Source organism: Oncorhynchus mykiss, chromosome 22, assembly GCF_013265735.2.
Source record: "Oncorhynchus mykiss isolate Arlee chromosome 22, USDA_OmykA_1.1, whole genome shotgun sequence".
NCBI lineage: Eukaryota > Metazoa > Chordata > Actinopteri > Salmoniformes > Salmonidae > Oncorhynchus > Oncorhynchus mykiss.
In genome coordinates, this window is record NC_048586.1 from 19,297,663 (window position 1) to 19,440,566 (window position 142,904).

General features: G+C 42.2%; 9 protein-coding genes across 15 annotated transcripts in view; 5 read left to right on the forward strand and 4 right to left on the reverse strand.

Moving 5' to 3' along the window:
• The first annotated feature begins 4,716 nt into the window (after positions 1-4,716).
• On the forward strand, positions 4,717-10,704 carry LOC110501555 (ASNSD1 upstream open reading frame protein). The gene is made up of 4 exons (XM_021579212.2): positions 4,717-4,923; positions 9,929-9,982; positions 10,081-10,156; positions 10,247-10,704. Exons 1-4 carry the CDS (start codon positions 4,846-4,848, stop codon positions 10,276-10,278), a joined length of 240 nt encoding a protein of 79 aa, XP_021434887.2. The 5' UTR covers positions 4,717-4,845; the 3' UTR covers positions 10,279-10,704.
• asnsd1 (asparagine synthetase domain containing 1) lies at positions 10,260-13,839 on the forward strand. Its single transcript, XM_036958928.1, has 3 exons — positions 10,260-11,746; positions 11,915-12,096; positions 13,380-13,839. The coding sequence occupies exons 1-3, from the start codon at positions 10,331-10,333 to the stop codon at positions 13,624-13,626; spliced, it is 1,845 nt and encodes a 614-aa protein (XP_036814823.1). The 5' UTR covers positions 10,260-10,330; the 3' UTR covers positions 13,627-13,839.
• On the reverse strand, positions 13,627-16,066 carry zgc:136439 (uncharacterized protein LOC678627 homolog). Of its 2 annotated transcripts, none has more exons than XM_021579217.2 (9): positions 15,935-16,066; positions 15,552-15,841; positions 15,252-15,341; positions 15,063-15,142; positions 14,868-14,983; positions 14,527-14,624; positions 14,209-14,277; positions 14,075-14,147; positions 13,627-13,990 (listed from the first exon to the last, which is right to left on the reverse strand). In XM_021579217.2, the coding sequence occupies exons 2-9, from the start codon at positions 15,741-15,743 to the stop codon at positions 13,887-13,889; spliced, it is 822 nt and encodes a 273-aa protein (XP_021434892.2). In that variant the 5' UTR covers positions 15,744-15,841; positions 15,935-16,066; the 3' UTR covers positions 13,627-13,886. The 2 variants fall into 2 exon arrangements, with proteins under 2 accessions (XP_021434892.2, XP_021434891.2); XM_021579216.2 differs by having other exon boundaries at positions 13,760-13,990; positions 14,075-14,133; positions 15,935-16,064.
• Positions 16,067-16,151: 85 nt separating this feature from the next.
• On the forward strand, positions 16,152-26,988 carry ankar (ankyrin and armadillo repeat containing). Of its 2 annotated transcripts, none has more exons than XM_021579210.2 (23): positions 16,152-17,044; positions 17,229-17,666; positions 18,472-18,635; positions 18,751-18,866; positions 19,057-19,237; positions 19,356-19,578; positions 19,658-19,699; positions 19,794-19,995; positions 20,410-20,618; positions 20,771-20,875; positions 21,126-21,373; positions 21,574-21,742; positions 21,828-22,069; positions 22,301-22,454; positions 23,816-23,977; positions 24,236-24,342; positions 24,504-24,626; positions 24,896-25,057; positions 25,224-25,341; positions 25,862-25,971; positions 26,152-26,348; positions 26,435-26,481; positions 26,569-26,988. In XM_021579210.2, exons 1-23 carry the CDS (start codon positions 16,417-16,419, stop codon positions 26,787-26,789), a joined length of 4,368 nt encoding a protein of 1,455 aa, XP_021434885.2. In that variant the 5' UTR covers positions 16,152-16,416; the 3' UTR covers positions 26,790-26,988. The 2 variants fall into 2 exon arrangements, with proteins under 2 accessions (XP_021434885.2, XP_021434886.2); XM_021579211.2 differs by having other exon boundaries at positions 24,899-25,057.
• On the reverse strand, positions 25,343-32,984 carry osgepl1 (O-sialoglycoprotein endopeptidase-like 1). 2 transcript variants are annotated; one of them, XR_005038798.1, is made up of 9 exons: positions 32,446-32,984; positions 31,928-32,315; positions 31,639-31,843; positions 31,119-31,267; positions 29,743-29,873; positions 27,236-27,307; positions 27,066-27,161; positions 25,837-25,957; positions 25,343-25,358 (listed from the first exon to the last, which is right to left on the reverse strand). XR_005038798.1 is itself a non-coding variant. In XM_021579215.2 (7 exons), exons 1-7 carry the CDS (start codon positions 32,649-32,651, stop codon positions 27,077-27,079), a joined length of 1,236 nt encoding a protein of 411 aa, XP_021434890.1. In that variant the 5' UTR covers positions 32,652-32,984; the 3' UTR covers positions 26,996-27,076. The 2 variants fall into 2 exon arrangements, 1 of the variants encoding a protein (XP_021434890.1); XM_021579215.2 differs by lacking the exons at positions 25,343-25,358; positions 25,837-25,957 and having other exon boundaries at positions 26,996-27,161.
• A 6,969-nt stretch (positions 32,985-39,953) lies between these two features.
• On the forward strand, positions 39,954-40,805 carry adat3 (adenosine deaminase tRNA specific 3). The gene is given in 3 exon segments (XM_036959583.1): positions 39,954-40,166; positions 40,168-40,555; positions 40,558-40,805. Coding segments are annotated over 3 exon segments (849 nt in total).
• Positions 40,806-41,089: 284 nt separating this feature from the next.
• ormdl1 (ORMDL sphingolipid biosynthesis regulator 1) lies at positions 41,090-48,178 on the reverse strand. Of its 2 annotated transcripts, none has more exons than XM_021579218.2 (4): positions 48,024-48,178; positions 43,485-43,665; positions 42,535-42,686; positions 41,090-42,229 (listed from the first exon to the last, which is right to left on the reverse strand). In XM_021579218.2, exons 2-4 carry the CDS (start codon positions 43,656-43,658, stop codon positions 42,094-42,096), a joined length of 462 nt encoding a protein of 153 aa, XP_021434893.1. In that variant the 5' UTR covers positions 43,659-43,665; positions 48,024-48,178; the 3' UTR covers positions 41,090-42,093. The 2 variants fall into 2 exon arrangements, with proteins under 2 accessions (XP_021434893.1, XP_021434894.1); XM_021579219.2 differs by having other exon boundaries at positions 48,032-48,174.
• Positions 48,179-52,961: 4,783 nt separating this feature from the next.
• On the forward strand, positions 52,962-117,035 carry pms1 (PMS1 homolog 1, mismatch repair system component). Of its 3 annotated transcripts, none has more exons than XM_036958929.1 (13): positions 52,962-53,281; positions 53,927-54,081; positions 58,067-58,249; positions 58,344-58,446; positions 58,569-58,732; positions 66,836-66,946; positions 76,360-76,482; positions 77,209-77,355; positions 77,906-78,720; positions 92,265-92,741; positions 93,725-93,855; positions 115,057-115,217; positions 116,210-117,035. In XM_036958929.1, exons 2-13 carry the CDS (start codon positions 53,950-53,952, stop codon positions 116,405-116,407), a joined length of 2,745 nt encoding a protein of 914 aa, XP_036814824.1. In that variant the 5' UTR covers positions 52,962-53,281; positions 53,927-53,949; the 3' UTR covers positions 116,408-117,035. The 3 variants fall into 3 exon arrangements, with proteins under 3 accessions (XP_036814824.1, XP_021434896.2, XP_021434897.2); XM_021579221.2 differs by having other exon boundaries at positions 52,963-53,214; XM_021579222.2 differs by having other exon boundaries at positions 52,963-53,169.
• A 24,498-nt stretch (positions 117,036-141,533) lies between these two features.
• The window catches only part of mstnb (myostatin b), a 3,511-nt gene continuing 2,140 nt past the window's right edge, over positions 141,534-142,904 (reverse strand). Inside the window, 1 exon segment of the mRNA NM_001124282.1 lies at positions 141,534-142,091. Coding sequence (NP_001117754.1) covers positions 141,711-142,091 — 381 coding nt within the window. The 3' untranslated portion in view covers positions 141,534-141,710.

Consider the following 142,904-nt stretch of genomic DNA (forward strand, 5'->3'; position numbering starts at 1 on the left):
CGGCTCCAGTGCGGAGCGAAGTACCCACTCCCTTGCGGGTATGGTACCGGGTAGAATGCCGTGCCCGTACTGGGCACCGGCGCAGAGGAAGGCTCCTGCCATGGAGCGTGACTGGACGCCGTGCCTGGACTGGGCATCAGCGCAGAGAAGGGCTCCTGCCATGGAGCTGGACTGGACGCCGTGCTTGAACTGGGCATCGGCGCAGAGGAAGGCTCCTGCCATGGAGCGGGACTGGACGCCGTGCTCGGACTGGGCCTCGGCGCAGAGGAAGGCTCCTGCCCTGGAGCTGGAGGTTCTGGACCGTGGACCATCGCAGGAGGTTCCGGACTGTGGACCATCTCAGGACTGGGAACTGTCGCCGGAAGCTTGGTGCGTGGGGCCGGCACTGGTGGTACCAGGCTGGTGACATACACCTCAGGATGAGCGCGAGGAGCAGGCACAGGACGTACTGGACTGTGGAGGCGCACTGGAGGCCTGATGCGTAGGACCAGTACAGGTGGCACCGGGCTGGTGACACGCACCTCAGGTCGAGTGTGGGGAGGCACAGGATGTACTGGACTGTGGAGGCACACTGGAGGCCTGATGCATGGGACCGGCACTGGTGGTACCGGGCTGATGACACGCACCTCAGGGCGAGTGCGGGGAGGAGGCACAGGACGTACTGGACTGTGGACATGCACTCCAAGGAGAGTGTGAGGAGCAGGCACAGGACGTACTGGGTTGTGAAGGTGCATTGGAGACCTGGTGCGTATAGCCGGCATCAATTGTTCAGCAACTTTAACACACTTCTCATGACGAGTACGGGGAGCTGACTCATGTGGCACCAAACTGAAAACACGTTCCTTTAGTCCAAATCCGTGCATCCTCCACCAACTCAACAACTCTCCCTTTTCTCTCTCCTCCAAAGTCTCCTTCTCCCAGACTGACTCTGGTTCACTCTTCGGCTCCGCCCACTGCTCCATGTGCCCCCACCCAAATTTTCGATTGGGGTTTCTGTGGCCTTCCTCCCCGACTTTGTCGCTGTCCCTCCTTCGCTGCTTCCGCCTGCTTCCATGGCAGGCTATTGTCTCCTGCCATTATTTCTTCCCAAGTCCAGGCTATTCTCTCCCTGATCTCCTTCAAAGACCAGGATGCCATCTCCTCCCGAGCACGCTGCTTGGTCCTGTTGTGGTGGGATCTTCTGTCACGATCGTCATAATGATTGGACCAAGGCGCAGGGTGTGTAGAATTCCACGTTTAATAAATAATAAAACTCACCAAACAAAACAGAAGAAAAACGAAACGTGAAGCTAACATAGTGCTCACAGGCAACTATACAAAGTTAATATCCCACAATGCACAATGGGGAAATGGCTACCTAAATATGATCCCCAATCAGAGACAACGATAAACAGCTGCCTCTGATTGGGAACCATACCAGGCCAATATAGACATATAATTGGGAGAGAGGAGAGGAGGAGCTGGGTTCCCATGAGAAGTTCATGGCTCCGTTCAGGTGGTCTTCAACCATCCTCCAGAGGGCAGAGGGAGGTGAGTGACTTTCACAACTCCAGCAGGATGCCCAGAACACTGCGGAGTACCGCCTCTCCTTTTGGACTGTGGCGGCCTCCAGCTGATGGAAGGAGCTGGCGCTCTGTACTCTATTCTGTAGTGGACTGCGCAAAGAGGTCCAGATGGAGTTGGCATGTCAGACAAAGGACAAAATATCCTTGGACGCTCTCATCGTGATGGCCATCCATCTGGATAACCTTCTTCGGGAGCTCCGGTGTCCACCTCGTCACTCACCTGTCCTGAGGCAGAGCCTGAAATCATGGAGGTCGGGGCCACACACTTCTTCACGTCAAAGCGGGGTCGCCTTAGACAGCTGAGACTCTGTCCCTATTGCGGCCAGGAGGTGTCTGGTGCATTCCAACCTGGGGTCCACGCCTACCCCGTGACCTTCCGTCTCCCGTGGCTCCAACTTAATAACCCCACCATCTCCTGGTCAAAGGTGACAATCACTGCCCGGGGGCCAGGATGCTGGAGAACATTATTTCCCGCACCCTGTGGTTCCACGTCGGTGGAGGGTCCTGTGAGTGTCCTCCAGCCCAGCAATCGATCCTCCCATATCGTTGGCTCATGTTTTGGGACATAGATGTGGGCATCCACCAGGTTCTGGAGAGGGAACCCGCTCCTTCTACCTGCCCTCCAGAGCGCAGCTACATCCCCACGGGGGTGAGAGAACGGCTGTTGACTTGGTAACAGACATCCCTCGCCGCTGGACACCCAGGTATCACCTGCACCATCCAATCCCTCTCCAATAAATACTGGGGCCCACCTTGGCTCAGGACGTCGCCCACTATGTCAACTCATGTTCGGTATGTACTCAATCCAAATCCAATGATTGGGTTCAAGTCCAGGCTCTGGCTGGGCCACTCAAGGACATTCAGAGACTTGTCCCGAAGCCACTCCTGCATTGTCCTGTTGGAAGGTGAACCTTCGCCCCCAGTCTGAGGTCCAGAGCGCTCTGGAGCAGGTTTTCATCAAGGATCTCTCTGTACTTTGCTCCATTCATTTTTGCCTCGATCCTGACTAGACTCCTAGTCCCTGCCGCTGAAAAACATCCCCACAGCATGATGCTGCCACCACCATTCATCACCATAGGGATAGTGCCAGGTTTCCTCCAGACACGACGCTTGGCATTCAGGCCAAACGGTTCAATCTTGGTTTCATCGGACCAGAGAACCACTGAGGAACTCTGGAGCTCTGTCAGTGACCCTGACCAAGGCCCTTCTCCCCCGACAGTTTGGCCGTGCGGCCAGCTCTAGGAATAGGTCTTGGTGGTTCCAAACTTCCATTTAAGAATGATGGAGGCCACTGTGTTCTTGGGGAACAGGCCACCATTAACATCGATAGGGCTGAAGTGAAGCGGGTCGATGTCAGGAAGCTTGGCCCCAGTGATGTACTGGGCTGTACGCACTACCTCCTGTAGCGACTTGCGGTCAGATGCCGAGCAGTTGCCATACCAGGCGGTGATGCAACCGGTCAGGATGCTCTCGATGGTGCAGCTGTAGAACTTTTTGAGGATCTGGGGACCCATGCCAAATCTTTTCAGTCTCCTGAGTGGGAAAAGGTGTTGTCGTGCCCTCTTCACAACTGTCTTGGTGTGTTTGGACCATAATAGTTTTTGTTGGTGATGTGGACACCAAGGAACTTAACTCTCAACCCGCTCCACTTTAGCCCCATCGATGTTAATGGGGGCCTGTTTGGCCCTCATTTTCCTATAGTCCACGATCAGCTCCTTTGTCTTGCTCACACTGAGGGAGAGGTTGTTGTCCTGGCACTACACTGCCAGGTCTCTGACCTCCTCCCTACAGGCTCTCAGTATTGTCGGTGATCAGGCATACCTCTGGCCGGCTTACTTTATAGTCAAACATTCCATGCACACATGTCTACTCAAAGACTGGATTAATAATACTGTTCAGGTACGGGCAATATTTACTTCCTTAGAGGGCATGGGTCAGGGTGGCTGGCCAATCAGGATGAAGCCATGAGCTGGAGGAGACATCAATCTCTATAGTGAGTGGGAGAAAGGGTGAGGATGGGTGAGAGTCAGGCACTGCAGCTCCAGGCAGACAAAAACAACAACACCCGCTGGAAATTAGTCCTACAGCACCCTCGCCAGGGGGATTCTGTAAGATGGAGGCCAAAGGGTTGATCAGTAGGAAAGAGTGTCAAATAAGTGAAAGTTTATCAGAGCTGCTGAGGTTTCAGAAGGTTTTGCCTGGAAAAATACAGATAGGATTCTTTAGTTTCATTGTCAGAGAATTTCTCCCATCCCCAGTGTGGTGTTTTAAATGCCAAAAAATGGGACATGGGGGGGGGGGGGGGGGCGACATGGTGCAGCATTTGGTGGATGCCAGGTGGAGAGAGGCTAGAAAGGCCCAGAAATATAGAATCAGTCATGATGTATCATATGCACAGGCTGTAAGAGACATTGGTGGAACTACAGTGCGAACTGATGGCGCTTCCATGGCTGCTCCTGTACTAAGTGGATCTACTGTTGGGGTTGGTGCTTCTGCTGGTCCTGGCATGTTTTCGAGACCTGTTCAGAAATCTTGAGATCATGAATGTGCTGTGTCAGAGGACAGTTTGATAGTGAATAAACTTCATAGCTTTCATTGGTAAGGTTATCAACATGTGGAAAGCAGAAATGCCAGATTGAAGGTCATAGTGGATATGGCAAAATAATTATTGGGGGTAACAGATGTTAATGTCGAAATGGTTATTGACATGCTGAATAATTCTAAGGGTGGATTGTTTCAGCGTCAGTGGAGGCTGGTGGGAGGAGCTATAGGAGGACGGGCTCATTGTAATGGCTGGAATGGAGCCAACGGAACGGAGTCAAACTTGGTTTCCATATGTTTGATACCGTTCCATTCATGGCAGCCTCAGGGGGCTGAAGATATTTGGCTTGTTCCCTAAGATCCTCAGAAACCTTTACAGATGCACAATTGAGAGCATCCTGTCAGGGGCAAACTGTCTGCCTTCCAGGACACCTACAGCAACTGATGTCAAAGAAAGGCAAAACAGATCATCGAAGACATCAACCGCACGGGTTGAAGTTATATTTGTTTTTTACATTTTATTTTCGTAGTAGTACAGAATTAGGCAGAACATGATTGCTCGCACACTCCAACACAGTAGGGGGCGGCATGCACCTTAAATGGTTGTTTGCGGACCGCCATGATATATAAAAGTACTCAGACCTCGTTGACTTCTCTTGCTTGTACAATGTTTTTCGTCTGCTAGTGCTAGCTAGGTAATAAATAAGATATTATCTTCGCTGTGTGTTACCTTATCAAAATGTCTGCAAAGAACCAGCGAGAGAACGAAAACATTGATGAGGAAGAGTCTACGCTGAAGGAGGAATTAAACAAAAAGGTAACGTTAGATAAATCCAGATTGTTGGTGTGGGAAATGAACAGATAGGCAGCTAAATTAGTCAGAATCGGAGTTTCTGGCAGCCAAATAGTACATATAAACTCTCAATTGCCTCAATACATGTTACACGCTCGAACTTTCCAAGCCCTCTTACTGGGGGAGCCGTTTCCGGTGCGTCAGGCATTAACCAACAGGGAGGATATCTCGTTAAATATGGTTTAAATTCGTTAGAATTACTAAATTATATTCGCATAATTTAAAATCTACAATACTGTGCTTGTGAGAAATGTAAGGACATTTTAAAACGAGTGTTTCAACATAGTAGTTATAACCACTACAAAGCTGATGCTAGCTAGCTACCTCTTCCATAGACTTGACTGATTGCTAGCAGCAGAGCCTTCTGGCTAATGTCATAGACTGGATCTAACGTTGTTTTACAGAGAAATCGGTCGAAGTACTTGTGTTGTTAAATTATTGTTAAGGCGTGTTTGGTTGGATTTGCTATCTAGAAAATTAAGATATCAGTGCTCAAGTTGGTCCAATGTTTTAAAAACAACTTGCTAGCCCCGTCCTGCTAACATATGTAACGTTATCTAATTTTATCCTAAGTAATGTTATTTCTCTGAACCGTTTTTTGTTGTTGACATTGACACGCTCTACATTTACCTGCTTATTCCCTGTCCATGTCATTTAGGGATGCGCTCCGTTTATACATCCATGAAGTCACTCACTAATTCTCCCTTCCGCCAATATATTCCATATTGCCCACTTCACTTCCTCAAAAGACACCAAAAACAAATATTCAGAAAGTGTTAATTTCGTTTACAGATCATAATCCAGCTCAAAACTAATAAGGCTGTTACACCACTTCCACCAACGCACCTGCAAGTTCCCGGACATTTCTGGGTGGAATGGCCCTAGCCCTCAACCTCCAATCCAACAGGTCCCAGAGGTGCTCAATGGGATTGAGATCTGGACTCTTCGTTGGCCAGGGCAGAACACTGACATTCCTGTCTTGCAGGAAATCACATACAGAACAAGCAGTATGGCTGGTGGCATGGTCATGTCAGGAAGGGTACCACATGAGGAAGGAGGATGTCTTCCCTGTAATGTACAGCGTTGAGATTGCCTGCAATGACAACAACCTCAGTCCGATGATGCTGTGACACACAGCCCCAGACTATGACGGACACTCCACCTCCAAATTGAAAACAGAGTACAGGCCTCGGTGTAACGCTCATTCCTTCGACGATACATGCGAATCTGACCACCCCTGGTGAGACAAAACCGCGACTCGTCAGTGAAGTTCACTTTTTGCCAGTCCTGTCCGGTCGAGCGACGGTGGGTTTGTGTCCATAGGCCACGTTGTTGAAGGTGATGTCTGGTGAGGACCTGCCTTACAACAGGCTTACAAGCCCTCAGTCCAGCCTCTCTCAGCCTATTGCGGACAGTTTGAGCACTGATGGAGGGATTGTGTGTTCCTGTTGTAACTCGGGCAGTTGTTGTTGCCATCCTGTACCTGTCCCGCAGGTGTGATGTTCGGCTGTACCGATCAGCTGTCCATTCTGTCTCCCTGTAGCGCTGTCTTAGGCGTCTCACAGTATGGCCACAGCTGCAGTACTCATGCCTCCTTGCAGCATGCCTAAGGCACGTTCACGCAGATGCGCATGGACCCTGGGCATCTTTCTTTTGGTGTTTTTCAGAGTCAATAGAAAGGCCTCTTTAGTGTCCTACGTTTTCATAACTGTGACTTTAATTGCCTACTGTCTGTAAGCTGTTAGTGTCTTAACTACCGTTTCACAGGTGCATGTTCATTAATTGTTTATGGTTCATTGAACAAGCATGGGAAACAGTGTTTAAACCCTTACAATGCAGATCTGTGAAGTTGTTTGCATTTTTACGAGTTATCTTTTAAAGACAGGGTCCTGAAAAGGGGATGTTTATACAGTTAAAATCGGAAGTTTACATACACTTAGTTGGAGTCATTAAAGCTCGTTTTTCAACCACTCCACAAATTTCTTGTTAACAAACTATAGTTTTGGCAAGTCGGTTAGGACATCTACTTTGCATGACAAGTAATTTTCCCAACAATTGTTTACAGACAGATTATTTCACTTATAATTCACTGAATCACAATTCCAGTGGGTCAGAAGTTTACATACACTAAATTGACTGCCTTTAAATGGTTTGGAAAATTCCAGAAAATGTCATGGATTTAGAGCTTCTGATAGGCTAATTGACATCATTTGAGTCAATTGGAGGTGTACCTGTGGATGTATTTCAAGGCCTACCTTCAAACTCCGTGCCTCTTTGCTTGACATCATGGGAAAATCAAAAGAAATCAGCCCAAAAAATGTGGACTTCAACAAGTCTGGTTCATCCTTGGGAGCAATTTCCAAAGACCTAAAGGTACCACGCGTACTATTGTTTGTACAGATGAACAAACAATAGTACGCAAGTATAAACACCATGGGACCACACAGCTGTCATACCGCTCAGGAAGGAGACGCGTTCTGTCTCCTAGAGATGAATGTACTTTGGAGCGAAAAGTGCAAATCAATCCCAGACAACAGCAAAGGACCTTGTGAAGATGCTAGAGGAAACAGGTACAAAAGTATCTATAGCCACAATAAAACAAGTCCTACATCGACATAACCTGGAAGGCCACTCAGCAAGGAAGAAGCCACTGCTCCAAAACCGCCATAAAAAAGCCAGACTACGGTTTGCAACTGCACATGGGGACATAGATCTACTTTTTGGAGAAATGTCCTCTGGTCTGATGAAACAAAAATAGAACTGTTAGGCCATAATGACCATTATGTGTGGAGGAAAAAAAGGGGGGGGGGGCTTGCAAGCCGAAGAACACCATCCCGACCGTGAAGCATGGGGGTGGCAGCATCATGTTGTGGGGGTGCTCTGCTGCAGGAGGGACTGATGCACTTCACAAAATAGATTGCATCATGAGTAAGGGAAATTATGTGGATATATTGAAGCAACATCTCCAGACATCACTCAGGAAATTAAAGCTTGGTCGCAAATGGGTCTTCCAAATGGACAATGACCCCAAGCATACTTCCAAAGTTGTGTCAAAATGGCTTAAGGACAACAATGTCAAGGTATTGGAGTGGCCATCACAAAGCCCTGACCTCAATCCCATAGAAAAATTGTGGGCAGAACTTAAAAAGCGTGTGCGAGCAAGGAGGCCTACAAACCAGACTCAGTTACACCAGCTCTGTCAGGAGGAATGGGCCAAAATTCTGTCAACTTATTGTGGGAAGCTTGTGGAAGGCCACTCGAAATGTTTGACCCAAGTTAAACAATTCAAAGGCAATGCTACCAAATACTAGTTGAGTGTATGTAAACTTCTGACCCACTGGGAACGTGATGAAAGAAATAAAAGCTGAAATAATCATTCTCTCTACTATTATTCTGACATTTCACCTTCTTAAAATAAAGTGGTGATCCTAACTGACCTAAGACGGGGAATTTTTAGGTGTATGTAAACCTTCGACTTCAGCTATGTATGTATGTATGTATGTATGTATGTATGTATGTATGTATGTATGTATGTGTTTTCAAAGATTTTCAGTCAAGCATGTTGCCATGATATGTAACAGCTGTTATTGACAAAAGGGAATATTAATCATAAATACATAGAACACGTTGCTGATCCATGTTTACGCCCCTGACGCAAACAGCACGACAATTGTACATTACAAATAGCCTACTAACCAACACTTCAGACTAAACTTTTTCAATACCTGGTTTACTGGTAGATGTCATAAATTGAAACGTATTTCCTAACCTCCCGGCTACCGATGTCATTCTTCTGTGAGTTGCTCCATGCCAAAACCAGTTGAGAAGTGCATATTCTTGCTGCCTGCAGACGATATTCTGTGGAAACTAGGCTGTGTGTGGCGCACAGTTGAATATATTTCACATGCTTCGCGATTGTGTAGGCTACTTTGTGCATGATTTCTCTATTGTACTACAGATAAATCATATTCCTCCACTACACTACTTTGATACGCATCAGTGGGGATTAAGAAGTGAGCATAATAGCCGTCTCAATGAAAACATGAGTGCACTGGTATTAGGGATGCTGTCCTTTCAGAATCAAAAACCTGTCACACACTGAAGCCCTATAGGTTCGCCACTGCGCAAACATGTCTATAATAGATATAAAGGCTGTTAAGATATTGTTTCAAGAAAGTAGTGTGTATATTTGGCCTGCAGACGCGGTTTTATGCTCTGACAAAATGGAAGCTAATTCTGAGTTGTTTTTTTTACCCGCTGGTCTCAGGAAGAAATTAGTCCTCACTTTCAAGACTGAGTACAAATGTATCCAACACAAGACCGAGACACTCTGTGGTCTCGAGACTGGACTTGAGACCTATATCGGTCTCGTACTACAACACATGCTATGAACGTCATATCAATCTGTTTCACCTGCACTACACGGAATGCAATAATATGTAAGAAGATTAAGTACACAATATAGGGTATGTTTTTAGTGATTGTATATTTCTAGATATGCTTTATTTAGTGTATTTGAATTATATTTACTAATATTGCAGGGTTGCAGAACAGGCGCATGCGCACTTCCTCAAAAACAATACTTCAAAAAACAACCGGATTCTTTCCAGACTACATTTTTTTCGGTTGCATGTAACTTTTTATGTAGACCTTTTTTGTACATACCTGTAATGACGGTAGTTGCTCAGTGAAACTCCCTTCTTTGGTAAGTACAGAACGTATTTTGACATGTATTAAGCTTGAAAAGCTGGTGAATGGCTGCTTCCGGGGCTTAAAGGAGACCGTCTGCTGTACCCAGATTCTGGTTGACCTGCCATTGACCTTACAGGGAAATTGGGAGAGTAAAGTCAATCTTTAGGCTAATAGCCGTCTCTCTTTGGTTGTGCCACCTTTTCATGAAAGTTCTCTGAACTGAACTCATGTCTATATTATCTGGGGGTTTTTTTCACTGAAAGTCATGTTTCTGCAGATCAAGGAACAGAAAATTGTGTTTGATGAGCTCTCCAATCTGAAGAAAAACCGGGTAAGAAGTGGTTAATAAAATGTAAAATCTAGTTTAATTTCTTTAAGGTGTGATGTTCCTGTGAAGGTAATGCTAATCTTGATGTATATTCCTTTCAGAGGGTCTATGTTCAACAGCCCAACAGTAACATATTCTTCTTGGCAGACAGAGGGCAGACTCTTGCTTCATGCAAAAGTAAGAATTACCATTTTTGTGTTAAAGTTTTGTTCTCTCTTAACCATTCTTTTTGTGAGATACACTACATGTGAACTTCTCTTCCCTCAGAGGAACTCGACAACATGAAGAAGGATATGTAGAATCTACTCAATCTTCGACGGAACTACAAATAAGGCCTTACTAGCTATAAATATGTGTGGTATTTGCTGTGTACTGAGCTTGTCCCCCTCCCAGCTTGTGCTGGAGAAGCATGTGCATGAAAACCTAAGGAAAAGAGGGCCTAACTCCAGTTGCAACATCACCAAAACAGCTTCAAATCCCCACTACCAGTGTCTGTTCTCTGCTCACGTACTTCACATGAGAGGTTGCCCTGCCCCTCAGCCAGCACAAGACCGTAACAGCAATGTATTGATGTGGAATGGAGAGGTTTTTGGAGGACTGTTATTGAGACCAGAAGAGAATGACACTGATGTTCTTTCCCACCACCTCGCAGCCTGCCACAGCCCTACAGAGATCCTGTCTGTCCTGGGCAATGTCCGAGGACCCTGGGCTTTCACTTATTACCAACAGGCTGGACACTATCTTTGGTTTGGGAGAGACTTCTTTGGCCGGCGAAGCCTGCTTTGGCAATATGATGCTGAGGAGAAGTCTTTGACTCTGACGTCTGTGGCTGCCTGTCTCCCTGGCTCTGACCGACCACCACAGTGGCAAGAGGTTCCAGCAGTTGGTGTTTACAGGATTGATCTGAGGGCGTTTGCAGAGTCTGGCTGTTTGACCTTTGAGGTTTATCCATGGGTTCACGCAGGCGATAATCTATCGTCTGTTAGTCATGAATCTAAGTGGGAGGGTCTACCAAGTTACACCTCAGCAATGATGAACAATTCATGTCTCTCCCTCACGTCTCCAGTTTGCCCACTGAACATGTCAATCCCTCAGTTGTTGGAGATAGAACATGATCCAAGCTTACAGTCCTCAGTTGAAGACCTGGAGGTGTTGCTAAAGTCTGGTGTGAGAGAGCCTGTGGTAAATCGTCTCATTGATGTTCTTAGTGAGGCCGTACGGAGGCGTGTGCAATGTCTTCCCTTTGATACACAGGTGACATCACCACTGACCAATGACCAGGCAGCAATTGCAATTCTTTTCTCAGGAGGGATTGATTCCATGGTTCTGGCTGCCCTGGCCGACCGCCACATCCCAACCCACCAACCAATCGATCTTCTGAATGTGGCATTCAAACTGCAGGAACCAAAAATTGTGAAGGAGTCTACCAAAAAAAGCAAAAAGCACAAAACAAAGCCAATGGATTCTAAAACTGACATTCCTGATTCCAATGTGTACAACCCCTTCGGCGTTCCAGACAGGATCACTGGTAGAGCAGGTCTGCAAGAGCTTCAGGACTTGAACCCAGAGAGAAGATGGAATTTTGTTGAAATCAACATTTCTCGGGAAGAGCTGCAGAAAATGCGCCAGGAGCACATCTGTCACCTGGTGCACCCATTGGATACCGTGCTGGATGACAGCATTGGATGTGCTGTGTGGTTTGCGGCAAGAGGAACCGGCTTCCTCATAGAAAGCAACGAAGAGAGGGGGTTCACATCATCTGCCAAGGTACAGTAGAGTATCAAATGGGTAAAATAATAAGGAACATTCCATTTACAAGTTGTGAATAAAGTCTGTTTCATATTCTAACTCCTTTTTTAAATTTGTTTAAAATAAATCAGACCCAATTAACAACCCTTCAAGTAAATTGTCTGTTCCACTGCTCTGTGATGGCAGGTGATTTTGACCGGTATTGGAGCGGATGAGCAGCTGGCAGGGTACTCCAGACACCGAGTCCGCTTCAAGACCTCTGGGCAAGAGGGTCTGGTCCAAGAGCTGGCCATGGAGCTAGGCAGAATCTCCACAAGGAATCTGGGTCGAGATGACAGAGTCATAGGGGACCACGGGAAGGAGGCTAGGCAAGTCTCGGTCATTAGAAGCAATCAGATTTTCCAGTACCAAAAATACACTACATGACAAAGTATGTGGACACCTGCTCGTCAAACATCTCATTCCAAAATCATGGGCATTAATATGGAGTTGGTCCCCCCCCCCCCTTTGCTGCTATAACAGCCTCCACTCTTCTGGGGAGGTTTTCCACTAGATGTTGGAAAATTGCTATGGGGTCTTGCTTCCATTCAGCCACAAGAACATTAGTAAGGTCGGGCACTGATGTTGGGCGATTAGGCCTGGCTCGCAGTCGGCATTCCAATTCATCCCAAAGGTGTTCGCTGGGGTTGAGGTCAGGGCTCTGTGCAGGCCAGTCAAGTTCTTCCACATGATCTCAACAAACCATTTCTGTATGGATCTCGCTTTATGCATGTCAAAACAGCAAAGGGCCTTCCCCAAACTGTTCCACAAAGTTGGAAGCACAGAATCGTCTAGAATGTAACTGTATGCGGTTGCATTAAGATTTCCATTCACTGGAACTAAGGGGCCTAGCCTGAACCATGAAAAACAGCCCCAGACCATTATTCATCCTTCAACAAACCTTACAGTTGGCACTGCATTTGGAAGGTAGCATTCTCTTGGCATCCGCCAAACCCAGGTTCGTCCGTTGGACTGCCAGATGGTGAAGCGTGATTCATCATGCCAGAGAACACGTTTCCACTGCTCCAGATTCCAATGGCGACGAGTTTTACACCACTCCAGCTGATGCTTGACATTGCGCATGGTGATGTTAGGCTTGTGTGCGGCTGCTTGCCCGTGGAAACCCATTTCATGAAGCTCCAGACAAACCGTTCTTGTGCTGAAGGTGCTATCAGAGACTGCTTGGAACTCGGTAGTGAGTGTTGCAACCGAGGACATGATTTTTATGCGCAAAAGCACACGCCGGTCCCGTTCCGTGAGCTTGTGTGGCCTACCACTTTGCGGTTGAGCCGTTGTTGCTCCTAGACTTATCCCCTTCACAATAACGGCACTTAGTTTAACGGGGCAGCTCTAGCAGGACAGAAATTTGACCAACTGCTTTGTTGGAAAAGTGGCATCTTATGACGGTGCCACATTGAAAGTCACTGAGCTCTTCAGTAAGGCCATTATACTGCCAATATTTGTCTATGGAGATTGCATGGCCGCGTGCTCGATTTAATGCAACGGATGTGGCTTAAATAGCCGAATCCACTCATTTGAAAGGGGTGTCCACATACTTTTATGTATTTGAATTAATGGTGATATGCTGGATGTTTTTGTTGGCCTTGTATAGGTTTCCCTATTTGGACGAGGATGTGGTGTGTTTCCTGAATGCCCTGCCAGTGTCTGATAAGGCAGATCTGTCCCTGCCTCAAGGTGTAGGGGAGAAACTGCTGCTGAGGCTGGCTGCCAAGAAACTGGGTCTGGGGGCATCTGCTCTACTGCCTAAGAGAGCCATGCAGTTTGGTTCCCGCATTGCAAAGATGGAAAACAGCCAAGAGAAGGCCTCAGACAAGTGCAAGAGACTCCTTACACCTTAGATCAGCATAACATTTAATCAAAACATTTTTTTTACACTTGACATAAAGCAACTAAGTCATCCTCTTAATTAGGGTCACAGTGAACTACAATATGAACAGACGTGTTAATTTCCAATAAATATACAAATACACATTTTGATTGTAATATAATTTGAATATTTTCAAAATATGTTTAATATTTAAGGCACAAATAAAGTTACAATTTTCTTCACATTGCCAATCTCAAACATGGCTCTGTGCACACTACGTCATATAAGACTTCACATCTTGAAGATTTTCTCTGAAGTACCGGTCACATTCAACATAGGAGGGCAGGTTTCCCACATCAAAACGGCCAGAAATCTGATGAATATACACAGGCTTTCTGTGGTGGGAAAAGGGAAAGTGTACTGAGAGAATGTATTGTTTTTGCAGCCATGAATGTTGATCCTCAATTTTGAAATAGTACCTTGAAATGAGCCATGACAAAAAGTTTCCAGGCGCGTCCTTTTCTTCGATTGGTGCTTCCTTTGACAAAAGAGCTGCTTTAGTTTAATATCAAGTGATGGATTAACAGCACCAATTAAGGAAATTACTGTTTACCTTATTTTCATCAAGAAAGGCATCCAATAGATGAAGGATTTTCTTGGAAAACAAGTAGAAACATGGACACTGAAAAAAAAAAAAAGGCATACACTATCGATAGGCGAATATGTAGAAACTGGAAGGTTTAGTAGCAAGTCGTGAATGCTTCTTGAGCTTATCAGCAAATAGATTACTTGCTCCTAGTTTGAGCCCTTAACATAAACCAAAGGTTTATATGCTGTGTTCAATGTTGCAATTATAAACATTCCAAAGTTAAAGTCTTGAGGTTGTATATATATTGTAGGGAGGGACAGAAAAGTGTTAGTCTGCACATACTGCTCTCCTTGATTTTGTCTCCGAGGGAAGAGGTTTCTCCTTCATACAGAGCACCCGAAGGTGTTCATCGACTTCCAAAATACCATACTTCTGTGTCTCTATGGGAGCAAATACAGAAATACAACTCATTAGGAAGGTGTTTGGTATACTATGTAATATGTAATGATAATCTCTCACAAATGTTATCCAGCTGGATGTGCTTCAAACAATTCGTGTGATTTGTGCAGCATTTGAAAGGTTTTAGTGTAAAAAACAGGATAGAGATACAAAATAGATTGAGTTCTTTGGGGCTACAGCTGGCATGACAACTTCAAAAGCACCTAATCTGACTTCACACTCACCCTCATCTTTACATTGGTAGGAAAGAACCAGACTGCTGTCTTCACACATTGCTTGCAGGTCAGAAAACTTATCTTTAACTTTAATGAGACTGAACTCTTCCTTGAACAAAGTGTCTCTGTGTGGAGAAGAGCCTGTCAGCATGAGTCAGTAAATGTTTTCTACATTGAGTCAAGTGAAGGCTTTTTCAAACTTACCCTCCGATAACTATTACATGGTCTTCGATCTTGAAGTGCTTGACTGTTATCTGAAGACAGGCGACGGCACCAAGACGGTCCTTGTGGAATACAAATGGTCAAATGTATAATTCATATTTGACCTGGGCAATGCACATGGATCAACATGAGACAACACTATCCCAGGGGATATCATGCAAGCTGACGAACCTCATTGCTCTTTGTTCCATCACTTAGGACTTTGACATTAGGGAAGTCCAGGGCCCACTCCTCAAATGCTTTGTGGTGAAGGGCATTGGTCTGTTAAGGTAAAAAGATAGTCATCGTTGACATTATCACCACATATCATAATCTCAGTCCTTTAAACATGAATTTAGGTATTTCGAAATTCTTAAAATATTTATTGGGTTTTACGTTCCAATGAACTGATGAATGCTGAAACTGTTGGCCAGGTAGGTGGAGTAAAATAATTCACATAAAATACTACCTCTAATGTACTTTGATACTTACAATGACAAAGACGGTGTCCACGCATCCAGTGGTATTCAAAGCTTGGACCCAGTGAGATATCAAGGCACAGTGCCCCACAGGAAGCAGTGGCTTGGCAATGCCAGCCAGATGTTTGAATCTTCCGCTTGTGTCGTTATCAACATCTCTCTGCAACCTTGTTCCATATCCCGCAGCGAGAATAACCGCTTTCATTTAAACAACCGTGCCAGAGTGGGCTGCTTAGCGTCAGTCACTTATTTAGCTATGTGGCTAAATAAGACGCTAGTTCAAATGTTGCTGTAAACAGTTACCTAAAAGCAGTGAGTTATAGGTCAAGTATACGTATCAAAGCAGCAATGATAACATACGACTTCACATCTGTGTGCAATAGTGAATACACGAACCTGTGTCAATCAGAATCTCATTCTTCCACGACGTAAAAAATCTATTTTGGGGGGAAAACCGACAGTGCGCTGTAGGTTACAGTACAAAGTCTCAACAAAGCAACGCCTTCAAAAGTAATTGAACAGCGCCCCCATATGTCACAAATTGGAAAACTTTATGAGGAGATCAGGGGTGCGTTCGAAAATTCACTCTGACTATCTACTACGATTTCAGAGCACTCTCTTTGAGTGTGCAAGGGAGCAGAAAAACTAACGAATTTACGAACGCACCCCAAGTCTGTCTAGACAAAAACGCGCCCGTAACCAAGGCTGAGCGTCTTGGTTGCCAAGAGCAAAGAATCTTACACATTCATTTGGACTTTGAGGCAACAATGTTGTGCTGTGATGCTATCAACAAGTTTAACCCGTTATTCTAAAACGGTCTATGCAAGTACTTTAGAGTGTAAGCAAAGGTTAAAATAGCCTGCTAGCTAACGTAAACTATGGATGTAATGGCGCGCTCACTGACATCCAGTGCTTCGTCCAGATTACAACATTCTTCTGTTGAAGAGGAGAAGGATGACACGGCCTACCTTGCTGCATTGACAGCTCAAAGAAATGCCAACGCTTTCTTTGAGAAGTACGACAAGGGTGAAGTTCAGGAGTTGCTGAGCCTGACCTCTTGTAACTGGTTTCTGGGTGGTGATGACTTCACTCAGACAGTTGAAATGCCGCCGGGCATAATCAAACAAATGAGGAACTTCACTAACTCAAACTGTATCATTCTCGCACCTGTGGATGTGCGAGTCCCTCTTGATTACAAGGTGGTCCATCAAATAGTCAGAGAGCTCACAGTTGGCATCTATTGTTTCAACCAAGTGCCATGTATAAGTCTTGAGCCCAACTTTGACCAGAGCACCTCGTGCCAACTGTCTCCAGCATATTATGATACGAAAGTAGGACAAATTTTGGTTAATGTTGACTACACCATCAAGGCTCTTTGGCATGGAGCCAATATTCCTAGAGAAAATCGCATTCGCTTCTCTGAACTCTGGAGAAGCAGCATGGGTGTCGACTCAAATGGAGTGCCCCAGACAAAGAAAGATGTGTTTGCAGAGTTTCTCACTGCAGGTATTTGGGTGACAGCGAAATGTAATGTAATGCAAGATCAATACTGACATAGATAAATGCATGCCCTAACTTTGAGGCAAAATTGTGTCAGTTTTTTAATAATGATGTTGATTAGATTCAATTGAACATGCCTACTTTAGAAATAGGATTCCCCTCAACTGGTGATGCTTGTTGAATCCTCCAGGTCTTCAGGACATCTCGGGGGAGCCCTGTTACCAGGGCATATACAACATGGAAGTCAATGTGGATCCTACCTACGACCCCAACAGTGCAGAGGAGGAGAGGCTTTTTTCCCAACACCAGGAGAGCATCCTGCTTAAGCTGACATCCTACCTGTCCTCTGTCCGACAGCACGGCAACCTGTTTGTGTTCGAGGGCGCCCACAGTCTGGCCAGTGTGGTGAGGCTGACTGAGGAAAGGCTGGAGCTGGCCACCTATCAGAGGCTGCAGCAGAGGCTGGGTCTACAGGCAGGCCTGGTTAGGGGCTGCTTGGAGAGGAAGGCAGAGGTGTGCAGAGACCTGGCTTACCTGCGCCTCCTCACATTCCTGGTGCCCTTCCTGGTAGGGCTAAAGAAGAGGATGAAGATCCCAGACCTGGCGCAGATGCTGCCGGCTTACTCAGGTCGGTTGCTACAGCGCAACAATGAAATATAACTTACAGGATCTCCATGAGCAACACTAGCTACATCTCTGTGCTACTTACTTACTGCGTTCATAATGGTATTTGAATTCTAGACTGAGGCCAATTGTCTGTCACTGAAACAACTAGGTTCCCCATTGCCTAATAAATCAGACTTTTATAACCAATACTTAATATACAGTCTGAAACATAGCAATGCAAAATCAAAGTTTTCCTTATAAGCCAGAATGTTGACAACAATGACTACAATTCCTTTTTAAGTTACTCTACCGGTTGTCTGGTTGGTCCTTCAGCTGCTCAAAACGTTTGACAAAATATCCACAGTAAAGCGTTGTTTCACAACATTTTTTTAGAGCGCGGGTACTGCTGTTGAAATGTATATCACCTGACACGTGTAAAACCATGTAAACAACTGCAGACTTCGGTTACTGTACTTCCGTCTTGTGCACGTGCCTTTGGTCACAAGCAAACAAATCTTAATTGCCACACACAGAGATGCGTATCTTGAAGTCAGGCTAATAACAATTATTTTGGATATTGCCTCAAATTTCAACCAGCTGAAGGACCAACGCCACAGACAATCGGCAGAGTATGTTCAAATTCTGTTTATTCAACATTCTGACTTGTAGGAACTGTTTGGAATGTTTTAACATTAACTTGTGTGGCGATGCCTACACAATTTGAAGGCATTGCCACGTTTCATGCCTAGGTTCCCTATGGCTATCATACCATTGGCTTTGGGGTTGCAACAGATGTGTTTATCTTTGTTTTAATTCTGTTTTTGTAGATGATAAACTGAAGACAGAGAGGGAATTACCACCATTGCTCCTTGGACCTGCGTTCGCCTGTAAACATTTTCCGTACAAGTCTGATGAGTATTTTCACCTTCACGGTGGGATTGAAGTTGACATCGGAACCCCTCAGCTAGAGGAAGTCTCTGAGGAAACAAAGGTGAGAGTTAGATTCACTTACCAGTGAGCCGTCAATAGCCACTTAAGAGCTATCTACTTCCACAGTGAGGCCCTAGTTTCATAATGAAATCAGGTTGTCTTGTGGTTCATTCCAGGAAGCCTTTGCTGCACTGCAGAGTCTTGCAGTGGATCACCTAAGAGATCTGCTAAGTCAAGACACCACCTACAAAGAGCACTTCCCCGTACCAGTCCACAAGGTTAACGGCAATAAGTATGTTAAGTTCACTTGCAGAGAAGCGGTCTTAATATGCACGCATAAACACACACATCTCATTTACATTGAGCTCGGAGGCCATACACTCCACACACTCGCACACAGATGCACTTGTAAGAGAACACAAACCCATGCTTTTCAGTGTCCAATGGTCAGGCTCTTACACGCTGCTTGATGTCTTTGGCAGCTATCATGTGATCTCCATTGAGGTGGGCTCATTCTACCCTCAGCCTAACGTGGTTCCATGGTGGGAGGCCCTCAACACTGCCATCAAAACCCTGAGAGGGAAGAGACTGCCTCTCTCTGACGTCCAGCTGCATGAGCAGTTCAAGAAGACATTTGGCTACAAAAAGGCCATCAATTGCAAGGTGCTGATGGAAAAGAAGATATAGCAATATAGGAAGCTGTTCTTTAAAAAAAAAAAATAGTATTAGGTAAATGTAAAAGGCTTGTATGATCGTGTGTGTTATTTCTCACTGGGGTCAGAGTGTGCCATTTGGCCTGCGTGCTGCGGCAGAGCGTGGCCTATCCGCTGTGTTCTACTCGCTGTGCCGCCGGAACTCTCCATCTCACCTGGGAGTCCTGGACGAGCAGGGCTACTCCCTGCTGCACCACGCCGCCAAACACAACCACACTCACATCATCTGCCAGCTGGCCACCACCGGGGTCAACCTCAACCAGACAAGCAGCGGCAGGTTCAGCCGCACAGGTCAGAGACATGCCTCTCTCTCCCTTACTCTCATTTACACACTGTCCTCAACTGTTTACAAACACCTTTTATTTTTCAGTGAAATCTGGAGGTGGCGGTGGGCCCCCAAAAGAAGGAGCTGGTAAGCACATACCAGTGTGAACATGCCAGCCTCACTCTACTGTAACGAAAAAGGGCTTTCAGACACAGCTTTCCACTGTTTGTACCTGTTCCAGGCTCCACTCCCATGCACCTGGCTGCTCAGTGTGGTTCCCTGGAGGCCATCAGCTGTCTGCTGGCTCTGCAGGCCGACCACCGGCTAGTGGACCGCAGGGGCTGGATGGCTGTGCACTTTGCTGCCTACTACGGCCAGGTGGCCTGCATACAGGCCCTTTGCAGGAAAGACCCAGAGCTGGTGGAGATGCAAACCACTGCCGAGTGAGTGAGGAGGCACTTCTAGGTTTAGAATAGATGACATGTCTAACAGGATTCAGTAGGATGCAACAGCAGGCCACTGGCACCGTTACACAGATGCTTTCAGTGTCATTTAATGTAACACTAGCATGACATTGCTCTGTAATCAGCACATACAACAGTGGAGGCTGCCGAGGGGAGGACGGATCATAATAATGGCTGGAATAGAGTCAATGGAATGGTATCAAACACGTGGTTTCCATGTCGTAGATACCATTCCATTGACTCCGTTCCGGCCATTATTATGAGCGGTCCTCCCCTCGGCAGCCTCCACTGACATACAAGTAACAGACGCCACAAAATGCACTGGAGGCGGTACGGATGCATCTGCTTCTACGTGCACACAGGTTGACAGTGTTGTTTTTTTTGTCTCCTCAGGTACCGCAGCTGCCCGTTGCTCCTGACGGCCACGTCGGGCTCCGTGGAGGCCCTGGACTACATGCTGTCCGCGGGAGCCAACTGGAGGAGGAGGGACAGCAAGGGCAACGACGTCGTGCAGCTGGCCGCCCTCTACTTCCACCCCAAAGTCCTCAGGCACCTCATCTCGCTGGGCCTGCCGGACCTGCCTGTCTGGAAGATCCTCGTGGGTACGCTGCCTGGTGGAAGAGATGGGAATTAGCTAGCGAGCGAGGGTTAAGCGAGGCCAATGTTTGTTTGGATCGCAGGTTGTATCCGTTCGATGAGTCTGCACGGATACTGAGGTGTGTGTGTGTGTGTGTGTGTGTGTGTGATGGAGCAGAGATGCTGCACAGCGAGGACCACCGCAGGCTGGAGATGGCCATCCGCTGCCTGGAAGCTCTGTGTGTCACGGCCAAGTCCTTCTGGAGGGATATCCTGGATGCAGGTGAGTGAGTTTTTGGAGAGTTTGGGCCTATATCAGACAGGAATGCCTTGTTTTAATACTATAGCCATGGATACTAGCTTTGTATTGCCAATTTATATTTTGCCAATTTTCAACCATCCTTAGAGTTATACTCCATATCACAGTAACATTACAGCATTAAACATTTTTGGTACTACGGAATACAAAGCTAGGCCACTTGCAATAGAATCAAAATATCGAAGGACCCTAAAGCAGTTGACCTATTCTGTAGGAGGGATCCCGGCCCTGTTGGAGCTAATGCGCAGCACGAGACCAGCGCTGCAACGTATGGCTGCCGCCGTGGTGTGTCACATCTCGGAGAGGACGCCCGTGTGTGAGGCCCTGGTGCGCTATGGTGCCGTGCCGGTTCTGGTCAATCTGCTGGGCAGCCAGCAGGCCGAGCTCCACTCCCGCTGTGCCCTCATACTGGCAGACCTGGCAGGGCACAGTGACCAGTACCAGTCCCTCATAGCCCAGCAGGTTAGTACTACTGATATAATAAGTCTTTCCCATAGCCCATCTAGTTAGTATTGCTGTAACTAATAGGTGGGTTCAGTTATAACCAGGCGTGTGTGTGTGTGCACGCACGTGTGTGTGTGTGTGTGTGTGTGTCTGTCTGTATTTGTGTATGTTTGACGATTCGTGCATGCGTGTTTGACAGTTCATTTGTGTGTGTCCAGGGTGGAGTGGCCCCGTTGGTGAGGCTCCTGGGCTCGGACCTACATGATGTGCTGGTGAACACTGTGCGGTGCATCAAGGCGCTGTGTGTCCGTAGCCCCGGCAACCAGACGGCCGTGGCTTTGGTTGGGGGGATTCCACAACTTGTGGAGCTCTTGACTGTCAGATCAGGTACACTGTTAAATCATGAGTAAGACGATGATCATGATGTTATAGAACATGATGATGAATCGTCTTTCTGGCCATGTATCTTCAGAAGTGTTGCAAGAGGAGGTGTGTGCGGCTCTGGCTGAGCTGGCTAAGGGACACCGGGAGAACCAGGACACCATCTGTGGAGTGGGCGCCGTGGCCCCGTTGGTGCTCATACTGCGGGGGAGGAAGATAGCCGCGCAGGTGACGGCAGCCAGAGCCCTGGAGGCCATCGCTGATCACAACCCTGCCATTCAGGCCCGCTTTCTGAAGAAGTCGGCCGCCAAGCACCTCCTACGACTCTTAAAGGTAGGACCTGAGCAAGTCAAATCATTGTTTCCCTCATTTTTAAATATGCTTATGGAATTCTTGAGCATTTTATATTCATGTACTTTAAGTTGTGTCCCCTGGGCCATGTTCAGGGTTGAGTTCAGTAGGGCATGCAGAAAATGAACATTGTGCTCTTATGGGACAAATTCAGATAGTACCTCCCCATTTCAATCTTTCAAAAAAGTTTTCTCCCTATTGAACGTGGCCCAGGTGTTCCAGGTGGAGGCGAGGGAGCAGGGGGCCGTCTCTCTATGGGCCCTGGCAGGACACACTCTGAAGCAACAGAGACTCATGGCAGAGCACATCGGCTACCACTTCATCCTCGAGCTCATCCTCTCCTCCTCTGACAGGATGCAATATGTCGGTAGGTTCTCTCATTTCTCATATTTTTGTTTTAAATGCTACCCCTCTGTACTTGCTAAGTCTCTTATGCAAAAGAGGTCTTTTAAACCAAAGTAATCTCTCTCACAAGAGGAAGTTAAATGGCAATCATCGGTTCATGGACAGAGTTGGCTCGCTGACATCAAGCTTTTCCAGACATTTTATTCGGGTCAAGGGGATGCCGTCTCCGGGGATCGATGAAACTAAACACTGAGTGTCGTAAAACAACGAAACTTCCATGCGCTGTTGACAGGCGATGCGGATAAATGATTGACTGTACCATAAACAGGCACCCTGAGGTTTGTGCTGGAGCGAGGCTCACCTCTGTCACCGCGAGACCCGCCGCCTCCTGCCCCCAGACGGCTTTCCTCTGCTAGACTCATCACCCGCAGCCAGAGCACAGGAAGGCATGCAGTCGGAATGCCTGTCTGTCTATCCCTCCATTGGGAATCCCAACACCTTGAAAATAAGAGGAACACAATCTCAAACAAAATTTGAATGTAACAAACATTTCAATATCCCAAAGTTGATTTGGAAGAACTGGGGTATCAATTGAAATGGAATGGGTCACTCCCCATACCTCTGTCATTCCTTGAACACGTGTTCCCGGGTAGTTTTTAAGAGCCTCTACTCTTCCCTCAGGTCCTCGTTCTGTAGACATGTTTGACAGACCATCTGTACAGCAGCTTCTGAAATAGTTTCTGTCCAGACAAGACGACAGATGGTTCTTTCATTCCAGCCTTCTTTTTCACCAAAAAAATGCCTGTCGTTCTCTTAAAAGGGAGACGAACTGAGGTTAATGATGTGGAAATGGTAGGCCTGCGCCTGACCACAGTAACACCCCGACCAATGGTTTAAAAAGTGAATGTACAGATTGAATTCTAGGTAACACTTTACCTGAACCGTCTGTCACAAAGTCTCCATAACGCCATCATAGTAATGGCACTAACAGTCATGACTACTAATGTCAGCTTATAGGCCTAGCGACTAACTTTACACTATGCATAACCCAAAATTGTTATTAGGGCCAACTAATTGACAGGTCAAAACTCTAGCCAACTAGCTTACCTAGATAATATTTTCCGGCATGACTCTTTCATGAGCTGACAGCTGGCAGGAACTTATGCCTTCGTCCTGTCATCTTTACACTGATGGACACCACTGCTGGCCGATACTCCATAAAGGCATCACTCACTCACATCCCAGCACTGCCACCAATTGTCAAATGTGGTATGGAGGTTTCAGATCTGGTCAGGCCAGAGAGGGACCTTATGAAATAATTCAAGTCGAGGTTTACATACAATTCAGCATGGTAAAGTGTAAACAAATAGTATTGTCTTTCAGGCTGCCAGGCAGTTATAGCACTGAGCAGGGACAGTCGGAGCCACCAGGACGGGCTGTGTAAAGAAAATGGGGTACCCCCGCTGGTTCGTCTACTACGGGGGTCCCGGACCACAGAGAGTACCCTCCTCAGCGTTATACGATCCCTGGGCATCCTGTGTATTGGTTTGTACATTCTCACTGTTGCATGTACTGTGTTTCTCAAGATAAGATTAAGGCAATCAAAGGTTTGCATTGGTATCAATGGGCGATTTTGAGTAAACCTTTGTCATGATACTACTTGACGATTTTGACCATTGAAGTTGTAACAGTGCTACAGTAGTAACATGGCTTTCAGACTTGACTTGGAAACAAGTCATGGTATACAAGCTAATAATATACCATAACTTCTAGTGCATGCATGTTTTGTACATCTAATTTTAGGAGGGGCACACACCAATAACCCAAATAGCCAGAGGGTCATAGCTGAGGAGCAAGCCATTCCAACTCTGTTAGAACTTGTGAAGCACCAAGAATCACTGCAGGTCAAGGTAAATACATTGGAAATCGATCACACACAAAAAAAAGTGTTTTCTCTCTCCCCTTAAATGTCCTTGGTAGTGCCGCAAAAGTCCCACAAACAAGGGCGTCCAATACTAGAATTTCCATTGAAAGAAATTGAGGCTTGGGTGACATGTTGATTCTCCCTCAGGTCCAAGTGGCTCAAACGCTGGCCTGTGTGCTGCTGGGAAACCAGGACCTACAAACAACCTTCTGGGAAAAAGAGGAGTTTACCTACGAAACAGTTCTAGAGTTGCTACGAGTGCCAGATCAGGTAAACTATTTGAAAGACTGTTTGTGGGCTACTTCATAACTTTAGCCCAGAACCTTTCAGCTGTCAGCACAGTCACTAACAAGATGAGGTGGAACAAGATATGGGTCTAATAGAGATTAGAAAGAAAAGCATCCAAGATACAATACTGTTATCGCAATGTGCAATGAACTACTGGCACCTAATGGTCAAGACTGCTCAAGCAGTAAGGGGTGTTGACACTCCGTAAAGTGCATTCCCCATGGCAATTTGTCATGTTTGCCTTTTCCTAGCAGGACATCTGCCTGGAGGCTGGTTATGCCCTGTCTCTGTTTGCCTACAACAACACCACCCAGCAGGCAGCCATCCTGCAGAATGGTGGCATTCCCATAGCCATGTACGAGCCCTTCTTGAACTCCAGGAACGAGATGGAGAGGGCCAAAGCTGCTTTTCAGGTAGCCATGAACTAGATCGTTAAAAAAATCACCTGAGGGCCACAGTAATATCAATGAGTCATTAACAGCTGCTGATTTGTATGTGTTTTCCGACTTGACACGGAATTAGTGTTGGGTAATGCCTTTTATCGCTACCTTTTCGTTTTGTGGTAACTGGTCTCTCCAGATAGTTGTGCTGGCCAAAGTGATCACAGACACGGACCAGGTGACTCTGTCTGCCAGAGGGGTGACTGTCCTTGTAGACCTTCTGCAGTCCACTAATCCCAACACTGTGGTCCTGACAGGTAACTTCAGCCCAGTACTATGTATGGGAAGAACATTATATACACTGAGCAAAAATATAAACACAACATGTAAACTGTTGGTTCCATGTTTCATGAGCTAAAATAAGACCCCAGAAATGTTCCATACGCACAAAAAGCTGATTTCTCACATTTTTTGCACAAATTTGTTTTACATCCCTGTTTAGTGAGAATTTCTGCCAAGATAATCCATCCACCTGACAGGCGTGGCATATCAAGAAACTGATTAAATGGCATGATCATTACACAGGTGTACCTTGTGCTGGGGACAAAAACCCATTCTAAAATGTGCAGTTTTGAGTGTACAGAAATACGTGATGAGATCCTGAGGCCCATTTTTTTTAAAGTTATCTGTGACCAACAGATGCATAATTAATTTATTTCAATTGACTGATTTCCTTATGAACTGTAACTCAGTAAAATCTTAAATTGTTGCGTTTTATATTTTTGTTCAGTATAGAAGAACACTAGTCTTACCTTACTGCATACATTTCTGCCATAGCTCAGTTGCTAGCCAGTCTGGCTCACACCCGGGCAGGTATTCCTGATGCTATTGTCACCATGGGAGCTGTTGGTCACCTATGTGCTCACCTGTATTCTGAGGAGGAAGAGGTAAGGATGGGACTTGTGGTATGGGGGAGCATTCCTGTCTATGACTATTGCCTGAAATCTAACAGACTATCAAGATAATTCATTCTACAACCATCAAATGCTATCCAACTTGACATATTTCAGGTTACGATGTGCAGATTTTTGATACAAGCATTGTGGTAAAATCTTGAATATCTTCAGGTGCGAACGGCATCTTCAAGTGCCCTCGGCTACCTCACCTTTAACCGTCACGCACATCGCCTCTTGTTGGTGGAATGTCGAAACACTCCATCTATGTACAACCTTTTGACCCAGCATCTCATCGAGGATGCCAAGATCTCACACATTTTTACTGCAGAGTTCGAAAGGCAGAAAATAGTGGGGCTGCCATCACTAAGGTATGTTCGTTTTTTTGCCCTAAAAAGCTATGCTTTCATATTTCTAGCTGGGATAACATCAATCATTTCTGTCCTTTTTAAAACAGTTTGGAGATAAATGGTGGCCCACCTGTTCCTCAGCGCAACAAAAAAGGTACATTTTTATGCTGTACATAATTATTAGAATCTATTTCATATAATAAAAAGTCGCAATCGTCTTTGTCGCCTCTACCTACGGCAGGTTTGTCCAAAAAGACAAGCCGCACTCCTGGCCTGTCAGTGTCTGCAGGCCACTTTGGGAGGACCAGCTCGGCTCCAGTTCTCCAGCTTCAACCCCAGAGGAGCAGGACAGCCAACCCCAAGGTTAGGCTGCAGGGAGAGGGGCCAACCCATAGCTCCCAGCCCACCCTGGAGTCACTGAGGCTGGATAAGGACAGCCAGTGGCCCCGGCAAAAGCAGTGACCCTAGAGGTCAGCCTAGGATCTAGGCTGGGCCCCTGACTGGGCTAGCTTAAAGTTGTAGTGAAATGATTACTCAGGGAGCCATTCTATTTATGTTCAAGATGAATATATTATATTGATATTATTAATGGGAATGATTGACTTAATGGAATAATATATTGGAAGTCGAATGAATAAAAAAACCGAAATGAAACACTTAACACAGAATGGAGTCCTTTCTGCCAGGATGTATTTCAAAAGTTTAATGGTAAATAGTAGGAATTATATGGATATGTACATAAGTGAACGTCAGTCCGTAACCCTCAGCTTTAATGGTGGAAGTTTGATAGCTGCCTCCTTCACTTCTGCTGTTATGTTCACACCCAGGGGAGCTCTAGAACACAAGGGGCAACAATTAAGCTATAGAACTGTTATCAATTGAAGTGAGTCATCTTTTTTTTGACTTACTTGGGCTCATAGTTGACCTCCTCAGTATGGGACAGGATGCCCTTTCCTTCCCTCAGTCTCTCAACTCCATTCCTGAAATAAAGTGTGGTTGAATGCACTGGACTCCAAAGCCATATATAAGCTGTGTATTATAGCTTATTTGTCATGTTTTCTTTATTATATACAGTACCAGTCAACATTTGACACACCTACTCATTTAAGGGTTTTTCTTTATTTGTACTATTTTCTACATTGTAGAATAATAGTGAAGACATCAAAACTATGAAACAACACACATGGAATCTTGTAACCAAAAAAGTGCTCAAACAAATTAAAATATATTTTATATTCTTCAAAGTAGCCACCCTTTGCCTTGATGACAGCTTGGCACACACTTGGTATTCTCTCAACCAGATTCATGAGGTCTGGGGCCTCATAAAACTGTGCAGTGGATTCACGTCAAAAAGTGGCATACGGGCGAAACAAAGTGCTTAAGCACAAAAATATAATGATTTATAACACAGTGCGCATCCACGTCGGGTTTCCCTTTTATAAATCACAATCGACAAGAAATTTGCCGCACGTGAGCGAGCATCTTGTCCCACCCTTTTAACACCCAAAGTTGCCTATAAATAGTGAAACGCCCCTAATTAATATTCATCCATACTGACTGCATGATGGCAAATCGCGACAGAAAGGCAAAAAAAATAAATTTCACCTAGTGTGAAATGGAAGTTCTTGTAGGGGAGGTTGAAGCAAGGGAAAAAAAATATTGTTTGGTAGACACAGTGTGGCACATTGTCTGTGCAAGGCTAAGTGTTTGTGCTGCGGGGGAAAGGGGACACCGTATCACAATCCCCTTGATGAGCGACTTGCCAGTATTATATGGGAATCCCTCCTGAGTGGAGTAGTGACGGAGGGGGACATGCAAGACATACTGGATGATTTTGATTGTCAAAGCTACCCAATTGCCTAACACCTTCAGGTGTGGTAATTACCCTGATTGTAACTGACAATGACAGGGCCATTATCACATTGACAGTTCTGGGCAACGAACATGTGATAACAATATATGAAACTGCACTCGTATCTGTCCGACTGAGGCATCGTAAACGGCATCAGTTTAAACGTAATTTGTCCTACTGTTCACCTTTTATTTATGAGAATACATTTCATAACATGCAATTACAGATCCAATTAAATATGATTCCTGATTAAACTACAACATATTTGAGGGGTTATTTTGCAAAAACATCTCCGTTTGTATTTATTATCCTAAATCATGTTTCTTGTGTGTTTTTATTCGTGTGCACTCCAGGGAACTCTTCATATATAATATGTGAGGTAATATTTCAATTTATTTTAAACAATGGTATCGATTTCAAAGTCTTTCGAGTTTCATCCTTCTGCCTTCGGAGTCACAGTTTCTCATTTCTCCAGGTTATGTGCGTAGGTATGGGTCAAAGTGTCGGTGGAGGACCGCACATTCTCCTGTCAAGTTTGTTTTTTATAAATCCCAAAAAGTTTGCTTCGAAAGTGGTGTACGCCTTCTTTTGTGCCTGTGCAACGTTTTTAAATGAGGCCCCTGGAATGCATTTCAATTAGCAACCACTACTAAAGGACACCAATAAGAAGGGACTTGCTTGGGCCAAGAAACACGAGCAATGGACATTCAACCGGTGGAAATCTGTCCTTTGGTCTGATGAGTCCAAATTTGAGATGTTTGGTTCCAACTACCGTGTCTTTGTGAGACGCAGAGTAGGTGAACGGATGATCTCCGCATGTGTGGTTCCCACTGTGAAGTATGGAGGAGGTGGTGTGATGGTGAGGGGGTGCTTTGCTGGTGACACTGTGATTTAGAATTCAAGGCACTAAGTCTTACTAAGCGCAAACTAGATGGGATGGCCTATCATTTTTTTCCCAACAGAACAATGACCCAACACACCTCCAGACTGTGTAAGGGCTATTTGACCAAGAAGGAGAGTGATGGGAGTGCTGCATCAGATGACCTGGCCTCCACAATCACCCGACCTCAACCCAATTGAGCTGGTTTGGGATGAGTTGGACCGCAGAGTGAAGGAAAAGCAGCCAACAAGTTCTCAGCATATGTGGGAACTCCTTCAAGACTGTTGGAAAAGCATTCCAGATGTAGCTGGTTGAGAGAATTCCAAGAGTGTGCCAAGCTATCATCAAGGCAAAAGGTGGCTACTTTGAAAAATCTCAAATCTCAAATATATTTTAATTTGTTTGAACACTTTTTTGGTACCTACATGATTCCATGTGTTATTTCATAGTGTTGATGTCTTTACTATTATTCTACAATGTAGAAATAGTAAAAATAAAGAAAAACCCTTGAATGAGTAGGTGTGTATATATATATTTTTTAATTAGTTATACTATTTTGATATTGATTACTGCACTGTTGGGTAGAGCATGCAAGTTAAGCATTTCACTGTACTTGTGCATGTGACAATAAAACTTTAACTATATATTTTCAAAACCAAAATAACTAATAGTCTTCTACATACCATGCGATCATGACTCCATTGTCAGTACAAAACTTGGATGGAGGACAAAGCAAATGTAATCCAGTGGTGTCTGTGACAATCTTCAAAATCTTTCGGATGTACTGGTTACTGGCAACTCCTCCTGACACCACCTAACAGAGCAAAACATTTAGGACACCGTATGGACACCATACAATTGTTTGTAGAAATACTGTGCCTTCAGAAAATATTCACACCCCTTGAGTTTTTCCAAATTTTGTTGTGTTACAGCCGGAATGTAAAATGGATTAAATTGAGATTTTGTGTCACTGGCCTCCACACAATACCCCATAATGTCAAAGTGGAATTATGTTTTTCAAAATTGTTACAAATTATGCAAGCCTATATAAATTCAGGAGTAAACATGTGCTTAACAAGGTATATGGACTCACTCTGTGTGCAATAATAGTGTTTAACAGGATTTGATTACCTCATCTCTACCCCACACATACAATTTCTGTAAGGTCCCTCAGTTGAGCAGTGAATTTCAAATACAGATTCAATCGCAAAGACCAGGGAGGTTTTGCAATGCCTCGCAAAGGGTTGGAGTACAGAGCCAAAACAAAACAAAAGTGTCACTGCCCCAAAACTTTTGGAGTTCATTGTACACTGAGTATACCGAACAGTAGGAGCACCTTCCTAATATTGAGTTCCTCTTGGCCTCAAGACAGCGTCAATTCATCGGGGCAAGGACTTTACAAGGTGTCAAAAGCGTTCCACAAGGATGCTTGCCCATATTGACTTCAATGCTTCCCACAGTTGTGTCAAGTTGACTGGAAGTCCTTTGAGTGGTGAAACATTCTTGACACACACAGGAAACTGTTGAGCGTGAAAAACCCAGCAGCGTTGTAGTTCTTGACACAAACCAGTGCACCTGGCACCTACTACCATACCCTGTTCAAAGGCACTGAAATATTTTTTATTGCCCATTCACCCTCTGAATGGCGCACACACACACACAATCCATGTCTCAATTCTTAAACATCCTTCTTTAACCTATCTCCTCCCCTTCATCTACACTGATTTGAAGTGGATTTAACAAGAGACATCAATAAGGGATAGCTTTCGCCTGGATTCTATATCATGGAAAGAGCAGGTGTTCTTAATGTTTTGTTTAATCAGTGTATATTAGTGCTTTATTCTTGTTCATTTTTTACAAATGTTAGTATTTCTTCTTCCACTTTGACAGAGTATTTTATGTAGATCGTTGACAAAAAATGACAAATTAAATCCACAACAAAGTGGAAAAAGTCATGGGGTGTGAATACTTTCTGAAGGAGATAATTCAATGCAATATTGTGGATTAGATCATCTTGATAGCTGTGAAAACTCCTATCCAATGATTGGATTTCACTCACCAGTGTTGGATTGCAGGAAGGCAGAAGGTCTTTGGCCTTACAGAACAAAATGGCACGATGTGTGCGCTTGGCAATGTGAGAGGCCACTGTGTGCTGCGTAGCAGCAGCTATGTCATTAACACATGACAACAAAGTTCCCTGCTCCACACCTTGGATGAAAAAAAACATGAAGGTGCATTTTCACACAAAACTTGTCTTTTGGTATTTGTTTCATTAGTCCATTTGTTGATATAGTCGCAAAATGTTTTGCATATCAGCAATCAAGGATCAAGATATAACTTTCAAAATAAAGAAATATAGCTGGGATTTCTGTATTTTGAAAGTTATACATCTCAAAACCTTGATGGCTGGCTGACATGCAAAACATGTTGGGCCGATATCAACAATGGACTAATGAAACAAATACCAAAAGATTGTTTTTTGGGTGGAATTGTCCTTCAACTTAAGTGAACTGATTCTATTAGTTGATTAAGGAAAGGTTATGATATAAATGCATATATCTTTATGAATTATTTATTACCTTCCTCTTCCTCTTTTTTCTGTATTGACATCGTCACCTGATTTCGCAGACCAGCAAATGAGAAGTTACAGTCATAGTGCGCTCCCATTGGTGGCTTGAAGAGAAACTTCAACCTGTCTCCATCTCGAGCCAGAATCTCTATTGCTTGACCCCCACTTATCATGGAGCACTTTGGGTGTTTGATGAGTGACAAACGTCTTGCCACCTGTGAACACACAAATGTCACAAATTCAAGGCCAAGAAAACCCACCGGCCTCTTAAGTGTTTTCTAAAAAGTTATACTCTTTACCTTGTCCATAGTGTCCCCTGGAGCTTCATCCAGTGTTTGACCCAGGAGAAGAAAGTCATCAATTCCTCTGGCCAGAGCCAAGAGAGAGTGACCTCCGGAGACTAGGAGGACGAGGAAGGGGAATACTACAGGCTGGAGCATCCTGACTGTCAGGGCGTGGGCCTCCATGTGGTGGATGGGGATGAAGGGCTTCTGGTGTAGCTTTACAAAGTTCAGGCTAAAGTGCAGGCCTATCCCCAGACTCAGGGCCAGGCCCGGCTTCACTGTGGTGGCTACAGCAGACAGTTGACTCTGGGTGACGCCACTTCTCTCCATGGCCTCCTGGACGACGCGGCCTATGTTCTCTCTGTGGAGCCGCTGGGCAACAGTGGGAATAATCCCACCAGTCCTACAATCAAATACAAATGGAGAACATGATGTCCTTTGCAAGGTTTTATCTTGATTCTTGACCAAGGGGGGTATGGCACTGATAAATAAGACAATCACTTTTGTTGAAAAAAATACAAGATTGTACCCACTTCATGTGCACCTCTTTTTGTGAATGAAGAGATTCTCCAAGGATTAAACCTGTTTCATCCATTACAGCCGCACCTGTCTCGTCACAGCTCGTCTCAATGCCGAGAACAAGCCTGGAACTCATTTTTCTTCTAAAAGCACATTTGCTTAAAATCTTGGCTCTAAACATACGTGTGCCCTGTTGAGCCGAAGCTTTATATGCAAACATTTTATTTCACTAAAACCGATTTTCCCGCACTAGCCAAAATACATGCTTAAATTACTGAAATTTGGTAAGCACCGCTATCCGTAGAGATTCGCAAGAGGCGAGGAAAATAGCTCTGCTACCAGGGACCATTACGATGGTCTATTAGTATTTTCTAAAGTTATGTCATTCATTAATAACTTGATTTTAAGTCTCACGACAATGCCACTGTCAGTGACAATTAAATACGTTTGCATTTGTCGCAAAAGCTAAAATTGCGGTGTTGAATTTTTGTGTGCGGAGCTCCACGACCTCACGCTTGTACTTCTGAGGAGCTTGTGTCACATGTAAACAATTCCTCCATGAAACATCAAATAGTTTTCTAGTTAGGTGCAGTTACATTATTCCGAGTTGAAAATGTGAAAGAACATTTCAAAATGTTTTGCGGATATCGACGGGAATATGTTTTAATTAAATAACTACTTTTTTATTAACCTAGAAAACAAAACTGTGGGTGTCTCTGAATAGTGACAACCTTTATTTCAGGGGGAAATTATATGCAGTTGGACATCAACAAGCATTTACGGAAATGCTGGATGAAATGTCACTTTTTACAGCTCTAATCAAAGCTGATCAACAAGGCACATTTAATTCGGCCATCAATATGCGTTAGGAATTCAAAATGTGTACTTGTTGTATTTTGTTCGTCTGATGTTAAAGTATCCTCACATCTTTTCGGCTCTGCATCCAATGTTTATCTAATTTGAATGATTTTGCAACTACGGGCACTTCTGTCCTCGGGGAATGTTTTATTTTTAAATTCTTTATATGCTAAGTTCACGACAAGTTAAGTGCTAAGTTCACGACCATTATTTTTTTAACACCTCTCTATCAAGAATTTTAGCATATTTTCACATTTATTTTATATTATAATGTGTAATTATTAATGTTATCTACTGGTGAAAGAGTTAATGAAATAAAATGTATATCAATATTTATTATGAGTATGCCCTTTTATATTGTTTTTTGTTTTTTTACACAAAATATACCTGTCCTTTGGTAGTTGTGTAATTTCCTACACTGAAGACAAATTCCTCATTAATAAAGTTTTTTCAAAATACTTAATTTAGTTACCATGGAAACGCATTGTGACACTGAAGCACATGGCTGCAGCTTGCAGTTGTTCCAGATGTAATGTCCAGAAGTTGAAGAAAAATCTAGGTAAATATTGCTTGTATAGAGAATATTTTTTATTGTCAGTCATTTCCAAACAGGCTATACCTAAAAAATATATATATTTATATTTTATTTTTATATTTTATGTATTTAGTGTAAACTATATGCTAGCTGTAATACTAGCAAAAGCATGCTAAGCAGCCTGTCATTTTTCTCCAAAAACTGTAGAATCATAATTTCCATCAGTCATTTCTATTATAAACTTAACAGTGGTAGAAATGACAAAAAAAACATTATCTTATTTTAAACTTTAGGCTTATTTAGTCCTGTTTTAAATTAGTTTAATCTCGAAAATTCTCCAAGGTATGTATTTTCTTTGTTTTTAGAAGATGCCACATAAAACAGCACAGAAGTCAAAGACATGACAAAAAAATATCCTATATGATACCAGGAAAATTCGCAATAAGACAGGGAGAGATGCTGGAAGAAAAAGGAGAAGTGAAATCTATCTCTGAGCTGACAAAGCCAGAAAAAATAAGTAAGAGAAGGCAATGGAAATGCAACCAACGGAATAGAAGACAGGTAGGTCTCTCTTTCAAGCCTATCAGGCAACACAACACCTCAGTCACCACATGACTTGCAGCCAGAACATGAGGTCAACATACAGTGCCTTGCGAAAGTATTCGGCCCCCTTGAACTTTGCGAACTTTTGCCACATTTCAGGCTTCAAACATAAAGATATAAAACTGTATTTTTTTGTGAAGAATCAACAACAAGTGGGACACAATCATGAAGTGGAACGACATTTATTGGATATTTCAAACTTTTTTAACAAATCAAAAACTGAAAAATTGGGCGTGCAAAATTATTCAGCCCCCTTAAGTTAATACTTTGTAGCGCCACCTTTTGCTGCGATTACAGCTGTAAGTCGCTTGGGGTATGTCTCTATCAGTTTTGCACATCGAGAGACTGACATTTTTTCCCATTCCTCCTTGCAAAACAGCTCGAGCTCAGTAAGGTTGGATGGAGAGCATTTGTGAACAGCAGTTTTCAGTTCTTTCCACAGATTCTCGATTGGATTCAGGTCTGGACTTTGACTTGGCCATTCTAACACCTGGATATGTTTATTTTAGAACCATTCCATTGTAGATTTTGCTTTATGTTTTGGATCATTGTCTCGTTGGAAGACAAATCTCCGTCCCAGTCTCAGGTCTTTTGCAGACTCCATCAGGTTTTCTTCCAGAATGGTCCTGTATTTGGCTCCATCCATCTTCCCATCAATTTTAACCATCTTCCCTGTCCCTGCTGAAGAAAAGCAGGCCCAAACCATGATGCTGCCACCACCATGTTTGACAGTGGGGATGGTGTGTTCAGAGTGATGAGCTGTGTTGCTTTTACGCCAAACATAACGTTTTGCATTGTTGCCAAAAAGTTCAATTTTGGTTTCATCTGACCAGAGCACCTTCTTCCACATGTTTGTTGTGTCTCCCAGGTGGCTTGTGGCAAACTTTAAACAACACTTTTTATGGATATCTTTAAGAAATGGCTTTCTTCTTGCCACTCTTCCATAAAGGCCAGATTTGTGCAATATACGACTGATTGTTGTCCTATGGACAGAGTCTCCCACCTCAGCTGTAGATCTCTGCAGTTCATCCAGAGTGATCATGGGCCTCTTGGCTGCATCTCTGATCAGTCTTCTCCTTGTATGAGCTGAAAGTTTAGAGGGACGGCCAGGTCTTGGTAGATTTGCAGTGGTCTGATACTCCTTCCATTTCAATATTATCGCTTGCACAGTGCTCCTTAGGATGTTTAAAGCTTGGGAAATCTTTTTGTATCCAAATCCGGCTTTAAACTTCTTCACAACAGCATCTCGGACCTGCCTGGTGTGTTCCTTGTTCTTCATGATGCTCTCTGCGCTTTTAACGGACCTCTGAGACTATCACAGTGCAAGTGCATTTATACGGAGACTTGATTACACACAGGTGGATTGTATTTATCATCATTAGTCATTTAGGTCAACATTGGATCATTCAGAGATCCTCACTGAACTTCTGGAGAGAGTTTGCTGCACTGAAAGTAAAGGGGCTGAATAATTTTGCACGCCCAATTTTTCAGTTTTTGGTTTTTGATTTGTTAAAAACGTTTGAAATATCCAGTAAATGTCATTCCACTTCATGATTGTGTCCCACTTGTTGTTGATTCTTCACAAAAAAATACAGTTTTATAGCTTTATGTTTGAAGCCTGAAATGTGGCAAAAGGTCAAGGGGGCCGAATACTTTCGCAAGGCACTGTACCTGCCCCTGATGCACACCCTGATGCCCCTTCCTCATCGTCTGCAACAGGAATGAGAAGTCAAATACTTGCTGGAAGTAAAAAGGTTGGAAGGGGTCGTTCAAAAACATACACAGATCTTTGCATGACAATGTCAAACTTGATAATGCATTACAGAAAGCTGAGAAAGACTGATGAAGAAAATGGGGAGAAATATTCCCCAAAGACAAGAAGAAAGGGAACTGAAGGGAACTCCAAAGAACTTGAGAAGGATTATATTTTATTGTTTCAAAATGCCATCATTGCAGAGTTAAAGCAAAAATATAAAAAAATGTGCATTGTCAAGGACAAACAAGTGGCTTAAAAAATGCTTAGAGGCAACATCCTGAGAAAGTATGGCCTGGTCAAAGCCGCAAACGGATCATTTGAATTTTCAGCAAATGAAAACAGGTCAACAAGTCTTCAATACTCCAGGAAAAAGCAGTGTAACAGAATTAGCACTGCCACAGAAGAGAAAATCACTTGATTTTATGAACGTGATGACAACAGTAGAGCAACAAAAGGGGAAAAGGACACACTAGGAAGGAAAAATAAGAAAAAGCAGAAGTGCTTCTTTAATGACATAATTCAGAACCTTTTCCTACTATGCCTTCTGCAAAATACATCCTTTTTGGGTTGTCAAGCTAATAGTCCAGGATAGGGACACATGCCTCTGCAAAACCTACGCCAACCTCCAGTTCATGGCGGAGAAACTACAGTATCACAGCAGTCGGCTGTTATATATCTCAAAGGCGATAAAGAGCATGGAGGCCCTCCCACCAGATCACCTGGAGACAATCTGTGGGACAATGAAGATACACCAGGTAATAGTTGTGGGTTATTTTATGTCAAATCTTCCATTTGTTATACAAACATTATCACTACACTATGTATCACTAGACTATGCTATCATTACATATTTTGAATGTGCATAACTTTTAGAAATTATTTTTTCCAGATCGTCAGCGACAGTCCAGAGGATACTCAGTTGCTTCTGTTCCTTTCCACATCACTGCACTCCACAGACTGTGACTCTGTTTGAAAAAATAGAGGCAGACCAAGATGGAAAATCCAACACATCTCACAGCGCCTTCCAGCCCGTTGAAGATCTAAGTGAAGCATTGATTGGAAAGTGGTGTGGGGTGGAGTGTGATCAGGACGTTTACCCTGGCATCGTGCAAGACGTTCACACAGAGAGTGGTGCTCTTGTTAAAACCATGAGTCGCGTTGGCCCCAACCGTTTTTTGGGGGGCCGATGAGAGACAACATCATATGGTACAGACCACAGCATGTGCTTGGACTTGCCCCTGAACCTGACCCCGTGACCAAGAGGTACATGGAGCTGGATGGTTGGTCTGAGAGGAACGTGGCCCTATTTCTAAGCCTTAGATACTCATATACAGTACAAAGCAGGACATAAAATCATGCATTAAATAAAACATGTGCAGCTCTCAATGAACTTTTCCCTCAATACAGTGCCTTGCGAAAGTATTCGGCCCCCTTGAACTTTGCGACCTTTTGCCACATTTCAGGCTTCAAACATGAATATATAAAACTGTATTTTTTTGTGAAGAATCAACAACAAGTGGGACACAAGTGGAACGACATTTATTGGATATTTCAAACTTTTTTAACAAATCAAGAACTGAATATTTGGGCGTGCAAAATTATTCAGCCCCCTTAAGTTAATACTTTGTAGCGCCACCTTTTGCTGCGATTACAGCTGTAAGTCGTTTGGGGTATGTCTCTATCAGTTTTGCACATCGAGAGACTGAAATTTTTTCCCATTCCTCCTTGCAAAACAGCTCGAGCTCAGTGAGGTTGGATGGAGAGCATTTGTGAACAGCAGTTTTCAGTTCTTTCCACAGATTCTCGATTGGATTCAGGTCTGGACTTTGACTTGGCCATTCTAACACCTGGATATGTTTATTTTTGAACCATTCCATTGTAGATTTTGCTTTATGTTTTGGATCATTGTCTTGTTGGAAGACAAATCTCCGTCCCAGTCTCAGGTCTTTTGCAGACTCCATCAGGTTTTCTTCCAGAATGGTCCTGTATTTGGCTCCATCCATCTTCCCATCAATTTTAACCATCTTCCCTGTCCCTGCTGAAGAAAAGCTGGCCCAAACCATGATGCTGCCACCACCATGTTTGACAGTGGGGATGGTGTGTTCAGCTGTGTTGCTTTTACGCCAAACATAACGTTTTGCATTGTTGCCAAAAAGTTCAATTTTGGTTTCATCTGACCAGAGCACCTTCTTCCACATGTTTGGTGTGTCTCCCAGGTGGCTTGTGGCAAACTTTAAACAACACTTTTTATGGATATCTTTAAGAAATGTCTTTCTTCTTGCCACTCTTCCATAAAGGCCAGATTTGTGCAATATACGACTGATTGTTGTCCTATGGACAGAGTCTCCCACCTCAGCTGTAGATCTCTGCAGTTCATCCAGAGTGATCATGGGCCTCTTGGCTGCATCTCTGATCAGTCTTCTCCTTGTATGAGCTGAAAGTTTAGAGGGACGGCCAGGTCTTGGTAGATTTGCAGTGGTCTGATACTCCTTCCATTTCAATATTATCGCTTGCACAGTGCTCCTTGGGATGTTTAAAGCTTGGGAAATCTTTTTGTATCCAAATCCGGCTTTAAACTTCTTCACAACAGTATCTCGGACCTGCCTGGTGTGTTCCTTGTTCTTCATGATGCTCTCTGCGCTTTTAACGGACCTCTGAGACTATCACAGTGCAGGTGCATTTATACGGAGACTGGATTACACACAGGTGGATTGTATTTATCATCATTAGTCATTTAGGTCAACATTGGATCATTCAGAGATCCTCACTGAACTTCTGGAGAGAGTTTGCTGCACTGAAAGTAAAGGGGCTGAATAATTTTGCACGGCCAATTTTTCAGTTTTTGATTTGTTAAAAAAGTTTGAAATATCCAATAAATGTCGTTCCACTTCATGATTGTGTCCCACTTGTTGTTGATTCTTCACAAAAAAATACAGTTTTATATCTTTATGTTTGAAGCCTGAAATGTGGCAAAAGGTCGCAAAGTTCAAGGGGGCCGAATACTTTCGCAAGGCACTGTATATAGGTGCTGGAAGTTCTAGTTGTTGCATCTAAGTGTAGTCAAAGACAAAACATTGTTCTCATGTTAAAAAGGTGCCTTTTATTATTTAAATGTTTAAACAATGGTTGTGGTTCAAAATGTTAGCAATAAAATATTGTTTTCCTACGTACATTATTTTTTACATAGACCACAACACATATTTCCGAATAAATGAGTATATGTATAATTTATATTGATTGATCATTTACATTGATTGATTTGTTTTAGATAGGAAAATCATATGGTTGTTATCATAATCTCACAAAAAGGTTGGGTGGAAATATATATATTTCTTATTTTTCATAAATGTTTTCAGCTGTCACCAAGGCAAGTTTATACATTCAGGCGTCGTGTTGAATTATTCATTTTAGGAAAACCTTAATCACTAAAAATAATATTCAATACAAGTTCATGTACACATAAGAAATGTGTTAAATACGTTCATTTCATTTTCAACTAAAATGGATGATTAATGACATGATGCAAATTACATTTGTCTGGCTGTCTGGGAAAAATGACAAAAAATAGTACAAATGCAGCCGTTTTCAGATATTGTTTCTAGACAAATCAAAGACAATTAAAATACTGGTAAAATGGTGTTTGAATATGTTTAACTTGGCCAAAGTGCCCAAAGTTGCAGAATCACCCATTTTATGTAAACATTGTCTGGATCTGAGTTCTTTGGCCAGATTTGTGGTTGAAAATCTTTTTAACACAGGTACTATGTGAAATGGAGCCACAGTCCAAACGCATCAAATAATCTGAGTGTGACATAGACTCCTGGGTCGCTTATCCTGTGCTGTCCAAAGTTCACTCACATGACGCTGAGCTAATCGAGGCCTTTGCAGCTCCCATCGTCAACAAGAAAGACACCTCTCGTTTGATAAAGGAGTTAGCCACAGTGTACCCGTTACCTGAACTGACGCACATCAAGAGAGTACGGGGCATGCAAGGATAAGGGCAACCCTCACCCTCTGGAGATCATTATATGCCTTGCCAGTGATGCACCAGACATTGACGGCAGTAAGGACATGCACATATCTGATCTGTTGCCCTCAGGTAGAATAAACTGTGGAGGTCTAGGGGACCTTTTCCTGGTCAAGACACCAGCATGCCCTTCTTTGACCAGATCAAAGTTTGAGCAGGCCAGGAAACACTGACCCACCTCCTATTATGAGGACAAGCAAGTGACGGTGGCACTAAAAGGCCAGCTGTTCACCTCCTCTATGAAAGCCAAGATGCAGGACTACATGGCTGCAGCAAGAGCAGGGCAGGAGAGAGGCATGGAGGCTGTGGGGGCTGCAGTCATTGAGCCAGAGGCAGTGAGGATTGTTGCTGCTGGAAAGGCGTTCACCCACTTAATCACACTGTCATGGTCTGCATTGACCTTGTGGCACGTGGGCAGCGTGGTGGGGCCTACACCCATGATAAGTACCCCTCCTGCCAGTTTGTTTTGCCCGACTCCTCACCCTCTGAAATGCATGGCGCCACCACCATGCCAACCTGTGGGGTCCTGCGGGACAAGGACAGTGCAGAGGAGAGGTCAGCCATCTGCACCGGGAACAACCTGAATGTAACTTGAGAGCCTTGTATTTTTTGTGCCACGCTGCTAGTCCAGTCCAGGAAGTCTTCTATGGAACAGCCTCTACCGATGTGGCATTTGGGACTAAATATAAAATCAATGCTCAAAAATATCAGACTCACCGCTTTGAGGTTTTCAAAGGAGTTTTGAGCCAACAGTACCAAAATTAATTCCTACGGTTCACATAATTGTTACAGGAATGCTCTACCTTTATAATGGGATAGTCTCACATGTCAGATTACTATGCACACACGGTTTAGGAATAAGATCAAGGTGTAACAACATTTTGGATTACATAAATTGTTTTACTTTATTGCATTTCATTTTAAACAAAGCTTTTGTCACAGCTTGTTTTTATGCTCATCTCCCACTGTAGTCAGTGCATGTCAAAATATGGGTTTCCATCCATTTCCCTCAAATTTAGCCAGTTAAGACATACACACTGCTTTTAAGGGCACAAATGTTTTAATGATGTTAGATACAGGGGCTGACAAAGCTCCAAGAATACCGTGGATAAGCCATGACCAAACAGAACAGGACCTTGGTAATACCATCCAGGAGATCTCCTAAACAAGTACAGCGACATGAATATAGGTACATAGGCAAACCGTAGACCCGTCTCAGTAAACACTTTCATCTGACAACACATCTTATGAAAAATCATCAAGAAAGACATTAACCTATACATACAACTATATACACTGAAAAAAAATGCCTGCCCTATATAACTGAGTAACAATGAGAAATGATTCATATACCAAGGAAATCATAAGAAATGTGTATTTCATATTGTTCAGTTCTTTTCAGCAATGATAACCCATCTAAAAATAAGTGTCAAACATTGAACCATAGGCTCCTACTTTTATGGAGAAATTATCTTTAAAAATGCATCTGATATTTCCAAGGCTTTCGGTTACGATGAGAAACATTTATTGTAACAAGGAGGAACGCAATCTTTGTCACTGTGTGAAGTGAGGGCAAACAAAAACAGAACAAAAAAAGCTCCACTTCTTAAACATGGGCCAGCCCAGGTCTATGTAGATTAAAAATAATAATAATTAAATATTTACTTAAGTTAGTAATGCACATGGAATTATCGTCGCTCTCCAAGTCTCCCACTATAGTTTAACCTGGCGTATCTAAACAATGAGTGACAATTACACATACCGTACAAAACTGCTCAGTACAAACTCCAGTGGTACAGAGTAAAAAGGGTTAACTATTCATCTTGCTATGAGCCAATAGCTCCTTTGAGAGTTTGTCACACCACTGACTCTCAACACTCAGCTTAATACTTGTTGATGCCAAAGATGCGGACTCCGTGTAGTTGTGGCAATTTGGGGATCAGCACACTCAAAAGGGAGGCAGTGTTTATGACAAAGTGTGTAGTGTCGTACTTCGTGTAGAAACTTGCAAGAAAATATCTAGGGGGAGGAAAAAAAAATAAGACAAGTTAGAAAATGTGTCAGTTAAAAAAACCTCTGCAACATGGTCAACAGTTGGAATTTATAGGGCCGGTTTCCCAGACACAGATTAAGCCTATCCTGGACTAAAACACATTCTCAATGGAGGATTTAAGTGGTTTTTAATCCAGGACTAGGATTGATCTGTGTCCGGGAAACCGTCCCATACAGTTTGCAATTATTTCTGCATTAGATGCTAAAATGGGTATCTAAAGCCAATGGACAAAAATCTATCCTCTTGTTCTAAATGACGGGAAGCGACGTACAAAATGATTGGGGAGATGGTGAAGAATTTTCTGGATGATGTGAACTGCACGCCATAGTCCAACTGTTCCCAATGTGTCAGGAGCCGGGCTTTGCCTTGGTCTGGGGTCTCAAACGGAGTGCCTTTCACTGCATGCATGAAGACATACATCCCCTGCAAGACAGACACACAGTGAATGAGTCCAAATCTTGATGGCGAGAGACCGTCCACTAAGACAAGACAAACTAATCATAAAGTAGCAAATGGTGACTGAGGGTAGATGTTGCAGAACAACTACGTGTCCTTTTGGTTCATTACAATGAAATGTTTATTTGAATTCATCCTTCCTTGGAATGAGCTGGGATAGAATCGGAACTGTATTTATGCTAAGAAGCGGAGTGCGTGTGAAATCTGCTTACTGGTGCAAAGCTGACCAAAGCCTCTCACAATTACCTCAACTAATACTTTCTGAACTACTAGGTCATACATTGGAGTGAGTATGTTCTGGTTATTTGCTTCCTACGTTCCTTTACAACACTTGGCACTGAGAACATCAGGTCATTTGAATGAGAATGCTACATTCTATTAAATAACAGGGTCTGTGAAAAGTCTTCATATACCAGCTGAATTAGCAGTTAATGGCAAGCGAAAGACACAGTAAACAATAAGCTGCTGAACTGAAATAGCAGGATATTGTGGTTCCCTTTTAATGGCCTTCCTTAGGGCCATGATACAGAAGACTTTTCCAATATGGGGACAACAGTTAAACTTAGTGAGTTGTCATGTCAGTGACCTTGTTTCTTTATTCAACAGATTGTGCAAGGAACAATGAGAGGCCAGTGCAATGAGGAAGCAACAATTGTCTAGGCAACAACTTTGAAGGAAGGGGGGGGGGTTTACCATGATATGGCTGAAAGTAAGAAGAACAAACTGGTGATAGGCTATTAAAGCGTGAGAAGATAAATGACTTACAAAATTGTGTATAACATTTGTGAGAGTCCACACCACAGGTACACTGAAGAAGGGTATGCTCAAGAGCACAATGTGAAGCATTCCAACACCGAGGGCATAGGTGAGCCAGATCCCTCGACTGTTCATGACCCGAGTGTTGGGGTTCACCTCACTGTGCGCTACGCCAACATTCATTTTGTTTCTGTGAACAAGAGGAGTATGAGGATTGTGTTACTGATGAATACACCTTATTCCTTTGAAAACATCACAAAAATGTGTCACTCATAAATTATCCCAACAGGGAGCCAATTACTACTGCAATACACAAAGTTCATAGCCTGCAGGTACAGGATAGATTACGCAAATAAAATGAACATGATCTGCTTAGGCTATGTAGTACACTTTCACCTTTCTTGCACAACAATACCCCTTGCTGTTGTTTTCAGACAAATCATTAAAATTACGCTTTCCACAACATGACATTTGGCCTTTAAATTGTCTGAGAGTTGCTTTTCAGACAATTGGTTGGCTTGAGATTTAAAGTTTGAAGTTGCGTCATAAATTCTCAGATTTCTCAAGTTCTTGATAATGGCGATGTCGAAAAACTTAACTGTGGGCAAGTAGCTATCCTTGTTTATATACCAGTATGCTTGGAATAGGGTTTGCTGGTATCTCAGCCATTTGGAGAAAGTGTGTAGCATTTTCGCTTTCAAGCATTAAAGGGGAAACCAACCTATTCACTTGCTAATGTCCCATGAGGGCCATGCATTCAAAAGCAGCTGCACTGAGGCTTTTCATTTGAAAAGTGCAGCAACAATGCTATGGCAGACACTTGCTTGCTCTGATGACCTTCCCACCGATTCTTATTACCCTGTTAAATGGAATCTGATCTGTTCCCTAGAGCACCAAACAATATTCCCTAAAACGTTCCCTAAAACCCGCAATATTAAAAGGCAAAGATGGACGATATAAAGCATATACAGTGCATTCAGAAATTATTCAGACCCCTTGACTTTTTTCAAGTTTTGTTACATTACAGCCTTGTTCCAAAATGGATTAAATTGTCTTTTTTCCCCTCATCTACGCACAATACTTCATAATGACAAATCAAAAACAGTATATTTTTTTCTTTCTGCAAATGTATTAAAACATTTTTTAAAAAAAACTGAAATCACATTAACATAAGTATTCAGACCATTTACTCAGTACTTTGTTGAAGCACCTTTGGCAGTGATTAAAGCCTTGATTCTTCTTGGGTATGACGCTACAAGCTTTGCACACCTGTATTTGGAAAGTTTCTCCCACTCTCTGCAGATCCTCTCGAGCTCTGTTGGGTTGGAGCAGTGATGCACAACTATTTTCAGGTCTCTCCAGAGATGTTTGATCAGGTTCAAGTCTGGCTGGGCCACTCAAGAACATCCAGAGACTTGTTCCGAAGCCACTCCAGCGTTGTCTTGGCTGTGTGCTTAGGGTCATTGTCCTGTTGGGAGATGAACCTTCGCCCCCAGTCGGAGGTCCTGAGCGCTCTGGAGCAGGTTTTCGTCAAGGATCTCTGTACTGTGCTCCGTTCATCTTTCCCTCGATCCTGACTAGTCTCCCAGTTCCTGTCGCTGAATAACATCCCCACAGCATGATGCTGCCACCACCATGCTTCACCGTAAGGATGGTGTCAGGTTTCCTCCAGACGTGACGCTTGGCACTCAGGTCAAAGAGTTCAATCTTCGTTTCATCAGACCAGAGAATCTTGTTTCTCATGGTCTGAGAGTCTTTAGGTGCCTTTTGGCAAACTCCAAGCGGGCTGTCATGTGTATTTTACTGAGGAGTGGCTTTGTCTGGCACTCTACCATAAAGGCCTGATTGGTGGAGTGCTGCAGAGATGGTTGTCCTTCTGGAAGGTTATCCCATCCTCACAGAGGAACTCTGGAGCTCTGTCAGAGTAACCATGGGGTTCTTGGTCACCTCCCGGGACCAAGATTTAGTACCCTTCCCCAAATCTGTGCCTCGACACAATCCTGTCTCGGAGCTCTGCGGATAATTCCTTTGACCTCATGACTTGGTTGTTGCTCTGACATGCACTGTCAACTGTGGGACTTTATATAGACAGGTGTGTGCCTTTCCAAATCATGTCCAATCAATTGAATTTACCACAGGTAGACTCCAATCAAGTTGTAGAAACAGCTCAAGGATGATCAATGGAAACAGGATGTACCTGAGCTCAAATTCAAGTCTCATAGCAAAGGGTCTGAATACTTATGTAAATAAGGTATCTTTGTTTTTAATCGGTTTGCAAAAATGTCTAAAAACCTATTTTTGCTTTGTCATTATGGGGTATTGTGTGTAGATTTGAGGGGGGGGGGGGGGGATTATGTAATCCTTTTTAGAATAAGCCTCTAATGTAACAAAATGTGGAAAAAGTTGAGGGGTCTGAAAACTTCCCGAATGCCCTGCATAAAATGATTGGAGGATTGATTGTACATTAAACTTTCTGTGTACATTAAACTTGAATGTGTTCAATGTTTCTTTTGTCGGAGAGCTAACTTGTTGCCAATGATGGTTCCTAGGAATTTGTAGTCCTCCACTCGCTCAATGATCTGTCTGTTCATCTCCAGTGGTGGGGATGGTAGGTTGGTCTCTTCTGTAGTCAATGACCAGGTCTTTGGTTTTGGTTGCATTGAGGTCCAGGTAGTTCTGTATACACCACAGTAAAAACATGTCCATTTCAGCCTCGAGGTGCCCTTCCGAGTTGCCTGCTGTGTCCATAATTACTGTGTCATCTGAATACTTGATGAACATCATCTCTGGGTCTGAGCTCCTAAAACAGGTGAGATGACGGAGCATTGTGGTGATTCTGTAAAGATGGTTCTGGACAAGCTGCAATGAGACAATTGAATCTGACCGGCTGTTCTCTATTTGTCAGAAAGGAGAGGACCCAGAGAATCAGATGTGGATTGACATCCATGTTCTGGAGCTTTTAACCCATTAAGTGAGGACTATATTAAAAGGCACTTGAGAAATCCACAAATACCATTCTGACGCATGTCTTGGGTTTCTCCAGGTAGGTGTAGGCACAGTGCAGTAGGGACTGAACTGCATCATCAACACCCCTGTGCCGCTTGTAAGCAAACTTGAGTGTAGGCAACCACTAATATTGTATGGCCATTTATCCTTTTAAATACAGCGTCTTCATCTTTTGGTTGAAGCTCAACATTTGTTACAGTGTGTGACATGTTTAGGTCAGAGTTCAGCTCCTTCTTTTTCATTGCAAAGTCATATTGGTCAAATCTACAAAAAAAAATAACTTGAGTTTCTCTGCAAAGTCAACAAAATATTTTTATTTTGGAACAGGGGACAGTTGGGTGTTGTTAAGGCCTGCCAGTGTTTTCACACTCTCCAAGCACCTCTGGCTTTACCTTCCTGAAAGAGCCTTTCCACCTTATCCTTGTACACTCTCTTGGCCCGTTTCATCTGTTTATTTAATTTGGATTGAATTAGTTTACCTTCAATCTTGTTGCCAGTGGTAAATGCTATTTTCTTTTCAGATCCTTTGTGATCATGGGTTTTTTGTTAGAAAATAACTTTTAAGTTTTGGAAGGAATAATAATATCCTCACAGAATTTGTGGCCAAGACTTGCTCCCACTGAACACACTCAAAGCAGCCTCACTGGCATCATTCTCCCATTTTCTGACCACATCTTCCCGTTGTAGTTTGGTGCAATAGACTGGGATTAGATGTATTGTGATCTGCGGTACTAAGGGGTGGTTTTTAATCACTTTTTATGCATTTTCTTTATTTTTTTACATTTCCATAAACATATTAAGTCTTATGTATTATAGGTGTATGTATATATGTCCCTCATCTTTCATCGGCGATAAACAAAATCCTTCAAATAAAATAAGATATTGTAGCGGTTTAGCACAGATCCATACAGCTATGGGTGCCTCCACCCGATCATGCTAACGTTAGATAGCGAATTAGCACAGGTGGTGCCTGTCTACCATCGGTTTTCCAGATATGGCCATGTGGTAACATTAACCCTATACAAATGTGTATATCCACTTAAATACTTTTCAAAAAACAAAAAGGTTCTTACTGATATGAAAGATAAGATCCTTATGCTTCAAGCCATGCGTGAAAATGTTCAGACCGAGCGTCGGGGCTTTTAACAAAACGCCCCCGTACAGAAGATGCCTTCATCCAATGACTTATGTTTAATGCAATGGAACTGAGAGTCACGATCAATGGCTAATTTCTAGTTAGCTTAGCCGCACTAGCTAACATTAGCTAGGTATCTACCATTACTTTCACATGTCTTTAAGTGCCAGCTAACGATTCCGCTGGAAACTAAGTAGCTAGCTTACTTTAGCCAACAGCCAAGCTCCAGCTACTTTCAACAAGTCAAGTGAAGTATTGTATGCTTGAAACAACACCAGTTGAATTGCTAACTTGCTAGCTAGCTATTTTTCGTGAAAATAGCCATACATAAGTCACAATATTTGCATATCAATAGTGTTACCAAATATTTTACCAAACAGTCAACACAGATATGGTCATGTACTTACTGGAGTACCTTGTTATGAATCGGTTTTTAAACGTGGCAGTAAGAACGACAGAAGGCCAAGCTCCCCTTCACTAGCGGCACAAACGATGACGTCACTTTTGAGTTGCAATTAGGAATCCTAAAAAAAAAATAAAAGCCAGCCTTTCAAAACATTGCAATGTGGATAACTCATTCAAAGGTATTACATTTGAATCAGTCATTTTTTTATTGTGCGTATAAGCAAATGCAATGAGGACTTTCTGAAAACAATTATACAAATATGCTCCTAAATAAAATAAAAAATAAGACCACTCTCGAAAAATACAATGTTCAGGTTGGTATGTTCAAAACATTGGGGTGTAGAGAAAAAACGATTCTATGTTCTGAGGTAAAAGTGGGGTTGGGAATACTTAGTTGGGTCTGTAGTATCTATATATGCAGTTATTTCATGGGGACTGAGGTCTAAATACCCATCAGCACTTTCTACTCCACTCACTCCATTGGTCCCAATGCAATACACTTTGGGTCTATAAATTACATATTGGCTTATAGAGAGAAAAAAAAAATGTTATGTGCCGAAGTAAAGGTGGGGTTGTGATTACACAGTAGGGTCTGTAGAATATTTTTACTTGGGGGACTGAGGTCTAAATACCTAGCAGCACTTTCTATTGCACTCACTCCATTGGTCCCAAGCAAAACACTATGGGGGCAATTCCGACCCTTGTTAAGCAGTGCATAAATGGAACATAATTCACTTTTTATGCACTTTTCTCTATGGCCCTGATTCTGACCCAAGTTAAGTGCATGTAAATGGAACGTTATTCCATTTTATGTACTTTTCTCTCTGTGTATTCTGACCTTGAATTTAAGTATGAGTTATTCACCCGCTCGCTATTCATTCGTGGTGGAGATCTAAGAATTTAAGGTGTGGTGGATGTGTCTACAGATAAGTCGTATTCTGATCTTGACTTAATGCCCTCATAATTCCACCACCTTTACGTGCAAGGAAACCATGAATAAGGTAGAGTGAACCTGCCGGTTCCAAGTGGGAAAAGGTATCTACTTTTTCATCTGATATAAATAACAGCATTCTCCATGCACCTTAAGAGCTATTGATAAGAGCTAGGTAAGTTAGTAAGGTAAAAGGGATTGTAAATACACATAGCAATTGTTTTAGAGAATTCTTCCTTATGATTTCTGGAGATGAATGTGAAACCAGCCATATGGAAGCAAATTGAAAATAATATCAACATGAGGTATTGCAGCCCCTTTTCCACAGTGAAAAAGGCTGTAAAATAGCTGTGCCGTTATTCAGAATTTTATTTGTGTGCCCTCATAATTTGCGTAGATGAAATTTGGACACTCAAGCTATAGGCTTCTGTTGGGCTGACCCTGCTGAGAGGATGTATGCACTTTAGAATGTTTTAATTATAGACTATGCCCAGGCTTTTCTCTATTTTATTTGACAAATTGTATCATGTTAAATGTTAGCCACTTTCGGAAGCCACCGTCACATAACTGTCACTTTAGTGTTTGTTTTCTTCAATTTGTAGTTTATCTTTTTGCATCATTCTATTCTATTCCATTTACCTTTCTTTGTTTTTCCTGAGGGTCGCTAGCGTTAGTGGATCATATTATGCTAACATTGTGCAATAATTTGGGACATGCAGCCAATTTGAATCATTATGGAATCATTATGAAACCTGGTGCATGGTTCACAATTACACCATTGTCATACAGTTCCATGATTAGTCACAGATAGGTTAGATTTATAGGACTATTGTTCAACCCCTATGGTACACTTTTATCCACCTTCCAATGTTCCATGGATGGAACTTGAATATGACAAAAGTCTGGATGAATTCAATCCACTATATTTTTTATTCCTCAATATATTATAGTGTATAAAGGCTCTCCAAATATGTTTTTGTATGATTCATACATACTTTCCTAACCCTTAAATTTGCCTAAATAATCTACAAGATCAGAGTATTTTTAAATCTACCAGTTGGTACTGAGGCGGAGACTAATATGCATATATTTAGATGGCTTTCTTTCATTGATCCCTATATTCTGACACTGTTCTCTCAATGTATCTATGTATCTAGTGTCTGTTGACAAACTTCAAATTAAAGGTACACCACATTTATAGGGATGGCTTAAGATAAATGTACTGAAAACCCTATTGAATGAAAATGCCACAAGAAAATCTGTCGAATAAAATGTCTTCAGCGCTGAAGGGAACCACGCCTGCAAAGCCCGTTAAGCACCTGCATAAGGTGTCTGAATACTAACGACTGAGAAGTGCTGAGGAAAGGCGTGCACAGAAAAGGCTTACATTTCCTTAGTCGGAATCGGCCCCTACAGGCCTATAAATTACACATGTCTGAAAAAATAAAATACTAATATATGTGCCGAAGTAAAAGGGGGGTTGGGAGTACTTAGTAGGTTCTACAGAATCTATGTATGGTATAAATGACATATATAGAAGTGCTCCTGAATAGAATGGACCCCCCCAATATGAAAACAAGTACTGCATTTAAACTGATTGGCAAAATCAGCAGCAACGCTCCTAGGGGTGTAAACTCTGTCGATTTGGAAACTACAAGTGAATGGAACCCCCTTTTACTGTGACACAATGTAGGTGCAATAAATTATAGGAAATACACACACACACACAAAATAACATTGTGACCATTTAGGCTTGAAAAAATATACAAACGAATCACATCATATCTTATGGAAATACTTTAAATTATAGCTAGTATAGCTAGTATAAAATATATCAGTAATTGTGCACATTTGTCATCATTTTATTAATTTACAAAGTGTACAGGTCATAACTCTTACTCTGAAGGAGTTCAAAAAATCCATAACCCGGATGTACTTAGTTAGGAACTAACTTTCCAAACAGCCAATCACATGCCAAAGGTGTGAAGGCGCTAATTTGACCTCTTCCACCAGCAAGAATAAGGCCGTGACCTCCGCTATTTTCCTTCAAAATAAAAGTCCCGCAATGAAGATCGTAAAAAATCGATAAAAATGGTCGAATTTCATTACATTTTATGTGGAAATGTTAGCAAACTTAGAATTTTGTTTAACAATATGAAAAAAAGGGAAAAGTGAATTGCCTTTATAGCACAAATAATACTATATCATTGATTTTATTGTTAACAGCTTTAAAAGTAATCATCCATTGCAATATCCATTTGACTTAATTGTGTATGCACACACCCATTTTGATTCTTGACGATTAACTTATACATACCACATGTGCTAAGTTCAACTGTCGTACCCAATCAGAACCCAAAATAAAAGCTTGTTTTATTCCAATGTTTAAACACTGTCTCAACGCTGTGCGTTACAAGGATGACATCCTCCTCCTTCATGTGGTACCCTTCCTGCAGGCCCATCCTGACATGACCCTCCAGCGTGACAATGCCACCAGCCATACTACTCGTTCTGTGCATGATTTCCTGTCAATGTTCTGCCATGGCCAACGAAGAGCCCGGATCTCAATCCCATTGAGCACGTCTGGGACGTGTTGGATCGGAGGGTGAGGACTAGGGCCATTCCCCAAGAAATGTCTGGGAACTTGCAGGTGCATTGGTGGAAGAGTGGGGTAACATCTCACAGCAAGAACTGGCAAATCTGGTGCAGTCCATGAGGAGGAGATGCACTGCAGTACGTAATGCAGCTGGTGGCCACACCAGATACTGACTGTTACTTTTGATTTTGACCCCCCCTTTGTTCAGGAACAAATTATTCAATTTCTGTTAGTCACGTGTCTGTGGAACTTATTCAGTTTATGTCTCAGTTGTTGAATCTTATGTTCTTACAAATATTTGCACATGTTAAGTTTGCTGAAAATAAACGCAGTTGACATTAAGGGGACCTATTTTGTTTGTTGCTGAGTTCATTTAAGGAGCACAAAATGAGGAGCACGCTCCTCTGGGTGAAACTCTGTGGATTTGGAAACTAGAAGTGGTCCTGACTAGAATGGATACCCTTTACCTGTGACAAAATGTACAGAAAATTGTGTACATGGTGCAAAAAAATTATAGGGGTACACACACAAAAAACATAGTTGACGATTTAGTCTTGAAAAAAAAAAAACTAATCAATCACATATCTTATAGAAATCATTTTTATTATTCTTTGTATGATAACTAATCTGAAAAAAATATAATAGCAACATGCAACTATTTCAATGATTTACTGAGTTACAGTTCATGTAAGGAAATCAGTCGATTGAAATAAATAAATTAGGCCCTAATCTATGAATTTCACAACTGGGCAGGGGTGCAGCCGTGAGTGGGCCTTGGAAGGCATAGGCCCACCCACTTGGCAGCCAGGCCCACCCACGGTGGAGCCAGGCCCAGCCAATCAGAATTAGTTTCCCCCCAAAAAGGGCTTTATTACAGACAGAAATTCTCCTCAGCACCATCCCACCCCCTCTCAGATGGTCCTGCAGGTGAAGAAGCCAGATGTGGAGGTCCTGGGCTGGCGTGGTTACAGGTGTTCGGCGGTTGTGAGGCTGATTGGACATACTGCCAAATTCTCTAAAACGAAGTTGGAGGTAGCATTCAATTATCTGGCAACAGCTCTGGTGGATATTCCGGCAGTCAGTTTGCCAATTGCACGCTCCCTCAACTTGAGACATCAGTGGCATTGTGCTGTGATAAAACTGCACATTTTAAAGTGGTATTTTATTGTCCCCAGCTCAAGGTGCACCTGTATAATGATCATGCTGTTCAATCAGCTTCTTCATATGCCACACCTGTGGATGGATTATCTTTGCAAAGGAGAAATGCTCATTAACAGGGATGTAACCAAATTTGTCTACCGAATTTGAAACACACTTTTTGTGCGTATGGAACATTTAAAAAAATGAAAATAATTCAGCTCATGAAACCAATACTTTGCGTATTTTTGTTCAGTGTAGGATAAAATATATCGATAATTGTGCACATTTTCCATAATGTTCGTCCTAACTTTTATTTACCAAGTATACTGGACGGGACTCTTATTCTGAATGATTCCAAAAATCCGTGACCTGGAAATACTTAATTATTCTTGCCTGCTTTACACACTGAACTACTTCACAGCGTCTAATTTTTTAGCACGTGTATTTGCGTTATTGTTATTGAACCAGACCGGACGCGGAGGTAGGAGACAGCTGTCTTTCAAATAAATAACTACACAGTCCACCAGTGAGTCCCTATTGTGTTAAAATGTATTGTAAATGTATTCATCGTTTCGAGAGTTCATGGCTGTCAGGTAAGGTTAGTTAACTAGCTAATGTTATTCACTCAGCCAACCATGGGTATAATAATTAGCGACAACTAAAACGAGAGTTTATATTGGACAAATTAATTGAAGTCCCCCTCCGTTCCGTTTTAACAAACTGTTAGCAACCGAATCTGCGGAATGAATACACCCTTGCTAGCTAATTTAACCCTAATCAGCCAACCAGTTAGCTAGCAATTGTGTTGTGAGTGACATCTCATTGCACTACAATCAAAGATTGGTATAACTAAACCAAGATAGACCATGGCCTGTCGTTTCCAATTGGAATAGATGAGTCATAGTGGCGTTGCAGCCAAACGAGATCCTATTGGCCCGTTCTTGCAGACGTCTAAATATTTCCGTTCGGGAACGCCTACTCGTGAAATGCGCGTATTCAATAACTCAATTCGACTTTACATTCCTTCTAAACAATGTGATTTTTAACTTTAATCGATGAGAATATTTGCAGATTATAGGCCAAAATCAATCTCGTTTCATCTTCTCCCACTGCCTGCTATATTTGGTAGTGAGTGGAAACGCCAAGTGGATGCTTCATATTTTATATTCCAGTGAAATATATCTCATTGTTCCATCTGTGCTACAATGTCATATCAGTTTTTTTTCTCCATATTGCAGGTGTCCATAAACAGTAACAAATCATGAACCGGCTGCCTGCAGATACCGTGAGGCTTCTGTCCAGCTGTCAGGTCATCACCTCTGTGGTAAACGTGGTGAAGGAGCTGCTGGAGAATTCCTTGGATGCTGGTGCCTTGAGCATCGACATTAAACTGGTAAAATATTATTTTAACCGTTACTGTGACCAGGTAAGCACATGAAAATCACTAATGGCATGTTGAAATTGTCACATTGTAAAGCACATATTTGACTTGTTTTCCCTGGTGAGAATTAGGCCTACTTAAAGGGCAATTGCACCACTTTTCAACCTAATTTTCATTAACTCCAGCACAATGTCTTCATATGTGAAAATATGTTTTTCTACATGGGGTGGCAGGTAGCCTAGTGGTCCGAAGTGTGCACAGTTCCTAAGCAGTCTTAATGAACTTTTATGACTAGAAGGAACTTTTAGTTTGGAATGCAACCCTGCATCCCTGCCATCACAAAATTAATGTTTACGCAATCCAAAAACAGTCCATTATAAATTGCAATCTATCATGATTTGAAAGCTTGCTCTATTGCCAACTTGACTAGCTAAGTTATAAAATACGATCTTAGTGTTAGGCTTTCACAATGCAATTCAGAAAATAGATCGTCATTTTGGTGCGCATAGAAAGGAGTCATGAGTGCATTCAAGTAGGTTTGCCGTGGTAAATTTTAAAAACCAATGGGGTCATTCTGTTCAGAACAACCCAGGGTATGACGGCATGTCATCTTGTAACTGTACATCAAACATAGTTTTCATAAGTTGACACTGTATATGACATGAGTTTGATGATTTGGAAATGTGAAGTGCACATTTGGACTCATGTCTTGCTTTTATGACATCAAAGCAGTATTTATTTTAATACTCAATGTCTCATCTGTCAAAATACATAGTCATCTTAATTTACAGAATTTCATTCTTGTAGACAACAAAAAATGTGCAAAAATTGCCAGGAGGGATCGGGGTAACTTCTTGTTGCTCACAGTGTTCAAATTCAGAACGTCTGTCAGTCAAAACCATACAGCACAGTGAAGCGCAGAGCCAGAGCTCTGACATCATGTATATATGGCATGTTACTGTTTAGCCACTACGTTCCAATTTAGGAGGCTTATAATTGCCCAAATCTGCCATTTTCAACCTATATACGAGAATGAACGTTAAGGGTTACTCCTACCCTGCATTTTTTTTTAGGAACTTGTCTTTTAAATTTTTATTTTACATTTTACCCCTTTTTCTCCCCAATTTCGTGGTATCCAATTGTTTTTAGTAGCTACTATCCTGTCTCATCGCTACAACTCCCGTACAGGCTCGGGAGAGACGAAGGTTGAAAGTCATGCGTCCTCCGATACACAACCCAACCAAGCCGCACTGCTTGTTAACAGAGCGCCATCCAACCCGGAAGCCAGCCGCACCAATGTGTCGGAGGAAACATCGTGCACCTGGCAACCTCGGTTAGCGCACACTGCGCCCAGCCCGCCACAGGAGTCACTGGTGCGGTTACGACCGGTTACGACAGAGGACCTTGTCTTTTTAACCACAGATCATAGAAATGTTTTCACATACAGTGCAATCGGAAAGTATTCAGATCCCTTGACGTTTTCCACATTTTGATAAGTTACATCCTTATTAAATTTGTGTAAATTTTTACTAAATAAAAAACGGAAATATAACATTTACATAAGTATTCAGACCTTTTACTAAGTACTTTTTTGAAGCACCTTAGGCTCGCTGCAGCCTCCAGTCTTCTTGGGTATGACGCTACAAGCTTGGCACACCTATATTTGGGGAGATTCTCTCATTCTTCTCTGCAGATCCTCTCAAGCTCTGTAAAGCTGGATGGGGATCGTTGCTACACAGCTACAGTACCAGTCAAAGTTTGGACACAACTACTCATTCCAGGGTTTTTCTTTATTTGTACTATTTTCTACATAGTAGAATTTAGTGAAGACATGAAATAACACATATGGAATCATGTAGTAAGCAAAAAAAGTGTTAAATCAAAATATATTTTTCAGATTCTTCAAAGTAGCCACCCTTTGCCTTGATGACAGCTTTGCACAGTCTTGGCATTCTCTCAACCAGCTTCATGAGGTAGTCACCTGGAATGCATTTCAATTAACAGGTGTGCCTTGTTAAAAGTTAATTTGTGGACTTTCTTTCCTTAATGCATTTGACCCAATCAGTTGTGTTGTGGAAGGTAGGGGTGGTATACAGAAGATAGCCCTATTTGGTAAAAGACCAAGTCCATATTGTGGCAAGAACAGCTCAAATAAGCAAAGAGAAAAGATGGAGCTCTGGAGCAGGTTTTCAACAAGGATCTCACTGTACTTTGCTCCGTTCATTTTTGCCTCATCCTGACTAGTCTCCCAGTCCCTGTCGCTGAAAAACATCCCCATTGCATGATGCTGCCACCACCATGCTTCATTGTGGGGATGGGGCCAGGTTTCCTCGACGTGACGCTTGGCATTCAGGCCAAAGAGTTCAATCTTGGTTTCAACAGACCAGAGAATCTTGTTTCTCATGTCTGATCGTCTTTAGGTGCCTTTTTGGCAAACTTCAAGCGGGCTGTCATGTGGCTTTTACTGAGGAGTGGCTTCTGTCTGGCCCTCTACCATAAAGGCCTGATTGGTGGAGTGCTGCAGAGATGGTTGTCCTTCTTTACAGTTTTCCCATCTCCACAGAGGAACTCTATAGCTCTGTCAGAGTGACCATCAAGTTCTTGGTCACCTCCCTGCCAAGGCCCTTTTCCCCTTATTGCTCAGTTTGGCTTGGCTGCCAGCTCTAGGAAGAGTCTTGGTGGCTCCAAACGTCTTCCATTTAGGAGTGAGAGGCTTTTGGATTTTGGAGACCTTCAATGCTGCAGACATTTTTTTGGTTCCCTTCCCAAGATCTGTGCCTTGACACAATCCTGTCTCGGAGCTCTGTGGACAATTCCTTTGACCTCATGGCTAGGTTTTTGCACTGACATTTACTGTCAACTGTGAGACTTTATTTAGACGTGTGCCTTCCAAATCCATGTCCAATCAATTGAATTTACAACCGGTGGACAATCACTTTGTAGAAACAGCTCAAGGATGATCATTGGAAACAGGATGCACCTGAGCTCAATTTAGAGTCTCATCACAAAGGGTCTGAATACTTATGTAAATAATGTATTTCTGTTTTTTATTTTGAATACATTTGCAAAAATGTCTAAACCTGTTTTCACTTTGTCATTATGGGGTATTGAGTGTAGATTGCTGAGGAAAATACATTATTTGGTCCATTTTAGAATAAGGCTATAATATAACAATGTGGAGAAAGTCTAGGAGTATGAGTACTTTCCGAAGGCACTGTATGTTTGCAATGGTTTTGTGTTGGAGATGATGAATGAGGTTGAAAAGTGGCAGAATTGCCCTTTTTAAGGTATGCTGTTTAACCTGTCATGATAAAATGAATAGCTAGCAACACACACTGTCTCCAACTCCCAATTACTGTCTGAAATGGTTGTAGTGTACTCATGGTCATGTCATCTGAATTCCTAAGATATTTTCCCATTTCGAGTGGGCTCAGCTCACCTGCTCTCAGTGTGAGCTTGTTTTTCTTGGCATGGCGGAATACTTGAGTTCACTCTCATCAATGCAGTCTTTGCCCACTTCAAAGCCATTTCTTAATGAGCTGTCAGCAGTAATACTTTCAGGCAGCACAGCCAGCCTCTGAGGACATAGTGAAGCTTTTTTATTGGACTAATATTTCTAACTCTTCTCCTATATTGCCAAGAGGGAAGCAAATCCACTTATGAAGAGGAAGACATTTTTCCGGAACTGTGAACAACACATCGTCAATATCAAATGCCTCCAAGCATCTAGCACATCTAGCCTGTATGGAAGGAAGCTAATGTTTTATTGAAGCACAATTGATTATTTTCTTGTACTTCCTCCTATTGAATTGGAAACTAAGCTGCAGTGGACACTAAAATATGATCAGATCAACCCACAAAATGTACTTTTAAGATCTTAGGTGTTAATAGGACCCAAAACTAAATCTGCTTTTGAGAGACTTTTGAAGGGACTACACTGAACTAACTACAATTTCTTATGAACTGCATTCTGTTTTTTGTTTATGTCATGTCTTAGGAGAATTATGGTTTTGATCGAATAGAAATCAGAGACAATGGCTCTGGCATCAAAGCTGCTGATACTGCTGTGATGGCTGTGCAACACTACACCTCTAAGATCTGCAGCCACGATGACCTGGAGCACCTGGCAACATATGGCTTCAGAGGAGAGGCCCTGGGCTCTATCTGCGCTGTGGCAGAGGTCAGATATATCTGTCTTTTAGACAATTCTGCTCCAAAAAGTCAAAAGCGGAACTAAGTAGCTGTGATAGATTTGTCCCATTGACTCCCACCAGGTAGCTGTCACGACAAAGACGTCAGAGGACGACGTCGGGACCCAATACACGCTTGACCTCACGGGAAGTGTTGTTTCCCAGAAGCCCTCTCACCTAGGGCAAGGTTTGGCTTTTTCCTTTTTACTGAAACGGACGATCCATTCCGTCCGATTCCAGCAATATTTATTATGTATACTTGACAGAGAGAAATGTTATGGGTAGACATGAGCTTTGATGTCTTTTCAGGTACCACAGTCTGTGCGCTGAAGTTGTTTAAGAATCTCCCAGTGAGGAGGCAGTACTATGCCAACACGAAGAAGTGCAAGGAGGAGTTGAAGAAGGTGCAGGACCTGCTCATGGCCTATGCCATTATAAAACCAGAGCTGAGACTCACCCTCACTCACAATAAGGTACAACTTCTTTCTCATTATTTATGAATCTTATACTTCTTACCACAAGGTGTCCTCATCTGTCTGTATATTCCATGAAACCAATCCCTGCATACCACCTCCCAATAATCACTGTTTAGAGTGTCGATAATGCTGTGTGTGATTTGATACGTTAGTGGTGTCTTGATGGGACTTAAAATGGTAGATCATCTTATTCCAGGGATGTATTTCTCTCCGTACAAACACAATTCGATACACATCTTGTTACATGGGCCCCGATACCATACAGGTACGATACTTTTAGTTTGAAACGATTGGCTCTGTCTCAGCTGACTTCTGAGCTGTGTGTTTTGTATGATGTAGTGTGTGAGCTGAGCCATAGGGCAGACTGAGCATCTACCACAATCAGATGAGGGGGGCAATTGATCTGAAATTCTCATCACCCAGTGATTTAACTTGTCATATATAAGATCAAATTGTTTTGAGCTAGTAATATGTCATTTGGAAATGAGCAATGACCTACATAGCCAATTAATACACTGCTCAAAAAAATAAAGGGAACACTAAAATAACACCTCTTAGATCTGAATGAATGAAATATTCTTAAGTACTTTTTTTCTTTACATAGTTGAATGTGCTGACAACAAAATCACACAAATTTATCAACCCATGGAGGTCTGGATTTGGAGTCACACTCAAAATTAAAGTGGAAAACCACACTACAGGCTGATCCAACTTTGATGTAATGTCCTTAAAACAAGTCAAAATAAGGCTCAGTAGTGTGTGTGGCCTCCACGTGCCCGTATGACCTCCCTACAACGCCTGGTCATGCTCCTGATGAGGTGGCGGATGGTGGTCTCCTGAGGGATCTCCTCCCAGACCTGGACTAAAGCATCCGCCAACTCCTGGACAGTCTGTGGTGCAACGTGGCGTTGGTGGATGGAGCGAGACATGATGTCCCAGATGTGCTCAATTGGATTCAGGTCTGGGGAATGGGCGGGCCAGTCCATAGCATCAATGCCTTCCTCTTGCAGGAACTGCTGACACACTCCAGCCACATGAGGTCTTGCATTAGGAGGAACCCAGGGCCAACCGCACCAGCATATGGTCTCACAAGGGCTCTGAGGATCTCATCTCGGTACCTAATGGCAGTCAGGCTACCTCTGGCGAGCACATGGAGGGCCGTGCGGCCCCCCCAAAGAAATGCCACCCCACACCATGACTGGCCCACCGCCAAACCGGTCATGCTGGAGGATGTTGCAGGCAGCAGAACGTTCTCCACGGCGTCTCCAGACTCTGTCACGTCTGTCACATGTGCTCAGTGTGAACCTGCTTTCATCTGTGAAGAGCACAGGGCGCCAGTGGCGAATTTGCCAATCTTGGTGTTCTCTGGCAAATGCCAAACGTCCTGCACGGTGTTGGGCTGTAAGCACAACCCCCACCTGTGGACGTCGGGCCCTCATACCACCCTCATGGAGTCTGTTTCTGACCGTTTGAGCAGACGCATGCACATTTGTGACCTGCTGGAGGTCATTTTGCAGGGCTCTGGCAGTGCTCCTCCTTGCACAAAGGCGGAGGTAGCGGTCCTGCTGCTGGGTTGTTGCCCTCCTACGGCCTCCTCCACGTCTCCTGATGTACTGGCCTGTCTTCTGGTAGCGCCTCCATGCTCTGGACACTACGCTGACAGACACAGCAAACTTTCTTGCCACAGCTCGCATTGATGTACCATCCTGGATGAGCTGCACTACCTGAGCCACTTGTGTGGGTTGTAGACTCCGTCTCATGTTAGCACTAGCGTGAAAGCACCGCCAGCATTCAAAAGTGACCAAAACATCAGCCAGGAAGCATAGGAACTGAGAAGTGGTCTGTGGTCACCACCCGAAGAACCACTCCTTTATTGGGGGTGTCTTGCTAATTGCCTGTAATTTCCACCTGTTGTCTATTCCATTTTCACAACCCCATGTGAAATGTATTGTCAATCAGTGTTGCTTCCTAAGTGGACAGTTTGATTTCACAGAAGTGAGATTGACTTGGAAGTACATTGTGTTGTTTAAGTGTTCCCTTTATTTTTTTGAGCTGTGTATAACACAGCTTTGGATTTCACCCTTGTCACAAAAGCGAATGTTTTTGACCGTTTTGGAACTTTACGGAGGAGAGCTGCTCTCTTCTCCCGTTCAGACCAGTGCAGCTCACAAAAATGATTGCTGTCCTTGTTATGAAATGACACTTTTACCCTGTTCATGTAATGACTGAGAAAAAACACTATTAGCAGTAACATGTTCAATCAGCGAGATGTGAATTGTGTCCACCCCGGTAGCCCACACAGCTCTACCGGTAAAACCAAAATTTTCTACAGCGCATTTGGTAACAATGACCCGTCCCGCATTAAAGCCTATGATTTTAATATTGTGAAAGCCATTTTACATCTGAACATCTGAATGCTGAAGGTGCAGCACAGGTGTAGCCTACGAATATTAGAACAGGGATAGGGTAGGCCTAGCTACCTCACAGCTGCTCACGCCATTGAGTCTCCCGCACTGTGCGCACATCTGACTTGTAGATCAGTGTCATACGCATGTACAGTGTCTTCAGAAACCATTCATACCCCTCGACTTATTCCATATTTTGTTGTGTTACAGCCAGAGTTCAAAATAGATTACATTTATTTTTTTCTCACCCATCTGCATACAATACCCCATAATGACAAAGTAAAAACAAGTTTCTTGACATTTGTGCAAATTTATTGAAAATGAAATACAGAAATGTAACTTACACTGAACAAAAATATAAACGCAACATTCAACAATTTCAAAGATTTTACTAAGTTACAGTTCATATAAAGGAATCAGTCAAATGAAATTAGGTCATTAGACCCTCATCTATGGATTTCACATGACTGGGAAGATGGGTATGCATGTGTTGGTCACAGATGCCTTATTAAAAAAATAAAAGGTAGGGGTGTAGATCAGAAAAACAGTTCGCATCTGGGGTGTCGCGCTGCATTGGTCACATCTCTTGTTGCATAGAGTTGATCAAGCTGTTGATTGTGGCCTGCGGAATGTTGTCCCACTCCTCTTCAACGGCTGTGCGAAGTTGCTGGATATTAGTGGGAACTGGAACACACTGTTATACACCTCAATCCAGAGCATCCCAAACATGCTCCTTGGGTGGGAACATGTCTGGTAAGTATGCAGGCCATGGAAGAACTGGGGCATTTTTAGCTTCCAGGATTTGTGTACAGATCCTTGCGACATGGGGCCGTGCATTATCATGCTGGAACGTGATGATGGCGGCGGATGAATGGTACAACAATGGGCCTCAGGATCTCGTCACAGTATCTCTGTGCATTCAAATTGCCATCAATAAAATGCAATTGTGTTTGTTGTCCGTAGTTTATGCCTGCCCATACCATAACCGCACCGCAACCATGTGGCAAACCACTCGCTCACACAATACCATACACGCTGTCTGCCATCTGACCGGTACAGTTGAAACCGGGATTCATCTGTGAAGAGCACACTTCTCCAGCATGCCAGTGGCCATTGAAGTTTAGCATTTACTTACTTACTGACTTTATTGTCCCCATGGGGAAATTTTGTTGCAGTGTCATGTACACATTTAAAGTGGCGTTTAAATACAAAACAAAATTGACAGTACAACTTTCATAACAGTTACATACCAATTAAAGTCCGGAAGTAGTTCAAAGTCCGGGTACAGGGGGTGGCTTGGGTCTAAAATGATTTTGTGAGCCTTGCGGAGGGCCCATCCAGGCCTGTCTGTTTGACTCTTTCATTTGCCAAATGAAGTCGGTTACAATGCATATCTGCAGTCAATTCAAGACATTGAGGACGACGAGTTCGCAAATGAGCTTCCCTGTGACAATTTGTGCAGGAATTCTTTGGTTGTGCAAACCCAAAGTTTCATAAGCTGTCCGGGTGGCTGGTCTCAGATGATCCCGCAGGTGAAGAAGCCAGATGTGGAGGTCCTTGGCTGGTGTGGTTACACGTGGTCTGCGGTTGTGAGGCCGGTTAGACGTAATGTCAAATTCTCTAAAATGACGTTGGAGGGGGCTTATGGTAGAGAAATTAACATTCAATTCTCTGACAACACCTCTGATGGGCATTCCTGCAGTCAGCATGCCAATTACACACTCCCTCAACTTTAAACAGCTGTAATGATCATGCTAATTTAATACGTTTCTTGATATGCCACACCTGTCAGATCAAATGGTATTGATCACATACACATGTTTAGCAGATGTTATTGCGGGTGTAGCGAAATGTTTGTTTCTAGCTCTGACAGTGCAGTAATATCTAACAAGTAATATCTAAACATTTCACAACATATACCCAATACACACACATCTAAGTAAAGGAATGATGAATTAAGAATATATAAATATTTGGACGAGCAATATCAGAGCGACAGACTAAGATACAGTATATACATATGAGATGAGTAATGCAAGATATGTGAACATTATTAAAGTGACTAGTGTTCGATTTATTAAAGTGGCCAGTGATTTGGATTATCTTGGCAAAGGAGAAATACATGCATGGAACATTTTCTGGGATCTTTTATTTCAGACGAGCACGCACTTCTGTCATCATTTTGCTTTGATTGGCTTGTTAAGGATCATATCACCTTAACCGACACCCACTACAATTTGCATACTGCCCCAACAGATCCAGGGATGACGCAAACACAATGCACACTGCCCTGTCCCATCTGGACAAGAGGAATACCTACCTACCTATGTAAGAATGCTGCTCATCAACTACAGCTCAGCTTTCAATACAATAGGGCCCTCCAAGTTCATCACTAAGCTCGGGGCCCTGAGTCTGAATCCTGCCCTGTGCAACTGGGTCCTGGACTTTCTGACGGCCGACCCCAGGTGGTGAAGTTAGGCAACAACACCTACTCTACGCTGCTCCTCAACATAGGGACCCTTGTGGGGCCCTGAGGCCCACTGTTATGCCATTCATCCGTCGCCATCACCTGTTTCAGCATGATAATACATGACCCCATGTCACAAGGATCTGTACACAATTCCTGGAAGCTAAAAATGGCCCATTGTGACCCAATGAGCATGTTTGGGATGCTCTGGATTGACATGCAAGACTGCATGTTCCAGTTCCCGCCAATGTCCAGCAACTTCACACAGCCATTGAAGAGGAGTGGGACAACATTCCACAGGCCACAATCAACAGCCTGATCAACTCTATGCGAAGGATATGTCTCGCTGCATGTGGCAAATGGTCACACCAGATACTGACTGGTTTTCTGATACACGCCTCTACTTTTTTAAAGGGATCTGTGACCAACGAATGCATATCTGTATGTAAAATCCATAAATTAGGGTCTAAAGAATTTATTTCAATTTACTGATTTCCTTTATATGAACTGTAACTGTATTCAAATCTTTGAAATTGTTGCATGTTTTTTTTTATATATATACAGTGCCTTGCGAAAGTATTCGGCCCCCTTGAACTTTGCGACCTTTTGCCACATTTCAGGCTTCAAACATAGATATAAAACTGTATTTTTTTGTGAAGAATCAACAACAAGTGGGACACAATCATGAAGTGGAACGACATTTATTAGATATTTCAAACTTTTTTAACAAATCAAAAACGGAAAAATTGGGCGTGCAAAATTATTCAGCCACCTTAAGTTAATACTTTGTAGCGCCACCTTTTGCTGCGATTACAGCTGTAAGTCGTTTGGGGTATGTCTCTATCAGTTTTGCACATCGAGAGACTGACATTTTTTCCCATTCCTCCTTGCAAAACAGCTCGAGCTCAGTGAGGTTGGATGGAGAGCATTTGTGAACAGCAGTTTTCAGTTCTTTCCACAGATTCTCGATTGGATTCAGGTCTGGACTTTGACTTGGCCATTCTAACACCTGGATATGTTTATTTTTGAACCATTCCATTGTAGATTTTGATTTATGTTTTGGATCATTGTCTTGTTGGAAGACAAATCTCCGTCCCAGTCTCAGGTCTTTTGCAGACTCCATCAGGTTTTCTTCCAGAATGGTCCTGTATTTGGCTCCATCCATCTTCCCATCAATTTTAACCATCTTCCCTGTCCCTGCTGAAGAAAAGCAGGCCCAAACCATGATGCTGCCACCACCATGTTTGACAGTGGGGATGGTGTGTTCAGGGTGATGAGCTGTGTTGCTTTTACGCCAAACATAACGTTTTGCATTGTTGCCAAAAGGTTCAATTTTGGTTTCATCTGACCAGAGCACCTTCTTCCACATGTTTGGTGTGTCTCCCAGGTGGCTTGTGGCAAACGTTAAACAACACTTTTTATGGATATCTTTAAGAAATGGCTTTCTTCTTGCCACTCTTCCATAAAGGCCAGATTTGTGCAATATACGACTGATTGTTGTCCTATGGACAGAGTCTCCCACCTCAGCTGTAGATCTCTGTAGTTCATCCAGAGTGATCATGGGCCTCTTGGCTGCATCTCTGATCAGTCTTCTCCTTGTATGAGCTGAAAGTTTAGAGGGACGGCCAGGTCTTGGTAGATTTGCAGTGGTCTGATACTCCTTCCATTTCAATATTATCGCTTGCACAGTGCTCCTTGGGATGTTTAAAGCTTGGGAAATCTTTTTGTATCCAAATCCGGCTTTAAACTTCTTCACAACAGTATCTCGGACCTGCCTGGTGTGTTCCTTGTTCTTCATGATGCTCTCTGCGCTTTTAACGGACCTCTGAGACTATCACAGTGCAAGTGCATTTATACGGAGACTTGATTACACACAGGTGGATTGTATTTATCATCATTAGTCATTTAGGTCAACATTGGATCATTCAGAGATCCTCACTGAACTTCTGGAGAGAGTTTGCTGCACTGAAAGTAAAGGGGCTGAATAATTTTGCATGCCCAATTTTTCAGTTTTTGATTTGTTAAAAAAGTTTGAAATATCCAATAAATGTCGTTCCACTTCATGATTGTGTCCCACTTGTTGTTGATTCCTCACAAAAAAATACAGTTTTATATCTTTATGTTTGAAGCCTGAAATGTGACAAAAGGTCGCAAAGTTCAAGGGGGCCAAATACTTTCGCAAGGCACTCCAGACTCTGACATTGCTCATTCTTTTGGGGTTTGTGTGTGGTTTTGTTAGGTATTACTGCACTGTTGGAGCTAGATACAAAAGCATTTCACTGAACATCTGCAAATAGTGTACGCCGCCAATACAATTTGATTTTGAGATTCAGTTTCAGTCAGTGGCCACTTGGAATAAAATAATAGGGGAGGGAGTCAGAGGAGTTACTCGACCGCCGTATACTTTTCATTGAAATCACTCCGAGATCATCAAGGGAGGAGTGTGTCCCCATTTCATGGCATTAGCACTTGGGAGACATATCCTGTATCCCGAACTTTGCACTTCAGCCTGTGTTGGGTTTCATGGCTTCTCCAAGTGCTTTTTACGGGAGTGATCCGTTTACAGTCACTAAATAGCATATTTCATTGCATAGACGTGTGCTGCTGCGGGCAGCATGCTTACAGAAATCAACACCCTGGAGATGTACTCGTTGGTGGACACCAATGACAGGGCCACCCGTGGGTGTGAATGTGTTTGCTTTTTCTCCTGGACTACTTTCCTCTCATACATCTGACACGAAGGAAAATCTGAGGAATCCGTGCCTCGGTGGAGGTTGCACAGTGATGAGGAAGATTGTGTAACCTTGTGGCCACTGTGGTCAACTTTCATTATGCAGTGCACATTGATCCATTGGGTTGAATAATATGCTCAGACAACATGCTGATTTTGAGAATGTGAACTAGTGTCTGTTTTACAAGCTCCAAGGTGCTAGCACAGACTCACTGATTCAGTAGAACTGCTCTCACAGTATGTGACCTAACATATGCACCAGTGTTCACTAACTTGTTCTCTAGCCTTCCCCAAACCCCCTGGTCTGGTTCAGGTCTTTCTGGAACAGTTGACACCATAAACCTCTCTCTTAGCCCCTCTTGTGCCACCACACAGGTAAGGGAAGTGCTACAGGAGAGGCTTTGACTGGTGGTCAGCGTCTACTGTCTTGATTTCGAGATCCGGCAGGTGGTCTTTTTTTAGCCAGACTGAAAATAAGCTGCTACGTGTTGTTGCAGGTGGTGTTGTGGCAGAAGGCCAAGGTGTCCGATCACAGGATGGCTCTCATGGCTACACTGGGGCCCAACGCTGTGGCCCACCTGCTCCCCGTCCACCATCAACAACCAGAGGTCAGTAAAACACTCACACCAGCATCACTCTGTCATGGGACTGGTTCAACCAAACCGGTAATCATAGATAAAACGCTTCTGTCGTACTACAATAATGCAATTTAACTATGCTAAATAAGTGAAAAACAGAAATTGGATATAAAAATTCTACAACACCGCTTAGGACCAACGTTGTTGGCCTTACCCCAGAAACTTCCCATCTGTTTTGATTGAACCCTCTTTCGAGTGGCTATCATAATGTAGTCTCAACATGGAATTGGATCAAGCAAAGCTACACATTAGCCACAGTCAAGGGCTTTAATGTTATACCTCAGTCCTGAAATATGTGAGCAGGTGGCTGTTCTTGGAGGTGTCCACACAGAGCTTGACTTAAACATTGCTGGTTTTGCGGTACTGTCCCCTCCTGCAGTGGTCAATGACACCAATTACTATTTTATTGACTTCTGTATCTCCCAAAAGTACACATCACAGTCACTTTAAAAAACATTTGTATATATTTTTTTACAATAAGTGCCCTGCCTCCAAAATAGAAAAAGAGGACATGTAAAGAGTCGGAGCACCATTTGGCTCAAATGACGTGTGATGCAAATGGAAGGGGCAATCATGAAACGATACACCATAACTGTCTTTACAAGAAAAGGCCATTCGAACCCTTGTGACAAATGTGGCACTGAATTAAATTCGAAGAGATTGTGTGACCCCCGTGGTGCATGTGGATGGCCCAGTGTCATAGAGAGACATGGCACGGCTGCACTGGCACCCAGCCACTCGTCCTCCCACTGCCCTCCAGTCTTGGCCAACACCAAGTTTCCCCAGAGACCCTCTCTCCATATCCTGGGTGTGTTCCACAGTGCATGGACCTTGCTCTGGATGGTGGTGGTTCAGCTGCAGAACGGACAGGTCCACCATGTTTGTGACTGACTGCAAGTGAGAAATACTAGACAGCAAGCTTGGTAAATGACTGCACCAAGAACTCCTGATTTCAAGCCAGTATAGGATGTTGGTTGGCTGTTCGGCAGCTACGTCTATGCCCTTTTTCTCCTTGTGTGAGATTTGCTTTGTTGCTGGTAATTGAGTTGGCTGTGGAGCGGTAACTTTCTGCTTTGTCATTGTAGGTGTTGTGTGGCTGCTACCTGCCGTGCATCTCTCGGCTAATGTGGCCTGACAGAAGTCCCTTTCCCTTGTTTGCTTTTGTTGTTGTTTTTCAGCAGGACTCTGGGTCCTAGTTATGAGAAGGACCATTGGCCTTTGTCCTCCCGGTAGCAATGAAAGAACGCTTATTGGCTCCCCCTTCATTCGCCGAAGCTTAGCGATCACGGAATCCAGTTCATAGATTCTGGAAAGTTGATGTAGGGGCCATGCCTCTTGTGGAACAAAATGTGACGCTCATTTTGGCAACGTGACAACACACAACCATGCCCTTTGGTGCAAAGGTACCATTGGTGCTCCCATAACTTGACCTAATTAGATAATGAGCAGAACAAGAGGAAACCACATGTACACTAAAGTTCAAAAGTTTGGGTTCACTTAGAAATGTCCTTGTTTTTGAAAGAACACATTTTTTTGTCCATTAAAAGAACAAAAAATTGATCAGAAATGCAATGTAGACATTGTTAATGTTGTAAATGACTATTGTAGCTGGAAATGGCAGAATTTTTTTTATTTTTATGGAATATCTACATAGATGTACAGAGGCCCATTATCAGCAACCATCTGTGTTCCAATGGCACGTTGTGTTAGCTAATCCAAGTTTAGCATTTTAAAAGGCTAATTGATCATTATTAGAAAGCCCTTTTGCAATTATGTTAGCACAGCTGAAAACCTTTGTGCTGATTTTAAAGAAGCAATAACACTGGCCTTCTTCAGACTAGTTGAGTATCTGAAGCATCAGCATTTGTGGGTTCGATTACAGGCTCAAAATGGCCAGAAACAAAGACCTTTCTTCTGAAACTCATCAGTCTATTCTTGTTCTGAGAAATAAAGGCTATTCCATGCGAGAAATTGCCAAGAAACGGAATATCTCGTACAACGCTGTGTACTACTCCCTTCACAGAACAGTGCAAACTGTCTCTAACCAGATTAGAAAGAGGATTGGGAGGCCCCGGTGCACAACTGAGCAAGAGAACAAGTACATTAGTGTCTAGTTTGAGAAACCGATGCCTCACAAGTCCTCAACTGGCAGCTTCATTAAATAGTACCCGCAAAACACCAGTCTCAACGTAAACAGTGAAGCGGCGACTCCGGGATGCTGGCCTTCTAGGCAGAGTTGCAAAGAAAAAGCCATATCTCAGACTGGCCAATAAAATGAAAAGATGAGGATGGGCAGAAGAACATAGACTGGACAGAGGAACTCTGACTAGAAGGCCAGCATCCCGGATTTGCCTCTTCACTGTTGACGTTGAGACTGGTGTTTTGCGGGTTCTATTTAATGAAGCTGCCAGTTGAGGACTTTTTTTTAATCAGGACATTTTTCAGCTGTGCTAACATAATTACAAAAGGGTTTTCTAATGATCAAATTGCCTTTTTTACAATGCTAAATTTGGATTAGCTAACACAACGTGCCATTGGAACATGGGAGTGATGGTTGCTGATAATGGGCCATTGTACGCCTATGTAGATATTCCATTAAAAATCAGCTGTTTCCAGCTACAATAGTAATTTACAACATTAATAATGTCTACACTGTATTTATGATAAATTCGATGTTATTTTAATGGACAGAATGTGCTTTTTTTTCAAGAACTAAGACATTTCTAAGTGACCACAAACTTTAGAACGGTAGTGTACGTGCAAATCCACAAATGGCATTGCATCAATGAACTGGCTTTTCATTTACTATGTGTTACGTTATGAAAAGTTTTGCATTGCTCATTAAAATGAGCAGTGTGCCGATCTAAAACCAAAACAATGTGTCCCTGGAACTACATCTTCCATGTGTGAGGATAGTGTGTTGTTTTGTGGTACCACATTACATATAGCTCAGCTACATCGATAGCTTTGCAATAACATTAGCCTTAGGTCTGGCTCATGAAACTCATTATCCAGTTAAGGATATGTTTTTGTCTACCAATTTGGATTTTTTTCTCAACATTCTTAGAATGTCCTATAGACCCACCTTTTTAATTTATGCGGTGAGAGGTCTGCTTGAGTAATCAGTCATTAGCCAGGGAGAGATGATCACTCATCGGGTAGGAAACCAAGCCAAGATGTGTTCCAGTTCCGCGCTCATGGGTGTGACACGTGCAGACAGACTGGGGAACACAGCCAGGCCTGCTGCTCAGGTCACCTGAGAAAAGTTTGACTCAATCTTAGGACCCTGGCCTGTGTCAATCCTAGGACCTCTGTTTTTCAGATTTAGGTAGGTTGTCTTGCGGATTTCATATCTCAGACAGTTTTCACTTGGTTTGTTTAGTTATTTTCCCTTTAACTTGGTGCCTGCTATATTTAACTATTTCATCTTTGGCAAGACATTGTTTGACTTAAAAAAAAAATAAAAAAATAAATGTACCCTCTTTTTCTCCCCAATTCCGTGGTATCCAATTGTTAGTAGTTACTATCTTGTCTCATCGTTGCAACGAAGGTCGAAAGCCATGCGTCCTCCGAAACACAACCCAACCAAGCTTCACTGCTTCTTAACACACAGCGGGCATCCAACCCGGAAACCAGCCGCACCAATGTGTCGGAGGAAACACCGTGGACCTGGTTAGCGTGCACTGCGCCCGGCCCACCACAGGAGTCGCTGGTGCGCGATGAGACAAGGATATCCCTACCGGCCAAACCCTCCCTAACCCGGACGACGCTAGGCCAATTGTGCGTCATCCCCATGGACCTCCTGGGCCCAGCCGGCTGCGACAGAGCCTGGGCTCGAACTCAGAGTCTCTGGTGGCACAGGCTGTTTGACATATTTTGTATAAAAATGTACTCATTGTCACTCCTTGATTGAGTGGACGCATCGAGGCTTAGCTGTAAGTGTGTCAACGAGTATCTGCGGGGAACCTGGGTCAGTTTTTTTCTGTACTACTTTTGTAATTACGAGATCGGGGTCCTGTGGCAGTGAACACTGCTGCCAATGAGGCCTAGATTACCTCTACACAACTGTGCCTCGAATAACCAAGCTCATTCATGGCCAGGTAGTCTGTGGGCAGGATCACCTGCATCAAAGTAATTGACAAATATTTTAATGGAAAAGTATAGGCTGTTAAGGTTTCAATGCCAGTAATTAGAGTTCGTTAAAACTCCAATTATGTGGCCCTAATGCTTGTTAATTTAGAATTGTTTGCCTGAGTTATGCAGTACACCGTGGATAATTTGAGTAATTTGGAGTTGGTCCTCTTTTCACCAACACTTTTGTCTATCACATACCACCAACAGAAACTGTTTCCTAGAATTAAGAAGCTTGGAAACAGCAGTTTGATGTCATTGGTTGTCCAAACAGTTTTCAAGTGTGAACACGTGATGTTTCTTTTGAATAAAAAAGTCCTTAAAGGGATATTTCACCCAAATTACAAAATGACTTTGGTTTCCTTACCCTGTAAGCAGTCTATGGACCAGGTATGGCAGCAAGCCATGCTTTTGTTTAGTTTCCCTTAGCACTGTTTCCACTTTCTAATGTTTTAGCATTTGTGGCAGAAATCCCATTCAAGTCATGGGACCGATATGGGCATTTTTCATGTATTATGTCCAAATCATCTGAAATGATCTAAAATTGATTGTGAAGCTCAACAAAGGCACTTATAGATGATTTGAACATGTGAGAAAAATGTTAATATCAGTCCCATGACTTGAATGGGATTTGTGCCACAAATGCCAAAGAGTTAGCATATGGAAACTGGCCCAGGGAAACTAAACCAAAGCATGGATTGCTGTCATGCCTTGTTCAAAGATAGACATAGGAAACTAATATGTAATTTGGCTGAACTATCCCTTTAAAGATGTGAAATCGTTAAGGATCTGGCATGAATCAATTTGAAAGTGTACTTTTTTAAAATCTCAAAGTCCCTGAGACTAGATTGTTCAAAGACTTGGTTTTAAGTAATTTTTAAGATTTTGGCGTGAGATGTTAAACATTCTAATGTTGGGTAACTGATTTTTGGTTAGAAAACACTAATGTAAGCGGTATTTTTTAGTTTGTTGCCCTAGCACTACACTGCTGATTCACGTAATCAACTCATCAACAAGCTTTGATTATTTGAATCAGCTGTGTAGTGCTAGGGCAAAAACCAAAACGCGCTGGCCTAGGTAAACAAAAAAAGCATAGACTGTCTCTCCTTGTCTATAGAAGGAAACAAATAAGTATGTTTTTAATTTGGCTGAACTGTACCTTTTTAAAAAAATAAATAAAGTACAAATATTTTTACATGGTATTTAAATTACAGATGCATTGTAAGTACAGTATCGGTACATATTGTTACAAATTATGCAAAAAGCATGTTTATTACATAGCTGCTGTAGTTAATTCGTACATTACATCATGATGATAGAAAAACAAATTATCATCAAATGAGTACTACTAACAGATTTAAATTACTTTTGCCCAAGGGATCCATGGAATATGTTTAAACTGTGTACTATTACTCATCTACAATACATGTTCATATCACTGGCCAACATGGGCCTGGGAGGCTCTGAGACATTGGTATCCACAGTACTTCACCAATTATACATTTTTCGACTCAGTGCTTTAAATGCACTGTAATATAAGCTTAAAAACAGCAATGCTTTCTTTCTGCCTCATGGCAAAATGTGTAGAATTGCAGGATATTAGCTTGAAAAATGAAAAAAATCCTTTGTCATGCTAAGAGGCTAGCCTTTAAGTGTTATTAACCCAGGGGGTGAGACTTGGCTCGTCCAGCTGTGCACTGAAGACGTTATAGTAGAACTCCTTGTAGGGCTAGGCGATATTGAATTAATTAGATTGTGTTAAAACAAATTTGAATAATTAATGTTCCAAATGCTTGTATCGCAAGAATTTAGTATTTTTTTTTCTACTTCTGTTTTTGAGTGTTTGTCTTTTTGGTCTCGTCTCCTTCATTCCTTCTGTACTGTGCATGTTCCCACTCGCACACAGACGCCAAGCCCCTCCCCCACAATAACAATGCAAATAAATATTACTTATTTCTCTCTGAATACAAGCAGTTTCAACTTGCTATTTGCATTTGAGGTTTAGTTCAACATAATCGGTCATATGGACCCTCACCCTTCATTTGGCAAATCCAACCAGAATTCTATCCTGATTCCTGCTTACAAGCAAAAACTAAAGCAGGAAGTATCAGTGATTCGCTTGGTACGGAAGTGGGCAGATGATGCGTATGCTACACTACAGGACTGTTTTGCTAGTACAGACTGGAATATGTTCCAGGATTCATCCAATGGCATTGAGGACTATACCACTTCAGTCTTCCGGCTTCATCAATAAGTGCATCGACGATGTTGTCCCAACAGTGACCCTACATACATTTCCCAACCAGAAGCCATGGATTACAGGCAACATCCACACCGAGCTGAAGGCTAGAGCTGCCGCTTTCAAGGAGCCTGACATTAATCCGGACGCTTATAAGAACTCCCGCTATGCCTTCCGATGAACCATCATACAGGCAAGGCGTCAATATAAGACTAGGATTGAATCCTGCTACACTGGCCTGATGCTTGTCGGATGTGGCAGGGCTTGAAAAATATTAACGACTACAAAGAGACACCCAGCGGCGAGCTGCCCAATGACGCGAGCCTGCCAGACGAGCTAAATGCCATTTATGCTCGCTTCGAGGCAAGCAACACTGAAGCATGCATGAGCGCACCAGCTGTTCCGGATGACTGTGTGATCATGCTCTCCGTAGCCGATGTGAGTAAGACCTTTTAAACAGCTCAACATTCACAAAGCCGTGGGGCCAGACAGATTACCGGGAGGTGTACTCAAAGCATGCGAGGACCAACTGGCAAGTGTCTTCACTGACATTTTCAACCTCTTCCTGGCCGAGTCTGTAATACCTGCATGTTTCAAACAGACCACCATAGTCCCTGTGCCCAAGAAAGCGAAGGTAACCTGCCTAAATGAATACCGCCCCGTAGGACTCACGTCGGTAGCCACAAAGTGCTTTGAAATGTTGGTCATGGCTCACATCAGCACCATCGTGCCGGAAAACCTAGACCACTCCAATTCGCATACCGCCCCAACAGATCCACAGATGACACAATCACACTCCACACTTCCTTTTCCCACCTGGACAAAAGGAACACATATTTGAGAATGCTGTTCATTGACTACAGCTCAGCGTTCAACACCATAGTGCCCACAAAGCTCATCACTAAGTTAAGGTCCCTGGGACTAAAAACATCCCTCTGCAACTGGATTCTGGAATTTGACGGGCTGCCCCAAGGTGGTAAGGGTAGGCAACAACACATCTGCCACACTGGGACCCCTCAGGGGTGCGTGCTTAGTCTCCTCCTGTACTCCCTATTCACCCACGACTGCATGGCCAAGTATGACTCCAACACCATTAAGTTTCCTGACGACATAACAGTGGTAGGCCTGATCACCGACAACAATGAGACAGCCTATAGGGAGGAGGTTCGAGATCTGACAGTGTGGTCAATAACCTCGCCCTCAACGTGAGCAAGACAAAGGAGATGGTCATGGGCTACAGGAAAAGCCCATAAAATTGTCAGACTCCAGTCACCCAACAAATAGACTGTTCTCTCTACTACCGCATGGCAAGCGGTACAGGAGCTCCAAGTCTAGGACCAAAAGGCTCCTTAACAGCTTCCACCCCCAAGCAATAAGACTGCTGAACAATTAATCAAATGGATACCTGGACTATTACATTGACACGCCCCCCCCCCCCTTTGTTTTTACACTGCTGCTACTCGCTGTTTATGATCTATGAATAGTCACTTTACCCCTACCTACATGTACACAATAAGTCTACTAACCTGTACCCCCTCACATTGACTCGGTACCGGTAGCCCCTGTATATAGCCTCGTTATTTTTAATGTGTTTTTCTTTTACTATTTTTACTTAAGAAAATATTTACTAAATAAATTAAACTCTTTCTTGAACTGCATTGTTGGTTGAGGGCTTGTAAGTAAGCATTTCACGGTAAGATCTACACCTGTTGTATTCGGCAAATAAAATTGGGTTATTTGTGATTCAACCACAAAGACCAGGGAGGTTTTTCAGTGCCTTGCAAAGAAGGGCACCCTTTTAATTTTTTCGTTATTTTACCAGGTAAGTTGACTGAGAACACTTCTTTCTCATTTACAGCAACGACCTATGAAGTAGTTAAAGGGAAGAGGAGGGGGATGAATGAGCCAATTGTAAACTGGAGATTATTAGGTGACCATGATGGTTTGAGGGCCAGATTGGGAATTTAGCCAGGACACCGGGGTTAACACCCCTACTCTTATGATATGTGCCATGGGATCTTTAATGACCTCAGAGAGTCAGGACACCCATTTAACGTCCCATCCAAAAGACAGCACCCTAAACAGGGCAGTGTCCTGGGGCATTTATTTATTTATTTTTTAGACCAGAGGAAAGAGTGGCTCCTACTTGCCCTCCAATACCACTTCCAGCAGCATCTGGTCTCCCATCCAGGGACTGACCACGACCAACCCTGCTTAGCTTCAGAAGCAAGCCAGCAGTGGTATGCAGGGTGGTATGCTGCTTACTGAATTGGTAGATGGGTAGATGGTTAAAAAAAAAAAAATCAAGCAGACATCGACTATCCATTTGAGCATAGTAACGTTATGAATTACTCTTTGGATGGTGTATCAATATACCCAGTAACTACTCAGTTGCCGGAGACAAAGGAAAACGCTCAGGGATGAGGCCAATGGTGACTTTAAAATAGCTGTAATCAAGGTATTGACTCGGGTGTGAATCCTTTATAGAATGTAAATGAGATATTTCTGTATTTTATTTTCAATACATGTGAACATTTGTAAACTAAGTTTTCACTTTGTCATTATGGGGTATTGTGTGCAGATGGGTGAAAAACAAAATAAATGTAATCAATTTTGATTTCAGGCTGTAATGCAACAATGTGGATTAAGTCAAGGGGTACGAATTATTTCTGAAGGCATTGTAATTGTGCGTCAAAGCTTATTTAGAGAGAGGTTTTAAAAATCGATGTGAATCGCCCATAAGTAGGAAAAATTCTAGATATTATTTTTTCGCAAAGCCCTAACTCCCTGTAATACATTTTTATCGCACGAGAGTTGTTCTGATTATGAGCGGGGTCCCTGATGAATTTGCTATCACAAAAGGGAACCCTTGTATTACATTCTACCTGCCTGTGTAATATGCATGTTAATTGGCACTTGGTATGAAGTGCGATCAAAATGTAACTGTAAAAAAAATGTTTTGCACTGATAAATTGTTCCCCAGTTATTATGTTGATTTAATTTCTTTTAACAGATCGTAATTGATGGATTCTTTCCCAGACCTGGTATGGATTGCTCTTTAGCAAGCTCCAGTAACCCCGACAAAACATTTATCTTTGTGAATGATCGACCTGTCCACCAGAAGGATATCCTGAAGGTAAAAACATTTTTTGTATTAATGAAATGTACATATGTTTGTTTGTTTGTTTGGTTTAGGTAAAGGAAATCGGCAGCCAATGGGATAGAGGTGTTCTATAAACAAGAGCTTTTGAAGTTGCTTGGACAAAATATTTGTTGTCCTGTAATTGTACAGTGTGTATTCACTAGAGCTGGGACGATAAGCCAAACATTATTGATCATACCGATCACTTATCGGTGGCATTTTGTTGATTTAGTTCATTATGATAAGTAGCCTATACTAGAGAAATGTGAAGTTTGAAAATAAATAATTGTTCTAATATGGGTGATTTGTTAATGGGACAATTGATGGCTACAACCATCAAACTATTACTAGTAGTTTTAAGGATAATAAAAACATATATTTTTTAAACAGTGGTACATATTAGTGTTATAAACCTATCATTCTATTATTTTTATCACATCAATTCAGGCACTAGAAGCACACCCAGTAGTATTTTTTATTTTACATAGTCACTCCAGCTGAAGACGACAATGCATACAGAATAAAACCCAAAAGCTTATTTTCATTGCAGTCCTCTGAAGTATTACTTTGTCATCGTATAGGCCTGTCTATTATCCCCAATGTAGCTCTCTGTCATTTGATACTGTCACTTTTACAGTGTTGTAGCGTTTACATAACAAAGTGACGCATTGCTCATAGTATCATTGCAGTTCATATACCTTCTTTCTGCTTGACCATCAGGTGGTCCGGCAGCACTTCCTGGCTCAGTACCCGGCAGACTCTGCCCTCAATCGTTATCCCACTGTGATGCTCAATATCACTGTTCCCTCATCCACTGTAGACGTTAACCTGACACCCGACAAGACCCAGATTCTGCTCCAGAACAAGGTGCCGTTTTCTATTATTTTATCAATTTCCTTGCAGACCGGTTGAAAGATTAGAGAACTAAGGGGAAACAGAATATGATGGGGGGTAGTTGCAGAACCAGTTACCAGTCAATTTAGACATTTCGGCTTTCAGACTGATTCAACTGCGAATGTGCAATGCAAGATCCATTTAGAAAATTCACGATTTCCTTACGTGTAGCCTCTGCGGTATAGCAAGGAATCCACGTACTTGCTTTGGCTAGTAAACGTTACGGTCTCTTAACTTTTTAACTTCTCTTAAATGTAACTCCTCAAAACAACTTGATTTGATTTTATAAAAATAGAAAGTGCTGACCATAAACAGTAAGTTGACAATCAGTTCTGCACCCACCACCATTTGAAATAAGAGGAGCTGACCAGTGCTGTAATTAACCACAGAAATTAAATGAACAGTTACCTGGTTGCACAGCCATTTCCTGTAAAACAGAAAGGGAATAGTGAACAGCATGGGCATTCGTGTGTGTGTGTGTGTGTGTGTGTGTGGTATTTCTCACTGAGACTTTGACTCTCAGGTGGCTGTGCTGGCTGCAGTGGAGACGCTGTTGGTTTCCTTCTATGGCCCTGGGTTGGGGTCTGCCACTGAGGCTCCACCAGTCACTACAGAATATGATGGAGGCAGCGGCCTGCATGCTGCCCCATCACTGGACGACTGTAGTGGAAACGCTGAGTTAGAGGACAGTCTTGCGGAGCACAGTGTCAGAGTGGCCAAAGCTCCATCTGACTGCAGTGATGGCCCTCTATCCAGGGTAGTGGCTGGTGACCAGACAGCAGACACTAGCTCCTCCTCTTCCTCTGAAGACTGGATAGTCAACCTAAATCCAGGGGACTTTGACCTGGCATTTCCACAATTGGAAGATTACATGGCTTCGACCGGCACCGGGACAACAGATCCAGGCACGGCCAAAGGCCTGGAGAGGCTCGACAACCACGACCAAGGTCATGACAAAGGCAAAGATGTTGAGCAGTTATCAGCAGTGAGTTGGAGCCGAGGAACAGCTCTGACAGACCCCTCCACAGGCGAGCCGTTGCAGCCCGTCAAGATCCACCTGGCCACCGGATGGAGCAGTAACCTTGGCCAGGTCAAGGCCAAGGGTCAGAGCAGCCCTGGCAAAAAGGTGTCCAACGCTATAACGGAGAAACGGGCGTCGCTGACGGCCTACGACTTGATCAATAACCGTGCCATGAGGACACCCCTGTCCCCTGCCGCCCTGTTTGAGAGGGAGACCCGGGCATCGGTTCTCCAGGAGAAGCCCACAGCCAGCCTCCAGGACATCACCACTGCCGTGCAGGAGCGATGGAAAAACCTGGGGGAGGAGGACCGAAAAAAGTGGGTTTCCAGACTTCACTTTTGAAGCAGTTGTTTCCATTTGTTATTATTAGCAAGGCAAAAAAAAGAAAGGTTGACCTGTCACTTGCATGTGTAAAATATGGCCCAGGAAATTTTGCTTGGCATATTCATGTTGCTACCCAGACAGAGAATTGTTGAGATGAGCTATGTTTATATTTTCCAGACAACTGAATCTGATTACTAGGTTACATGGTCAATATTTTCCACTGTAAAACAGGTATTCTGCATGATGAAATATCTCCCCTTTTTCCAAAGTATGCCATGCATCTTAGGCACTCAAAAGTATTTTGCTAGTCAGACGCTTAACAGATTTAACTTAATATTCTGTATGTGGACACGCACTGACCCTCTCCTCTGTCTCGCCCGTCTGGTGTGGCTTATTCCTAGTTGAAGACGTCACAAAGATCTTAATCAGCAAGTGCAAAAGATCGGCCACATTTCAGATGCATCAAAAAAGTCTTGATTTATGAATATGTTCTAGTATTTCGATTTGTTGCGTTTTCGACAAATAATAAGATGTAGGCGAACGGAACGGATGATATACACTGTGTATACAAAACATTAAGAACACCTGCTCTTTCCATGACAGACTGACCAGGTGAATCCAGGTGAAAGCTTTGATTCCTTATTGATGTCACTTGTTAAATCCATTTCAACTCGTGTAGATGAAAGGGAGGAGAGACAGGTTAAATAATTACTTTTAAGCCTTTAGAGAATTGAGACGTGGATTGTTCTGTATGTGTTCCATTCAGAGGGTGAATGGGCAAGACAACCTATTTAAGCGCATTTTGAACAGGGTATGGTAGTAGGTGACAGCACACCGGTTTGTCAAGAACTGCAACACTCCTGGGTTTCTCACGCTCAACAGTTTCCCTTGTGTATCAAGAATGGTCCACCACCCAAAGGACATCCAGCATCCCTGTGGGACATTTCAGCACCGTGTGGAGTCCATGCCCCGACGAATTGAGGCTCTTCTGAGGGCAAAATCAGATGTTCCTAATGTTAGGTGTATTAATGAATATAGTTTTAGAAAAATGATTGGATCATTTTGTTAGCACTTTATCATAACACCATGTAATAACAACACATTTATAATGGATTAGTTAAATACTTTATTAATTTACCAATCATTACACCATTCATACAATGTTTGATATGGGTCCTTTATAAACCATTTACCAATCATTACACCATTCATACAATGTTTGATATGGGTCCTTTATAAACCATTTACCAATCATTACACCATTCATACAATGTTTGATATGGGTCCTTTATAAACCATTTACTAATCATTAGTTAAGTATTTTTGCTTGGCCTCAAAAATGTGGCCTATTTATGCTTTATAAGTATATAAGCTGATGCTCCTTAAGTTCTCAAAATAGCCAAGAGCATAACCAATGGTTAAAGAATAAGCATACAACACAGGATGTTAAAGGAAATATGTCAACCATTTTATTCACAAACAGTGAAACTGTTGCAAGGAATTGAGGGAGAGTTGTAAATGTAACTGTTTTGCTAATGTCAACCTAGTGAGTGGTAGTTAATCATGAAACGGGGAGATGTAGCCTACAACTAGTGGACTTTTTATTCCTTCGCTGCTGATGTGCGATTGAGGTAGAAATGTTAAGTGTACAATGCATGGCGAAAAGTATGTGGACACCTGCTTGTCGAACATATCATTCCAAAATCATGGGCATTAATATGAAGTTGGTCCCCCCCTTTTGCTGCTATAGTAGGTTCGCTTACATTCCCAGCTAACAAGATGCTTGTTTTTTTTCCCTGTTTCTACCGATGCAATTCATTTGGAAACTGGCCCAGCTTCGTAACTAATCAGCTAACCATTGTCAAACTCTGTAGTTAGTCTGTCAGGCAAGAAAGCAAGAGTTGATTGGAGGAGACTGAGTTTGTGTGTGTGGAATGGGAGGCGTGTAACTGTCACATAATCTTTTTATGGAACCCCTTATTAGGAAGAGAGTATGTGTATGGTTAAGGAAGAATAAAGAGCAGAAGGAAGAGCGAGATTATGTTCCTAACCACAATTGTATCCTATTTGTTGCTCCTCTCCCTCTGTTACTCTAGGTCAGTGTTAGAGAAGGAAGTGATGTGGAGATTTAGGGCTCAGCAGCAAAAGGCAGGGAGGAAGAGGAGTTAGAGATGATGGGAGGGATAGAGATGTGGAGGGAGAAAGGAAGAGGAGAGGGGGGAGAGGGGAAGGAGAGCACACAGGCTCCCCTCATATGTTTCCATCGAGTGTGTCTGCCCCAAGTCCAACCATTCACCCTTGTACCACACAGCCTGGGCCTGAAGTGACAGTGGCAGGGGTTTTGGAGGGATCTTTAAGTGGTAGGAACTTATATTGGTTCACGTGGACCAGGTTGTAACTCATTTGAAAGCAGGTGAAGTTTTGAGGGTGCAAGAGGGTGTGTGGTGTGTGTCCTGAGTGGACACGGGGCAGAAAGTGTGAGATGTGTAGAAAACGATTTTTAGGTGCTCTACGTATTCTGTGCCACTTTGCAGGATGGGGCCGTGCTTCCAGAAGTTCCATGACATGTTGTAGACTAGATGGAAACACAAACATGACCGTGTGAAATATGAATTGTCCTACAAATATTTAATATGAAGTTGGTCGCCCCTTTGCTCCAATAACAGCCTCCACTCTTCTGTTAAAGCTTTCCACTAGATGTTGGAACATTGCTGCGGGGACTTGCTTCCATTCAGCCACGAGCTTTAGTGAAGCTTCAATTAATCTCGAAAGTGTTCAATGGGGTTGGTCAGGGCTCAAGTTCTTCCACACCAATCTCGACAAACCTTTGTGCACGGGGGCATTGCCATGCTGAAACAGGAAAGGGCCTTCCCCAAACTGTTGCCACAATGTTGGAAGCACAGAATTGTCTGGAATGTAATTGTATGCTGTAGCATTAAGAATTCCCTTCACTGGAACTAGGGGGCTTAGGCCCATGAAAAACAGCCCCAGACCATTATTCATCCTCTACCTAACTTTACAGTTTAAAAAATAAATATATTTCACCTTTATTTAACCAGCTAGGCCAGGTGAGAACAAGTTCTCATTTACAACTGTGACCTGGAGAAGGTAAAGCAAAGCAGTGGGACAAAAACAACAGTTACACATGGGATAAACAAACATACAGTCAGTAACACAATACAACAATATAGTAAGGTTAGGGAGGTAAGGCAATAAACAGGCCATAGTGGTGAAATTACAATTTAGCATTAACACTGGAGTGCTAGATGTGCAGATGATGATGTGCAAGTAAAGATACTGGGGTGCAAAAGAGCAAAACAAATGAACAATATGGGGATGAGGTATGGTGACCAGTGAGCTGAGATAAGGCGGGACTTTACGTAGCAAAGACTTATAGATGACCTGGAGCTAGTGGGTTTGGCTACGAATATGTAGCGGGGGTCAGCCAACGAGAGCATACAGGTCACAGTGGTGGGTAGTATACGGGGCTTTGGTGACAGACTACATCCAATTTGCTGAGTAGAGTGTTGGAGGCTATTTTGTAAATGACATCGCCAAAGTCAAGGATCGATAGCATAGTTTTATGAGGGTATGTTTGGCAGCATGAGTGAAGGAGGCTTTGTTGCAAAATAAGTAGCTGATTTTGGATTGGAGATGCTTAATGTGAGTCTGGAAGAAGAGTTTAGTCTAACCAGACACCTAGGTATTTGTAGTTGTCCACATATTCTGAGTCAGAACCGTCCCGAGTAGTGATGCTGTACAGGCGGGTGAGTGAGGGCAGCAATCCGTTGAAGAGCATGCATTTCGTTTTACTAGCATTTAAGAGCAGTTGAAGGTCACGGAAGGAGTGTTGTATGGCATTGAAGCTCGTTTGGAGGTTTGTTAACACGGTGTCCAAGGAGGGGTCAGATCTATACAGAATGGTGTTGTCTGCGTGGAGGTGGATCAGAGAATCACACGCAGCAAGAGCGACATCATTGATATATACAGAGAAAAGAGTTGGCCTGAGAATTGAACCCTGTGGCACCCTCAGAGACTACCAGAGGTCCGGACAACAGGCCCTCTTATTCACTATAATTCACTATCACAATTCCAGTGGGTCAGAAGTATACATACACTAAGTTGACTGTGCCTTTAAACAGCTTGGAAAATTCCAGAAAATGATGTCATGGCTTTAGAAGCTTCTGATAGGCTAATTGACATCATTTGAGTTAATTGGAGGTGTACCTGTGGATGCATTTCAAGGCCTACCTTCAAACTCAGTGCCTCTTTGCTTGACATCATGTGAAAATCAAAAGAAATCAGAATACAAATTGTAGACCACAAGTCTGGTTCATCCTTGGGCGCTATTTCCAAACGCCTGAAGGTACCACGTTCATCTGTACAAACAATAGTAGGCAAGTATAAACACCATGGGACCAGTCAGCCGTCATACCACTCAGGAAGGAGAAGTGTTCTGTCTCCTAGAGATGAATGTACTTTGGTGCGAAAAGTGCAAATCAATCCCCAGAACAGCAGCAAAGAACCTTGTGAAGTTGCTGGAGGAAACCGGTACGAAAGTATATATATCCACGTAAAACGAGTCCTAAGTCGACATAACCTGAAAGGCCGCTCAGCAAGGAAGAAGCCACTGCTCCAAAACCGCCATAAAAAAGCCAGTGGTCTGATGAAACAAAAATAGAACTGTTTGGTCATAATGACCATTGTTATGTTTGGAGGGAAAAGGGGGAGGCTTACCAGCCGAAGAACACCGTCCCAACCGTGAAGCACGGGAGTGGCAGCAGCATGTTGTGGGCGTGCTTTGCTGCAGGAGGGACTGGTACACTTCAAATCAAATAAAATCAAATGTATTTATATAGCCCTTCGTACATCAGCTGATATATCAAAGTGCTGTACAGAAACCCAGCCTAAAACCCCAAACAGCAAGCAATGCAGGTGTAGAAGCACTTCACAAAATAGATGGCATCATGAGGTAGTAAAATTGTGGATATATTGAAGTAACATCTCAAGACATCAGTCAAAGCTTGGTCACAAATGAGTCTTCTAAATGGAGAATGACCCCAAGCATACTTCCAAAGTTGTGGCAAAATGGCTTAAGGACAACAAAGTCAAGGTATTGGAGTGGCCATCACAAAGCCCTGACCTCAATCCTATAGAACATTTGTGGGCAGAACTGAAAAAGCGTGTGCGAGCAAGGAGGCCTACAAACCTGACTCAGTTACACCAGCTCTGTCAGGAGGAATGGGCAAAAATTCACCCAACTTATTACCTGAAACGTTTGACCCAAGTTAAACAATGTAAAGGCAATGCTTCCAAATACTAATTGAGTGTATGTAAACTTCTGACCCACTGGGAATGTGATGAAATAAATAAAAGCTGAAATAAACCATTCTCTCTACTATTATTCTGACATTTCACATTCTTAAAATGAAGTGGTGATCCTAACTGAGCGAGGACAGGGAATTTTTACTAGGATTAAATGTGGAGAAATTGTGGAATTTTCAGGAATTGTGAAAAACTGAGTTTAACCAAATACATTTAAGGTGTACGTAAACTTCAGACTTCAACTGTGTGTGTGATTTGCAGGTAGAAATGTTCACATGTTTAACCTTTTTTTGTTTCCATTGCTTCAGTCTTTTAACTGCAGACTTTGGCTTTCCTTTTGCGAGGGCAAACCGGAACTCCCAATTTCTAACACATATGGACCCAGAACTTAATCGCACAGCTGACCAAATTACGTGAGATTCTAGTTCTTGGTTGATTACACACTTTTGTTTTTGTAGAAAAGTCACTGCCAACAAACACTTGTTTAGTATTTATAAAGTATAAATAGCCCACACTTTAGATGAGACCACACAAATATTTAACTAATGATTAGTAAATGTTTTATAAACAAAAATATTTAACTAATGATTAGTAAATGTTTTATAAGGAACAATATTAAACATCTTATGAATCATTATTAAATACTTTAAAAGTTGTTTATAAATGGGGGAATAACCAGGTTACTAACATTTACAAATGAGTAATGATTAATCATTTATGAATAAATGATTTACTAATTAATTCATAAATAAATGCTTTATGTGGAGCTATTATAAAGTGCTATCAATATTTTGAACATTTTGCAACTTTGGGGAGTTACACAAATGTTGCACATCTTACATTTTGTGACCTTTTTTTAAAATTGCCTTTCCACAACTGAGAGGATATGATTCTTCCGCAGTATCCATACCACAGCACACTGTAATAGGGTCTGCATGACTCACGATTCCGCACAAGGCAACTCGCCTTTGTGCTTTCCTAACAGTGTAGAATTATTTTAATCGAACGTATCAAAGATGAGCAATGCATGTCGTACTACCATTCTCTGGACTTCTAACAACATCCAGATACGCTTTCACAGGCCAGTAAATCCAATCATAAACGGCGTTATCTTCTGATCTCAATCCACCGAGACCGAACAACATGGAATAACATCATTAGCCTCTACTGAATTTATCGTAGATTACTGCATACCAGTTGAAAGGATGGAAAATGTGTATCAGCATTAGCCTACGTGTGGAACCTATGTAAGGTATGGACGAGTGTATGGAAAAAGACATCTGTTTTAGAATCCCGCCATGTGTTAGTGCTGTCTTAAACATGAAATAAGAGGAGGCAAATATTTGGCTCTTTTCGACGCTGCTGTTAAGTGGCACGCCACTTCTAGGAATCGTTATCGCTCTCGCATGAACTTTAGTAACACAGGTCAGTTGCATGTGTGGATACAGTGCCATAAACCCATAGGGGATATTTACTTGGAAGCGTGTGGGAATGGAAGTTAGCAGACCCCCCCCCCCCCCCCCCCCCCCCCACGCTTGATGTAGCTCTTGCAATGTTTTATTTGTTGTGATTATTTTAAGCAATAGAATGAGGAAAGATAACAAAAACCCTGTCTGTCTTCCAGCTAAATGTATAGACCAGATCCTCCTCCAGAATCCCTGTGCTAGAGAAGCACTGACTTCTTATTGCACGCACTATATACTTTTGATCCTCTCTTATGAAAGCCAGGCTCTAAATGCAAACATTGTGTTACCTAATAATGCAGTAGCTTGAAACATTGAGTATAGCACGGTCCACTGTAGTCGGTCTTAGTGGACACTGTAGCTGCTGGGAGGATTTTTGAGGATCTCTCCCTTATTTCCCATGTGTGCACTGCATAACCAACACCTGGCTGGAATCTGAAACCGCACACTTTATCCAGGGAGACTTAAATTGCCTTACTGCTTTACATTGCTGTTGTGTAGGTGGACCTTTGTCTTAAGGCTGTACTGTTTGGACTTCCAGAAGGTACGGCGCTGGTAGAAGGTGATTTACAGTATAGATGGACACTTTTTTTTATTTTTATATAGCAACGCTGACAATTTTACTCAGAATTTTGGGAGCACCCCAAATTTTTCTCTGTCCCCTGAGCTCCCCACAAATGCTCCTTTGGAGCATTTCACATTAGAATACTGGTATCGCTTCTGCACTTCACAAAAGTTTACAAACTTTGGACTTCTTTTAGCTTATTTTTAATATACTTTCCCAGAAACTGAGATGTGTCCCTCTGACAACAATGATTTGTGCATTCTGAATTGGGTTCAATTACTTTTTTATTCTGTCACCCTGGACTGCTGTTTCCTGTTTCACTTGCGACTGTTTCCTTAAATTTAAACGGGGTGTTTCAGGGCATAAACGACTCAGGCAGATTGACAGTAAAATGGGATGGGTTTCTTTATTTGCCGACTCAATACATTAAAACACAACTTGTGAAAGGAAGTGCCAAACAGATGCCATACATAATGCGGAGAAAGATGTGTGTTTTTTGAATGAATGGGGTTTGTGGAGCTAAACTCTTATTTTAGTGTATTGAACCAATATCTGATCATACTTGGATACAAGCAGTAGTTATTGCTTTCAAGCATGTTATCGCGACTTTAGCCCTAACCTCTAGCCTTGAGGTGACTCAAAAAGTGTATGTATTGACAGCAGCTAGCAAACCTCAACACACTGCCACTGATGTTAATTGGCAGGAATGTGGACAATTCCAAGTGGAAGGTCAAGACTGGATATTTTAACAGTCCCCCACTTCCATTTTGAGTGATTCACCTCCCACCCCCATCTGACTACTAGTAGCAGATGTTTTTCATCTTGACATTTTCTGCACATTTTCTAAGCTATGATTTACTGCATGTCACTGGGACCCACTTAGATTCACAGAGTAAATTGAATCAAGATTCCATATGTGGATTTGGGATATTTAAGTGGTCACAACTTGTGACACCTTCAATAAACCTGCACTACCGGTCAAAACTTTTTTAGAACACCTACTCATTCAAGGGTTTTCCTTTTAATTTGACTATTTTCTACATTTGTATAATAATAGTGAAGACATCAAAACTATTATATAACACATATGGAAACATAGTAACCAAAAGTGTTATAAAATATATTTAGATTTGTTTATTTGAGATTCTTAAAATAGCCACCTTTGCCTTGATGACAGCTTTGCACGCTCTTGGCATTCTCTCAACCAGCTTCACGAGGAATGCTTTTCCAACAGTCTTGAAGGAGTTGCTGAGCACTTGTTGGCTGCTTTTCCTTCACACTGCAGTCTGACTCATCCCAAACCATTTCAATTTAGTTGAGTTCGGGGGATTGTGGAGGCCAGATCATCTGATGCAGCACTCCATCACTGTCATCCTTGGTCAAATAGTTCTTACACAGCCTGGATGTGTGTTGGTCATTGTCCTGTTGAAAAACAAATGATAGTCCCACTAAGCGCAAACCAGATTGGATGGTGTATCGCTGCAAAATGCTGTGGTAGCCATGCTGGTTAAGTGTGCCTTGAATTCTAAATAAATCAGACAGTGTCACCAGCAAAGCACCCCCACACCATAACACCACCACCTCCATGCTTCACGGTGGGAAATACACATGCAGAAATCATCCGTTCACAAAACACCTCGTCTCACAAAGACACGGCGGTTGGAACCAAAAATCTCAAATTTGGACTCCAAAGGACAGATTTCCACCGGTCCAAGCAAGTCTCTTCTTATTGGTGTCCTTTTAGTAGTGTTTTCTTTGCAGCAATTCAACCATGAAGGCCTGATTCACGCAGTCTCCTCTGAACAGTTGATGTTGATGTGTCTGTTACTTGAACTGAAGCAGTTATTTGGGCTGCAATTTCTGAGGCTGGTAACTTTAATGAACTATTCCTCTGCAGCAGAGGTAACTCTGGGTCTTCCATTCCTGAGGTGGTGCTCATGAGAGCCAGTTTCATCATCACGCTTGATGGTTTTTACGACTGCACTTGAAGAAGCGTTCAAAGTTCTTGAAATGTTCTACATTGACTTAAAGTATTGATGGACTGTCGTTTCTCTTTGCTTATTTGAGCTGTTCTTGACGTAATATTAACTTTTTAAAAATGTTTTACCAAATAGCTGTCTTCTCTATGCCCCCCTACCTTGTCACAGCACAAATGATTGGCTCAAATGCATTAAGAAGGAAAGAAATTCCACAAATTAAATTAAGAAGGCACACCTGTTAATTGAAATGGATTCCAGGTGACTACCTCATGAAGCTGGTTGAGAGAATGCCAAGAGTGTGCAAAGCTGTCAAGGCAAAGGGGCTATTTTGAAGAATCTCAAATATAAAATATATTTTGATTTGTTTTACACTTTTTCTTTTTTGGGGGTACTACATGAGTCCATATTTGTTATTTCATACGTTTGATGTCTTCACTATTATTCTACAATGTAGAAATAGTAAAAATAGAAACCCTTGAATGAGTAGGTGTTCTAAAACCTTTGACCAGTAGTGTATTAACCTCACTTCTGAGAAAAGTAAATTCAATCTGTAGTGTCAGTGCGCTCTCTGCATTTGTAAACGCAGGGCACTGTCAGATTGCCATTCATAAATTTAGGTTTGGAGCGTTCAGAGCGCACACTGTACGCTCTGGCTGAGGATTAGGGTTGATCCGAGCATTCTGACCTAGCCAGTTAGCTTGGGTGCTTGACTGCTGTTAACGTTGGCTACCTTGCTAGCTACTTCCAGACACATGCGAGAACAGCTCACTCTGTCCATTTTCCTCGCCCTCTCAGAGCTGGTTTGGCTGTTTTTATGTTATCCAGAGCGTTGGTGACAAACTGTGCTGCTGGCAACAACAGATTAGTGCTCTGAATTCGGGATAGATAGCCAGTTGTCGCAGTGACATCATGAACATTCCATTGAAATGGTTACTTGCATAGTGGAGTATTTTTGTTTAGACATGTAACTAGTTAAACAATGAACCATAATCCCAACTCATAATGTTACTACCCTGCATGAAGCTGCAGGTAGCTAACCAACCAGGTTCAATGTTAGCTAGCTAACATTAGGCTATAACTAGCAATGCAAATGGCACTGAGATTTATGATCTGTGTAGTATTATTATTTGTAACGTTAGCTAGCGATCCAGCTAACTTGAAATTATTTTCTGACAAAATTAGAATAGTTTAATATCTGAAAATGTAGTTTGCAAGACTATCTTCTCCCTTTGTCACGGATGTCAAGGTTGCCCTTAGTTTGAAGATGTAATCTGGAGACACGTATTTTATACAATAGCCTTTATTTGTGTGTTCTCTATTCAACTCCCTCTGCACAATTGCAATCAAACGCCAGAATTTTCTCCCTCCTTATCTATCATACTTTAATTCAACTGGGCATTCCACTGATCTCAACTCGGTGTTCCAGAAAGTGGAGAGCAACATTGTTGACGCGCGACATACGCCTAGTTTCCTGAAACGAGTTACATATCTATATGTGTGTGTGTGTTATATATATACACCCACTTTGAGGGCATTATATCTTTAATACAATGGGTTACCAACATATTCAAATAATGATTGACATATTTTCATTAAACTTTATTTTGATTAATTTATTCATACTATTTCATCCTTCCACAAGATATAGTCCCGACACAAATTTGCATTTGTTTAAGCTGTTTTCTAGTGACATTTATTTGGAATCATGGCATAGTGGCAAAATGTGCTCAATTGTCAGGACGCTGTTGTTCAGAGGGTTACAACACAGCTAACGCAATTACTTCAAACTGAAGCTGGAAAGACTGCAAACTAGCTGCACTTAATTTCGTTTGATCTTTTTTTTAATTGACATTTCTTTATATACAGTGCCTTGCGAAAGTATTCGGCCCCCTTGAACTTTGCGACCTTTTGCCACATTTCATATTTTTTTGTGAAGAATCAACAACAAGTGGGACACAATCATGAAGTGGAACGACATTTATTGGATATTTCAAACTTTTTTAACAAATCAAAAACTGAAAAATTGGGCGTGCAAAATTATTCAGCCCCTTTACTTTCAGTGCAGCAAACTCTCTCCAGACGTTCAGTGAGGATCTCTGAATGATCCAATGTTGACCTAAATGACTAATGATGATAAATACAATCCACCTGTGTGTAATAAAGTCTCCGTATAAATGCACCTGCACTGTGATAGTCTCAGAGGTCCGTTAAAAGCGCAGAGAGCATCATGAAGAACAAGGAACACACCAGGCAGGTCCGAGATACTGTTGTGAAGAAGTTTAAAGCCGGATTTGGATACAAAAAGATTTCCCAAGCTTTAAACATCCCAAGGAGCACTGTGCAAGCGATAATATTGAAATGGAAGGAGTATCAGACCACTGCAAATCTACCAAGACCTGGCCGTCCCTCTAAACTTTCAGCTCATACAAGGAGAAGACTGATCAGAGATGCAGCCAAGAGGCCCATGATCACTCTGGATGAACTGCAGAGATCTACAGCTGAGGTGGGAGACTCTGTCCATAGGACAACAATCAGTCGTATATTGCACAAATCTGGCCTTTATGGAAAGAAGAAAGAAGGCAAGAAAGCCATTTCTTTAAAGATATCCATAAAAAGTGTTGTTTTAAAGTTTGCCACAAGCCACCTGGGAGACACACCAAACATGTGGAAGAAGGTGCTCTGGTCAGATGAAACCAAAATTGAACTTTTTGGCAACAATGCAAGACGTTATGTTTGGCGTAAAAGCAACACAGCTCATCCGCCTGAACACACCATCCCCACTGTCAAACATGGTGGTGGCAGCATCATGGTTTGGGCCTGCTTTTCTTCAGCAGGGACAGGGAAGATGGTTAAAATTGATGGGAAGATGGATGGAGCCAAATACAGGACCATTCTGGAAGAAAACCTGATGGGGTCTGCAAAAGACCTGAGACTGGGACGGAGATTTGTCTTCCAACAAGACAATGATCCAAAACATAAAGCAAAATCTACAATGGAATGGTTCAAAAATAAACATATCCAGGTGTTAGAATGGCCAAGTCAAAGTCCAGACCTGAATCCAATCGAGAATCTGTGGAAAGAACTGAAAACTGCTGTTCACAAATGCTCTCCATCCAACCTCACTGAGCTCGAGCTGTTTTGCAAGGAGGAATGGGAAAAAAATTCAGTCTCTCGATGTGAAAATCTGATAGACATACCTTAAGCGACTTACAGCTGTAATCGCAGCAAAAGGTGGCGCTACAAAGTATTAACTTAATGGGGCTGAATAATTTTGCACGCCCAATTTTTCCGTTTTTGATTTGTTAAAAAAGTTTGAAATATCCAATAAATGTCGTTCCACTTCATGATTGTGTCCCACTTGTTGTTGATTCTTCACAAAAAAATACAGTTTTATGCCTCCCGGGTGGCGCAGTGGTTAAGGGCGCTGTACTGCAGCGCCAGCTGTGCCATCAGAGTCCCTGGGTTCGCGCCCAGGCTCTGTCGTAACCGGCCGTGACCGGGAGGTCCATGGGGCGACGCACAATTGGCCTAGCTTTTTTAGTAAGGGTAGAGTTGTTGCTTAGGTAGCTAGCTAATTTTAGCAATATTAGCATAGACATGACATCAATCAAGACCTCAAAGCCAGACCGTCTCAATGGCAGCTTCTTGTCATTGTTGCTAGCCATCTGTCAGTTAAGAATCATAACCCACGCCTTCCGGCCACATTGATGCGCTTGCTTCATTTTCGTGATTCTGTCTGCCAACCCGTCGATATGGGTATACTAAGAATCATCTCGAAGAGCCCTCCAAACCATGTGCTTATGATAATATGCAGTATTTAGACTAATTAAACTGTTGTAGTTTTTGGTTCTTCATCAAATATTTGGCAGCCATAAAATATATATTTTTTATTTTCAAATAACTTGCATATATTCAAATACCTCCAAATATTATTTGGTTTTCTGAGAGTTATTCAAAATACTAAATTGTTTTTCTTAGATCTGTATTTGAATGTCAAAATAGTTTTAGTTGAAACACTATATCAACTATATTCGACTACCTCGAGTATTTGAAAAGTTGGCGTTTTCAAATAAACCACTAAAATGCAATTATGTCCAGGTCTGTTGCTACATTCTTAGAGACCTTGAGTGAGATACCTTCGTGTTATGTTGGAGATGATAAGCAAATTAAAAAATTGTATATTAATTGGTTTCTGGTCCTTGCAGGTATGAGGATAAAGCAAAGAAACACCTGGAACGCTATGACCTCCAGACCAAGCTGGCCTCTGATCGAGATGTGAGAGTGCCCGAGAGGAGGCTCTGTCTGGTCTCCCCGCTGAGTCGGCCCCAGGGCCAGAAACGCAAGGTCCTGCCTTCTAACCAGCCGGTCCTAGACCAGCTCTTCTTTTCCCAGCCCCGGAAAAAGAGGAGCCCTGGGCCAAAGCCCTCACAACCACTACCGTTCAGTGTGGTTACCCTCAGGCAGCGGCTTCATCGCCTCTCGTTCCAGAGCAACCCAAGACCTCAGGGCCTCCGGCTTGTAAACCGCTTGGCCTCTCAAAGCGCCTGGGTCGTTTTATGTGGTAGAAAGCTCATGTTGTTAAATCCATTTCGGGTGGAGGAGGCCTTGCTGTTTAAGAGACTTCTGGAGAATAATATACTTCCAGCAGCGAGCCTGCAGAACCCGATACAGTTAACAGATAGGTGAGAAATCTGAGTGATACGTTACCCAACAGTGAAATGTGAACATTGACCCAATCTTGTTCTTCGCTCATAAATTCAGTGATTTCATAAAGCATTATATAATCTAGTCATTATGTAACACTATCTGGTATTATCTGGTACCTGCTATACAGTACTTATAAATTACTGGGTAGAATTGTAATTTTATAAATATACTGAACAAAAAATATAAACGCAACATGCAACAATTTCTAAGATTTTACTGAGTTACAGTTCATGTAAGGAAATCAGTCAATTGAAATAAATGAATTAATGTCCTAATCTATGAATTAAACATGACTGGGCAGGGGCATGGCCTGGAAGGGCACTGGCCCACCCACTTGGGAGCCAGTCACACCACTGGGGAGCTAGGCTCAGCCAACCAGAATGAGTTTTCCCCCACAAAAGGGCTTCATTACAGACAGAAATACTTCTCAGCATCCTGCAGGTAGAGAGAGCCCGGGTGTGGGCTGGCATGGTTACACGTGTTGTGAGGTTGGTTAGATGTACTTCCAAATTCTCTGAAGAGACATTGGCTTATGGTAGAGAAATTAACATTCAATTATCTGGCAACAGCTCTGGTGGACATTCCTGCAGTCAGCATGCCAATTGCATGCTTCCTCAACATAAGACATCTGTGGAATTGTGTTGTGACAGAACTGCACATTTGTTTGTAGATTTGTATTGTCCCCAGCACAAGGTTATCTTGGTAAAGGATAAATGCTCACTAACAGGGATGTAAACAAATTTGTGCACAAAATTTTTAGCAAAATAAGCATTCTGTGCATATGAAACATTTTTGGCATCTTTTGTTCCAGCTCCTGAAACATGGGACCAACACTTTACATGTTGCATTTATATTTTTGTACAGTGTACATGATTACTTTTTGGATCATTGTCCCATGTGGTACCAGGTATAGATTTGTTGTCCTTTGTTAATGCAATATGTGCTTGTCTTTTTTTAGTATCCTAGGGGGTGCTGAGTATACTCAGTCTCTCTGTACAATGGAGAAGGGAAGTCCTGAGCTGAGAGGAATGGCCATCTTCTCTGATCCCAGGCTTGTGGCCAACGGGTTTCAAATCACACTCACTCCAGGTAGGGTAGAATATGAATTAAATAGATTTTCATCATTGGTTGGTTAGTTGACAAATAGCCAAATTTAACTTCTTGTAACTACCCATCCCGGATCCGGGAGCTTTGTCATCAACTACAGTAATTAGCATAACGCAACGGACAAAAAACAGACAAAAAGATTTTCTAGAAAATATTCATATTCATGAAATTATAGTGAAACACAGCTTAGCCTTTTGTTAATCACCCTGTCATCTCAGATTTTGAAATTATGCTTTACAGCCAAAGCAAGACAAACATTTGTGTGAGTTTATCATTATGCCTAGCTAGCAGCAGGCAACCTGGTCACGAATCAGAAAAGCAATCAAATTAAATAGTTTACCTTTGATGAGCTTCGGATGTTTTCACTCACAAGACTCCCAGTTAGATAGCAAATGTTCCTTTTTTCCAAAAATATTATTTTTGTAGCCGAAATAACTTTGTTAATTCTTCACGTTTGGCTGAGAATTCGACCGGATATTGCGGTCACGACAACGCCGAAAAATATTCAAAATTAGCTCCACAATATCGACAGAAACATGGCAATCGTAGTTTATAATCAATCTTCAAGGTGTTTTTCAAATATCTATTCGATAATATATCCACCGCGACAACTGTATTTTCAGTAAGACCGAGAGGAAAAATAGCTACCTCTGTCTATTACGCAAGAACTACTCTGAGAGCCCTCAGCCGGACACTTACGCAATGTAGTCAGTCGCTTACGCTCAATCTTCAACATAAAGGCGTGAAACTACATCAAAATGCTGTAGACACCTTGGGGAATACGTAGAAAAAGGAATCTGGTTGATAGCCCATTCACTGCTCAATAGGGACGCAATAGGGACGCTCTGGAACGTAGAGCTTTCAAAACATGAGTCACTTCCTGATTGGATTTTTCTCAGGCTTTCGCCTGCAATATCAGTTCCGTTATACTCACAGACAATATTTTTACAGTTTTGGAAACTTTAGTGTTTTCTATCCTAAGCTGTCAATTATATGCATATTCTAGCATCTTGTCCTGACAAAATAGCCCGTTTACTTTGGGAATGTTATTTTTCCAAAAATGAAATTAGTGCCCCCTAGTTACAACAAGTAGAACATGTCATCTTGAGTTGAAAAAGACAAATGTAAAACATTCACAACAATACAGGGGACCCAGCACTGAGCCCTGAGGGACACCTGTTGCTTGCATTAGCGGTGTGTGGCTAAAATCATTGGCAAGCCAGGAAATAAATGACATATTACAACCTTGTGTTGTGATAATTGCGTTGTGTGTGTGCTGTAACCTGTTAGTTCATATGCCTTGTGACCGTGATATATAGGCCTAAGGCTGAGACAATAAGAAGACCGTGGCAGAAGAAATTCAACCACACCTTTGTTTCATCACAACCTGAGAGAAATCTGTCTAGTGAAGTCCACAAAGCATATTGCATGTAACAAACAGTTAAATTACCTACAGCATGGTCAAGTAAGTTAATTTTTCTGACATTTTAGACGACTAAGCAACTATTTGCAAAGAAAACAGGAGCTGCCTCCACTATTCCAGCACCATTTCAACTTCAACATTATCAAATCGCCTATGCTTAATCTAAATACAGTGACAACTAAAAGATACAAAACACAATTTATTCCAAATAATGTAAGCTAAATATTATATAGCTGACCATGGTTCTGATTTCTCAGTGTGTGTGCAAGTTAAAAAAACATGTTGCCTCACCCTACTAGTAGAGAAACGCCAATGCCATCCTCTCTTTCATGTTGATGAAAAGGTATATAACTGTCATACAATACACACTTTTATTTTTTGATATCCTAGGCTACCTGGCTAAAATGCTTGCTCGCTAGCCTAACTTCATTAACATTAGCTAGCCTTCTTCAACATTAGCCTTCTACATCTAGCTCCATATTGAACTTCCTTCCTCTCAGGCCAGGGGCACAATGTATGAATTTTCAGTGCATTCTGAAAATATTCAGACCCCTTTACTTTTTCCACATTTTGTTACGTTACAGCCTTATTCTAAAACGTATTAAATGAAACATTTTCCACATCAGTCTTCCAACAATACCCAATAATGACAAAGCGAAAAACGTGTTTTTAGATTTTTTTGGTCTTGAAATTGAACTCCGGTGTATACTGTTTCCATTGGTCATCCTTGATGTTTCTACAACTTGATTGGAGTCCACCTGTGGTAAATTCAATTGATTGGACATGATTTGGAAAGGCACACACCTGTCCAAAGTTGAAGTCGGAAGTTTACATACACGTAGGTTGGAGTCATTAACTCGTTTTTCAACCACTCCACAAATTTCTTGTTAACAAACTATAGTTTTGGCAAGTCGATTAGGAACATTTACTTTGTGCATGACAAGTAATTTTTCCAACAATTCTTAAGACAGATTATTTCACTGTTTCACAATTCCAGTGGGTCAGACGTTTACATACACTAAGTTGACGGTGCCTTTAAACAGCTTGGAAATGACAGAAAATTATGTCATGGCTTTAGAAGCTTCTGATAGGCTAATTGACATAATTTGAGTCAATTGGAGGTGTACCTGTAGATGTATTTCAAGGCCTACCTTCAAACTCAGTGCCTCTTTGCTTGACATCATGGGGAAATCAAAAGAAATCAGCCAAGACCTTAGAAAAAAAGACTGTAGACCTGGTTCAGTCTGGTTCATCCTTGGGAGCAAATACCAAACGCATGAAGGTGCCACGTTCATCTGTTCAAACAATAATACGCAAGTATAAACACCATGGGACCACGCAGCCGTCATACCGCTCAGGAAGGAGACGCATTCTGTCTCCAAGACATGAACGTACTTTGGTGCAAAAAGTGTAAATCATTCCCAGAACAACAGCAAAGCACCTTCTGAAGATGCTGGAGGAAGCAGGTTCAAAAGTATGTATATCCACAGTAAAACGAGTCCTATATCGACATGACTTGAAAGGCCGCTCAGCAAGGAAGAAGCCACTGCACCAAAACTGCCATATAAAAGCCGGACTATGGTTCGCAACTGCACATGGGGACAAAGATCATACTTTTTGGAGAATTGTCCTCTGGTCTGATGAAACAAAAATAGAGCTGTTTGGCCATAATGACCATCGTTATGTTTGAAGGAAAAACGGAGATGCTTGCAAGCCGAAGAACACCATCCCAATCGTGAAGCACAGGGGTGGCAGCAGCATGTTGTGAGGGTGCTTTGCTGCAGGCGGGACTGGTGCACTTCACAAAATAGATGGCATCATGAGGCAGGAAAATTGTCGATATATTGAAGCAACATCTCGTCGCAAATGGCTCTTGGACAATGGACCATGACCCCAAGCATACAGTGCCTTGCGAAAGTATTCGGCCCCCTTGAACTTTGCGACCTTTTGCCACATTTCAGGCTTCAAACATAAAGATATAAAACTGTATTTTTTTGTGAAGAATCAACAACAAGTGGGACACAATCATGAAGTGGAACGACATTTATTGGATATTTCAAACTTTTTTAACAAATCAAAAACTGAAAAATTGGGCGTGCAAAATTATTCAGCCCCCTTAAGTTAATACTTTGTAGCGCCACCTTTTGCTGCGATTACAGCTGTAAGTCGCTTGGGGTATGTCTCTATCAGTTTTGCACATCGAGAGACTGACATTTTTTCCCATTCCTCCTTGCAAAACAGCTCGAGCTCAGTGAGGTTGGATGGAGAGCATTTGTGAACAGCAGTTTTCAGTTCTTTCCACAGATTCTCGATTGGATTCAGGTCTGGACTTCGACTTGGCCATTCTAACACCTGGATATGTTTATTTTTGAACCATTCCATTGTAGATTTTGCTTTATGTTTTGGATCATTGTCTTGTTGGAAGACAAATCTCCGTCCCAGTCTCAGGTCTTTTGCAGACTCCATCAGGTTTTCTTCCAGAATGGTCCTGTATTTGGCTCCATCCATCTTCCCATCAATTTTAACCATCTTCCCTGTCCCTGCTGAAGAAAAGCAGGCCCAAACCATTCTGCTGCCACCACCATGTTTGACAGTGGGTATGGTGTGTTCAGGGTGATGAGCTGTGTTGCTTTTACGCCAAACATAACGTTTTGCATTGTTGCCAAAAAGTTCAATTTTGGTTTCATCTGACCAGAGCACCTTCTTCCACATGTTTGGTGTGTCTCCCAGGTGGCTTGTGGCAAACTTTAAACAACACTTTTTATGGATATCTTTAAGAAATGGCTTTCTTCTTGCCACTCTTCCATAAAGGCCAGATTTGTGCAATATACGACTGATTGTTGTCCTATGGACAGAGTCTCCCACCTCAGCTGTAGATCTCTGCAGTTCATCCAGAGTGATCATGGGCCTCTTGGCTGCATCTCTGATCAGTCTTCTCCTTGTATGAGCTGAAAGTTTAGAGGGACGGCCAGGTCTTGGTAGATTTGCAGTGGTCTGATACTCCTTCCATTTCAATATTATCGCTTGCACAGTGCTCCTTGGGATGTTTAAAGCTTGGGAAATCTTTTTGTAACCAAATCCGGCTTTAAACTTCTTCACAACAGTATCTCGGACCTGCCTGGTGTGTTCCTTGTTCTTCATGATGCTCTCTGCGCTTTTAACGGACCTCTGAGACTATCACAGTGCAGGTGCATTTATACGAAGACTTGATTACACACAGGTGGATTGTATTTATCATCATTAGTCATTTAGGTCAACATTGGATCATTCAGAGATCCTCACTGAACTTCTGGAGAGTTTGCTGCACTGAAAGTAAAGGGGCTGAATAATTTTGCACGCCCAATTTTTCAGTTTTTGATTTGTTAAAGAAGTTTGAAATATCCAATAAATGTCGTTCCACTTCATGATTGTGTCCCACTTGTTGTTGATTCTTCACAAAAAAATACAGTTTTATATCTTTATGTTTGAAGCCTGAAATGTGGCAAAAGGTCGCAAAGTTCAAGGGGGCCGAATACTTTCGCAAGGCACTGTACTTCCAAAGTTGTGGCAAAATGGCTTAAGGACAACAAAGTCAATGTATTGGAGTGGCCATCACAAAGCCCTGACCTCAATCCTATGGAAAATTTGTGGGCAGAACTGAAAACTTTTGCGAGCAAAGAGGCCTACAAACCTGACTCAGTTACACCAGCTCTGTCAGGAGGAATGGGCCAAAAAACACCCAATTTTTTGGAAGCTTGTGGAAGGCTACCTGAAACATTCGACCCAATTTAAAGGCAATGCTACCAAATACTAATTGAGTATATGTAAACTTCTGACCCACTGGAAATGTGATGAAAAAAGAAAAGCTGAAATAGATCCTTCTCTCCACTATTATTCTGACATTTCACATTCTTAAAATTAAGTGGTGATCCTAACTGACCTAAGACAGGGATTTTTTGTCAGGTCCCACAGTTGACGGAGAATGTCAGGGCAAAAACCAAGCCACAAGGAAGGAATTGTCTATAGAGCTCCGAGACAGTATTGTGTCGGCACAGATCTGGGAAAGGGTACCAAAAAATGTCTGCAGTATTGAAGGTCCCCAAGAACACAGTAGCCTCCATCATTCTTAAATGGAAGATTTTTGGAACCACTAAGACGCTTCCTAGAGCTGGCCACCTGGCCAAACTGAGCAATCGGGGGAGAAAGGTCAGTCTGACAGAGCTCCACAGTTCCTCTGTGGAGATGGGATAACCTTCCAGAAGGACAACCATCTCTGCAGCACTCCACCAATCAGGTCTTTATGGTAGAGTGGACAGACGTAAGCTACTCCTCAGTAAAAGGCACATGACAGCTCACTTGGCGTTTGCCGAAAGGCACCTGAAGGACTCTGACCAGGAAAAATGAGATTTTCTGCCAAAGCCTGAATGCCAAGCGTCACGTCTGGAGGAAACCTGGCTCGATCCCTACTTTGAAGCATGGTGGTGACAGCGTCATTCTGTGGGGATGTTTTTCAGGGACTGGGAGACTGCTCTCTTAATCTTTCCCTCGATCCTGACCAAAGTACAGAGAGATCCTTGATGAAAACCTGCTTCAGAGTACGCTCAGGACCTCCGACTAGGGTAAAGGTTCACCTTCCAACAGGACAATTGCTCTAAGCACACAGCCAAGACGACGCAGGAGTGGCTGAATGTCCTTGAGGGGCCCAGCCAGTGCTCAGACTTGACCCCGATCGAACATCTCTGGAGAGACCTGAAAATAGCTGTGCAGCGACGCTTCCCATCCAACCTGACATAGCTTGAGAGGTTCTGCAGAGAAGAATGGGAGAAACTCGCCAGATAAATTAAATCCATTTTGGGGGGGATACGTGTGATTAGCAGATGTTGCTGTTGTAGTGAAATGCTTGTGCTTCTAGCTCCCACAGTGCAGTAATATCTAAGTAGTATCGAACAAATGACTCAACATATATACACAATACACACACATCTAAGTAGGAATGAATTAAGACTATATACACTACCATTCAAAAGGGTCACTTAGAAATGTCCTTGTTTTTGAAAGAAAGCAAAATGGTCAATTAAAATAACATCAAATTGATGAGAAATACAATGTTACATTGTTACTGTTGTAAATGACTATTATAACTTTTTTTCCCCCCCTCTTCACAGAACAGTGTAAACTGGCTCTAACCAGAATAGAAAGAGCGGGAGGCCCCGGTGCACAACTGAGCAAGAGAACAAGCACATTAGTGTCTCGTTTGAGAAACAGACGCCTCACAAGTCCTCAACTGGCAGCTTCATTATATAGTACCCGCAAAACACCAGTCTTAACGCCAACAGTGAAGAGTTGTCTCCGGAATGCTGGCCTTCTAGGCAGAGTTGCAAAGAAAAAGCCATATTTCAGACTGGCCAATAAAAATAAAAGATTAAGATGGGCAAAAGAACAGACACTGGACAGAGGAACTCTGCCTAGAAGGCCAGCATCCCGGATTTGACTCTTCACTGTTGACGCTGAGACTGGTGTTTTGCGGGTATTATTTAATGAAGCTGCCCGTTGAGGACTTGTGAGGCGTCTGTTTCTCAAACTAGACACTAATGTACTTGTACAACTGAGCAAGAGGACATCGGGGCCTCCCACTCCTCTTTCTATTCTGGTTAGAGACAGTTTGCGCTGTTCTGTGAAGGGAGTCGGACACAGCGTTCTACGAGATCTTCAGTTTCTTGGCAATTTCTGGAGTGGAGGGAAGCAAAATCCAAACTGGCATCTATTGACACTTTTTTGGTATACCAGGACCATTCACAGTTGAGCTCACTCAGTTTAGCTGAATGCTGATTGGCTATTATTATTTTTTTTTTATTATTAACCTCTCTGATCTCCCAAACCCGGATCCGGTATCGTGACTACAGCCTCAAGCTCATTACCATAACGCAACGTTAACTATTCATGAAAATCGCAAATGAAATTAAATAAATATGCCATCTCGCAAGCTTAGCCTTTTGTAAACAACACTGTCATCTCAGATTTTCAAAATATGCTTCTCAACCATAGGAAAACAATAATTTGTGTAAAAGTAGCTAGCTAGCGTAGCATTTAGCGTTAGCATTAGCGTTAGCATCCAGCACGCAACATTTCAACAAAAACATAAAAGCCTTCAAATAAAATCATTTACCTTTGAAGAACTTCTGATGTTTTCAATGAGGATACTCTCAGTTAGATAGCAGATGCTCAGTTTTTCCAAAAATATTCTTTGTGTATTAGAAATAGCTCCGTTTTATACATCACATTTGGCTACCAAAAAAAAACGAAAATTCAGTCCTCAAAACGCGAACTTTTTTCCAAATTAACTCCATAATATCGACTGAAAACATGGCAAACGTTGTTTAGAATCAAGGTGTTTTTCACATATCTCTTCAATGATATATTGTTCGTGGAAGCCTGGTTTCTCCTCTCTATCAAATGGAAAAATACTTGCACCTGGCTTTGCGCACCAGTTTCGACGCAGGACACCAGGCGGACACTTGGAAAATGTAGTCTCTTATGGTCAATCTTCCAATGATATGCCTACAAATACGTCACAATGCTGCTAAGACCTTGGGCGAACGACAGAAAGTGTAGGCTCATTCCTTGCGCAATCACAGCCATATAAGGAGACAATGGAAAACAGAGCTTCAGAAATTCTGCTAATTTCCTGGTTGGTGCATCATCTTGGTTTCGCCTGTAGAATGAGTTCTGGGGCACTTACAGACAAAATCTTTGCAGATTCTGAAACTTCAGAGTGTTTTCTTTCCAAAACTGTCAAGAATATGCATAGTCGAGCATCTTTTCGTGACAAAATATCGCGCTTAAAACGGGAACGTTTTTTATCCAAAAATGAAATAGCGCCCCTAGAGATCTAACAGGTTAAGGGAGGCCAAATTCTTGCTGGCTTCCGTTGCATTCAATGCTACGGCACCAACAATGCCATACTCTTTTTGACCAGAGAGCATCAGATCGATGGCCTACACATACAGACAGAGGGGTGATGTTTCACTGGCTCAAATGCTTTCTCCGGGGAGATGCATTGAGCCTCATGTGAATTGAAATAACATTTTGAAACACGGAGAGACGAAATATACAATTAAAAATTTTTGTAAAATATATTGGTCAGCATTTCCCTGGTCCTGGTGATGTAGTTGGACCCAGTGAAAGTTTGTTGACTTGTTAAAAAGGATTAAAGGTTGTTGTTTTAAATGGATTTTTTTACCTATTCGATGACTTCACTGTTTTCTTGTTTTCCTGGTCCTATCCTTTCATCTTACTTACCTTCTCTCGCTGGTACATAAAACTGCATTTTACAGCCCACCCTTTCCTTCTGTTAGAAAATGGGCTTTTTATTATTCCTTGATTCAAGCTGTTTAAAGGTCTGAAGGATTGTGCAATTCAATTTAACAAAGGTTGGGCTCATTGGATGTCATTAATGTCATAGTTCACAAATCATTTAGAAATGTCAAACATAAGAGCTGGAGTTACAGGATTATGGTAAATTATTTCTGACAGAGTTGCTGTGTCAGTATTATTTTAGCAGTGGATGAGAGAGAAAAAAGATAACATTTCCCCCGAAAATGCTTCCATCATATGCAACATATTTAAAGTTATTCATGGTTCCGCATTACTTTGTATGGAAGTGGGTTTTCAGTGTTCAACATTTTCAAGTAACTTGTCTAGGTGCAGACTTGGGACCGAATTCCCTCTGGGGGGTTAACGATGATAAATCCATCCCATTATCATTAGTCGTAATCCCTTGCCATCAATGCTTTAAATATGGAGGGGGGAAATTCCCATCAAGATTCAGACAACTTGATTTACCATTTTTATTAGCTTTTCAATGTTTTGATTTTCAGTCAGTGTTTGTGTACGGGTATATTTATGTTTTTCATATGACATCCACACAGTTTCTCTGCATTGTAATATGTATATGTTCACTATTAATAGTGTTTGGTGTTAGATGGTACTGAACAGTCTCAAATACCTTGAATGGCTGTGAAAGCTAAAGCAAACTACTCCCCATCCCCCTTGTCTTCAGTTGGTGTGACCTTATTCTTTTTTGCGGTTGAAAAGTGCAAAAGGCCTTCTCCAAATCCTGGTTGTTTTTAGTGCCGGTATGGGTCACCTTAGTTGAGTTTGGCATTTTGCCAGGCACTGTGCCCTCACAGTGGGTTTGTACCACAGTGTGCAGGTGAAGATAATGGCTGCCCTTTAGAGAGGGAAGAATTTCCAAGTATTTTTGTTGCCAATCCCAGCAGGTGGGTGTGAATGTGAGACTAGGTAGCCAGGATGGAGCGATTGCCAACGGTAGTAGCAATATCAGATTTTTAACAGTAATGTAACATTGCTCGCATTTCTGGTCATAGGAAAATGAGTGCTGGTATTATAATGGTCACAGTGGTTGTTGTCTCCGAGGTCTCTTAGAACTTAAGTTGTGCTATGTTCTATCCTACAGAATAGCTGAGTTTCATATCATCTTGATGCAATAGAGAAACCTATGTTTTGTGTCTCATGTGATTCTGATGGGATCAACCCAAATATTTGTTCACAGGCAAGGGTTTTGCCTCATAATAGTAGCACACAGGGTTGGAGTAACTGATTACATGTGTTTTAAAGTTACATGGACTCTGATGGAAAGATGGCGCCAACAGAGAAGGGCGACATCTTAAGAGTTCCAACCCAACTTTGCTATTTATCGACTTTTTTGTGTTGGTTTTAACTTTTTTTGGTCAACGTTCATACTTGTAACACATATGACCGCCACACACACACTACTTTACATCAGATTGACAGTTACTAATCTCGATTTTGACTTCAAATCTGACTACAATTCTGACTCCGCTGTTCCCTTGTTCATACCGGACCCCATTCCTTTGTTTCATGGGCTACCAAAACACAGAGGGTGTGGACACGGTAGACGAGCCGGCATCCTGGTGAGATTGAGACGAAGAGAAAACCGACTGGCACACTATTGGCAAATGTCCAGTCACTCGAGAATAAGATGGAGGAGACTCGTGAAGAAGCTCATATCAGAGAGACTTGAGTGAAACGTGACTGGATGACTATGTACATAGAACTCAGTGGTTTCTCCATGCAGCGGCACGATCGGATGAAGGCAGCCTTGGGCAAGTCCAAAGGGGAAGAGGTGTGCCTCTTCATAAACAACTGGTGCACTGCTTCCAGTGTGAAGGAAATCTCTAGCTTTTACTCACCTGATATAGAATACCTCATGGTAAGCTGCAGACCCTTTTATCTACCAAGAGAGTTTTCATCTGTAATTATCATGGCTGTCTACATCCCTCCACAACCCCACACCTCTGACACTCAACAAACTGTATGGGGGCAAAAACAAACAAGAAACCACTAGACCAGAGGCAGCGTTTCTGGTGGGCGGAGACATTAACGCGGGCAGACCTTAAAACCATTCTACCTAACTTTTACCAACACGTCTCCTGTGCCACTAGGGGCACAGACTTTAGACCACTTTTATTCTAGCCACAGAAACGCACACAAGGCCTTCCTTCGTCCTCCCTTTGGCCATGTCTGACCACAACTCTATTCTCCTGCTTCCTGATTACAAACTAAAGCTCAAACAGGAAGTACCAGTGACACGATCAATACGGAATTGGTCTGATGAAGCAGAAGCGAGGCTACAAGACTGTTTTGCTAGGGTCAGTGTTATCCGGGATCCTTGGGACGTCACTACCCTAAACCTAACGTTAACCCCTACCCTAAACATAAGATAAGGAAACCGTTATTTAAAAACATTTTACCATGTATTTATCCCCATAGGCACTAAACTAAAATATCTCCATGTCTACATTTTTTAACTGGTACCGGGGAACTTCAGACGAGTCTTGTGAGGCTTGTGGGCGTATTAGAACAATACATTTGTAAAATGTAATAACTTAACAAAATGTGGAAAAGGGGAAGGGGTCTGAATACTTTCCGAATGCACTGTACATGGCCATTAAGGCAAAATTGTTCTTCAAGATGAAGTAAAAGCAGGGTCAAATAATAAGCACAGTGTTTAAGGGTGCAACCTCAGCAGTGAATGTCAGTTGGCTTTTTTATAACTAAGCATTCAGAGGCCGAGGCAGCAGGTGCAGTAGAGCGAGAGAGAGGGAGGTTGTCGAAACAGCAGGTCCCGGACAAGGTAGCACGTCTGGTGAACAGGTGCAGGCAGAACAGCAGAAACTGGATCAGCAGCAAACCAGATGGACTGGGGATGAGGACAGCGGAGTTGTCAGGCCAGGTAGTCCTGAGGCATGTTCGTTGGGCTCAGGTCCTATGGGAGAGATAAGCGAAATGGCAGAATTCGAGGGAGCATACCTAAGATCATGTCTGCCACTAGGTAAGACAGGCGAATTGCACCAGATAGGACAGACTCAACCTAGCTTCCCTGGCACATAGACTATTGCAGAATAGATATTGGAGACTGAGGTGGGGGGTTGGGAGAAAACTGTGGCCTCATCCAAAGTTACCCCCAGACAGGAGATAAACCCCACCCACTTTGCCAAAGCACAGTCCCCACATCACCAAAGGGATATCAACAGACCACTAACTTACTACCCTGACCGGGTAGCGGAGAGAGGAGCATTGCAGTATTATAATATTGACATGACAAACGCATGGATAAGTTTTTCTGCATCATTTGGGCGAAAAGTTTCAGATTGTTGCAATGTTACGAAGCCGGAAAATAATCTTTTAAATAATTTTGATATGTTCGTCAAAAGAGAGATCAGGGTCCAGAGTAACGCTGATGTCCTTCAGTTTTATTTGAGAACTGTACAACCTTTGAGATTTAATTGTTATATCCGACAGCAGATCTAGAAGTAGCATCTCTGTTTTGTCTGAGTTTAAAAGTAAAAAAATGTGCCGCCATCCACTTCCTTATGTCTGAAACACAGGCTTCCAGGGTTGGCAATTTTTGGGCTTCAACATGTTTCATCAAAATGTACAGCTGTTTTTTATTTTTTTATTTAACCTTTTATTTAACCAGGTAGGCCAGTTGAGAACAAGTTCTCATTTACAACTGCGACCAAAACAACAGTTACACATGGGATAAACAAACGTACAGTCAATAACACAATAGAAAAATATGTATACAGTGTGTGCAAATGAAGTAAGGAGGTAAGGCAATAAATAGGCCAATAGTGGCAAAGTAATTACACTTTAGCAATTTACACTGGAGTGATATAGGTGCAGATGAGGATGTGCAAGTAGAAATACTGGTGTGCAAAAGAGCAGAAAAACAAATATGGGGATGAGGTAGGTAGTTGTTTAGATGGGCTATTTACAGATGGGCTATTTACAGATGGGATGTGTACAGCTGCAGCGATTGGTAAGCTGCTCTGACAGCTGATGCTTAAAGTTAGTGAGGGAGATATAAATCTCCAACTTCAGTGATTTTTGCAATTCGTTCCAGTCATTGGCAGCAAAGAACTGGAAGAGAAGGTGGCCAAAGTAGGTGTTGGCTTTGGGGATGACCAGTAAAATATACCTGCTGGAGCGTATGCTATGGGTGGGTGTTGCTATGGTGACCAGTGAGCTGAGAAGGCGGGGCTTTACCTAGCAAAGACTTATAGTTGACCTGGAGCCAGTGGGTTTGGCGACGAATATGTAGCGAGGACCAGCCAACAAGAGTATACAGGTCGCAGTGGTGGGTGGTATATTGGGCTTTGGTGACTAAACGGATTGCACTGTGATAGACTGCACCCAATTTGCTGAGTAGAGGGTTGGAGGCTATTTTGTAAATGACATCACCGAAGTCAAGGATTGGTAGGATAGTCCGTTATACAAGGTTATGTTTGGCAGCATGAGTGAAGAAGGCTTTGTTGGAAAATAGGAAGCCGATTCCAGATTTAACTTTGGATTGGAGATGCTTAATGTGAGTCTGGAAGAAGAGTTTAGAGTCTAGCCAGACACCTAGGTATTTATAGTTGTCCACATATTCTAAGTCATAACCGTCCAGGGTAGTGATGCTAGTCGGGCGGGCGGGTGCGGACAGCGATCGGTTGAAGAGCATGCATTTAGTTTTACTAGCATTTAAGAGCAGTTGGAGGCCACGGAGGGAGTGATATATGGCATTGAAGCTCGTTTGGAGGCTTGTTAAAACATTGTCCAAAGAAGGGCCAGATGTATACAGAATGGTGTCGTCTGCATAGAGGTGGATCAAAGAATCACCAGCAGCAAGAGAGACATCATTGATATATACAGAGAAACGAGTCGGCCCGAGAATTGAACCCTGTGGCACCCCCATAGACTGTCAGAGGTCCGGACAACAGGCCCTCCGATTTGACACACTGAACTCCATCTAAGAAGTGCAGTCGAAGTCGGAAGTTTACATACACATAGGTTGGAGAAATTAAAACTAGTTTTTCAACCACTCCACAAATTTCTTGTTAACAAACTATAGTTTTGTCAAGGTGGTTAGGACATCTACTTTGTGCATGACACAAGTCATTTTTCCAATAATTATTTAACTTATTATTTAACTTATAACTTTTATAATTCACTATCAAATTTATTTATATAGCCCTTCGTACATCAGCTAATATCTCAAAGTGCTGTCCAGAAACCCAGCCTAAAACCCCAAACAGCAAGCAATGCAGGTGTTGAAGCATGTTGGCTAGGAAAAACTCCCTAGAAAGGCCAAAACCTAGGAAGAAACCTAGAGATGAACCAGGCTGTGAGGGGTGGCCAATCATCTTCTGGCAGTGCCGGGTGGAGATTATAACAGAACATGGCCAAGATGTTCAAATGTTCATAAATGACCAGCATGGTCAAATAATAGGTCTGGGACAGGTGTGCTACCTGTCCGGTGAACAGGTCAGGATTCCATAGCCGCAGGCAGAACAGTTGAACCTGGAGCATCAGCACAGCCAGGTAGTCCTGAGGCATGGTCCTAGGGCTCAGGTCCTCCGTCAAGAGAGAGAATTAGAGAGAGCATACTTAAATTCACACAGGCCACCGGATAAGTCAGGAGAAGTACTCCAGATATAACAAACTGACCCTAGCCCCCCAACACAAACTACTGCAGCATAAATACTGGAGGCTGAGACAGGAGGGGTCAGGAGACACTGTGGCCCCATCTGAGGGGCCAAACAGGAAGGAAATAACCCCACCCACTTTGCCAAAACACAGCCCCCACACCACTAGTGGGATATCTTCAACCACCAATTTACCATCCTGAGACGAGGCAGAGTATAGCCCACAAAGATCTCTGCCACGGCACAACCCAAGGGGGGGGCGCCAACCCAGACAGGAAGATCACATCAGTGACTCAACCCACTCAAGTGACGCACCCCTCCTTGGGACGGCATGAAAGAGCACCAGTAAAGCCAGTGACTCAGCCCCTGTAATAGTGTTAGAGGCAGAGAATCCCAGTGGAAAGAGGGGAACCGGCCAGGCAGAGACAACAAGGGCGGTTCATTGCTCCAGAGCCTTTCCGTTCACCTTCACACTCCTGGGCCAGACTACACTCAATCATATGACCCACTGAAGAGTCAAGTCTTCAGTAAAGACTTAACTTGTTATGGCTGCAATCCCACTAAGGGGATAAGTGTCATCAACAACTGCTGAATAGCATAGCACTACATTCAATAAATATTACTATAAATATTTATATTCATGAAATCACAAGTGCAATATAGGAAAACACAGCTTAGCCTTTTGTTAATCCACCTGTCGTCTCAGATTTTGAAATGATGCTTTACAGCGAAAGCAATCCAAGCGTTTGTGTAAGTTTATCGATCACTAGACAAAACATTATGAACACTTAGCATCAGGTAACTTGGTCACGAAAATCAGAAAAGCAATCAAATTAATAGTCTACCTTTGATCTTCAGATGTTTTCACTCACGAGACTCCCAGTTACACAACAAATGTTCCTTTTGTTCCATAAAGATTATTTTTATACCCAAAATACCTCTGTTTGTTTGTCGCGTTATGTTCAGAAATCCACAGGAAAGAGCGTTCACAACAACGCAGACAAATTCCAAATGGTTTCCATAATGTCCACAGAAACATGTCAAACGTTTTTTATAATCAATCCTCAGGTTGTTTTTAAAATATATAATCGATAATATATCAACCGCAAATGTCTTTCACAGTAGGAGAGGGAAAAGCAATACCTATCCAAACTCTGTTGCGCGATCAAAACTCATGTGACCACTTGATGCAATGTTTTCGTTCTGGCTCATTTTTCAAAATAAAAGCCTTAAACTATGTCTGAAGACTGACACCCTGAGGAAGCGATAGGAAAAGGAATCTGGTTCATATCCCTTTAAATCCAGCAAAGGGAGGCTATGGAACATGGAGTTTTCAAAATAGAAGCCACTTCCTGTTTTGATTTTCCTCAGGGTTTCCCCTGCAATATTTTGACAGTTTTGGAAACTTTAATGTTTTCTATCCAATACTAATAATAATATGCATATATTAGCAACTGAGACTGAGGAGCTGGCTGTTTACAATGGGCACCTTTTCATCCAAGCTACTCAATACTGCCCCTCCAGCCATAAGTTAAAGGTTGAGACCGAGTTTGCGTCTCTCACATGGGTAGGCAGACCATTCCATAAAAATGGAGCTCTATAGGAGAAAGCCCTGCCTCCAGCTGTTTGCTTAGAAATACTAGGGACAATTAGGAGGCCTGCGTCTTGTGACCGTAGCATACGTGTAGGTATGTACGGCAGGACCAAATCAGAGAGATAGGTAGGAGCAAGCCCATGTAATGCTTTGTAGGTTAGCAGTGAAACCTTGAAATTAGCACTTGCCTTGACAGGAAGCCAGTGTTGGTGAGGCTAGCACTGGAGTAATATGATCCAATTTTTTGGTTCTAGTCAGGATTCAAGCAGCCTTATTTAGCACTAACTGAAGTTTATTTAGTGCTTTATCCGAGGTAGCCGGAAAGTAGAGCATTGCAGTAGTCTAACCTAGAAGTGACAAAAGTTTCTGATTTTTGCAATGTTACGTAGATGGAAAAAAGCTGTCCTTGAAACAGTTTTGATATGTTCGTCAAAAGAGAGATCAGTGTCCAGAGTAACGCCGAGGTCCTTCACAGTTTTATTTGAGACGACTGTACAACCATTAAGATTAATTGTCAGATTCAACAGATCTTTGTTTCTTGGGACCTAGAACAAGCATCTCTGTTTTGTCTGAGTTTAAAAGTAGAAAGTTTGCAACCATCCACTTCCTTATGTCTGAAACACAGGCTTCTAGCGAGGGCAATTTTGGGGCTTCACCATGTTTCATTGAAATGTACAGCTGTGTGCCAGCCGCATAGCAGTGAAAGTTAACATTATGTTTTCGAATAACATCCCCAAGAGGTAAAATATATAGTGAAATTTACAGTTGATTTGTCAGAGGACAAGCCATTCACAGAGACAAACTAATGTCTTTCCGACAGATAAGATCTAATCCAGGCCAGAACTTGTCCGTGTAGACCAATTTGGGTTTCCAATCTCTCCAAAAGAATGTGGTGATCGATGGTATCAAAAGCAGCACTAAGGTCTAGGAGCACGAGGAGAGATGCAGAGCCTCAGTCTGATGCCATTAAAAGGTAATTTACCACCTTCATAAGTGCAGTCTCAGTGCTAAAACCAGACTGAAGCATTTCGTATACATTGTTTGTCGTAAGGAAGGCAGTGAGTTGCTGCGCAACAGCCTTTCCTAAAATTCTTGAGAGGAATGGAAGATTCGATATAGGCCGATTTTTAGTTTTTTTATATTTTCTGGGTCAAGGTTTGGCTTTTTCAAGAGAGCCTTTATTACTGCCACTTTTAGTGAGTTTGGTACACATCCGGTGGATAGAGAGACGTTTATTATGTTCAACATAGGAGGGCCAAGCACAAGAAGCAGCTCTTTCAGTAGTTTAGTTGGAATAGGGTCCAGTATACAGCTTGAAGGTTTAGAGGCCATGATTATTTTTATCATTGTGTCAAGAGATATACTACTAAAACACTTGAGTGTCTCTCTTGATCCTAGATCCTGGCAGAGTTGTGCAGACTCAGGACAACTGAGCTTTGAAGGAATACCTAGATTTAAAGAGGAGTCCGTAATTTGCTGTCTAATAATCATGATCTTTTCCTCACAGAAGTTCATGAATTCATTACTGCTGAAGTGAAAGCCATCCTCACTTGGGGAATGCTGCTTTTTAGTTAGCTTTGTGACAGTATCAAAAAGACATTTCAGATTGTTCTTATTTTCCTCAATTCAATTGGAAAAATAGGACGATCGAGCAGCAGTAAGGGCTCTTCGATACTACACTGTACTGTCTTTCCAAGCTAGTCGGAAGACTTCCAGTTTGGTGTGGCGCCATTTCCGTTCCAATTTTCTGGAAGCTTGCTTCAGAGCTCTGGTATTTTCTGTATACCAGGGAGTTAGTTTCTTATGAGAAATGTTTTTGGGGTGCAACTGCATCTAGGGTATTGCGCAAGGTTAAATTGAGTTCCTCAGTTAGGTGGTTAACTGATTTTTGTCCTCTGACATCCTTGGGTAGGCAGAGGGAGTCTGGAAGGGCATCAAGGAATCTTTGTGTTGTCTGTGAATTTATAGCACGACTTTTGATGCTCCTTGGTTGGGGTCTGAGCAGATTATTTGTTGCAAACGTAATAAAATGGTGGTCCGATAGTCCAGGATTATGAGGGAAAAACATTAAGATCCACAACATTTATTCCGTGGGACAAAACTAGGTCCAGAGTATGACTGTGACAGTGAGTGGGTCCAGAGATATGTTGGACAAAACCCACTGAGTCGATGATGGCTCCGAAAGCCTTTTGGAGTGGGTCTGTGGACTTTTCCATGTGAATATTAAAGTCACCAAAAATGTGAATATTATCTGCTATGACTACATGGTCCGATAGGAATTCAGGGAACTCAATGAGGAACGGTGGATATGGCCCTGGAGGCCTGTAAACATGTCAATTAGCCTATCAGAAGCTTCTAAAGCCATGACATCATTTTCTGGAATTTTCCAAGCTGTTTAAAGGCACAGTCAACTTAGTGTATGTAAACTTCTGACCCACTTGAATTGTGATACAGTGAAATAATTTGTCTGTAAACAATTGTTGGAAAAATGGCTTGTCATTCACAAAGTAGATGTCCTAACCGACTTGCCAAAACTATAGTTTGTTAACAAGAAATTTGTGGAATGGTTGAAAAACGAGTTTTAATGACTTCAACCTAAGTGTATGTAAACTTCTGACTTCAACTGTATCCACCTACAATACTTCATACCCCTGCACATTGATATGGCACTGGGAGTCCCTGTATATAGCACCATTCCTGTGTATTTTATTCCTTGTGTTAGTATATATTTTTTTCATATAATTTTTTAACTGCATCTTTGGGAAGGGCTCATTAACAAACAAGCGTTTCACAATAGTCTATACCTGTTGTATTCGGTGCGTATGACCAATACAATTTGATTACAAAAAGACTAACTGTAATCAGTTACAAATCAAATGTTATTGGTCACATCACATGGTTAGCAGATGATAAAGTGAGTGTAGCGAAATGCTTGTGCTTCTAGTTCAGACAGTGCAGCAATATCTAACAAGTAATATCAAACAATTACACAACAGATACTTGATACACACAAATCTAAGTGAAGGAATGGAACCATATATAAATATATGGATGAGCAATGACAGAGGAACATAGGCTAAGATGCAATAGATGGTATAGAATACAGTATATACCTAATGAGATGAGTAATGCAAGATATATATACATTAAAGTGCCAATTTTAAAGTGACTAGTGTTCCATTTATTGTTGGGGCCAATGATCTCAAGTCTGTATGAAGGCAGCAGCCTCTGTGTTAGTGTAATGGCTGTTTAACAGTCTGATGACCTTGAGATAAAAGCTGTTTTTCAGTCTCTCTTTCCCAGCTTGATGCACCTGTACTGACATCTCCTTCTGGATGGTAGCAGGGTGAACAGGCAGTGGCTTGGGTGGTTGTTGTCCTTGATGATCTTTTTGGCCTTCCTGTGACATCAGATGCTGTAGGTGTCCTGGAGGGCAGGTAGTTTGCCCCCGGTGATGCGTTGTGCAGACTGCACCACCCTCTGGAGAGCCCTGCGGTTGAGGGTGGTGCAGTTGCCGTACCAGGCGGGTGATCAGCCCCGACAGGATGCTCTCAATTGTGCATCTAAATGTTTGAGGGATTTTAGATGACAAGCCAAATTTCTTCAACCTCCTGAGGTTGATGAGGCGCTGTTGCGCCTTCTTCACCACACTGTCTGTGTGGGTGGACCATTTCAGTTTGTCCGTGATGTTACAATTTTGGACAGGTGACTGGTAACTAATGGATTACATTTAGAAAGTAACCTACCCAAGCCTAGTAGCACATTGTTTGGTGTATGCAAAACATTTCTCTCCACAGTGGTAACATTTTTCATATATACTGAACAAAAATATAAATTCAACATTCAGCAAGTTCATAATTTTACGCAGTTAAAGTTCATATAAGGAAATGAGTCAATTGCAAATAAATTCATTAGGCCCTAATCTATTGATTTCACATAAATGAGATTGCAAAAATGCATCTGTTGGTTACAGATAGCTTTATAACCTTTTTTTTTTTTTAAGTTAGGTGCGTGGATATGAAAACCAGTCAGTATCTCGTGTGATCACCGTTTGCCTCAAGCGGCGTGACACGTCTCCTTCACATAGAGTTGGTCAGGCTGTTGATTGTGGCCTGTGGAATGTTGTCTCACTCCTCTTCAATAGCTGTGCGAAGTTGCTAGATATTTGCGGGAACTGGAACACGCTGTCGTACTCGCCGATCCAGAGCATCCCAAATGTTTGTTTCACTCCTGCAAGGTCTTAGTAGCTTCCAGGAAATGTGTACAGATCTTTGCTACATGAGGCTGTGTTATTATTATTATTATTATTATCATGCTGAAACATGAGGGGATGGCGGAGGATGAATGGCATGACAATGGGCCTAAGGATCTCGTGACGGTATCTGTGCATTCAAATTGCCATAGATAAAATGCAATTGTGTTTGTTTTCCGTAGCTTATGCCTGCCCCTACCATAACCCCATCGCCACCATGGGCACTCTGTTCACAACGTTGATATCAGCAAACCACTCGCCCACATGTTGTGAGGCCGGTTGGAGGTACTGCCAAATTCTCTAAAACAATGTTGGAGGCTGCTTATGGTAGAGAAATTAACGTTCAATTTTCTGGCAACAGCTCTGTTGGACATTCCTGGTGTCAGCATGCAAATTGCACGCTCCCTCAACTTGACATCTGTGGCATTGTTGTCTGACAAAACTGTGCATTTTAGAATGGCCTTTTTATTTTCCCCAGCACAAGGACTACTTGTGTAATGATCATGCTGTTTAATCAGCTTCTTGATATGCCACACCTGTCACGTGGATAGATTATCTTGGCAAATGAGAAATGCTCACTGACAGGGATGTTAACAAATTTGTGCGCACAATTTTACAAGCTTTTTGTGCGTATGGAACATTTCTGTTATCTTTTATTTCAGCTCATTAAACATGGGACCAACACTGTATCATTTTTATTCAACAACATTGTATGCCATTAGGATCATTTTCCGCCTCAATATTTTGTTTCCAGTCTGCAAAGACATGGTAATAGTCATTTAGCACTCTATTTGGTCCCTTGGTTGTTTTACTTGGACCCCAGTATGGGTGTAAATCACAATATTTATTTATTATTCTTTCCTGGAGATAGTTGTTAGTGTCTGGAGTATATTAATCCTTGTTTTCTGCTTTCTTTGGCCAGGGTCCTCGTCCACTGAGAGACATCTGGAAGTGACAGCGATGGCCGACTGCGTGCCTTTCCTCGGTATGGAGGACCTCAGGGAGATCCTTACAGCTGTTCTGCACAGGAACGCTAAGACCGTACAGGAGTGCCGGCCGCTAAAAGTCACCAACTACCTTCAGGTATGAAACTAACATTGATTCATGTACCTGAAAATAAAGCTCACTTACACAATAATAAATGTACGTGTGAATAGACAGTGCCTTCAGAAAGTATTCACACCCGTTGACTCTTTGCACATTTTGGTGTTAAAGAAGACATTTAAAATGTATTCAATTTGTTGTTTTTTTGGTCACTGGCCTACACAAATATCCCATAATATCAAAGTGGAATTATGTTGTTAGAAATGTTTAGTCATTCAACCCATTTTGTAATGGCAAATGATAAATACATTCAGGAGTAAACATTTGCTTTACAAGTCACATAATAAGTTGCAATAGTAGTGTTTAACATGATTTTTGAATGATTACCTCATCTCTGTACCCCACACATACAATTATTTGTAAGGTCCCTCAGTCGTGACCCAGTCACTACAAAGATACAGGTGTCCTTCCTAACTCAGTTGATGAGACCAAGACCAATTCATTGTGATAAAACGAGACCCAGAGAAATAATACATTCTCTCTAAACATTTGGCATCTGGCTTCCACGTTTAAAAAGCAAGGTAAGTAAGAGTAGCCATGTCCAAACCTGAATGGGCCCATGGGGCAAAAGCCTACCTCTTGTTTGTATTATAAAACAGCTTGATGTACAAGTACACCACCTGGACAGGATGCTAGTCTATCACAGGGCCTAACCACAAATCCATCTCCCCAACACCCAACCTTCCAATCTCAGGGCAGATACTCTTACCCCAAGGCCACTGAGTTGGCCAGAAAGCAAGGTGGTGCATCTTGACCACATGAGTTTAGAGACAACAAAAAAACAATGTTATTTTCTGATACTATGAGCCGATATCAAGACCCAGACCAGGATAGTGGTGCCAAGAAAGCAGACCCCTTTCCAAGACCCAATGTCGACATCAAGACCACTAGATCAAGACTCTATCTCTAGGTGAAAGCCAAATATACTGACTATGTTGCCTTTAATGCATGATGGTGTGTTCCGCTTGAAGGGAGAAGCTGTTCGACTGGCCCGTCAGCTGCCTGTGACCCTTGCCAAAGAGGATGTGGAGGACACACTTTTGCGGATGCAACAGCAGCTAGAGGAGACCAGCCAAGCCTGCATCCATGGACAAGCCTTTTTCCACCACCTTTCTGACATTCCTGACACCGAACAAGAGGCGCTGAAGATCATGTCCAATATTTTGTAGCTTTGTTATCTTTTGTTACCTTTTCCATGGAGGTATAGAGCTAGTTAAAACAAACCCTGGATAAAGTGCATTCGGAAAGTTTTCAGACCCCTTGACTTTTTCCACATTTTGTTACGTTACAGTCTTACTCTAAAAGGGATTAACTTGTTTTTTTGTTCATCAATCTACACACTACACCATAATGACGAAGCAAATCCAGGTTTTTAGACATTTTTGCAAATGTATTAAAAATGAAACACTGAAATAGTACATTTACGTAAGTATTCAGACCCTTACTCAGTACTTTGTTGATGCACCTTTGGCAGCGATTACAGCCTCGAGTATTCTTGGGTATGACGCTACAAGCTTGGCACACCTGAATTTTGGGGGGGTTTCTCCCTTTTTCTCTGGAGATTCGCTCAAGCTCTGTCAGGTTGGATTGGGAGCGTCGCTGCACAGCTATTTTCAGGTCTCTCCAGAGATGTTCGATTGTGTTCAAGTTTGGGTTCTGGCCGGCTGGCATTGAGAGACTTGTCCCAAAGTCACTCCTGCATTGTCTTGGCTGTGTGCTTAAGGTCGTTGTCCTGTTGGAAGGTGAACCTTCACGCCAGTCTGAGGTCCTGAGTGCTCTGGAGCAGGTTTTCATCAAGCATCTCTCTGTACTTTGCTCCGTTCATCTTTCCCTCGATCCTGACTAGTCTCCCAGTCCCTGCCTCTGAAAAACATGGTGCCAGGTTTCCTCCAGACGTGACGCTTGGCATTCAGGCCAAAGAGTTCAATCTTGGTTTTATCAGACCAGAGAATATTGTTCCTCATGGTCTGAGAGTCCTTTAGGTGCATTTTGGCAAGCTCCAAGGGGGCTGTCGTGCCTTTTACTGAGGAGTGTCTTCTGTCTGGCCACTCTACCACAAAGGCCTGATTGGTGGAGTGCTGTAGAGATGGCCGTCCTTCTGGAAGGTTCACCCATCTCCACAAAGGAACTGTGGACCTCTGTCAGAGAGACCATCAGGTTCAAGGTCACCTCCCTGACAGTCTCTTCTCTCCCGATTTGCTCAGTTTGGCCGGGCGTCCAGCTCTAGGAAGAGTCTTGGTGGTTCCAAACTTCTTCCATTTAAGATTGATGGAGGTCACTGTGTTCTTGGACTTTCATTGCTGCATACATTTTTTTTTTGGTACCATTCCCCAGATCTGTGCCTTGACACAACCCTGTGTCAGAGCTCTATGGACAATTCCTTCCTCATGACTTGGTTTTTGCACTGACATGCACTGTCAACTGTGGGACCTTATATAGACTGGTGATGTTACCACAGGTGAACTCCAATCAAGTTGTAGAAACATCTCAAGGATGATCAATGGAAACAGGATGCACCTGAGCTCAATTTCAGGTTGTATAGCAAAGGGTCTGAATACTTATGTAAATAAGGTCTTTCTGTTTTTTATTTTCAATACATTTGCAAAACTTTTGAAAAATCTATTTTCTCTTCGTCATTATTGGGTATTGTGTGTAGATTGCTGACATTTATTTTTATTTAACCCATATTTGAAGATCTGCTTATAATTAAAAATAATCAAGATGTTGTGTTCCGGATTTATTTTTAAAAAATGCAGGTCTTCATAATAAATGGTTTTATGTATGTATTTACTAATGTTAATGAAAGTGAATAAATGCATGTTATACAATTATTATTTTTTACATAGTTTAGTTAAGCAGGTCTTAAGGTTACAAGAAACGTCCATATTCATCTTATCGACTATCTAATACATGCATTATATTTCGATTTTGCACAACACTTTTGATTCAGTCTTCATTTGATCTGATCTTCATTTAAGTCACAACAATAGACAAACACAGTGTGCTTCAACTAATAACACACAAATGATTGTATTTTTCTTGTCCTAAATTGAATACATAATTTAAACATTCACATTGTAGGTTGGAAAAAGTATGTGAACCCCTAGGCTAATGACTTCTCCAAAAGCTAATTGGACTCGGGAGTCAGCTAACCTGGAGTCCAATCAATGAGACGAGATTGGAGATGTTGGTTAGAGCTTCCCTGCGATATAAAAAAACTGTCACAAAATTTGAGTTTGCTATTCACAAGAAGCATTGCCTGATGTGAACCATGCCTCGAACAAAAAATCTCAGAAGACCTAAGATTAAGAATTGTAGACTTGCATAAAGCTGGGAAGGGTTACAAAAGTATCTCTAAAAGCCTAGATGTTCATCAGTCCACGGTAAGACAAATTGTCTATAAAATGGAGAAAGTTCAGCACTGTTGCTACTCTCCCTAGGAGTGGCCGTCCTGCAAAGATGACTGCAACAGCACAGCGCAAAATGCTCAGTGAGGTTAAGAAGAATCCTAGACTGTCAGTTAGACTTACAGAAATCTCATGCAAACATCTCTGACAATTCTACGATACGTAAAACACACAAAAAAAAATGGTGTTCATGGGAGGACACCATGGAAGAAGCCACTGCTTTCCAAAAAAAACATTGCTGCACGTCTGAAGTTTGCAGCAGTGCACCTGGAAGTTCCAAAATATTCTGTGGACAGATTAAACTGAAGTTGAGTCGTTTGGAAGGAATACAACACTATGTGTGGAGGAAAAAAAGGCACAGCACACCAACAGTAAAGCATGGTGGAGGAGCATCATGGTCTGGGGCTGCTTTGCTACCTCAGGGCCTGAACAGCTTGCTATCATTGATGGAAAAATGAATTCCCAAATTTATCAAGACCTTTTGCAGGAGAATGTTAGGCTATATGTCCGCCAATTGAAGCTCAACAGAAGTTGGGTGATGCCACAGGACAACGACTCAAAACACAGAAGTAAATCAACAACAGAATGGCTTCAACAGAAGAAAATACGCCTAATGGAGTGGCTCAGTCAGAGTCCTGACCTCAACCCGATTTGAGATGCTGTGGTGTGACTGTGGCATCACACCAGACATCCCAAAAATATTGCTGAACTGAAACAGTTTTGTAAAGAGGAATGGTCAAAAATTCTTCCTGACCATTGTGCAGGTCTGATCCTCAAATACAGAAAACGTTTGGTTTAGGTTATTGTTGTCAAAGGAGGTATACTTTTTCCACCCTGCACTGTGAATGTTTACACTGTGTTCAATAAAGACATGAACATTTCATATCAGTTTAGGGACATGTTGAATGTGTTGAATAATCTGTGTCATCGTGGGTTATGCTTATCTGCAGAGCTCTTCAGAATTTTTTTGGGGCAACAAAAAAAACACCCTTAGGCGTTTGAGTATGTTGGCCACAAAGTAGAGAACAATATTCATCACCCCCCCCCTCGCCCCCAACTCAACTCTACCCATCAGGAACTCACATTCTTATGCAGTGTGCTAGCCTACTTCTAAAAACTTGGTCAGCCTGAGTTGCTGGGCTGTAACCATTCAGCATGATCATGCTCCTGCTGGTAGCTGTGATTACTTGAATGGGACCCAACTATATCTTCATGTCCCGGATTCTCCATGGTAGGCACCTGACTTGGCCCTGTGCTGGACTTTTTTTGTGTTTGAGTGTGAAACAATTCCTTCATTAGCAGAAAAACACAGCCCTGTCCTGTGTTACATGTAGGCACCGACAGTTGAAGTCGGAAGTTTACATACACCAAATACAGTTAAACTCAGTTTTTCACAAGTCCTGACATTTAAACCTAGTAAAAATTACCTGTCTTCGGTCAGTTAGGATCACCACTTTATTTTAAGAACGTGAAATGTCAGAATAATAGTAGTGATTTATTTCAGCTTTTATTTATTTCATCATATTCCCAGTGGGTCAGAAGTTTACATAAACTCAATTAGTATTTGGTAGCGTTGCCTTTAAATTGTTTAGCTTGGATCAAATATTTTGGGTAGCCTTCCACAAGCTTCCCACAATAAGTTGGGTACATTTTGGACCATTCTTCCTGATAGAGCTGGTGTAACTGAGTCAGGTTTGTAAGGCCTCCTTGCTCACACGCTTTTTCAGTTCTGCCCACAAATGTTCTATAGGATTGAGGTCAGGGCTTTGTGATGGCCACTCCAATACCTTGACTTTGTTGTCCTTAAGCCACTTTGACACAACTTTGGAAGTATTTTACTTTTTATTTAACTAGGCAAGTCAGTTAGGAACACATTCTTATTTTCAATGGCAGCCTAGGAACAGTGGGTTAACTGTCTTGTTCATGGGCAGAACAGATTTTTACCATGTCAGCTCGGGGATTTGAGCTTGCAACCTTTTGTTTACTAGTCCAACGCTCTAACCACTAGGCTGCCTGCCGCCCCATATGCTTGGGGTCATTATCCATTTGGAAGACCCATTTGCGCCAATATATTTTTTATATTACCGATATGGTCACCAATGTATTGTGCATCTCGCGACAATACTGAGAAACATATGAGTCATATAGCTCTATAGAAAACAGTGAGTTTTTACAGTGAGTGATGACAATTACTGGTAAATGTGGGATGTGATCCAGGGTATTTTCTTTTTTATCGTTAAACAATGAGCTGAAAAAGGGCTTACTTACTATTAGTGAGATTATCACTATACAGAGATACAGTAGTCACTGAGAGACCAGAGTTTTAAAAATCTAATTTTAACAATAGACCTCTGATTTGAAATCAAAAACGGAAGAATCAATGACCCCACAAAGTACCATTGACCCATGAAATGTGGTGTGGCTGTAAGAATTCTCCCACTGCTGCAAACCAGTGCCTTTAACACCTATGAGATTAGTGTGTGCTTGATGCCCATGAAATCAAAGTAGTTGCTTTTCTGTGGTTGGCCCAAAAGTGCAGTCACTGTGAGGCACCTCCAATTACCTTGCTTCAAATAAAGCTCAGATGCTGTAAGGATTTAACAGTTGGTGCCCTGTGGACATATGGTTCATGGCTTTAAAATGTTTTGAGCAACTCTATATGAGCAAGGTGGTGGTGGTTATCATGGAGTTTGACAGCGGGGACCTTAGGGGCAGGCTTCCCCAATAGGCGGCCTGCGAGCCAAATTCATCCCGCGGGTGATTTTATTTGGCCCCCCATGTTTTCTTAGCAAAAAATAATATGCATATTTTGGAGGTTTTTCATTGTTAGACATGAGACTAAAATCACCAGGAAATCAGCTCGCATATAAACAGAGGCATACAGTGGGGTCCGAAATGATTGACACACCCTCGATTAAAGATGAGCAAAAATAACTAATTGAAATAGTGAGCTACAGGTAACTGCTAAAATAAGGGAAACATCAACATGGTGTTTTGGGGGTTTGCGTGGCCAAAGAGCTCTATTTTCATGTCATCCAACAAACGTAAATGCCTGGAGTTGGCTAAACGACTTTGGGGCTTGGATTGGAACTAGTGCTTTGATCAGATGTCATGAAATTAGACCTCTTTTGGCCACGCACACCAGTGGTGGGTTTGGGGTTGAAATGAGAATGAATGAAAGCAGAAAATAACCCCTACCTATGTGTTGGATATTTGTTATGGGGCTATTTTGCTTCCACTTGTCCTAGGGCCCTTGTTAAGGTCAATGACATCATGAACTTTACCCAGGATATTTTAGCCAAAAGCAGGGTGGAGCTTCCAGCAAGACAATAACCCCAAGCATACATCAAAATCCAAAATCATTTTACTGAATGTATTTTTAGATTTCATTATCAACAAATGTACAGTAAATGTACAGTAAATGTAAAATGCACATAAAATCAACAGTGTAATGTTTGGATTGTCTTTTCAGGTGAAATGTTGTCCTTACCTATTGGTCTAATAATTTATCCATAATCTCCAAACAGTTCCCTTTCAATTGCTACCATGCTTATGCATTTCATATTTCTTCTTTAAGAACATTTCAATTTAGCCCTATCCATATAGGCCAATTCCTGCGAGTGTGAAGGTTTAATAAACTCTTGCCCGTTTTTCCTTTCGTAAAGGAAATGGCATTGGGTGTTGACAAGCTGAAAAACTTGTCTTGAGAGAATCACATTTTTCTATGATGTGTTGCGGAAAGCATCTCAAATGCTGCACTCTAAAAACCACAGCAAATTGAGGGCAAACTTGTTATTTTGGCAAGCTAAATACAATGCCGCTTGAGGGTGGCAAAGGACTTGGAACTTCTCTGCAGCTGTCTCATGAGCATTAAGAGCATTTTAAACTAATGGCATCAGTCCTCTCGAATGAAACCGATGCTAAGGAACATGCTGAGCTTTTTGAATAGTGTCCTAGTAAGGCATATAAATATATAAGGCTGTGTCATAACTGGGCCCATAGGGACTGGAGGTGATGGAGAGGTCACCCAATGCCAGAGGCAGACTCTGGCAGTGCTGAGGCCTGGATCAGGTAGTGGTTCCTGGTAGGATCTCTAGGGACTACTTGCTCCAGCCTTGTATGGGCATTTCATAGGGGTGGTGACATTTTAGATTTTTGTCAGGACCAGAGCGGTATTGGCAGGAGAGACTGAGAGCGGCAGGTGGTAATTCAGGTGGATACAGCTCATGTTTCATTAGTTTTAGTATTAGTTTCGCTTTTGGAGTACCAAAAACAAATAGAAATGAAATTATTCTAATTGTGTCCTCAAAGCCTTTTGATGGAGACTTGGCTGCACTGTCAGTCATTGTGCCATTTAGTTTTTTTTAATCCGTCATCACTGATCCATAATTGAAATGTCAGAAGAATAATTGTGGAACTGCTATGCAGATGTAAGGTTTGTGCATATGAAATGCAGCCATAAGTAAATAATGAACACTTTTTTTGTGTGATGTTGAGTCATCTCAGAAATGTGCTAGCAGGTTGGTAGCTGGGGGTAACAAAGACATCTTTCGAGTGGCAGTGTTTGAATCCGGGTGTGGTTCTTGGCCGGTTTTTACTTTAGTAATCCTACCCATGCCCTAACCCTATACCCCTAACCTACTAGCTAGCGTACCTAAACGTAACCTACCCTAACTGTTAACCCTAACCAGTTGAATGCTTAACCTTAACGTTGCCCTAATGTTAATCACGCCCTATCATGCTTAAACTTAACCTTACCCTATCCTTAGCCACTTACTAGTATTCTTTGACCCTGGTAACCCTGTTAACGTACAACTGCATGCACCAATTGTCCTATTATTTGAAGGACTATATTAGATTTTTGACATAAGCAAAGTGTTCTCTCATATCTAACTAATACCGGTGCCAATAGTGCACTTTATACATTTCTAAATGGAAATCAAAACTCCTCGTCATTCCCTACATGCAGTTTCCTATTCCTTAACAGAAACAGACGGCGCCCCTAACCTCTTTCTGTACTGCTAGGTATAGTATGGATTTCTCATTGCCGATCCAAAAGTCGTGGGAAGGTGGGTCAATATATAGCACATGTCATTTTATTTAGACCTTGATGACTTTGTTAATGGGGTTACATTACCGTGCTGCAAACGAAGTATGCAGTTACCCCAGTTGTTGAGGAGTAGAGGCCTCGCACGTTGGAGCAGTGATATGAGATATTATATAACTTGATAATGTTCCATCTGGACAGTCCATTGCGTATGATGAGGAGGAGCTAGCAGTATGTATACATTATTGGATGCACTATGCTAATTGATGCGCTAACTATTGGTAAAAAAAAAAAAAAAACTTGTCTCAGAAAAAAACAATACATAAAAACATGTCAGGTGGTTTGAATGACAGCTGGTAAAATAAGTAATGACTGACCTTTTTAACTGTCACATGTTTAAAAGATGATAATCAGTTAATCCCCGCTAATCACCCTGATGTGACCCCAATGTGCCGAAGGCAGCACACATGGGGCAGAGTGCACACACTCTGGAGGCAGCACACTCATGACACGAGTGCATCAGGGAGTTGCGTACCCACGGCTCTAATCGAAGTTTCAAACAAGGCAGGATCCAGGGCCAAGATGATGGCACCTCTGGGAAGGCTGCCAGCCCTCCTCTTGTACCCCCCCTCCCCCCTCCCCCAATAGGCTCTTAAGATCATTTTTGCCTTGCAGCAATGCTGAAGCCATCTGTGGAGTCACAGCGGAGGCCATGAAAACCAAGACGTGTGCTGTGGTTTGACCTTTCCCTGTGGCAACTATAATATTATCATAGGATGAGCTATTGGGTTGCACTCTCCTCGTGTTTGGATTCAGCATAGATATAAATGTGTGTGGGGGAGGGGGTATTTTTTTTCCAAGACATTCATGTATCCATAAGCATGTTTCTTAGTTTAGTGTGATTTGGTTCCTTATTTTTTTTGTTATTATTTATTCAGACTCATATGCGAGCATGAAGGTAGGGGTGCAGTGATTCACGTGTCATATTTAGTGGCACATGCTTACACAACTTTTTCTCTGGTGCATCCTGGGATATACAGTGGGGCAAAAAAGTATTTAGTCAGCCACCAATTGTGCAAGTTCTCCCACTTAAAAAGATGTGAGAGGCCTGTAATTTTCATCATAGGTACACTTAAACTATGACAGACAAAATGAGAAAAACAATCCAGAAAATCACATTGTAGGATTTTTTATGAATTTATTTGCAAATTATGGTGGAAAATAAGTATTTGGTCACCTACAAACTAGCAAGATTTCTGGCTCCCACATACCTGTAACTTCTTCTTTAAGAGGCTCCTCTGTCCTCCACTCGTTACCTGTATTAATGGCACCTATTTGAACTTGTTATCAGTATAAAAGACACCTGTCCACAACCTCAAGCAGTCACACTCCAAACTCCACTATGGCCAAGACCAAAGAGCTGTCAAAGGACACCAGAAACAAAATTGTAGACCTGCACCAGGCTGGGAAGACTGAATCTACAATAGGTAAGCAGCTTGGTTTGAAGAAATAAACTCTGGGAGCAATTATTAGGAAATGGAAGACATACAAGACCACTGATAATCTCCCTCGATCTGGGGCTCCACGCAAGATCTCACCCCGTGGGGTCAAAATGATCACAAGAATGGTGAGCAAAAATCCCAGAACCACATGGGGGGGACCTAGTGAATGACCTGCAGAGAGCTGGGACCAAAGTAACAAAGCCTACCATCAGTAACACACTACGCCGCCAGGGACTCAAATCCTGCAGTGCCAGACGTGTCCCCTTGCTTAAGCCAGTACATGTCCAGGCCCGTCGGAAGTTTGCTAGAGAGCATTTGGATGATCCAGAAGAAGATTGGGAGAATGTCATATGGTCAGATGAAACCAAAATATAACTTTTTGGTAAAAACTCAACTCGTCGTGTTTGGAGGACAAAGAATGCTGAGTTGCATCCAAAGAACACCATACCTACTGTGAAGCATGGGGGTGGAAACATCATGCTTTGGGGCTGTTTTTCTGCAAAGGGACCAGGACGACTGATCCGTGTAAAGGAAAGAATGAATGGGGCCATGTATCGTGAGATTTTGAGTGAAAACCTCCTTCCATCAGCAAGGGCATTGAAGATGAAACTTGGCTGGGTCTTTCAGCATGACAATGATCCCAAACACACTGCCCGGGCAACGAAGGAGTGGCTTCGTAAGAAGCATTTCAAGGTCCTGGAGTGGCCTAGCCAGTCTCCAGATCTCAACCCCATAGAAAATCTTTGGAGGGAGTTGAAAGTCCGTGTTGCCCAGCAATAGCCCCAAAACATCACTGCTCTAGAGGAGATCTGCATGGAGGAATGGGCCAAAATACCAGCAACAGTGTGTGAAAACCTTGTGAAGACTTACAGAAAATGTTTGACCTCTGTCATTGCCAACAAAGGGTATATAACAAAGTATTGAGATAAACTTGTTATTGACCAAATACTTATTTTCCACCAAAATTTGCAAATAAATTCATTAAAAATCCTACAATGTGATTTTCTGGATTTTTTTCTTCTAATTTTGTCTGTCATAGTTGAAGTGTACCTATGATGAAAATTACAGGCCTCATCTTTTTAAGTGGGAGAACTTGCACAATTGGTGGCTGACTAAATACTTTTTCCCCCACTGTATGTAAGCATATTACTAGTCTTCAGAAAATTGTGCCTTCGGAAATTATTGACACCCCTTGACCTTTTCCATATTTTGTTGGGTGACAGCTTGGATATAAAATTTATTACATTGAGATTATGTGTCACTGATCTACAAATAATACCCCTTAATGTCTAAGTAGAATTTTGTTTTAGAAATTTAAACAAATGAAATACTGAAAATCTGAAATGTTTTGAGTCAAAAAGTATTCAACCCCTTTGTTATTGCAAGCCTAATCAAGTTCAGGAGTAAACATTTGCTTAACAAATCACATAAGTTGCATGGACTCACTGTGTATAATTTAATAGTGGTTAACATGATTTTGTTTAATGACTACCCCATCTCTCTCTGTTCCCCAGACATACATATGTAAGTTCCCTCAGTCACGTATTGAATTTCAAACATAGATTCAAGTTTTCCAATGCCTTACAAAGATGAGCACCGATTGGTAAAAAAAAAAAAAAAAGCAGACACTGATTATCCCTTTGCGCATGGTGAAGCTAAGCTGTTAATTAGGCTTTGGATGGTGTATCAATACACCCAGTCACTACAAAGATACAGACGTTCTTCCCAACTGACTTCACCCGAGAGAAAGAAAACTGCTCAGGGATTTTACCATGGGGCCAATGGTAATTCTAAAATGGTTGCTGTGATAGTTTTTTCCTATCAAAAACTTTGTTTTTAGTTACTCAAATACTACTCAAATACTACTTGTACCTAAATGACAGCATGAAATAAGGAAGCATGTACAGAATAAAAAAATATTCAAAACATGCATCCTGTTTGCAACAAGGCACTAAAGTAATATACATGGCAATGAAATGACCTTTTTTGTCCTAAATACAACGTGTTAGATATTTTTTGCAAATCCAATACAACACATCACTGGGTACCCCATTCTGTATTTTGCTTGTCAGGATAAAAAGAAACGGAATGTAGCTAACCACAGGTAAAATCCTAGAGGAAAACCCGGTTCACTCTGCTTTCCACCAGACACTGAGAGACTAATTAACCTTTCAGCAGGACAATACCCTTAAAACACAAGGCTAAATCTGCACTAGAGTTGCTTACCAAGACAACACTGAATGTACCTGAGTGGCCTACTTACAGTTTTGACTTAAATCTGCAAGACTTGAAAATGTCTGTCTTAGAAGTGATCAACGACCAACTTGAATTTGAAAAAGAATAATGGGCAAATATTGCACAATCCAGGTGTACAAAGCACTTAGAGACTTACCCCAAAATATTAACAGCTGTATTTGCTGCCAAAGGTGTTTCTAACATGCATTGACTGGGGGGGATACTTATCTAATCAACATGAGTGTTTTTTATTTGTCCTTCCACTTTGACATTATTTTGTGTAGATTACTGACAAAAGAATTACAATTCAATCCATTTTAACCCCACTTTGTCACTAACATAACAAAATGTGTGAAAATTCAAGGGGCGTGAATACTTTCTGAAGGCATTGTATTATGACAGATGGTTGTGCATAGTCCCAGGATGTAAAAGGCATTAATACTGTACTGTCATTTAGCCAGTGCTAATTTGTGTTGTTGGTTCTTGCTGTTAAATTACATTTGACCAAGCAGGTCATGCTGTTATAATGAATAGTTCCTTCTGTAACTAATTGTAACTATAAGTTTAATTGTAACGGTAAATGTGCTTAGCTATGCCGTGTCTACAACAGGTAGCAACACCAGAAATTAGCACAGTGTGCAAATCTCTGAGCCATCTTGTGCATCCAGGGACTATACACAACTATCTGTAATTAATAAAGACCCCAGCAGCTGTCACTAATTGAGGGAAGGGAATTGTGGCAGCAGCTAGCACCCAGTGGGACACTGCATGTCCGAGTGGAGAAACTTGCCAAATAAGATCCATTCCAACGGTGCCACAATGACGCTCAGAGCTGGCAGGCTTCTGGAGCTGTTTGGATATGTGTGACGAGTCAGACTGTGAGTCAGATGTCACGCTCTGCTGCTTGGAGACCAAAGAGCAGCACTGGTGGACAAATCCAATTACACGATATATACAAAAGTATGTGGACGCCCCTTCAAATTGATGGATTAAGCTATTTCAGCCACACCCGTTGCTGACAGGTCTATTAAATCGAACACACCGCCATGCAATCTCCATAGACAAACATTGACAGTATAATGGCCTTACTGAAAAGCGCAGGGACTTTCAACGTGGCACCGTCATAGGATGCCACCTTTTCAACAAGTCAGTACATCAAATTTCTGCCCTTCTAGAGCTGCCCCGGTCAACTGTAAAAGCCAACCGTCGGCTGGAGTGGTGTAAAGCTTGCCACCATTGGACTCTGGAGCAGTGGAAACGAGTTCTCTGGCATTATGAATCACAATTCACCATCTGGCAGTTTGACGGATTAATCTGGGTTTGGTGGATGCCAGGAGAATGCTACCTGCCCAAATGCATAGTGCAAACTGTAACGTTTGGTGGAGGAGGAATAATGGTCTGGGGCTGTTTTTCATGGTTGGGGCTAGGCCCCTTAGTTCCAGTGAAGGGAAATCTTAATGCTGTATCATACAAAGACATTCTAGGCGATTCTGTGCTTCCAACTTTGTGGCAACAGTTTGGGGAAGGCCCTTTCCTATTTCAGCATGCCAATGCCCTGTTTTACGGGTACTATTTAATGAAGCTGCCAGTTGAGGACTTGTGAGGTGTCTGTTTCTCAAGCTAGACACTCTAATGTCCTCTTGCTCAGTTGTGCACCGGGGCCTCCCACTCCACTTTCTATTCTGGTTAGAGACAGTTTGCACTGTTCTGTGAAGGGAGTAGTACACAGCGTTGTATGAGATCTTCAGTTTCTTGGCAATTTCTTACATGGAATAGCCTTCATTTCTCAGAACAAGAATAGACTGACAAGTTTCATAAGAAAGTTCTATGCTTCTGGCCATTTTGAGCCTGTAATCGAACCCACAAATGCTGATGCTCCAGATACTCAACTAGTCTAAAGAAGGACAGTTTTATTGCTTCTTTAATTAGAACAACAGTTTTAAGCTGTGCTAACATAATTGCAAAAGGGCTTTCTAATAATGATCAATTAGCCTTTTAAAATGCTAAACTTGGATTAGCTAACATAATGTGCCATTGGAACACAGGAGTTATAGTTGTTGATAATGGGCCTGTGTACACCTATGTACAGTGGGGCAAAAAAGTATTTAGTCAGCCACCAATTGTGCAAGTTCTCCCACTTAAAAATATGAGAGAGGCGTGTAATTTTATCATAGGTACACTTCAACTATGACAGACAAAATGAGGGAAAAAAATCCAGAAAATCACATTGTAGGATTTTTAATGAATTTATTTGCAAATTATGGTGGAAAATAAGTATTTGGTCACCTACAAACAAGCAAGATTTCTGGCTCTCACAGACCTGTAACTTATTCTTCTCTCATGAGAACCGCCACAGGAAAGGAAGACCCAGAGTTACCTCTGCTGCAGAGGATAAGTTCATTAGAGTTACAGTGGCTGGCGAAAGTATTCTCCCCCCTTGGCATTTTTCCTATTTTGTTGCCTTTACAACCTGGAATGAAAATTGATTTTGGGGGGGGGTTGTAATCATTTGATTTACACAACATGAAGATGCAAAATATGTTTTTTTGTGAAACAAACACGAAATAAGACAATAAAACTCAAAACTTGAGCGTGCATAACTCAATACTTTGTAGAGCCACCTTTTGTAGCAATTACAGGTGCAGGTCTCTTGGGGTATGTCTCTATAAGCTTAGCCACTGGGATTTTTGCCCATTCTACAAGGCAAAACTACTCCTGCCATTTCAAGTAGGATGGGTTCCGCTGGTGTACAGCAATCTTTTAAGTCATACCACAGATTCTCAATTGGATTGAGGTATGGGCTTTGACTATGCCATTCCAAGACATGTAAATGTTTCCCCTTAAACCACTTGAGTTTTGCTTTAACAGTATGCTTAGGGTCATTGTCCTTCTGGAAGGTGAATCCCTGTCACAGTCTCAAATCTCTGGAAGACTAAAACAGGTTTCCCTCAAGAATTTCCCTCTATTTAGCTCCATCATTCTTTTAATTCTGACCAGTTTCCCAGTCCCCGCTGATGAAAAACATCCCCACAGTATGATGCTGCCACCACCATGCTTCACTGTGGGGATGGTGTTCTCAGGGTGATGAGAGGTGCTGGGTTTGCGCCAAACACAGCATTTTCCTTGATGGCCAAAAAGCTAAATTTTAGTCTCATCTGACCACAGTACCTTCTTCCATATGTTTGGGGAATCTCCCACATTCCTTTTGGCAAACACCAAAGTGTTTGCTTATTTTTTTCTTTAATTAAGCAATGGCTTTTTTTCTGGCCACTCTTCCGTAAAGGCCAGCTCTGTGGAGTGTACGGCTTAAAGTGGTCCTATGGACAGATACTCCAATCTCTGCTGTGGAGCTTTGCAGCTCCTTCAGTGTTATCTTTGGTCTCTTTGTTGCCTCTCTGATTTATGCCCTCCTTGCCTGGTCTGTGAGTTTTGGTGGGTGGCCCTCTCTTTGCAGGTTTGTTCTGGTGTCATATTCTTTCCATTTTATAATAATGGATTTAACGGCGCTCTGTTGGATGTTCAAAGTTTCTGATATTTTTTTATGACCCTGATCTGTACTTCTCTACAACTTTGCCCCCTGACCTGTTTGGAGAGCTCCTTTGTCTTCATGTTGCCGCTTGCTTGGTGGTGCCCCTTGCTTAGTGGTGGTGCCCCCACTAATGGTCTTGCAGACTCTGGGGCCTTTCAGAACAGATCATGTGACAGATCATGTGACACTTAGATTGCACACAGGTGGAATTGATTTAACTAATTATGTGACTTCTGAAGGTAATTGGTTGCATCAGATCTTTTTTAGGGACTTCATAGCAAAGGGGATGAATACATATGCACATTTTTGTAACCATACTTTAAAAAAAATGTAACTTCACCAATTTTGACTATCTTGTGTATGTCCATTACATGAAATCCAAATAAAAATCTGTTTGAATTACAGGTTGTAATGCAACAACATAGGAAAAACGCCAAGGGGGATGAATACTTTTGCAAGGCACTGTAACTGCACCTCGGAAATTGCAGCCCATAAAAATGCTTCACAGTTTTCAAGTAACAGACACATCTCAACATCAACTGTTCAGAGGAAACTGTGTGAATCAGGCATTCATGGTCAAATTGCTGCAAAGAAGCCACAACTAAAGGACCCCAATAATAATAAGATACTTGCTTGGGCCAAGAAACACGAGCAATGCCATATGTGGGAACTCCTTCATAACTATTGGAAAAGCATTCCAGGTGAAGCTGGTTGAGAGAATGCCAAGTGTGCCAAGCTGTCATCAAGGCAAAGGGTGGCTACTTTGAAGAATCTAAAATCTTAAATATATTTTGATTTGTTTAACACTTTTTGGGTTACTACATGATACCATATGTGTTATTTCATAGTTTTGATGTCTTCACTATTATTATACAATGTAGAAAATAAAGAAATACCCTTGAATGAGTAGGGGTGTCCAAACTTTTGACTGGTACTGTATGTATACAGTGCATTTGGAAAATATCTGACCCCTTGACTTTTCCCTTATTTTGTTTTTTACATTACAGCATTATTATTATTTAGATTTTTGTTTTATTTTACGCACTTTTTTCTCCCCAATTTCATGGTTTACAATTGGTAGTTACAGTCCTGTCCCAAGACTGCAACTCCCATACAGACTCAGGAGATGCGAAGGTCGAGAGCCGTGCATCCTCCGAAACACAACCCAACCAGGCCGCACTGCTTCATAGCACAACGCCTGCTTAACCCGGAAGCCAGCCGCACCAATGTGTCAGAGGAAGCACAGTACACCTGGCGACCGTGTCAGCGTGCATTGATCCCAGCTCGCCACAGGAGTCGCTAGTGCGCGATAGGGCAGGAACATTCCTGCCGGCCAAACCCTCCCCTAATCCGGACGACGCTGGGCCAGTTGTGCGCTGCCCCATGGGTATCCCAGTCACTGCCGACTGCGACAGAGCCTGGACTCGAACAAGGTTCTCTAGTGGCGATGCAGTGCCTTAGACCACTGCGCCACTTGGGAGGCCCTACAGCATTATTATAAAATGGATTCAATTGCAATTTCCCCTCATCAATCTACACACAATACCCCATAATGACAAAGGGAAAACAGGTTTTTAGAAATGTTTGATAACAGAAATACCCTATTTACGTATTCAGACCCTTTACTATGAGACTCGAAATTGAGCTCATTTGGGAAACTCCAAGCGGGCTGTCATGTGCCTTTTACTGAGGAGTGGCTTCTGTCTGGCCACTCTACCATAAAAGCCTGATTGGTTCTTGGCCACCTCCCTGACCAAGACCCTTCTCCCCCGATTGCTCAGTTTGGCCGGGCGTCCAGCTCTAGGACTAGTCTTGGTTGTTACAAACTTCTTCCATTTAAGAAAGATTTCGAATATCATAGCAAAGGGTTTGAATAGTTATGTAAATAAGGTATTTCTGTTTTCGCTGTGTCATTATGGGGTATTGTGTGTACACTGATGAGGAAAATGTTTTATCTATTTTAGAACAAGGCTGTAACATGACAAAATGTGTGAAAAGGGAAGGGGTCTGAATACTTTCCGAAGGCATCATTGTATACAGTGCTTAGGAAAGATTTCAGACCCCTTGACTTTTTAGATTAGGGCCTAATGAATGTATTTCAATTGACTGATTTCTTTATGTAAACTGTAACTCTATGAAATTGTTGCATGTTGCGTATATATTTTTGTTCAGTGTGTATACAGAATATGAACTGAAACTGTTCTATACAGATAGAATGTGTAAGTGTAACTGCTCCTGGAGCAGAGTTCATGACAGCCAGGGGGGTATCTGTTAATGTTTTTTGAAAATACATGTTTAAAAATGAAACAACAGATTGAGATGAAGTAACCAACTATTCCATAATGGCTTGGGAATTCCGCTCAATGATGTCTGTGAGGTGAATTTCCCCCCTGAAATTGTATCTCTGAACTTGAAGATGCAGTCCGGGACAACTGCCATGTTGTTAATTTTTTCCCTCAGAAATGACCTCAAATGTACATTTCCTTCAGAAAGTATTCCTGCCCTTTAACTTATTCTACATGGTGTTGTGTTACAGCCTGAATTCGAAATGGATTAAATAAATACACAATCTCAACACACAGTACACACATAATGACAAAGTGAAAACATATTTTTTGAAAATGTAGCTAATTTATTGAAAATGAAATACAGTATGTATATGAAATATATATATATTTTTTTTAGACTGAACCAGTTTTTCCTTTAGGATTTTGCCTGTGCTTTGCTCTATTATGTTTATTTTATCCTAAAAAAAACTCCCTAATCCTTGCCCGTGACAGGCATGCAATTAATATCATGCAGTCACCACCATGCTTGAAAATATTAAGAGTGGTACTCAGTGTTGTGTTTTGGATTTGCCCAAAACATAACACTTTGTATTCAGTTAATTTCTTTTCACACATTTTTTGCAGTGTTACTTTAGTGCCTTGTTGCAAATAGGATGCATGATTTTGAATATTTGTTTTATTCTGTACAGGCTTCCTTCTTTTCACTGTAATTTAGGTTAGTATTGTGGAGCAACTACAATGTTGTTGATCCATCATCAGTTTTCTCCTGTCACAGCCATTGAACCCTAACTGTTTTAATGTCACCATTTACCTCATGGTGAAATCCCTGAGTGGTTTCCTTCCTCTCCGGCAACTGAGTTAGGAAGGACACCTGTATCTTTGTAGTGACTGGGTGTATTGATACACCATCCAAAGTGTAATTAATAACTTCACCATGCTCAAAGGGATATTCAATGTATTTTTTATTTATTTTTTAACCCATCTACCAATAGTTGCCCTTTGCGAGGCATTGTGGTTGAATCTGTGTTCATTGCTCGACTGAGGAACCTTACAGATAATTGTATGTGTGGGGTACAGAGATGAGGTAGTCATTCAAAAATCATGATAATTATTATTGCACACAGAATGAGTCCATGCAATTTATGAGACTTGTAAAGCACATTTTTACTCCTGAACATATTTAGGCTTGCCATAACAAAGGGGTTGAATTCTTGATTTAAGACATTTCAGCTTATAATTTTCTAAAAACATAATTCCACTTTGACATTATGGGGTATTGTGTGTAGGCCAGTGACACAAAATCTAAATGTAATAATTTTAAATGCAGGTTTTAACTCAACAAAGTCGAGAGGTGTGAATACTTTCTGAAGGCACTGTATATGCTGCATGTTTGGTTCGTAGTCAATAGACTTACCTCATTACAACACAAAACCCTTAGTTTTAGTATACCAAACTTTCTAAATGGAAACTGTTGATCTGTCGCTGTAAGTGGGGTAGGCACATTCTCAGAAAATAAACCTTGCTAACGGCGCACATATTCATTCCCATTGAGGAGGCTAATTATTAACAGGGATGTCCAATGAAGTTTTGTCGGCCCGTATATATTTGGCTTTGGAAATGACTGCTTGTCAGTTTATTGTACATTTTACAGCATTATTGCTTCTGAACATTTCACTCAACCCAGAGTTTTCCGTATAATTAATTGTATGTAATAATATCTCTAAAAACGTTTCATAAATATTGTTCTGAGACATGTCAAAACATATCCCCCATCTGACAGATAGCTGATATTCTTCTTCATCCGGCTGTCGGAACTGCACAGGAATGACACTGGGAGACATGAGGTTTCCATAATCCAGACTTCTCCCAGTCTCCTTAGAGAAACATCTATCCTCCATCACTGTCAGCCCACGGCCCCTGAGAACACTTGCTTCATTGCCTTGGGCCTTGGCTGTCTTTTAGCCACATTTATGTCAGTCACTGTCCTCCTCGTAAACGAAGATAGATATTTAGATGTGTTGTAAACACGATTGTTGCAGCGGATGTAACTCCAACTGTCATGTCACACAAAAGACAAAAAAAATAAGTAATTTAAATGTATCTTGAATGGACACCAAAAAGATCCCAACTTCCAGTAGCTTTACAATGCCATTAATCATGTGATAGTTTCACAGAGGTCAGTATAGTTTAGGATGGGAGCGCTGATTCCTCCCCTAAGTGAAAAAGCAAGCAGTGGTGTGGACGGGAAGGATAAATCATTGTGGCCTGACGACAGGTAGCCTCCAGCAGCTGCACATCTGGCTCTCCTTGTCCCAGACTGGCTCCTTTTATTGCATTTCATTGCTTTCTTCGGACCCGAGAGAGACTTTAACAGACTACCTTTCAGCTGGCCCCTTATTCTCATCCTTTCTTGGTTATTTTAGTGATTACTACATATCTGCAGGTACCTGGATGCCTAGCAGTGTGAGGATTGAGAGGCTTCCCAGGATTGAGAAACTTTCCCAGGCTTTCCCTGTGTGGTTGATTGGCCCATCTCTTGCTGCACTTTTATGCCAGTGTCTATCCTAGCTACTTTGATTTAGTTAATTACTCACACTTGTGTGATGAGCAACCTTCTTGAGACTTGAATACTTTCTGCCATACAGGAGACCCGGGTTCAAAACCCAGTCTGTCACATTGGTGCCGTCACCTGGATGGGTCTCTGCGAGGGGTGAAGTGTAATGGAGGTGGTTCCGTGGTTCACTTGTGTGACGAGTAACCTTCCTGAGACCTGAGGACTTGTATTAGTTCCCCAAGTCACATTAGCACAGGTCTTAGCTCCTGGAGGGCCACATACCTGTTGATTTAAATCCTTGCCTTTTGAATCAGTGTTTGATTAATGAAGTGCAAAGTTTACACTTTGGCCCCTGAGGACTGGAGTTGACACCCCTGCTGACACCCCTGTTTCAGACCTTCTCATGTGTTCAGGGAGTAGGGGTCGATAAGTAATTTGTCAATGGGCAGTCAAGACTTCCCATACATAGTCACCAGATAAATAGACAGGGCAGGAGCACACAGAGGACCAACTCCATACCAGTTACCAAAGACCCAAAACACTTGTACCTCCTTTGGTATGGCTTCCCAAAACTCTCCAACACACCTGGAATAGTAGTGATGATCCATTGATGACCCCTCAGCTATTACACCAGGGGTGGGCAACTCCAGCCCATGGGTAACTGATTGGTGTCACACTTTTTCTCCATCCCTAGCAAACACAGCTGATTAATCAAATTGAATTCTAAACTGAAGATCATGATTAGGTGATTATTGGAGTCAGGTGTGTTAGCTGGGGCAAAACTGTGACACCAATCAGGCCCTCGAGAACTGGAGTTGCCCACCCCTGTATTAGACTTTCCTCAATCAGTTAGAAGAACACAAAGGGTTTTCGTTAAAGGGTTTTCGTCAAGTGCGACAGCTTCATCCATCCTAATCCCTACCAACCCGTGTACGTTACAAGGAAGTCCTTCCTTCCCACAATCTGCCAGAGTGTTTCTCCAGATGTTTTTTTTGTTGTTCAGACTCCGTATGTCTTGCACGTCTGCCGAAGGCTCCAGATGTCGGACTGCCCCTGGCAGCCTACCCCTTCCCCTTGTTTGTGGCTCTCTGCCCCGTCCGGGACCGGGATGAGGTGGAGCATCCTAATACCAGACGGAGGGGAATCCTGAGCGCAGCAACCAGAACTGTTTCCCTCTCCTTCCCCTTTTCTCACTGTCACATCCTCACCTGTCAAGCACGGAATGTTGTTGGCAGTGTCACTTCTCTGGAAATGCTAGTCTTGCGGTGACAGATGTAGTGATGATCAGTCAAAGCGTTTCCCTGCTGCTGTTCATTTAGCAGCAACACTTACCTGGCACAGACCAGGAAAACAATCCAACATGTGCAGTACTATTGCTACCTTGACAGATATTTTTTGGAGAATGGGGATTGTGGAGAATGGTGCTGATTTGGAGGTTTATCACTTAAGCACACCTATCTGATGATTAGATTTGAATGCTGGAGGTGTTCAAGAAGTGCTACTTATTTATGAAAAAGCTGATCTGGCTGTTCCAGTAGCCATGACAGCTGTTACAGTAGACTTCCAGTCATTGCGCTAATGCTAGTTAGCAATGGCTCGCACAACTACCTTCAACTTTCTTCAAACTGCACGCAGGAAGGAATTGCTAAATCTCGCACTATCCCTTTAATACTTAGATAGCATTAACTAATACCTAATTAACAAACTATTTACTTGATAATGCCATTTATTGCCATTTTCACCTCTTTACTCATTTATTAAAAGTCTATATTTTTTCACACACACAAATGGCAGAGAATATACCATTACAGTCATGTTACAAGTCCCTTCCCTCCCACCCTATGAACACACCCTCCCGGTATTACCTTCATTAGCTTAATGATGTATTCATGTTAATTACTGCATGAACTCATTAACTAAATAATCCACATGAGTAATGAAGCTGTATTCTAAAGTACTGCCGATTAGGTACTAGATCTACATTGAACTAGATTCAACAAATATTAATTGTAAACATAATGGAAAGTATGTGATGTTGGCATGAAGAATACTTAATGACTTGTAGCACTATTACTTAATCATTTATTTGTGCTAACTGCTGCATTAACTAATGTTAATTCATATCTAAGTCTAAATATTGTAAAGTGTTACATCAGGTATTTTATCAACTGAACTAGATGTGTAATTTTCTACAATCATAAACATTGTGGAAAATTGTCATGCAATGTTGTCATCATGTTTATAAGTTTCAGTGTAGTGTAATTTGTGTATATGTCATTGATTACATGTTTTAATTGATTTGATTGCTTCTACCTCTGAGAATGATTTGGAAGTAACTTGATTTAAAAAAAAAATGTATTCTTGGATTAGTGATAAGGTTCCTTCTATTAAAGATTGGCATAAGATACTATTTGACTGGGTGCCTCTGGAATATCTGACATGTACATTGCCTTCTAAAACAGACCAGTTCTACAAAGTATGGGAACCTTATCTAAATTACCTAGAACCTGAGGTATCAGCTATTATGCTGCAAGGATTCTCTTAGAATGGCGGGGATGTATGTATTTCAGAACTACACTGTACGTTCCATGTGTGGAACCTAACTTCTTGGTTTAAACTGAGCTTTTTTGTTTAATTTCTGTTTGTAAGTTTGTTTAAAATGTATGTATTGAGAGACGCAATGATGTGGATGGGGTGAGAGAAGCACCAAGCGGGAAGAGGAAAATGGTGTACGTATGTATGGGTGTGTACGCGTATATATGTGTATATGCATGTGTGTATGTATATGTATGTGTGTGTGTGTATATATATATATATATATATATATATATATATATATATATATATATATATATATATGCGTAGGTATGTGTAAGTGAGTGCTGTTTTTTTTTTTTTTTGTGCTTTGTCTCTGTTGTTGTATCTCTTAATATGGGTGAAAATTGTGAAATTCCAATAAAAATACTGTTACAATTTTTTTTTATTCTACCTACTACTATTCGTTGGGCTTTTCTAGAACTTCCTGCCATTGCTATGTAGCCTAAAGGCATGATACGTGTAGGGTCCACGTAATGTGTAAAGCTCGCTCCCATAGTGCTTTACTTCCTGAAAATGCACCTGTTACGTGTCCGTATGCATTAGTTGGGATGGCAATGGGCAAGGAATAACTTTGGGGGAAAAGAATACTCTCAAGGAAAGCTGTTCTGTGAATCTACTGCACCTGTCTGCTAGACTTCAGGGTTTCCCAAACCGTCGTGGGACCCCCCTGGTGCCCATTTTGTTGTTGTTTTTTGCCCTAGCCTGTGAATTGCCTGTGTAGTGGATGAGAAATTCAGGTAGCATGTTGGCTTGATGACATCGCTGACGTCACCTTCCTTGAGATCTCAAGCCAATTGTCGCTCATGGGATGACAGCTGATTCAAATAACCAACTCCTCATCAAGCTTTAATAATTGAATCAGCTGTGTAGTGCTAGGGAGAAGAAAAAAAAACATGCACTTGGTGGGGCCCCAGGACCGAGTTTGGGAAACACTGTACTAGAGTCCCACCTGACTGTCATGGCAGGCCTCCAGCTCACAGCAAGAAAGGATGTCACTCTGGGCCAATGCTCAGTTCGCCCTCTACCGGGCGGAAGTGAAGCCTCATGAAGCCATCAGTTCAATAAGTCATGCTGTCCGAACGCAACAGAGTTCACTTCCTCTCTCATTAGACTGCAATGCCTTCTACAGCCCTGACTGACTGCTAGACCCCTAGCTGGAAAAGCAGATTGAAAGAAAGTTGGCATGAATGATGTCCACAATACGTATGATATAATGTTATCAGTGAATGTTGATCTTATTACTTTTCTGTACATCCATGCATAGGTGCATGCACAAACTCACACACCTCCTGTGGCGTATCCATCAGTAGAAGACATATGTTGAAAGAATAAGGGTGGATAAACTCAAGTGAATGAGGCATGTTGCCCAGACTACTCTGATCAATGCATGTTGTTTTGGTGATGAAACGAAAATGGTAACACCACCGCTGGCTGGGTCCGTGTGATTGGTCCGCTGAAAGGCACCATGTTGGTCCAATCGTTTTAATGGGGTATGGTAGGATCCATGCTGTTCCTTAGCCTGGGCACACTTTCTGTGACCATGGATGGGAAGGTTTTGGGTCTTGCGCTATTTGGCTGAATTGCCTGTGTAGTGGATGAGAAGTTCTGGTAGCATGTTGGCTGGATGACATCGCTGACGTCACCTTCCTTGAGATCTGAAGCCAATTGTCGCTCATGGGATGACAGACATGTCTCTTGCTCTGTTGGCTATACGTGGTGTTGTGCAAAGTATTTTGAGTTGGAGCCCTGTTCAGGGGAACAGAATGAACTATATTGCGGTCTATAATTCACATTTCATTTTTATGTGAATTGGAACCGTAGGGATGCATTAGTCTTCATGTGTTTATCCCAAGAACCTTCCTCTTATGATTCAGTTTACATGACTGAGGCTTGTGACCAAATACACATGAACAGGAATGTTAGAAATGACCTTTATATGATTCCACATGGCACTTGTGTCATTCAGAACTCATTGCTGAAGGAACACATCGCCCCTTGTCTAGAATACATGCACAGCCTCTAGTATTCCTAGGGCAGTAAAATATCATTACTAAGCTATTGGATGAAATAACTGAACTTAACATATAAGCAAGCACCTTTATTTGATTAACAGGTATATAGTCGCATTTGTACTGTTTTCTTGCTAGTTTGTGGTCTTATACATTTATTAACAGTGGTGTAGAAAGGCAACTGCTAATGGAAACAATGGCATATGTATACAATACAAATTAGCAAACGTATCAAAATCAGTTTTTACAACTTTTGTAGCAACCAATTCTTTCTATTGGTTTGCCATAGTGCAAACTGTGTTATTTGTAAGACAGAGTTTAAACGTGGTTTTAACATTCATACTTTTCAAAATATATTTATCTGTCTTAAACACATCTCAATGTGTAGACTGCATTCATTGTGCCTCCGGTTCAAGTCCTCCTGTCCAGTAATGTTGATTTACAATAAGAATAATTCAAGTGAGTAGGGCAGTTCAGGCAGTTGAATGGTGGTAAAGCTATGATTAAAAGTTGAATAAGAATGCACTGTTGCTGTGTGTGTTTATGGCATTATGCATGAAGGCCAGTTCAGACTGAGACCTCAGCTATAGTTTTCCAAGCCCTTTCAAAAGTCGTTGAGGATTCCCGGTTTCACTCTCAAACATTGCTTATATGATTATCACACCGATAGGTAAGCGTAGCTGTAAAATCTTGGGGGGGAAATTAGTCTGTGTGTGTGTGTGTGTGTGTGCACCTATGTTTCTGACCTGGGTTGAAATATGATTTGTTTTCTTTCCAGTACTTAAGCTGTGCTTGCCTGGTGCAATGGAATCAATGGATTATTCCCCAAAGTGCAAACCCCACCTGTCTCCATCAAACAGTCAAAGTATTTGAAAGAAAAACAAATACTATTTGAACCCAGGTCTGGTGTATGCGTGTCCATCCATGTCTGTATGTTTGAATAACTGGACGGAGCGTGTGACATTTAACAGTTTTGTGGGAACATGTGGCGTACTTTAGGCTACTACGTCCACTCCCAAGTCGAACAGGCGTTGTGTTCCTACATCCATGTGGTTTTAGGCCATTGTGGCTGCGAACATGTGATTGGAGGAGGGAAGAAAACAAAAATGAAGAAAAAAAATGAACGAGACATGTCCGTGATGGAAGCGCTGCTCAGCGAATGAACGGGCATTTCTTTAGCCGCTATTCTGGCTCTATTGCACCGTGTTCTGCAGAAAGCACTGGTAGTGGTGGATGGATCTGTCCCAAAGTCCAGGGGGGAGACCCTGGCTGAGCCCCTCCCCCTCACCGGCAGAGCTCTCGCTCACGAGCAGCCGCATCGGTCCACCACCATGGAGGGGATCTTGCCGTAGATGATCTGCTCTTTGCGGTTGAAGTAGAGCATGTTGATGGGGGACATCTTGGTGGGGGTGCAACAGGGCCCGGCAGTGCCGCGAGGGTTAGCCTTGTTCACCAGGTGGGTGTGGGGGTACTTCTGCAGGTGCATGTACTCGCACTCACCAGAGCAGTAGTTGGCCTTGTAGCGCTTGGGGGCAATAATCCAGTCCCAGCCAAAGTCTTCAAAGTCTACCGTGAGCGGGTAGCGGCAACAGCGGGACTCGGGGGAGTTCTCGTCACAGTCCAGGCCCGAGTCTCTCCTGAAGCGCTTTGGGCCCTCTGAAATCGTCACCTCCATGAAGGGTTGCTGTAAAGGCACAATACGGAATGGTTGAAAACCAGAAACATATTTGATTTTGCCTCTCCAATAAAACATTGCTTTATTAATAAAGGTAAAAAATAAAATAAAAAATTGCTGATCAAGGTTTCAAACCTGGTGTTGTGATACTTTGAGCCACTGAAAATGTGTGTGTGTGCGTGTGTGTGCGTGTGTGTGTGTGTGTGTGTGTGTGTGTGTACTTATATCCTTGTGGGGACCTAAAATCCCCAAAAGTCCCCACAGGGATAGTAAAACAAGGAAAGTTCTCCCTCGTTATGAGGACATAGGCTATTTTAAGCTTAGGGGTTAGGTTTAGGGGCTAGAGTGACAAATAGGGTAAGGATTTAGGGTTTGGGTTACAGGTTAGGGTTAAGGTTTAGGGAAAATTTGATTTTAAATGGTTTGGGTTACAGGTTAGGGTTAAGGTTTAGGGAAAATCGGATTTTGAATGGAAAACAATTGTAGTTCCCCATGAGGATAGAAGAACAGTGTGTGTGTGTGTGTGTGTGTGTGTGTGTGTGTGTGTGTGTGTGTGAGTGAGAGGCTGTAGGCAATTACTCTGATTAGCACAGTCACACAGAGGACTTCAGGAATTTCTGGCCATGTAAATAATGTGAACTTTTATGTAATCAGGTGATAGAACATGATATTATTGGTGGCCAGGGAAACTATTCTGTCATAGATATACTCCTTTAATGAGGTCTGTGTGTTAATACTAAAGATTCTAAAGTACTTTGAAAATGTGATTGTTAGCTAAACATAAAAGCACATGAGAGCAAGTCTTAGGATGCCAAGACCCCT

Excerpts from the sequence above, each read along its gene's own strand:
- zgc:136439 (XM_021579216.2), bottom strand. The coding sequence starts at position 15,743 with ATGAAAGCGGTTATTCTCGCTGCGGGATATGGAACAAGGTTGCAGAGA. Across the intron at positions 14,984-15,062 it reads CATGTAATAGTTATCGGAGG|AGACACTTTGTTCAAGGAAG; the intron begins GTAAGTTTGAAA and ends TTCTCCACACAG. Across the intron at positions 14,278-14,526 it reads AGACAAAATCAAGGAGAGCA|TGTCCATGTTTCTACTTGTT; the intron begins GTATGTGCAGAC and ends TTTTTTTTTCAG.
- LOC110501555 (XM_021579212.2), top strand. The coding sequence starts at position 4,846 with ATGTCTGCAAAGAACCAGCGAGAGAACGAAAACATTGATGAGGAAGAG. Across the intron at positions 4,924-9,928 it reads AGGAGGAATTAAACAAAAAG|ATCAAGGAACAGAAAATTGT; the intron begins GTAACGTTAGAT and ends ATGTTTCTGCAG. Across the intron at positions 9,983-10,080 it reads CCAATCTGAAGAAAAACCGG|AGGGTCTATGTTCAACAGCC; the intron begins GTAAGAAGTGGT and ends TATTCCTTTCAG.
- pms1 (XM_036958929.1), top strand. The coding sequence starts at position 53,950 with ATGAACCGGCTGCCTGCAGATACCGTGAGGCTTCTGTCCAGCTGTCAG. Across the intron at positions 92,742-93,724 it reads CCGATACAGTTAACAGATAG|TATCCTAGGGGGTGCTGAGT; the intron begins GTGAGAAATCTG and ends GTCTTTTTTTAG. Across the intron at positions 115,218-116,209 it reads AAGTCACCAACTACCTTCAG|GGAGAAGCTGTTCGACTGGC; the intron begins GTATGAAACTAA and ends TTCCGCTTGAAG.
- asnsd1 (XM_036958928.1), top strand. The coding sequence starts at position 10,331 with ATGTGTGGTATTTGCTGTGTACTGAGCTTGTCCCCCTCCCAGCTTGTG. Across the intron at positions 11,747-11,914 it reads GGTTCACATCATCTGCCAAG|GTGATTTTGACCGGTATTGG; the intron begins GTACAGTAGAGT and ends CTGTGATGGCAG. Across the intron at positions 12,097-13,379 it reads GACCACGGGAAGGAGGCTAG|GTTTCCCTATTTGGACGAGG; the intron begins GCAAGTCTCGGT and ends GGCCTTGTATAG.
- ankar (XM_021579210.2), top strand. The coding sequence starts at position 16,417 with ATGGATGTAATGGCGCGCTCACTGACATCCAGTGCTTCGTCCAGATTA. Across the intron at positions 22,455-23,815 it reads TGACAGGATGCAATATGTCG|GCTGCCAGGCAGTTATAGCA; the intron begins GTAGGTTCTCTC and ends ATTGTCTTTCAG. Across the intron at positions 26,349-26,434 it reads GTGGGGCTGCCATCACTAAG|TTTGGAGATAAATGGTGGCC; the intron begins GTATGTTCGTTT and ends TTTTTAAAACAG.
- osgepl1 (XM_021579215.2), bottom strand. The coding sequence starts at position 32,651 with ATGTTTGCATATAAAGCTTCGGCTCAACAGGGCACACGTATGTTTAGA. Across the intron at positions 31,844-31,927 it reads CAGGGGACACTATGGACAAG|GTGGCAAGACGTTTGTCACT; the intron begins GTAAAGAGTATA and ends GTGTGTTCACAG. Across the intron at positions 29,874-31,118 it reads CTTCCTGCAATCCAACACTG|GTGGTGTCAGGAGGAGTTGC; the intron begins GTGAGTGAAATC and ends TTGCTCTGTTAG.
- ormdl1 (XM_021579218.2), bottom strand. The coding sequence starts at position 43,658 with ATGAATGTTGGCGTAGCGCACAGTGAGGTGAACCCCAACACTCGGGTC. Across the intron at positions 42,687-43,484 it reads CAAATGTTATACACAATTTT|GGGATGTATGTCTTCATGCA; the intron begins GTAAGTCATTTA and ends TCTGTCTTGCAG. Across the intron at positions 42,230-42,534 it reads ACCATCTCCCCAATCATTTT|ATATTTTCTTGCAAGTTTCT; the intron begins GTACGTCGCTTC and ends TCCTCCCCCTAG.